We start from the raw sequence: 119,433 nt of genomic DNA, 5'->3' as shown, positions 1-119,433 counted from the left end.
ATGCAACGTGGAAAAAAAGGCGAGCGGTCATAATTATTGATCAGCCGATTCGATTTCATTTTGTGAGAAAACTCATAACTCGGCAGCACAACGTGGTAAACATCGATTATTTCACGACGCAGAGCCTTCTTTTTTTTTTTCTTGCACTCTTTCGGCATCTCAAAATGACCATATGTAATGAGAGTAATGTGCTTTATATGCTGGAGAGTGCTATCAGAGAGCCGACGGAGAGAAAAGACGGAGAAAACAAAAAAGACAATTTTCTACCGGCGGTGCTTTCTCTTCTCTCGCGACGCTATTCATTCTAGAACAAGGACTTTGAGAGGAAGCAGAAAAAAAACAAACATAAATTGGCAAATCAGTGCGCTGAAGGTCGCAGGGAGTGACACGAGACGAAGGAACATAAAACACAAGACAACAAAAACCCCCCAAAACAAAAAGCAAATTGTCAAGTAGCACGGCGGATTTATGAAAAGGATTGTTTTGAAAGCAAACGGCCTGATAAAGACTCGGCCCCGGAGTGGCAGTTTGCAGTTTGCAGCGTAATGTGGAGTCATAATGTTACCGCTCGACTCTGCATCGGCCATCAAATGCAACGCGGTGTGTGTGCGCGTGTGCATGCGTATGTATGCCTTTTATGTCAGCGGCATCGGTGGACAGAAAATTGCCTCCGGCGAGGCGCCGAACCGATCCCCGTGTAACGCTGCATCTTTCAGGTGGTGCAGTTTCTCTCCGACAACTTGAATGAAATGCAACCCCTCACCATCTCCAGTCTGAGACATTCAATTTCCAGCTGCTTCTCGGGGGCAGAATTCTGCAGCGGAGGATCAATGCAAAATGACTGGAAAATTGCTAATGTTATTTACATCAAAGTGAGACTGGAGGAGCCCAATTATGCCGGTGATTCAAGGCAATATTCCTAAGTGAGTTGTCCCCTGGGTAATAACACTATCACATTTTTGATATTATTAATATTCTACCCGGCATTGTTTTGAATTTCGGCGACACAGAAACTCAGATAACCTGACTGCAGGTACTTGGTATGCGGTAGACGCTATAGTTAATATACTGTTGTTTAGAATGAACCGACCCGAAAGTTGTGATTGTGAAATCCTAAAAGAAGTATTTCAGCCGTTAAGTCCAGAAGCACAGAAACGTGGCAATTAGGGTTCTGTTGTGGGTAAGAAAAACAGATCTAAGGGTGTGACATGGAATACGATCCCCCCCGACGCTGCTGTGCATCTCGCAGCGGCGGCTCGCTCGTCTGTTTCATGTTTCAATTTGCAGTTGGAGTTGTCTCAAGGAAAAGGGCTGCGAGATGATCTGTTACTGGGGAGGAATCAGACTTTCTCTGCGAGAGACGCTGCGGACGAGGTGTCGAGACGGATGGAGCGGCGTTGTGCCGGTGAAAGCGGGAGCACATTCATCCACATAAGAACAACAACAACAACAACACCCAACAACATGTGTGACAAATGGCAGCAGAGGAGCATGGAGAGGCGAGAACAAAGCCGCGGTGAATGGCCGAAACAGATAGGCCGTCGTCGCTCGGCAGCGGCTGGTGTTTCATGGCCACTTTGTTTGCCTTCTGCACTATCAGGCGTGCATGCATAAGTGAGGCGGCGCGGGGGCCAATCTCAAATGAAGTTCATTTCAATCAAGGCTTTTTAAATCAGGCGAGCTGATGGAGAGAGGACGGCTTTTCAAAAGAGGCCACGGAGCAGCGCCCCATCTCCCCGACCAACACGGGTATTTATTTAGCTGTGACGCCGTATGAGAGTGAATTATGGCTGCAGCGCCGCTGAAGGTGAACCGCCGTAACCTGCCGAGCGACTCTCGCTGACCCCGGGAAGCAGCAGCTCGTCGGAACACGTTGGAGCCTCCAGAGATCCGGATGTTGAAGGAAAAACAAGGATTGATGACGCCTCTAAGAAGGCTTGGTGTTATATAAGTACACTGGAGAAGAAAATGTAGTTAAAAGCTGAATTTGGGGAGAAAACGACTGAAAACAACAAAATGCTGACACCACCACCGCAACGATCAACTCTCTTTGTTCAGGAACTAACACATTGCCGCTTTAGCACATGTCGAATTATCTCTTCTTCCAAGTTCTTCCACAAATGAACATTCAGTCATAGTCTCACTCGTATGCTGATGGAACGTCGGGTGAAGTTTCGTAGTCCACAAAACATTTCTGGAGCTTCACAGCAAAACAGACGGGCGAGACAGACGGAGTACGTGCTAACGCGTTTAGCTTTAAGCAGCTACGGTGAATTTACGTCTTCTCAAATCAATTTCTTGTCACTTCTGGAGACTTACGCTGGATGAGGTGCATGCAGTAATTTTACTCGACACTTGTCCGTTTCTTTCTGTTGTTCAGGAGACTTCTCCCGACTTTCCATCGGTATGGTAGTGATGAAGATCATGACTTTTGGTTGAATTTATCCTGTTAATTATTGTTGGTTCCGTGGAGAAATAGGTTAGCTCTGACAAGTTCTAAAACGTTTGGAATAAGTAGGATTTTAGCTGGTTTTCAGATCCGGCCATGAGCTCAGACTTGATATACAGCACAGTGAGTGGAATACACTCAAAAGTAGCCAAGAATCTAATTCTATAATCTTTCTTTTTTAGCACAATCTCTGAACAAACATCTTAAATAAGAGCAGCAACTGGTGCCGAGGAGAACTTGACCCCTCGAAAAAGAAACCAGAGATCGATTAACAAGACAGCGCTCGTCACATTTACTTGATCTAGTCGGAGGATCTTCTGTGCAAGCGCGAGATAATCCACTAGATTTTGACTCTGAGTATAAAATTATTACACTTTAGCTGTGCGGTGTGCAGCTCATGTGAAGCTGTCGAGAGAAACGCGTTAAACGAGTCGACTACCCGATGAGAGGGCGGCTGTGTGAAACCCTCGTCCAAGGCTGCTGAAGCTTTTCAATGGAAACGGAAGAATTCGCTTTGAAAACAATTACTCAGCCTTGCTCGGAAGTTCATCACTGTCACTAAAAGTCACGCGAAAGTATAAGCATTTAGTCACCAAGGACTCCCGTGGTACCTTTAGAAAAATGGCTTAATTTGATATGATTTCTCTGCTTTCAACGCCCTCAGATGTCATTTAGTTTACTTATCGCGGATGAAGTGCTTTGATTAAACACATCAGAACACGTTCCCACTGGAAACCACGTCGACTAACGGAGCAGTTGTGATGTAAGTGAGAGCAAATGAGTGTGTGTTTTATTGCGCTTTATCGCACCGTTTTTTTTTTTCTATTCTCGGTAGCTGAATGTATAAACGTCAGCTGCACAATGCCTTATTGTTTGACACCAGCCTGTGGTGCCCCTCCAGCGTGGCTCGTAGCACCAGGCAGCCTCTGTTTCCTCTGCCGCAGAACAGTTATAGAGACGGAGACGGAGCACCTGCCCTCGCGCCTCAGCCCTCTTCTGTTCCCAGCAGCTTGCTAATGTCAACCTGCCTGATACGCGCAGCGGGGTGGGGGGCTCCAAGACAGCAGCAATTTTCCCCCGCATGCGAATGAGACTGGAGAGCAATCTGCTGGCCTAAGAGCCTCATAATCAGCACATCATTATCAGGAGGGGGGCTGGTGCTCTGGGGGTGAGGAGGGGGAGAGAGGAAATAAAGGGAGGGAGCAATGGATGACACCAAATGAGACAACGGAGCACACGGAGGGGGGGAAAGGGGAAGTTGGTTATTTGCGGCGTAAAGGACGGGGGAACAGATTCACTGTGGGTCTGCACATAAAGGGACCGAGGTGAGGCGGCGTCCCTCGGGCACGAAGTAGCACCTCTGTTTACACGCTGGGAAAGCGGCGGCAGGCTTAAGAAGCTCACGGCTGCTCGGATGCTTCCTGTTCGTCGGTATTACGGCCACCCCTCGACAACTCACACAGTCTAATGGCGCACGCTGGCATACGCTTTTTTTTTTCTTTGTAAGGTGACAGCTCTTTGAAGCTTACCTCGCCCCGTGTGCATTTTCCCAGCGAGTTCAAAAGGAGCGAGGACAACAAAGCTCGATATCGCAGCCCTCCGCTGTGTTTCCAGGAGTGCCCACCGTCTTTTTGTGCAAACTTGCCTTTTTTTTATCCCTTCATCTCGTGATATGAAGGAAGGTGAATATTCGTAGACCGTAACGACCTAACGCCCCAGTTGATCTCAGTCCAATGTTGTCAATCAGGCTAAATTGTCCAGGTGGAAGCTGTTTCACACAGAGGCAGCGAGAATGTAAGATTCTTTAAGTAGAAAACATCCAACAGAACTGAAATAATCGACAGAACGTGAAGCAGTTTTGACATTACGATGCAGATATCGTCTGATATTAGCATGCTAACCAGCTAGCGCCCTGTCCAAACCACTAGTTGCACAGCTACCTGAGCTACCTGGCTATCAATCAGCAGAAGTTAGCAGTTACCCCAGTGACATGCTGACCTCATCTATTTTCAGAATGATTTTTTAGAACTGCACAGATTGCACCTTTAAATGGGCCTTATGACGTTTTGGAGAAGAAACCCAGAATATTTTATATTTAAAATATTCATGAGGTAAATTATTATGTGTTTGTTGTTCTCAGGTGAAAATAAGATCCCCAGAAGCTTGAAGCTAGAAAGGTGGCGGGGTCCGCCACATGTAAACAAAGTAAAACTGCGTTGTTCTTTAAGATCAGCTTGTTTATTTGGTTTATTCTCAAGAGAGTTTATCTTTATTTCATCCAATTAAGATCTTTCTCTTCTGGTTAAAATGCCCCCCCCCCCCCCAAAAAAAAACTACATACTGCTCCTTTAAAATGCAGAGCAACATTTAATACTCAGTCTGTGACCCAGTTAACGCCTCATCCTGCCAGCAAGACGTCCAAAAACAGCTCTTTTGGAGACATTTGCTTGTCATCAGGTGGCTTTGAAGCAAAGCTTCTTGGTTTTTAATGTGACACTGATCAATCAAATCTTTCCAAAAAAAAGGGGGGGGGGGGGGGGGGGGGGGGGTGTTTAGTACCACTTCCGGCCGCGTGGTGGCAGTAGCGTACAGAGCACTCGGTCCTTGGCTGGTGCCTGGCTCGGGGTTGTGCGCACAGCTCCAGCCCGTGTGATGGTCAGCTCATGGAGAAAAGAAAGAGAAAGAGGGAAAACTGTGAATGTGACGCGTGGTGAGACGTCTGCAGCCCAGCGGAGGAGGATTAGACACACTGAAGTCCTCCTGACCTGTGAGGAGGAGGAGCAGGCTCAACACCTGGGAGCTGGAGGTGCGCGCGGGCGATGAGACGGGTCTGCTTGAAAGTGCCTTGCTCAAGGGCAGTTTGAATGTGAAGGCATTTAGAGAAGTGTTGGATCGTCTCCTCGAGAACTTGTCAGACTCATCCTCCTCCCCTTTTTTTCCCTTATTTTTTTTTTTTTTTAGTATTTCCTCTCCGTCACGCGCTCAGAGGTTATGAGGAGATGATGTCAATATTCCGTCTCGCGCACTTGACAGCCGAGCAAATTCAATTGGACTGACTCCGCCTCGCTCGCGCGGGACTTGTCCACGGGCTCACACTACCGCGTGCCTGTCTGCATGCCCGGTGCTCTCTGACGGAGCCGAGCTCTCTCCACGATCCCCCCCCACCCCAACCCAACCCCCCTTACCACCACCACCACCTCCACCTCCAGTCACTCACCCTCATCACCAGTGAGGAGCAGTCTGACGCACAGGAGCAGCAGGAGCAGCAGCAGCAGCACGCCAGGACTCTTCCCGGGGAGTGTGGAGAGTGTCCACCGAGCAACATGTTCCCAGCGCGGAGACGCGGGAGGCGCACCGGGGGCTCGACGGTACCGCCGCGGACCGTGGTTACAGCCGGACGGACCGGACAGGTCGGACAGGTGTGGGTCTCCTGTTGGATTCTGCTGTCGGCGACTTGTATCCTCAGCGCTCGGGCTCAAGGTAAGATGCGCAACTCAGAGAATGATTTTTTTTTTTTTTCCCTCCTCTGCTTCTGTTGGGAGCGCACGAGAAAAGAAGTCCCTGACTGAGAACAAGAACTGTTTCCGAGAAGGACAAATGCTCCTGTAGTGAAACTTGGAGCGGTTATGGCACAAAGCCCGACACTAAGACCGAGATTGAATCTGTGTGTGTGTGTGTGTCACCTCCAACACATTCTCTCTCCACACACAGAATTCCGTGAAAAAAGCTGGACACTCATGTATGGTGACAAATGTTGGCCGGTTTTGAATGAGCCTGTGTGATTTGCTGTTTTATTGATCATAACGTTTTTACACAAAGGGCTCAGGGTTAATAATTATTTTTTTAAGGGTCTCCACGAGCTGTAAAAACGTCCCTGCTCTCCAGTGAGAAGTGGTAAAAAGACGAGTGGCCCTGGCTGAAAAAACCCTCAGAATAAATTGATTCCCTGCTTGTAGATTGAGCCAGCCCTCCTGCCTATAGGCCACCTTAATAGCCTGGCAGACCTTGTCATTAACTTGTGTGAATGTGACTGCGGGACAATGAGGCAGAGCCATTATTCGAAGGGCTGCATTACATTTCTCCTAATGTCCACTTTTGCTCTGTTGCTCACAGGCTGTGTGAAAGTAATCAGCGCGCCACAGAGTGAATTAATCACAACATGTATGTGCCGCTGACATCCGGCACAGTCAGAGACACGCAGAGATGTCATCCATGCTAATCATACGGAATGGGTAGGACACGTCACGCGTCATGTCTCAGCGGACGGCGACCCGCTGACCACGAGGAGGTAATGAGATATACAGTAAGATGGTAGAAGAAGACACAAAGCCGGCGAGAGCAGGCCCTCCCTGCCTCCAGATTCCATAATTGGAAAAACTGCCAGTTGTCACAGAACTGAAGGTAAGTAGATAAAGGACAAAGTATGTGGTGTGGGCTCGCTGGGCTGTGAATTTCCCGATGCGTACCCGCCGTAAACGACGCCTAACCCTGTGTTTCGGCAATCCGACCACAGGGTCAGTGTTTTCATTACCGAGGCGAAGAAAAGAAAGACGCACGCTTGACGTACAAATCCTTGAGGCATTTACTTCAAAAGGTCCCCAAGGAGAAAATGAAAGTGGCGTATTGGAGGTTGATCCATATGTGAAGTGGCTTCTCTGCACTCTCCATCTTCTAATCACAATGCTCAGCGCTCCAAAGTGCTAAAAGCAGCATAATCCCTTTGCTTGTTTGTCTTTGAACAGGTCGCCTTGCTCTAAAGTGCTCCCAACCTTATCTGAAAAGAGTCTCAGGCGTGTCTTATTATGCAGGGCACAGTTCCTCGAGCTGTTATTACCGTGCTTTTTTTTCTCGAGCTAACATGCCTGGAGTCTGTGAGGATCTGTTGAGCGCTTCAAGGCTACTTCACAGGGCTTTACCTTTCTTCCCCAAACAGACCTCTTTCTCATCCTCGCAGTTGGTATTCAGGCCCCTTGAATGTTCCCCGGCTGCGCATTAGCATTGGTGAGAGATTCACTCCTCTGTCTGCCTGTTCTTTCAATTGAGAAGGACCTCCTCTATGGCACACAATCGCTGCTTTAGGTCCTTTAGTGAAGACGCAGTAGCGGTCTTTGCGGGGGTCCTCTCGCGGACCAGAGAGGGCTTGTTCTTCTGAAGTAGGAAGCAGATCTCTTCCTCATGGGGCATCTGTGTTTGCAAATGACTGGCACTGCAGCTGTGCCTGTGCATAAAGTAAGAGGTGATGCAGTCGCTCCCAGAGAGCCGAGGACCTCTGAGGATGTCATAAATTAGGCGACGTGGAGGCGCAGGTAGGGCAGGAGGCCCCCGTGGAACAGGAGGTGGCATGTACTTGTTTTTCAGCAGGTTCCTACTGAGGCTCCTGCTGCGTTTAGTGCTGCTGGCTGCTCAGGCGCACAAGAGGATACCTGATAGAGTCCACGGGGGAATGTCTCCGCTGCCACGGGCTGCTCTCAGCAGGCCTTTTTAAGATGCATTTAGACCCCCTCATCGAAATACCAAGTAAATAGATGTGAGGTTTTGTGTTTCTGCTCCCCTCAGTGCTCTGTGTGTCTCCTCAAGGACTCTGATTCTGAAAGCTACCCGTGTGAGTGTGTATCTATGAGTGTGTGTGTGTGTGCTGGTGCTTACTGTATGCTCCTGTCTATTGAGCCTTAATCTAGATAGCAGCATTGACATCCTGCCAAGCGGCAGCTGCTATAATTTTCTGGACGTACGTTATTATGCAGCTTGACAGCTGTCAGCCATTTCCAAATCTTTAAATCTTATGATAATCCACCATGCTTACAAAAAAAAAAACCATTTGTTTAAAACACTCCGAATCCTCGTGTGATTAAAACTCTCTGCTCTAATGCGGGCACCGGATCATAATTCATCTACATCCGCGACACGCTAACGCTTACGCGCACGCATGCAAACACATCCACAGGATGATAGAAAAATCAATGTGTACAAGATTACACAACTCCATCAAGAGAAATATAATACAGCTTTAATAGAATCAAAGGCATCTCCTAGTTCCAACGAAGAGTGATGACGAACCCGACTGTATGCGCCCACACGTACAACACTCTATCACAAATAATAGGAGGCTTAATCTCTTTTCTATGTAGCTCCACAAAAGTAGACCCACATACTCACACTGGTGCTGTTTGGCCTCAGGCGTCTGATTTTAGACATGATCTTAAATCCTGAGCCCTTTAATGACGAAATCATTGCATTTCTTCACAAACTTAAAGCTCTCTGATCACGTCTCGAGTCCCATATGTGGCACAGTGACGTGGGAACACTGTAACTCCTCAGCTTCCATACCATAATTACACACACTGTATATTTATGACATAATGTATCCCCCCCATTCGGTGAAATGTAGTTAATTAAACATGTTTCCTGCTCCAGAGAGCTAACAGATGTCTACGGAAATTTGGACTATATGCTTGTTTTCTTCACAACGTGGCTCGCGCCCAGAACGACCAGCTAGTGGCTTGCACAGCCTCAGGTGAAACGCGGTGGCAGCCTGACTTCCAAATCAGACTACTTGTGAGTCTTCAGTGCCTGCTGCCTCCCATGTCTGGCTGCTTGGCTGCTTTTTACTCCGGCTGCCAAATGCTGTCTACACATGTTTATTCATGTTGCCACAGGATGCTTTATTCACCAAGATGGAACATATCACAGCAGAATTGGGGGGGGGAAAAAGAAGAGGCCTGTGTTCACTGGCAGCAGCATTACAAATAAATGAACGAAAAAAAGCCTGATAGGTATTCCAAAAAAATTTAATTGTAATGTTTCAGAAACGGCAGAAAATACAAGAGCGTCAAACCTGTTTAAGGGTGACAAATGATTTTGATCCACGTTATTGTTGAGGAACAATAGGGGCGGCTGCACCGTCAAAGCTTTGAGCTTCGGGAGGCCTTTAATTGGCTCAGTCGAGCAGCAAAACTGTGTTTATAGTTCATAATGGAAATGTAATCAAATTAACTTGTACCGCAGGGTTTTGGCATTCACCCCTTGCCCAGTAATTGCCATTTGCCCAAAGGGCTATGGTAATGGCTATTTGCATGGGGCAAAGAGTCCTATCTCCCACCATGTGTCTGTCATGCTGCCATATTAAGGAAACTGGCGGAGATTATTACTTACTATGCGGGAGTTTAGCTTGGCTGCTCTAGTCTTAAGTACTTTTTGCCATGTTGTGGGTTGGTGTTTAACATTTTAACAGCTAAAGAAGGCACACAACAACCCAAACCTCGATCTTTTTAATGATAACCTGGGGAATACGTGGTATGACGCACCAGCTGGGGCGAGGCAAAAGCTTCCCCCTGCAAAATCTTGTTAGGTGGGTGATTTTGTGCTGCTACACAGACACTGGGTGAAACATAGAGTTTGGGTTTTTTCGGTGTTTTATAGCAACATGAGTCAGACAATACTGGATTATTGGGGGGTGACGGTGATGCTAAGTGGTAGAAAAACACAGATCAGCAACAGCATTTAAAGGACTAACAGGTCTAAGGAAACCTTGTGTCCTTGAGATGCGCCACCAAACCAACAACATTGCAGACCAAGTACAGTCCTTCAAGGCAATTGCGTTCCCCAAGCAAGACCGTGTGCTCTGCTCCACTGCAAGAGCTGCTCAGGAAGAGCTTGAGGAAGGTGACAAAGACCTCAAGCTGTCGACCCGGCATTCCAGGTTTCCAGAACCCAAACTGATTGAGCATCCTTGGGACGTGCCAAAACAAGACCCAACTCGGAGGCTCCATCTCACAACCATCAGGACTCAGAGGATGGGTCGCATACGCCCTGGTGCCTCAACCAGTAAGAGTCCGATGGGACCCCAAAGGATCGGGCTCTTTCTGGTCCGATAGATGCTCGATCAGATCTGGATCTTGCGACTTTGGAGGCCTCTCTATGACAAAATCCTTTCGCCATTTCATTTTCAACGATCCCCTCAGATGTTGTTATCAAACACGCCTGACTAAGATATTTATGTAATGACTTTACAGTTTAAAATGACATCAGTGCGCTGAAACAACTTCCCTGAGAATTTAGTAATCATAACTTACCCCAAGCATCTTTTTCGGCATTGTTTCTGTTGAAATTCATTTTTCGTTTTGGCACATATATCGTTGGTACCAATATCTCTGTGAAAGGCAAGTCCATCTTTCGAGGCCAATGTAATCACGTAGCTGGGAGTAGTTTTGTTGTTTCATGTCTCCATGTGTACTGATGGGACGGAGGGGAGAAGCGCTGTGGGGGAAAACAGATGAATTCTCCACACATTAATTCTCCCGGCTAAAAGTCTAATCAATCTGACACAAGACCAGGAGGCAGCCTCATCTACTATCAAGAACAAAAAAGAGATGTCTCGGAACGGGCCTGGAGCTGGGACAGAAACTGAAAGAGGGATTGACCTTGGCTATGGAGTGGGATTTGAAGTGGCTCTATTCGTTTAATTTGTCTAGTATCATTTTGACAAAGGAGCAAGGATGTTGTGCACGCTGCTTCATCAAAGCGTTTATTCTAAGAAGCGATTTGAAAAGCATTCAAAATGGTGTCATTACTTTCATCCAGGGAAAAAGAAGGATTGTACTGAGGCGGTATTCTTGGACCATACATCTGTCTTCAAGCCCCCGAGCTGTTCCATGTAAACATTTAAACAACACAAAGCAAGTCAAGGAAAACTGTGGTGAGAAACAATGCTTTTTTACAGCATAATGTGCACACTGAATCTCTGCTCTCATTCAGCTTGCCCCTCCTGGGGACTGGTGAGTGTATTCTTGTGTTGTGAATAAAATGGCAAAAGAGGCAAAGAAATAGAGAATCGGAGGAGACGCGGTGGGGGTTGGTGGGGGGTGGTGGGAGGTGGTGGGCTCATGTTTTTCCTCCCTCTCCTAGTAAAAACAACTGGTTGTACCAATCCATTTTTCTTTGTACATTCGCACGAACGAATTCACATTCTGCTTCCATTCGTCGACCGGGCCAATCACAACACTTGGTTATGTTGCTCTACCGCCAGCAGCAAGGTTCCCCGCAGGAAGTGATGATGGTGATAGACACGCCAATATTGCTGCTTCGCTCAATACGGAAACATGGAAGAGGAAATTTAAGAGAGTCGGATGAACAGCAAGCCTCCCCAAACCGGGGGAAGATAGGAACAAATATCCAGTCTGCTTGTTTGAATATCAAAAGCTGCTTCCTCTAGCTGGTGATCTTTAGCTGTTTGATGAGAGCTTTATTTGCACAAGCGCTGTATTAAGAGGTAGGGTCATGGGTCCGCCGGCCGGGTGACTGGTGAAACTATTTCGATCCATGGCATACTTTCTGTCCACGGGCAGGGTCTCGTCTGGATAGAAGGAGCCTCCATGCTCTCCATCTGCAGGGCTGAGTTTGCTGCTCTGCTCAGGCTGTGCTTGGCAGCTCGCCTGCCAGTCTCACTAGGGGGCCTGGCGAAATGCCTCAAGCTGCATCTCAATGCCTTGTGCTCAGTATTGATTAGGACCAGAGCTGACTCTCACTCCCCATTGTCCCGTTTTTTTTGGGCCACATGGGATTCTATATCATGTTTTGGTATCACTTTGGTTTCCCAGCACCTGCCTTCCTCCTCCTCCTCCCCGAGATGGAGCTCAACACGAGGCCCTCCCCACTCCTGTCACATTCTGACAGTGCTCCACCTCCACTGCAAACAAATGGCTCACAACAGAGATACCAAGGGATGTCAGCGTGGATGTTAAAGCGTGGAGCGTGCACAGACATCGACCGAGATAAATCTAAAGAAATTCTTACCAGCAGTCTCATGCAGTAGCGCTTTTGTGTTCGCTGATAAGGAATGCCTGGTACACATGGAAGACTGGAGCCAGTTGTCAACGTAGCCTGGCAGCACTTTAATGTACACACATCTTTGATCACTGTCCTTGCCTCTAACATCAGGAGAGTGTCAGTTAAGAAGAGTGGCGATGATGGGAGCTGACAGCAGCACTGTGGGCTTCTGCTCTACGGCTCATGACACATCTGGATCCCCGTTCCGTGGCCCCTCAGCAGAAGCCGCGAAAGCGCTTCAGGTGCGAGACTGAAAGCATATGGCGGGATTCAACCTCGAGTGAAAGCGCAGACAAAGGCTGCGTCCAACACTGATGGCTTTTGTCTCCTACGGCAGATTGCATGTAGGGAGATGTTTGCAGACCTTAAAAAACAAACTGTTTTCTTTATCCGTCACAGTTTCAAACCATTATTTAAGCCTCAGAATGGCTGATGTTTCCCTCATTAGCAATGATGTTGAGACACAAAAAAATATGCAGAGTTGAAACGTTTCAAAAGAACAACGCTCATGAAAAGTGAAAACGATTGTACACTGACGTGACGCGTTATTAGGGTTGTTTTGCGAGTTATACCGTAGCAGAAATACCTCTAACACAGCCGGAGATGCTTGATCAGGTGTCAGTGATTAAGTCTTTGTGCCCATCTGATACCTGGGAATTAATTAGCCCAGGAACAGGACCCCGCTGCTTCTCGGCAGTTCAGCCTCACAGATTTTCTGCTGCAAAAGTAGCTCGTATCATTAAACGGTAAGCAACTCATATACAAGCTCAAACACATGTCGGAAAACTTACATTTGTCCTTTGTGTATTTGTTGGGTGACGGGGGAAATATGCCTGGTTGAGATTGCCAAAATAATCAACTGTAAACTTGGAATAGAGCACTTTTTTTTGCTTTAACTTCAACTCTAGCTTTCAGCTTATAGACTGGTTCCCTATAAGTCTTGCTTTTACTGTGCTATTTAGTGAAAGGGCCGCGTTGATGGAGGCGGTAAAGAAGTGACGAGGGAAAACAAGAGTGAGTGGACGAGCTTTCACTCAATGGACAGCGCTCCGGTGTTGATATGTGTTTCCCCCGATCACCGGAACATGAGACGGTTCAAATCCAGCGTTCTTTCTACTAAATCAGCCTTCTTTTTTTATACGACCAGGTGTTTCCTTCAGCCTTTTCATAGCTTTCTGGGTCAAAGTGGGATTCTTACAGTTCTCTTTTGCTTTGGACTGGATCCAATGTTGTAGCTGCGTTTCTTTCCTTTGAGGCAGCGGCAGCAACAGTATCACCACAGGGAAACGCCAGGGGTGAGGAAAAGTTGAAAAGTTGTCTCTCTCTTGCTGAAAAGTACAGTAGTTTCACCAGCGAAGGAAAAAAGAAAAGCACACTTCTAGTATATAACTCAATATCTTGAGAACCACCGTGAGTGGCGACACATTTGACCATAGTTCTCCCCACCGAGAATGTCCATTGTCATTATGGCGATAATGTAATGGAGCATTACATTTTCATTTATATGCTAAGGGAAGAATGGATTGGTAACATTTAAAGTACTTAATGGAAACATGCACAATGAACAAAAGCTCCAGAAAATATAGGGGTGATCCGAGGGCTTGGCTGCTTCAGTGATAAGTGTACAGTACAGCGCGGCGGCTCCCACTGAAATCAGCAATTTGAGAAACTTTTTTTTTTCTCCCGTTCTCTCTGCTTCCACATGCCTACAGGATTAATAGGCGCAGTGCAATGGAGCCAGTGTTTAACAATGAGGCATGAATCTGCCAATACGCAAATCGAGTCCGTCATGTGTTTCTGCCTGGAATGATTTAGTATGAGTTTGGGAGAGAGCCCCTCGGAGGTTAAGCGGGGAAGTGTGTGAGGCCAATGCACACGGCAACCGATACTGACAAGGACAAAAGAGATCCTGTGCACATACAGATGCCTATTTATTTTAATTTCAAAGGCAGCTTGGAAGAGGAATCTAATAAGAGTGCCTTTTATTGCTCTAATGCGTGTTAGCAGATGCACAAACATGCACAGCGGCAAAAAAGGCGTGCGTGTACGCTAATACGCGAACACAGTGTCCTCCTCCAACGCTTGCATCTGCACACACGCGCGCAGATTGTTTCATTATGGGTAAATGGAGCTTTCTCAAAAGACCAGGCCAGTGTTTGAGCGCTGTTTTTTTTTTCCGGCACAACTAATGAAAGTGGGGCACAGCCATGGCGTCCCGTGTGAATAGACAAAATCAGAATCAGCTTTTTTTTTTTTTTCGCTGTGAAGCGTCATGCTCCGATGGTCCTCTGTGCACAAATACTTTCCAATTTAACCTGTCTCCGTGCCACGGCGCCGTCACTGCCAAGTGCGGCGAGGTGACGGAGATAGGGGGGGAAACAGAAAGAGAAATGAATATTGCTGTGGACATCGAGAGGAGGGAATGGTTGTGGGGTAAGGGGGGGGGGGGGGGGTATTGATGGAGGAAATAAAGGAGAGCGCTGCATCAGTGGGGTAGAGATTGCTGTGGTGTACAGTAGCACAAATCCTAAATTCTGTGCAGATCCGACGGTAGCTAGGAAACAGCTGACAGTAAAATGGGGGGATCAAAGGGATTAGTGTGCCCAGTTTGAGCCCAAACAGTAACCCTTCCACTTCTCCCACTGCCAGCCTTTTTATACATTCACCCCGTATTCCCGCGGCGTGCTCGGCCTGTTAGACACAACCCATCTCTGGTTATCCTCCCCCGAGTCTAATTGTTTAATTTGGAATCACCCTTTTTTTTTTTTTTAGACCCTCGCAGACAGGCAGTGTGTGGAAAAAAGGTCACCGTTTTCCATTTTAGAATAGAAGTAGGCTGCGTGTGGAAAGGCACCCCGGCTCTGTCACGCACACACAAACACACGCGTGCAGGCTACACAACAATACGGATGCCCACACAGAAGTGATCCAGACAAAACAAAGACATTGCATCTGAGGGAAGAGGATGCACATGTCAAATGCAATCAGCGCTGCCTTTTGTGATCTGAGTGAGATTTCCTGTCACTGGGGCTCCAGACGCAGCCTGTTTAATTCTGCAGGGGACTGTCATGTCTCAGAAGCCTCCGCGACTGTCTCCTCTTGTCTCGGAGCCGGAGAGACATACCTCAACAAACGCGCCCCAGCATCCCCTGTTGGGGCCGTTGGTACTGTGCGGCTGCAGGACGCCCTCTGACGGTGTCGGCCCCCCGTGTCCACTCCGGACTTGCAGCCGACATGTGAACACACTCAAGGCTGACACAAAGCTTTACCCAAGAGAGTCGAGCCAAATCGGATCTACATCACATGTGACGTACATATGATGGCTCAAAACTGATTTGTGATGCCTGACTTAAGCCGGAGCATTACGTCCGCCGTTGTTCCCCCTCTGTGAGCAGGTTCTACACGTGGACGCACCGTGTCCGCCTGCAGCCGCTCCGACTTGTGTCGCTGCTGCAGAGGCTTCAGGCGAAAAAATGTCTCTTTCACCGTCCTCAAAGCTTTTTCTCAAATTGCTGGTCAAGCTGTTTTAATTTGCAAGCAGGGGGCCTTCAAAGAGCGCCTTCCTTGTTCAGTGCGAGCGAATATTTGAGCACATATCTTATTGTAGGGAATGCTGGACATGTTCGTCGCCCGTGGGGACAGAAGAAATGGGGAGTCAGTGGGATTATATCAGTTTAATGAAGTTGCTCAGGCCAATGTTTAATTTCATGAAATTCAATTAAAAAGCTTTATTTCCATTCCACAGTAATCACTCAAGGGGTCGCCGTCATTAGATTATACAGAAGGAATTGTGAGAAGGAATGACCAATCCAAAAAACGTGTTCTTTGAGCGCGTGTCACGCTCATCTGCTGGTGTCTTTCAAATGAATTCACAGTGAATATTGTGACTATGAAAAGAGAAAAGCTTCAGGAGGGGTGCAGAACTCAGTGCTGGTTATGGTACCAACAGAACTGCAGAGTACTGAGTCATTATGGTACTTCGAGTAACAAAGGGAGAAACCTCACCAGGGCAATACATCCAGCTAGGGCTGGGTATTGAACCGAAATCAACCAATCGAGTGTTGAGAAATGTTCATGTCATTCGATACAAAATTATAATACGTATGTTGTTCCTCTTATCAGCGTCAGTGAGCCAATGAGCACGCAGCATGCTTGTTGTGCCGAGATCTAACAGTGTCGGTGATTGGCTAGGTCATATCCACAGACCACGTTTATGCGTAAAGCCATCTTTTGTTAAAACGGACAGAACGAAATTGGGATAGAGAAGGTTTTCTTTAACAATACTCAGCCCTATATCTCACCTGAGGAAACACCTGTTAAAAATTAAAACACTGTATGTGTAAAAGCCGAAGCGTGTAGCGCGTTTAGCCTGAAAGCTAGACGTTAGCACGCCTGCAGTCCAGCGCTGCACTCATCCGTGGAGAGCTGAACACTCCAACGAAGCATCAACATCTTCAACAACATCTTTATGCAATTGATTTGTTCTTTTTGGCAATACCTGGGTTTTTTTCCACTGTCTCGGTTGACGTTCTCTCGGCATCTTTAGCCAAAACTCAGACACTGGCTGCGTCCCAAATTCCTCACCATCATGCACTTTAGCACTCTAAAACAGCCTGTACGAAAGAAACCTCAGTATGAAATTAAGAGTAAACAAATTGCATATATTCAGAAATATTACATCACTCGAGCACTGTGCCGATGTGTCTTCTTCTTTGGATCAGGCAGACGGCGTCTCTCTAGTACACTCGCTACTCTCCTTCCGACAGTTATTTATAATTTCTCAATAGTTCAATACTGTGCTGAGTCAGTCGTGAATCAATAGTGTGCTGAAAGTGACGTTCATTCAGTTTAGTCCAGGTACCCGCGTTGAGTAAAGAGCACAGAGTAAAAGAAGCAGCTTCTCCAGCTGCTGCCAGGTCTTTGAACAGCCTCCCCCTTTGAAGCACTGCTGGTCATATTTGGAGACGTATTTCTCACTGAACTGAAAGGACATTTTTTGTTATTATAGGGAAACCAAGTAAAAGTACTGCAGGGTACCGATTGTTGGACCCTCGTCGTAGGTAGGTAAAGGAACAGAGTGGGGAACGGAGAGGACGGTGCTTTGTACGGTGTGCAAAAATAGGTATACGTGCGTCCCTGGACAATGGATGCAATCACTGTAGCAGAGTCATTATCTCCCTCTGTGGGCCTGCACTCGATGCTCTGATTTTATTGTTGAAGCTTTTATTGCTATATATGTTAAAGTGGACTGTGCACTTTTCGTGCCCTCTCTGCATTAGTGAGAAACGGCAAAGAAGAGACAAGGAGACAAGGTAAACGACGGAGAGAACAGCCCTTTTACGAACACCGTCTGCAGAGCTGACATATGCAAACTCAAAGGGTGGTGGTGTTTAAAAGCTTTAATCACACCACTGCTCAGAGCCCAATGTGGCGTTGCACTCTGCATCATTGAAAGCTTGTTTTATTAATGTTGTCCAGAGTGAAGTACGGTGGGGTAGTTGTGTTAGGGGAGGAGGAGGGGGGGGGATGCATTGTGCTCTTGATTTAAAGTGGGGTGGAGCAGAAACAATGGCCATGAAAAAAACATGGCAAGAAGCGGCCCACTTCCATTACTCTGGAAGGCACGGTGCCCAAAATGGTGCATGAGGAAGTGGATAGAAACATTCGTAATGATTCTATGGAAACTATATTTTTATGTGTCAACATCGGGGCTCAGCAGACGAGTGGGTTTTTTCTCCCAGATATCCGTCGTGGACAAAGACTTGACTCTCGTGCGAGAATCAGTTCATCATGCGCTTTATGTGACACATACGAGCCAATCAAGGCAGAGCGTGCCGTCTTTGAGCGAGTGGGTGAAGTTAAATCTCGTGTGAGTCTGACGGCTAATTGCTCTCATTAGCAGCCGACGTTCACACCAGTTATTCTGCACAATTAACCGGCTGCCACCAAGATGTTATGAGGCGGAATATTGCGGTGGGTCAAAGGAAAAAAAAAAAGAAAAAAGGTTGTAATTAATTCTCACTTAAATTAATGATTTCATATTTCAAAGGCTGGTACAATGGCATTTTTGCCGAGTTCCCCCCAGGGGGAAACCGCTGATGAGTGTTTTTGTGTGGCGCCGTGCTGAAATGAGGAAGTGCGCGCAGTTGATGGAAATCAGGAGCCATTGTTGTTTGACAGTAGGCACCTTTGCAGTGATTGCCTGTGTTATTAATTTGTGAGATGAGAGGAGGCAGGCTCCTCCAGCCTCTGATGGTTACGCGCGGCATTAAAGAACTGCTGCTATGAATGACACTCGGGGCTAATGAATATGAATACATTTATAAAAATAGGCACGGGCTCCCCTCTCAGTGCAGATTGGGAGTGACAGTCACATTGGCTGGGCATGGTTGATGAGAGAGGGAGCCGCTGCCCCTGGAGATGGAGGATGTTTCAGGGATCAGACAAACAACCGACACACACACACACTCGTACACACATATAATCGCAAGAGCACCAGCATCATGACATTCAATAAGGCTCCATTTAAAGAGTGACAATCTTGTCATCTCATGATACTATTTACTCACTGGACAGAAACAGTCTGATGTATCAAAGCATGTGTCTACCTCCCTGAGATAATAATTATCCCAGTATCCATCATGGCTAATTGCTCCATTCGTGCATGATGTCACGGCAAATAGATCATCCATATTGCGTTTTGAAATATCGAGCAGGTGGGTGGCTCGAAAGAATATTTCTCCTACTTTTGAAAATCCACAGGTGTCCCATTGTTAGCTGGTGATTTATGCCGCGCAAACAACACATTTACATCGCCCGTCAACCAATTTATAGACTTTTTCCTGGAAACAAAGTGCAGCAATTTATTGTCATTAACGCACAATTCATTACTTTCACTCTGGAGATATGTCAATTTATCTCTTTGTGGCTGTCGTTCGCCGTTTAAACACATTCATTACCGTACATGGTCGTTAACAATGGAACAAGGTTAGCTCAGAGGCGTTTGTTCACAGTGTACCCGACGGGTTTTTAGCTCTGCACTTCGCTTCTCACGCTGCTGTGAAACCGCGAGCAGAAACATGCAAACGTCTTCACCAGAAGAGAAAGTACAGCGAGTAATCTATTACATGTTCAGTCCATCTCACATCAGAAGCCCTGACCTTAAAAAAAAAACAAACCAGCACAGTGATCTCAACCCGCAGCCGTCGGAGAAATGTAGCATCGCTGAGTGCGTTCGGTGGTTAACACAGATGAGAGATATTGCAAACAAGAATATGCAAATGTGTTCATCTGCTTCCCTCGGTAGGCGACAATTTTAATTGATTAATTGAAGATGTTTATTTGATTGGTTGCGGCTTAATAATCCAAGATCTTATTCGTCAAGCTGTGCAGTTTAGGTGCGACAGCGTGACTATTTCTCTCTCCTCCCTCCCCCCCAAAAAAAGTTAAAACCCTTCATTTTTTTTTTTTTTTTTTTTTTGCGAGTTCGAGGCACCAGCAGCGCCCGATCCTCTCAAAGATTTCTGAAGGACTTTGATTGAGATAAGTGGGATGCTCATTGGCTCTGACAGACGTAACCTTGGTGAGCGTTCTTTGGCAGCCCACTTGAGGAGCACGGCAGACTGTGAGCGCCGGACATCGGGCTTGACTGACACTGCGGTTCTAACCTTGAGCCAGGTTCCCGTAGAGCGGCGGCTCGGCGTTTAAGGCCCAGAGAAAACTCATTGAGCGTCTGACTTAACTGGGTTAGACTGCACCCATGGATGCAAGCCATCAAACTGAACTAATTAACAGCTGAAACAACCTTGAAAGCTGCAGACAATGTGTTAGCAGCATTTGTGCCCCTCCACCACCACCAGCACTCTCATTCCCACACCATTTTGTAGTGTCTCTGCGCTGCACTATGCTACTCATTCCATTTGTTTTGCACTTGAACAACAGTTACTTTATAATCTTTTTTTCCCCAAGTACCTTCCCATCAAACCGTTCTGTTGAAAATTGGAGTGGCATAAAAGACACATAAAAGCACTACATGTAGCCCCTGAATAAACATGTTGGTTTGCGGGGCTGGAGACAGACGGAGAGGGGAGGGAGGGGCGATTGCAGCAGCGAGCGCCGCGGAAAAACGCTCATCGCTGACAAGTATGCTCTTAAAAAAAAAAGGAAAAAAAAAAGCGCTGCTTAATGGGGATGACTCATTTATTTACTTGTTATTCGTATGTTGGCATGTCTGCGTTCATGCTGTTAACCCAGAAAGTGGATGTCTTTACTTTCAACTCGCTCGCACGAATCAAAAAACAGCAAAAAAAAAAAAAAAAAAGGATTTACTCAAAAGAGAGAGACTCATCAGATTCTGTCAGATTTGAACTCTCATACCAGTGAGCCCCGGGGATCCTGTTTGATTTCCTCCTGATTCAGCAAGGCTGCCATTTTCTTCAGAGGGTAGCTTGGCGTGAGCTGCCGCTGGGGGTCAGGGGCCAATTCAACGTTATTGAATAATAAATAAATAGGAATGTGTTCCGGCTCTAGTTGATCCCTGTTGTTTCTTCTCCTCTCACTTTCCCCGGGCAGGCGCACGGCAGCTGGGGCCTTGTATCCGCTGTAATGGCCTGTATATATGCAGGGTTTCATATTTCAATCACCGCCACGGCAGCAGAAATTGGCGGTTTTAAGATGAAGTTGAAATTGGAAAGTGGCTATCGTGTCTGCATGAGGAAACACATTTGAATCCCGGTGGAGAAGGTGCTCGGTGGCGGCGGCGGCAGCTGCATCCGGAGCGCGGACTGACAAGTCCTCAGGAGTGGAGTTAAAGTTGGAGCCACAAGTGGCCCCGCCGCCTCTCGCGCCTTAGCCAAATGATTTTCCAGCGGAGGTCGCATCAGGGACATCAGATTTGAGGAAGTATTTCATAATAGCCTCATAATCAATGATTCATCGCTGGAAATATTAATGAGCCATAAATGATGTATTGGACTCTGATGAGGTAGATCTACAATCACATCGTTAAATGTCACGGGGCTGTTCATTCATGGTAATAAGGTATTTGTAATAATTAATGTTTCCTGATATTTGGCTATAAAGTCTGCAGTGGAAATGATACGGCGGCGGCGTGCATTCATTCGCCCCTCTTCTCTGTTCCGGCGCTGTGAGGCCGCTGAAAATGAGTTTAAGCATTTCACCTTTCATTTCTTGCTGTCACTTACTTCTGTTACTCGCCGAGTCTCTTCTCTCTGCTACATTAACTGAATATTCATTATGTGGCTAATAGTGGTGCCTTTGAAGAGGAATGATCATATTTAATTTTCTCGCCTGAGAAGGAACAAGTCGGGGAGGAGAGGAGAGGAGGTGTGGGGGGGAGATAAAGGGGGAGGGAGGGAGAATTAGATGGAGTGATGACTGGAGCGATACAGGGGCATGGAGTTTATGGACTGGCAGGGCCTGGCGGTGGAGAAGGGGGGGGGGGTTCAGTCTCCATATGATTATATCTCCATGATAGTATTGATTGACCTGCACCTGGGCCTCCACCTCTCAGAGCCAGCTGTATGAAGGTGCATTGTTCTCTCCCCTCCTGCATGCAGAGGAGACTCTCCCTCCTCCCCTCCTCCTTCACTCTTGGCACGAAGGGATCAGATTATGAGAGAAAAAAAACACTCAACCAGTGGCCACGGTGGTATTTCTCCGCTCCAGCAGCTGCAGTCCCTGGCTGCGTTTATCGCTTTATCGATTACCATCACAAGGCAGTAATTTGCCAGGACTTGCAGGGACATGATTAAAGATCCGCAAGCCATGCATGGTGGCTGGAGTTGGTGCCAGGTTGTCATGTTGATGAACACGCACTGACACTTACATGCTAGATGTGTTCGGCGGAGGAGGGGGCCGCATTCCTGTCATAGACATCAATGGCCTTAAATCTCCCGAGCTAACCTTTTAATGCTCTCAGATCCTTATGGCTGGCTGGATAATTGATTGTGTTTGGTCTAATGGGATTAAGAGGCAGTAGTGGCCCCGGGCCGGACACTGTGGCGAGGGAGGGGGGGGGGCGGGCTGATGGCAGCGGCAGCCGTAGTGGATTGGAAGATGGAGGGGCAGATATAAGAGAACATGAATGACTGGAGTGTGGATTGAATCGAGGCGGAGGTGTGCGAGTGAGACAGAAAGAGAGAGAGGGAGAGAAAGAGTGACAGAGGCAGAGAAAAAGCAGAGAAAGAGTGAGAGCGGGGAGGAGAAAAACCGGGTGGATAGATAGCTGCAGGTCTGCTTCTCAGTCCATCCCTAATTAGCTGTATGAGAAAACCAGGGAGCTGATGGTATCCCCAAGTGAAAAGCTTGTTAGCGTAAGAGATGCTATCTGCCGGCTATTGGTTTTGGTTGTGTTTTGCTCGCTGGGTGAGTCACCGGGTCTGCGGTGTGCAGCGAGATGAAAGCGGCGGGAAAATGAGAGCCAAGGTGGCGTTACCCATCCCCCATCCACCATCCACCCCCCCCACCCCACCTGCCTCTTATCACCGGGGATAAAGCCTGTCCCATCCTAACTTATCAACAAGCGCGGCGCTTTAGCTTTATCCCTTACACCAGAGCTTGTTTGAATGTGTCAGTCTGCTAGCCCCCCTTTCTTCTCTGAATTATTTTTAACTTCCCTTCCACACTTGGGACGAGATAAAAGCACAAGTTTGTGTGGGAGAGTAGTGAGGGGATGAGGCTGCGGTTCGTGCATTTTTTCCCTGCTGGAGTTTCCACCGGCTGCTTGTCGCCCTGTATATCGCAGCCGTGCGCCTGGAATCCCTCGTCACCGAATGCGGCACATGGCTCCATCATGGGCACAGAGCTGCCATCGTCAGTGCCAGTTTTTATTTTGTTATTATGCCTACCCGCCTCGACACACTGAACCCCTCCCTCTCCATCTATAGTGTACAGTGCAGAGCCTCGTCGTATAAGGGTTAACAGGCTCTATCATTGCTGGATTGCTGGCTCTATTCATAAGTCCAGCCGGACAGATCATGCCACAGATCCAGGTTTTGTCTCCAGTGAATAGAGAGGCTGCGGCGGCGGCGGCACCGGCCCTTTATGCTGGGCCACGTTTTTCACTTGGGCTCAGAATATGCCAGGTCAGGATAACTGTTGCCATTTTGGTGGGCGGCGGAGGGCATTTTGCCAGCTTCCTGTGGTGGGAGTAGTGAAGCTCGAATGTGTTAGTGTGCATATGTGTGTCTTTGTGTGTGTGGCGGCGTCGCGTGTTGGTGAATGAGAGACAAACAGAGCAGAGAGAGAGGGGGAAAGGTTGGTGGTAAATCCCATGTGTATCAGGACCGTGCAACACGAGCAGAACCTCGTATTCCCATAATGATCATTTGATATCCGGATAACAGCACGTCATGATATACTGCCGCACATCTTCTTTAAATTCAATGCTTTTATGAGTTTGAATAAAAGGACCACATGGAGAGGTCTCTTTCTTATTACATTTTGAATTATGAAGACTGTGCTGCAGCGATTGAAGCCGCCCAGAACATCACTGGTACCAATCAACAGGGAATCAATGATATCAGGTAAAAGTCAACAGCCTGCTCACCCTGCTGACGTCTGGCAACAGATACAGAAGTATCCGCTGACTCCGGAGCTAGTTTTTTGATTCAATATTTAATCACCCATTTTTATAAGTTGCTCAAAGGGACAGCATCTAACATTCTGCTGGGCGACCCTGGATGTATAATGAAACTTAAATTGATCTCGAATCTTGAATATTCCTCTTCAAATGAAACATGAATGTGGAAAATCTTCAAAAAGGTTGATGGAAAAACCCTTTTCAAGTACAGTCAGAAATATAATAAGCAGAACTGTTTGAGTGGTAGTGGAAAAACCAAAATAAAGACAGGCTTAACGTAAGTGTTTGGTATTTGTCCCTCCTTTGGTCTCGGCAGAAAGCCAGTGACCACTGTTCGAGACTTAGTTTCGAGATTTATAAGCGCGAAGCCAGTTTTTTTTAGGAGAAGTCTGTTACTGTGTTACCAGCTGGACCCAAACACAAGACGAGCAAATGCAGGCAGGTGTAAACAAAACAAGAGAGCTGATCCAATAAATCGAAAAAACGCCAAAATACGAAAGTCCAAGCAACAAAAAAAGGCAGGCAATGGTGAGATCAAGGAAGAAAACAAAGGAGAAATACAAAAACAGAAATGATGTACCAACAATGGCAGTAATCCAAAAACGCAGGGATGGAGAACATGAGGAGCACAGAGGGACGCTGGGAACAAAACAGACCGAGAGAGAGAAAGAAAGATGGACTTCAACATACGAGGGAGGGAAGAATAATAAGAGGAAGACAATGACAGGAAACAACTAAACCAATAACTCAAATCAAGACAACGCCAGGACAATTTCAAACCAAGTTTTCAGGTATTTTCTGCCATTGACATTGATCTTTTCTTAACCTTTACTGGGTAGTTTTGAAGCCTAAACATAACCAGGGAATAAGAAAAGTAAATTTGACATCCATGTTCTTTAGAAACATACACTGCCGACATTACTCTGGCGGCTGGGTTAAACGGTGTGCTTCTCCTTTTAGTAAATCAGCTCGTTCTGAGTCACGTTCGGTCCTCTCCGTGTTTGTTTGTGTCGCCTTCATGCACATTTCCCCCCTGAATCCCTTCAGACGAACGCAAAGGACAAAAGAAACTGTGTTTTTTTATGATGCCGACAGCGTACATATAAAGCACTGTCGCTATCAAATCAAATTTAAACGCAAAAACAATAAAGCAAAGGATGATTTGTGACACCACACGCAAAGAAACGACGTGTCATCATTCGCGTCTCGCGGCCCTGATGCGTTCGGCGAGGCCTCGCGTGTCTGCGTCTGCTCAGCCGGGGAGTAAAAGGCGACTGCGGCACACGACAAATCACCCGGTGTGTTTGCAAGTTAGAGAAAATGTGTCACTCTGACCTGGCTGTCTGCCTATTCTTGTCGAGGAGACGACAGGTGAGAGGTTGCCATGGTTACCCCGAGTAAAGGGGTAGGGTTGGTGGTGAGTGTGTTTTTTCTTTCTTTCTTTCTTTCTTTTTTTGTGTTTGTGTGTACGGTGGCCTCGCAGTTTTTCGCAGTGGGAACTTTGCCGTTCACGCCTCACGTGTTCTGGTTTTGTTTAGGTGACGGGTTATATCGTGGCGCCATATGGGTGCAGCAGGTGTTGCTAGTAGCTGAGTGCCAGTCTGCGCACATAGTTGGTGTTAGAAAGAGCTATCAGTCAGCCCCTTTCTCGCTCCGTCGAGACTTCCCAGAGAGCTGTGTTGTCCCTACAAGGGCCAGATGCTGCCTCGGTTTGCTCTGCTGCCCTCTTTCCTCTCTTCCCTCGTTCCCAGGCCCACATCAAACACGCGCAGCCCATTTCCCCCCACAGCTCTAAATCTCTTTAATTCCATCATCTGTTGCCCATTGAGGGCAGCAATTTAGTCTTAACGCAGCATTTTAGTGTGCCATTAAAAAATTCTGGTGAGGTTGGTGGCCGGGCCCTGTAGCAGAGAGGTGGCCGGTCTTCAATCTGCGTCGCAGTGTGGAACCTCTGCACGGCTTCTCTCCCGGGACGCATCCACCATTAAGATAGTGTTTGAACAGCCTGGCCTGGACACATAGGAAACACATTACATGTCCCCTACATGCCAACTCAGCCACTCCATCATGATGACCGTCTCCCGACATCATTCATATATTGTGGGCCTCACAATGGCGTCGCGAGCGGCTGCCAGGGAGCTTATTTTAGTTGAGTTTCTTCCTCTGCAGTTAACCATGTAGAAGTTAGTCACTGTTCTGTCTGGCAGCCATTAGAGCTCTGACCTTAACCAACATCTGGAGAGGAAGGTTGTAAGTGCCGCCGCCGCCGCCGCCGCCGCCGCTGCTGCTGCTTGGGAGTTTATAGACACTAGTTTTTATGTAATTTCCAGCAATTTCACCATTACTTTTACAATGATTGGAAACTGGCTGTGCTCAGTTAATGACTTCCCTATCTCCCAGATGGAGTGCAACACCCACACTCCAAAACAATGACGGAACAATGACTTGCAAAATAATTCCGTCTCGCAGAATTACATATACCAGTGTGAATTGTTTACATCATTACAGCAGCAGCACTCCAGACCGACCTCAAGATCCTCCGGTTTAATAAGCAGGCGGTGCTGCCCGGCGCGGAGTCAGGGGTCTCCTGAGGTTGGGTTTCTCCGGTTCACTCCTACTAATGGGGGGGTTGGCTGAACCCCCGTCGGCCTCCTGCCACTCTGACCGGCTACTCTCCTCCTCTGAGGTGAGAGAGAGGCTGTGTCCTTATCAGACCCGACATTGACATTGAGAACGATTGGCCTGTCTTAATCAGTCGAGTGGCTCGCGGCAGCTCGGAGTCCAGTCCCTATGCTTGGTGCGGACCTGACCCACTGCCCCGCAGTCCATCGCTGCCCCTCAGGAAGATGTTTTCAGTTATTTCTCACCAAACTACAAGAAATACCCAAACAGACAAATATATTAAAGCAGGAGATGTTTCTGTTGAATAGGGATTGGAAATGAGAACTGCAACAGCTGCGAATGGGACTGAAACTAACAATCGTTTTCACTCTCAATAATTTGCACATTATTTTTCACAATTAGTCGATTCATTGTCGGGTCTAAAAAGTGATGCTCTTCACAGAACCCAAAGTGACATCTTCAAAATTGCTTTCTTTTTGTTCAACCAACAATCCAAAAAACCCCTCAAGGACTCTTCATTTGCTGTCATGACATGAAGAAGAAAAGCAGCAAAATCCTCACATTTAAGAGGCTGGAAACAACAAATGTTTGCAACACTTTTGCTCGATAAAATGACTGACACAATGAATCGATCATCAAAATATTTGGCAACTAATTGTCTTCAAGTTGGCGACTTGATCAATCGAGAGCCGGTTCCAAAGTTTCCAGTCTGCTGGAATCGCATCAAGCCTCTGAGCTTATCAATTCCTGGGATCAATGACGGCGTGTCTTCTGATGGTTGAGCGTTGCCAAACAGTGATGTCAGTCTGTTGTGTCTACGCTGCTGGAAACTTGCAACAAGGAAGAAACAAAGAAGGAAAATGCTGAAGCCTTTCTCTGAGCAACATGGGTTTAAATTCCCGGCGGTGCTACTGTATATTGGACATTTGCACATTTGAGGGCCGAGCATCAGGTCCGTGACTGGTAAATATCATGTTGTAATAACAACAGTGCCTCTTTTTCTTTGAATGAAAACAGATGCTTTTCCAAATATTCCCTCACTTCATCCATTTTAGATGATGACAGACAAGATGCTGCCGCTGCCAGCCTGACTAACATCGATCAGGAATCAATAGGGGAAACAATAAAGAGTCGGAACCAGTGAGGGCCGCGCTCTGAACATCTCATCAGTTCCCATCCCGTCTCGTAGGGATGAAAGAATATTTTAGTCCTCTGAGAATAAAATCCAAAAAACTCCTTTATTTGCTGATGTCACTTCAACCACCCTGCTGCCCTCCGGACATCTGAACAGCTGTCGTCTAATCAGAACCTGCACAATCTTCTCAGTTGGGTCACGATGACCAACTGAGAGATCAGTGTCAAGTGTCCCCGTGAGGAGCAGCACAACCCGAGCACACTCGGTGAATGAGTCACGGCAGCGAGGCCTGCACCATCATTAAATATAAAAAGAATCATTGTTTTATCTGCAGCTCCGTGTGATTCATCCCCTCTCGGTCTGCATGTGTGTGTTTAAGCTGCTGTTTGTTTCCTCACGCTGCATCAACCGGCACACATGCAGAAAATGTGTTAAATCACACAGCGTCCCCCCCCCTCACCAGCACCACAAAGAAGATGTGTATTGTTGAGTAAAGAGCGGACCTCCATTCATCTGTTTGATAAGATTATTATCAGTAAATATTTCCCGTCTACCTGTTTACTCTGGTATGTCATTGGCAGCGGCTCGTTCCCATCTGGGAGTGTTTTTCAGCCGGTATCTCGCAGACAAAGATAAACACTGGTGTTGTTTGCTGGTGAGCCGATGTCAACACCAGTGATGTCACGGATACCCGTTGTAACAAACAAATACCAGCGAAACAATGATGTGGGATTAGCTGCCCCGCCGATCAGGGACAGCCCAAGGGTAGCGGTGTGATGCGGGCCTGCAAAGCGCTTTTTTTTTGCTTTCGCACATCTCGCTGACAGCTGTCTGTCCACATGTCAGCCGGAGCAACAAGCCTAATCCGAGGCAACGTATACAGCGGCGGTGACAGTAAGGAAAGCAACAACACGAGCCCCCCCCCTCCTCCCCTCCTTCCTCCCATCTCGCCGTGGAAATGCTAGGTGCTGGATTATTCGTGGTGTGGCAGATCATCCGCAGGCCTCTCACCCACCCTGCGAGCCTCAGAGGTGGATTAGAGACCTGGTAATCTGAGTGTGTGTGGTGACACATGTCAACCAAGGGATGTCTAGAGAGAGGAGTCGAGGCGAATTAGAAATGGCGGGGTAATCCAGGCTATAGAGCTCCGGAGCCTTTACACATATGTGCGTTTAAGTGTGTGTCGGCACATATTGCACACACACACACACACACACACACACACACAGGCGTTCCTTCACGCGGGCCCGTGGGCTTCCTTGACATTACCTCCCCTACGTTACCTCCTCAGCAACAAGCCCGGCCCGGGATTCCTGTCACTTCGTTCCACGGGCAAGACTCACATTTTCATTACAGTGGAGCCGGTGGCGGCGCACAACCTTTTCTCTCCTCTCTTCCTCTCCTCGTCTCCTCGTCATCACCGTGTCAATCATCACAATGCTGTCACTCTGGATCTGTCTCCGAAATAAGCCGTCTCCGAGCTAAGATCCAGACGCACTTGAGAGACGGAGGCAGACTACTCACCCAGACGCATCTCTCTTGAAGTTGTACCCGTATTTCACTTCCCTTTTCTGCCTCTTGACACTTCCCTTAAGTTTTTATTTTTTTTTTTCCCCTTCTTCTTCTTCTTTTCCCAGATTTTTTTTTCCCCTTCCTTACTGATCTAATTTGCAATATTTCCACATATTAGATGAAGCCTGTACATGCGGAACAGAGTACACATGGCCAGGGAATTGAGAAGTGCAAATAATTCCCTCATGTGGAAAGGCTGCAATTAACTGGGGATGTCAGCCTTTGTAAAATATAATTGAGTTCAGGACGAAATGAACGTCTCTAATCCGGCCGACAGAGCACTGTCAATCAGCGTTCCTCGCATCCCCAAAACCAACTGTCATGCTTGTTTATGTCTGTCTCTCCACTGAGTTTTTGGACACTAATGCTCTGGCAGCTGCCTCTCTTTAATGCGTGGGTGACTGGGTGACTTTGTGCGTGCCCGGTGGGAGTGGAAAGCCGCACTGTAGGGAAAGAGTGGACATCTGCTTTTTTTTTTCTCTCTCTCTGTGGCCGCGCCGGAGTTAGATTGTGAGCTGAGGCGCGGCGTCAAACACCTGCGCGACTGAGGAAACATTTTCACGTTTACCGAGGATAAATCTCCTCTTGTGACGCGCCGGAGGATCCCGACAGGTGGACGCCGGCCATTAGCGCGGCGTGGCCTCGCCTCAATTCTCAGGGTCGCGTAACAGTCAGCTGTCTCTTTAGGCAATCTTCCTCTCCGGTAGTTACTGTATGTGAATTACCTTTCCCATCAATTGCCGCGCCCTGTGAGGCATCTTCGAGACGTCCTCGTGGAAATGTCAAGCGTTCGCGGGGCTCAAATATTGCCTGTCATCACGGAGAAAGACAAGTGATGACCTTAAAGTGGCTGGATAAATGAGTCCACTTAGCGAACAATCGCTTTTCTCGCCCCTCTTTAACTCCTTTCCACCTGTCTCTCCGTCTGAGGCTCTGATCTGTGGCCTCCTTCTAATCAACCCTCTTACCGGGAGGCAAAGGGTTGGGAACACATCAGATACCTCGATGTCTCTCAAAACAGGCCTCTGTCACACGCTCCAGTTTTTGTGTGTCTAATGATTGCCTTTCGAGGGCCCCCTCAGTGATCCCCCAAGACTCCCTACAGGCTCCCAACGCAAAATGGATTAATTACAGGGCGCCTGACAAATGGCTGCCCGCAGTTGCGTCGGCTTTGTGAACTCTCACGACTAATCAGCTGAAGACAGAGCCTGGTCACTCAGCACGACCTCATCACCAGCCTGACACTGTAGCTGTGGCTGAAGGGCCTCTAGTCAGAGATTAATTGCGTTGAACTCTCCGCGCTGTTCGCCGCTAACTGATGCTGTCATCTCAGGCCCGTCAACAGAAGCAGCGCCTCTTCACCCCGGACACCTGTGGACCCGATGTGATTGAGAAATAAAACCCCCTCTGGCCGGCGTCCAACACTTTATCTCTAAGAGTTTTGATCTCGTAGTGAAATAGATTGAGGATTGATTGTCTGCGCCGCGTTTCGGTTCACCGTGAACTTGAACTGTTTTCTTTTCTGATTCCTGAGCGGTTTGTTTTTTTTTGCTTTTCTTCTCCGAGCGATCGAGATGAAATATAACCAGCTGCTGTTCTTATTGTAGCCCCAAATTCATCATATGCTCCCGTGTACGATAGATGGCGAAACGTGTGTTATTACAAACAAGTGATGTGCAAATATCCAACATGATTTCACTCAAATCCTTAATAACCCGAATTCTTTGTGCTCGCTCCTGAGAGCGCCTCTCAGTCTGTAACCTGCTTTCTCAGCTGCTTACCTGCCATATGTCGGTTTTGAAACTAGTTTCTTATCCAACGCAGCTTCAGAATTAGATACTCAGGTCGGATTATTCATTTAATATATTCTGTCTGCTTTTTTTTGAAATACAGAGAAGTGCCTGCAGCATTGTTTATGCATTTGAATAACCCCCGAAAATCAGAGAATACAGCAGGAATACAGAGCAATGCCCCCGTGTACCTCCGCGAACACCTTTGTGTTGTGTGTACGAGGGAAGAGGAAGTGGATGAGAGCGGGTTGCTGGGGTTTTTGGGCATGCGTGATCCTCTTGACTAGGATCCAGATCCACAGGCGGCGAGCCCTGAGCCCTCAGTCAGCACATCACATAAAAGCACCAGGCTTTGCAGGATTGCAAACCGAGAGGTTTTTTTTTTTTTTTTTTCCCCCTCATTTGTTTTCCTTCCTCTCGGTGAGGACAGGTTTTCCACTCTTGTGAGGAGTACACAAAAGAGTCTACCATTATCACAGCCGTGATCGACCATTACGGTTTCTCTCCCATCAGAGCGCTCGTTAACCGCAGGACAAAAAGCCTCCCAAAACAGCCAGCGTGTCCTGGTGCAAACAACGGGGCGGCTCGCCGTGCCAGCTTATACCAACAGCTTGTAAATTGAATCCTGTGGCATACAGTCAAGTTTACAGTGTTCAGTGCAGCTTTGCCACTATCAAGCAGCCAGCAGAGCCCCCAAACTGACCCTGAGGCTCAACAACACCTGGCTCTTCCCTTGTTAATCATGGGCAAGAGGCCAGTCTAAACAAAAGTGTCTGTGTAGCGATCACATGAACCGTGCTTATTCATCACAGGGTTTTTACACTTCAAAAATGCCGAGCTCCTGCTTCATCTCTACAGGTTTATAGATTATCTGAGCTGTGCTGCAATGCACCGTTTTTCAGGGTTAGCCTAATTCACTGTGCATCCCACCGTGTCTGCATCCATTTGCAGGTTTTTGTTCCCTTTGTCAAAGTGTATTATTGACGCTAACAGGCTTAGATGCCGTACATGATGAGAACTGTCAGCATCTGGATAAAAATAAAAGCCAGTTGAAGATGGAGTTTTGTGTTTGACTGTGTGTGTGTGTGAGAGAGAGTGTTTGGGGACAGGCTGTTACCTGTGTGCATGCAACTTTACCTACGCTTCGGATGGCTCGTTCTGGAGGCGAACTCGCGACAAATATCCAGTCGCATCAGAGAAATTATGTGCGACAGCAATCACTTTACATTCCCCGGAAAGTGAGCAGATGGAGCGTGCTGTACAGTGAAATAAGCACAATGAACGCAGCAGTGGTAGAAATCGAGGCAGCGCCGGGCGGGGAGGGGCGGGAAACAAATGGTGAAAACAACATTTGGCAGGGCTTTGTTCAGTGATGCCCGCTGATGGACTTAAGGTGGAGATTAATCCGCTGATCGAAGTAACATTTTCCCTTAACACCGTGTCATCCGGTTATTTCAAACACATCTTTCCATCCCTCAATCTGCCCTCTACTCTTCAGATGTCTTCAGCTTTAAATGTGGTCAAATGGGATTATGAGAGACTGGACCGCATATGGGCTGCGCCGGTCTCCATCCCTATTGGGGGATGTAATCCAGCCCCCCACTCCCTTCTGCCCTGCCTCATTATCAGATGGCCGACATGTGTAGCAGGATTCTGCCACATACCAGCGCGACCAGTGCCGTCGCTCACAGAAAACTGAGCACTACTTTAACTTGTTTTTCAGTTAACTGCCCCTTTTTCCTCCTTTGTCTCCCCCAAATTGTGCCTGACCGGGATGTTTGATATTCTATATTTGGTGGATTTGGGGGGACAGAATGGACTTGCAAGGAGATTAGAGTGAGGGAAGTAGAACAACAACAATGTACGGATTACAGGCAGGATTTGTGTGAGGAACACATGATATCCTCTCTCATCCCTTTATCAGATTGGCCGTGATGGAGAGGCAGTAGTGGCCGGGCCCGGAGAGGAGTAGGTTTGGATTCATTAGGAGGGAGCCAGATCAGGACAGAGAGCGATGATAGAGGCTCATAATTCAATAGAAAATCATCTCGCAGTCAGACGGTGACGCGACCGGCTTACAAAGTCCGTCTGAACAAAGAGTGTTCGAATCAGAGTCTCCCTAAAAACAAGAGGGGTAAATTTACCAGTCGGATTGGATAATTGCAGCAATTTGTGATTCAACTTGACTTCTATAATTAAGTCACTTTATTGTACTTTAGAACAAGTGCAGCGATGATGACGATGACAACGTTCCTTAACCGAGAGAACACAGCGGACTAAAAATATACTCTAAAGAAAGACAGGCTTCAGAGACTTTCCTCCCCAGAATAACAACAGCATCAGTCACTTCAGCAAATGCTATATCCAACATAACAAATATTAATGAGTCTGTCATTAGCAGTGGAGGAAGTTAGGTGACTAAAGAGACACAGCAGCTGTATAGGGAGGAGATCAGGATGGATGAACGTGTGGGAGACAGTTGTTTGTGTCCTGTTTCTTAGTCACAGTCAACTATGACGACAGTCGTTCCCCAACCCTACCCAAGTACTTATTACTGTAACCATGATGGTCTGCTAACCTTGATGAAGTCATCTTAAGCCAAACCTAAATGTTTTTCCAACCTTGATTATCTGCTAATCTGAACCCGAGCCGCCATCTTCCAACCTCGGCTTTGTGCTTAGATATTACCAAACCTGAGCCACAGCTGTGTCAGGAGAGAAAACAGATCTGTTTTTCCAACAACAGCAGCAAAAAACAGTGGATCATCAGCACATCAAACATCGGTGGATGAGATCGATTTTGATAGAGCTATATTAATTCTACACAGAATAAAAATGTGGTTGTAATTAAGTGAAAACCAGTGAAGAGTCATTTTTTTGAACTTGAAAAGATTCTTTGTTCATCTGAAAAACATATCAAATAATGATCCTTGGGGTTTCTTTGATGTTCAGTACAAATTTCAAACCTGATCCGATTAACTCTTAAGCAATTGTTGAGGCTGAGAATACAAATAATCACAAAAATGTTCTAATTTAGCTCTGAGGGACAAACTTAAGGAAAAGTCTTCTTGCTTTGTGCAGCTTTTGGATTTTACAAGGTCGCATGAAGGTTCCCGAACCATTTCAACTGAAACCTAAATGTTTTTCTAACCTTTATCTTTCCCAAAAAATCTAACCTCACATTAGAGCAAAATGACGAAACAGACTGTCAACTGATAAAGTGGATCTATTTTTCCGACTGATGTCTTGCTATCTTTTTTTTTCAGCACAATATTTTCAATGTTACTTTCAATTATTAACCAAAAACTTCCCTTTTTCAAATACAGTCTTAATTCCACAGAATCAAAATATGGTTGCAAGACAGGGCAAACCAGTGAAGATTATTTTCTGAACTTGAAAGATACTTGGTTCAAGCTGAAAAAATATATCAGATAATAATCCTTGGGATTTCTTTGATGTTCAGTGCAAATTTCAACCCACTGTGGTAAAATATGAGCAATTGTTGAGGCTGAGAATACAAATACAAAGATTTACAAAAAATGCTGACATTTTGGAGGCCAGTGATATAAGTTTTTACAGAACTTTTTCTTTCGGAAAATCCATGAGATGAACAGGGAAAAGTTTAGCATTCTGGTTGAATTGGCATTGAATGTTGCAGTTATTACAATGTGGAGACATCCCAGCTGCCCCTCCTCCACCCACTCTTTATTGATCATCACCAGCATTCAGTTTCAAAAAACTCCTTGAAACTCCCTCAGACAAATTTCAAAAGCTTTCATTCACTAAGGTATGCTAGTTTTTTTCAAAGCAACCCAGGTTGATCCTCAATATAATAATTCAGACCCAGAATGGCTCTCTTAGCTGGTAAGACACGCAAGTCCATTACTGCAAGGTCCTTCTCTGAGAAACTCCTTTCAAAAACTTCTCACCACGTTATGCTCTGTAAGCAGTGGAAGAGCTTTCAAGCTGTAGGTTTCTTTATGTTGCAGCTTTGCATTTGTTTAGGTCATGCTCTGATTAGGTTCAGACACAAAGCCCAAACATCATGGTTTGGCTTATACCAAATACCTTTTTTTGGTTTGCTGCAAACACAGCTAGATGTGGCCCGACTTCCCTTGAATAATATGGTTTCGGTTGCTACAAACATGGCTGGAAATATTCCAAAGTCTCCATCAAAACACCCAGTTTTGTCACCGCAAACACAGCCAGGGATGGCCCGACTACCCCTGTAAATATCTGGATTCGATCGCCACAAACACGGATGGAAAAGTCCCGAGGTGTACCTTCAATACGCCTGGTTCTGTCACCAAAAACACAGCTACAGATGGCCCGACCTGACCTTGAAAAATATGGTTTCGGTTGCTACAAACATGGCTGGAAATATTCCAAAGTCTCCATCAAAACACCCAGTTTTGTCACCGCAAACACAGCCAGGGATGGCCCGACTACCCCTGTAAATATCTGGATTCGATCGCCACAAACACGGATGGAAAAGTCCCGAGGTGTACCTTCAATACGCCTGGTTCTGTCGCCGAAAACACAGCTACAGATGGCCCGACCTGACCTTGAAAAATATCTGGTTTTGGTTGCTGCAAACAGACCTGGAAATATCCAGCGGTCTCCCTCAACACACCTGCTTCTGTCCTCACCACAAGGCCGAAAATGTCCCCACACCTTCAGAATATCCAGCGGTGTCATGCTTGCAAATGCAGCAACACAGACTCAAACTGCCTCATCACCCGCCCTGTTAACAATTCGCAGTCACTGACTTTCGAAATCACTCGACTGACCTCAGTTGAGCAATAAAAGTCTAAGCTGTCACATTCAGTATGAAACCAACCGAAATAAGCACTTCACATAAGGTTAATATCTCACCAGCCTATTATTTATGAGTGAGTTATCAGATGATTGTTTCAGTTGCTTTCATTGTATTTTAATACACTTTTAATGAGGAAGTAACTAACTGAATCACAGCTGAGCTGACAGCGCCGCACTCATTTTCCTCGTAAGTGGAGCTTCACCGCTAAAAGCTCCTGATTCAGTCAGTGTCGTCGTGAAGGGCAGACAAAGACTATTTTATTCCGAGTTGGAGGATGTGTTGCATATTTCTCATTACCGTCGATTCTATCTTCCAGGCACACACTGGTTTCATTCCAGTCTTTGTCAACATTGGTTTACTTATTGAGGCGCCGTATTGAAAATGTCCTCTATTGAAAAATAATTCGTAATTGAAAAAGCATTCAGAAAAAAAACCCTAAAAATTCATGTCTTCAAGGTTTGTGAGTAGGATGCTCGCTGGAAACAATTTAAGAAACGGCGGCATTGTGGAGCCCCCCGTTTACCAGCGGTTAACAAACTTAAACGGCACGAAAACAACCAATGTGATTCTTTCAAGAGAACACAAGAGGGGGATTTTTTTCCTGCACGGAAGTCGGACAACCTGTTAATGGGAGGCTCATGCGGTGAGGGAATTATAATTTAACCTATACAGACAGAAAATCTATTCTTTTCCTCCCGTGAAGCTGCGCAAGAACACAGAGCAATCAACAATATGCCCTTTACCTATAGTTATCTGCACTGACCGAAGGGGGAAATGAATAAACGGCTCTCTGCCGTTTTTATGGAGAACGCATCTCTGACAGCATCAGACAGAACAGCCTGGGTCCATCACTAGTCAAGCTGAAACACCTTCTCTCAGCGCTGTCCTCCCACATCTTTCTCTCCACTCCCTCCACTTGTCTCCTCTAAATAGCCACAGCACAGCTTTGCTATGCATGCAATCACTGGAAAAGACAAAAAAACGCCGCTATAAGGTTGACTTTCCGCAGTGTGGTTCCATCACAATGCCAGACGGAGGGAGACGGGGGGAACTGATGGACAAATGAAAGCGCGGAGAAATGAAACGCCGGGAGAAAGAGAGGCGCTATAAGGAAGGCAAAGAGCCGCAGGAATAATAGAGTGAGAGGAATGGGGAAGGAAACGGATCGAACAAGAGGATGCCATGACAATTATAGGCAACAGAGCCCCCAAAGTCAAAGTGGAACCCTATTTCTGGGAGCTGTCTATTCATCCGAATGTGAGACAGTAAATACCTTGTTTCTATCTTCCCCAGACGTCATTGTGACCACCGGTGGCACAATGGAAACCCTGATGAGGAGCACATGCAATTGCTCTCTCTTAATAAAATCTCACAGTTCCCATTACACCCCGGCACAATGGGCCTCTCGCCTGGCCGCTGATTGAGTTCCCACTCTCCGGGAGCTGTAATAGCAGCCAAGCCACTCCCCCTCACCACCCTCACCCACTTTACCCCGCTTCCCCTCCTCCGCCTTCGCCAGCCCTCATCCAGACTCCCTCCTGGGCTTGATCAAGGGAAGAGGTTTTTATCACAAGTGAGAACTTTTTCACTCCCCTACTTCACGACTCTCTCTCGCTTTATCTCCTTCCACCTCTTGCCACATTTCCTCCCACACGGAGCACAAAACAGTTAGAGGCACCTGGCTTCTTCGGCCATTCGATCTGATCGATAAGTGGATATTTTAGTAGTGTTCTCCCATCTCATTGATGGCGAGGCACCACCTTTATCAGGATGGCCTCAGCAGCCGTGGAGGCAGAGTCTGTCAGGGAGCAGTGCTGATTATGAGGGATTTTGAGGGAGGTTTGCTGAAAGAGTCACGAGGTGGGTTGGATTCCTTTGCCGGGGAAAAGGGCGAGATTGTTCTCAGAAGTGGGTTAGGTTGTGGGAAAGAGGATTTACTTGGTGTAATTGCTCTTTCTTCTCGAGCAGGACTTTGGCCTTAAGCATACACACACCTTGAGCGAGAATTCCCCCCAAAGCAGAAACACAACTAACAAAATGTAACAGAGAAAGTCGAAAAAGTATTTGTTCTGTGGTTGCATTTTAATACCCGGCAGTTGAATGGCAGCTGGGTTCACGACTACAAATATTCAAACTGTTGTAGCTCTTCGAGGCAGTTTAATGCCAATAGCCTTGAAGGGGAATTCGATTTTTCTTAAAACCTGAGCCCTGCATTTACATATTTTGAGAAGCAAATGATTCACACTTTCTGAAAGTTTTGGGTTGGGTCCAGTAGGTTGCCTCAGCCGGTAGCTGCGACACAGCTGCAACGGCTGCAACGTAATCCTTCAGGGATAACGACCGCCAAAGTTATGTCCAGTAAATGTGCTTGTTTATGTGTCTCACGGGCTGAGCTTCTTATTTTAAGTGTCTGAAAAAGTTACAGAAACAAGTCGTAGACGTAGAGCCAGACCTTTTTGTTTAACAAAAAGATCCTTTTTGATATCAGAAAAAGAAAAGTCTCGCTCGAGGAGAGACAAGAGTCAGAGTTGGAGAGAGGAGGTTGGTGTTTGCCAAGAACAAATGCCAGGAAGAATTTATTACCAAAGTAATGGCTGAATAGCTGGTTTTGACCATCTAGATGGGGCACCGACTAACCTTCGCAAGATTGTAGAGTGAGACTTAAACAAAAGGTCTGTCTCGATAGTCAGACTGGGCGATGGTTCAATGTTGTATCACTAAGACTTTATTTTGGCATAAGTGTTGTCTTTCCCTTTTCTTAGAGGCTGTATTACAGTAAAATGATGTGATTTTCTGAACTTATCCGACAAAGCAACATTACTGATGATTATTGATCACGAATCTCATTGTGTATAAAAGATGCAACTTGTACGAATTTCCAATTGGAGAAAAGTTTACAAATTTGCTAAAAATAACAGCAGATTGAACCGAATTAGCGTCAAATTATACGTTTTGAAGTTATGGTATCTGTAATGTGTGGTTGCTAACCAGCTAGCAGTTCAAGCACCAATGGACTGCTACCTGCACAGCTAACTGAGCTAATGGCTACAGTTAGCAGCAGTTAGCGGTTACTCTAGTGGCATGTTTCATCAAAAATGTTGTGATGTGAGTCTGTGTTGCTGATTTTCAGACACTTTGAAGGAGATTTCCAAATATAAAGATTCATATATGTTATCACAATGCAACCTAAAAACGTCATGTTTTTCAGTTGCTATTCTTCTTCTTTGGGTTTGCTGCACTTTTTAAAATTGTCCCGGTGGTGCATCTCAGACGTAAGTTGTTGGCGAAATGTCACACCAAAAAAAAAAAAGAAAGAAACTCTGTGTACAAAGTCCATCGTACTTTCAGTCCAACAGAGGAATTCAGTCCGTGGCCCGTCTGACCTTTTTTTAGGTGTGGTTGCGGTGTTGAAATGCAGCAGAGGTTGGAGCGGTCGTGTGGTTCCTGCAAATTAAAGGATGAACCTGAAACTCGGATTTGATTTATTTAATCCCACTGACTCACACCCACTTTGAGGGCCTTTGCAACACAGCCCACATCCACTTTGTAGTGGGTCAAAGAGCTAATTTTCTTTCCCTTGTTGACTCGTAATGATATAATCAAAACATTGTATGAGCATGTGTACGGAAAAAATAATGCGCGCACACACACACACACACACACACACATTGTAGCCCTGTTTCATGAATAAACACAGTAAACAGACACACACACATACACCACACAGAGCTCCTCACAGGTGGTAACCCATTAGAGACCTTTTGATTAGCTGTTTTCAAGATGTGAGGCAGGTAAACCGAGGCACTCCCTGCTGTTGTGTGATGCTAGTAAAGGTCAGCAGCTGGTGGCTTCGCTCATGTCTGCACCGCATTTACTCCCTGAACTCTGGCACCCCGGGAGGGAGAGGGGGGAAAACAAAATAGCTTGTATTCACGAGGTGGCTTCATGTATGCTCCAGAGACGGCGTTCAGAATTGTAAGCGGGCGCCTTAAAAAGAAATCACAAATAGGATGTGGTCTTCTTTTTTGTGCTTTACACCACTTTTTTAGATAAGAGTATGGCTTCCAGATGTCACTTCTCTGTCCGGCAGAGACGCCTTCGGATTTCTAAACTTGGCAGAGTGTGTGGAAGCGACACGGAGAGATGGAGGAGAGTCGAGATGCTCATTCTGGCTCTGTCCAGTCTACTGTTTAACTTGAGTGAAGCTGCTTCATGTAGGTCACAACTCTCGACGAAGGCTTCCTCTCACTGTGATACTCCCCGGGCCTGGCATCAGCTGCTTATGTCATATTAATTTCATATGGACTGGTAGATGGGCAGCCTTTGATGTACTTTATATTGATTTTTTGTGTGTCACTTATATTTAATCCGGTTGACTGACTTGTCTGTGTGTGAGGGGACTGATACCATGAAGATAAGGGTGTCAGATCAGTCGGGTGCCATGCTTTATTTCCCCCTCGACAAATCCGACGAAGTTTTCCGCATCTCATCGCCGCACCGCGGTGACAGCCCGACAGGAGGGGTCCGGCCCGACACACTGCAACGATAGACAGCTCACGCTGACAATAACGCCACCGTTGCTCATGCTGACAAGAGCCCATCCTTTCTCATTTCATTGAGAAGAGATGCAGAGAGAAAAGAGAGAGAGAGAGAAAGATGGAGGGAGGAAGAGCAGAGAGGTGGGAAAAAAAAAAAGAGGGAGGCTGACTGGCATCCAGTCAAGGAAAAAAGACCGGTTTTTGAGCTCCAGACAGTCTGCCACCGCGATGGTAATCCTTCAGTAACACCCCTCTTCTGCTGTGTAGGTAGACTGTCACACTGATAAACACACCCACACACACACACACACACACACACACACACACACACAGATTATATAAAGCAGGCCTGTACATACGTAGGCAACCTGCATGGTAACACACTGCTCAGTCATATTTGGCAAAGAAGTCGCTGTCTCACCTCAGCAACAAAAATACAGTTACCAAATTATCACTGCACTTGTTAATGTGTGTCTAAAAACTCCATTAAAGTTCCCATGAAGTTTTTTTTTAATCACACACATTTTGCTCTGTATCTCACCAGTGCTTTGTTTAATTTCCTGGAACTTCACTATGACTCATCCTACACTAATTTTCACATCCAATGATCTCTCTCTCTTAATTTTTTATCACTTACATAGTTGTATAAAAGGAACGACCACACCAGAGTGTTTTTTCAGGGGCTGGGCCTCATGAGTTACTGTACAAAAACACAACTTTACGGCCAGATGTAGCTTCCTTTGGGGAGTTAGAAGTCGTGTTTCGCTGACTCAGTCCAACGGTGGCAGGAGCCAAACCAGTAGGAAACCACCCCAGTACTGTATTCACTGTCATCATACTGGCCGATTTGGCTGATCCCAAACATTCCTGTATTTATATCTAGACTCAGTAATTTTGGGTATGTTGGGTACGTTTTAATCCACATGGACAACCGTAGAAAGTAACTTCACTATCACTAGGCTCAAGTCGAAGTAATACCCGGCTGATGGGAACAGCTTCTCCTGCTGCCTGTCAGAGTCGAGTCATGTGCACACTATGCTTCTATAAACGCACAACTGACAGGAAATAGATATTCACCGCGGCTCGTGCGCGTGGAGCTTTTTCAGCTCTCGGAAAACAGCATTGACTCTTTATGCGACGTGTCAAGGAGAACTGCGAGGTGCTGACAAAACACCACATACCTTATTAAGCGTTTGAGATTTAATCACGGTACGGACGATGATGAGGTAAGCAGCGAAGGACTGAGGAAGGAAATAAAGTCCTCTGGTACTGGCAGGCATCAGCCAGGTACTGAAAGAGAGAGACTGTTACTACTGGCAACGTTTGTCAGTGTCGCTGACCGCTGGAAAAGTGATTCACATCCGTCTGGGCCTCCGTTTGAGACTGCCTCGCATTTTTTTCTGCGCAAATGATCAGTATGATACCGGCGTTAGTACTGGATGGGAAAGGAAGTCAGACACAACGCAGATCACTAACCCTAGCTCCGTGGCGTGCTACTGACTACCGTAAACACCCGTCAGTATCTGCAACAAGTCCTTTTTTTAGCTGTTAGCAGTAACACGTGCTGTGCGTAAACAATAAGCACCATCAAATTCCAAATCTATTTATTTTTCACCTCACGGGAGAACAAGACAAAAAATAGAAGTGGAGGTGTTAAATGCGATCAATTGAGGTGCTAAAAGATAAAACTTGACTGTATTTGCTGTAAAACTTTAGTATTCACACTTAATATATTCAAACCCCCCTCTGCAGCTGTTTTCTCACCAGTCACAGTGAAATGACATCGGCAGACACTGAATAACCGACTCCTTTGTTATATTTAAACGCCGTGCGCAGTGACGCTGGGACAGTCAGCAGCACAACCCTTTCGATGTCTTCAAGCGTCTCAGCGTTGGCCAGCATAGAGCATTTCCGCAAACGGGGTTTGTTTTCGCCCATGTTGTAAAATCACAAGACGTATGCCTCCTGTGTGCAGGAAATATGTCCCTCCGGTGAAAACCTGCCACAGTCATGACGGATTTCACACAACACTGAAAAGCAATCAGCCATTTGTTGTGTAGAAATGTGGGTGTGTGGCTCTTTGAGGCTGATGTGATTAAGTGCTGCACAAATAAGTTCGACTTGACTTTCCTTGTTGGGGGTCGGACCTGTTAATCCAATTTTAGATGTGAGCTTACATCTCTGATTACTTCTCGTCTGACAGCGAGTCTGTTTTTGCAGATCAAAATGCCAAAGTTTCTCTGAGATCAGGTTTTTAAAAAACGCTCGATTCAGTCATCAGAATCAGCTGAAAATATAAAGCACATATTCAACAACGAGTCCAGCCTGCGTTACACAGCCGGGGTGTAATTGTACATCCATTAAGGGAAAAAGCATAACTGCTGGAGGTAATTTCGTGGCTGTACAGATGAACCGAAGAGAAAGCAGGGAAAGGATTCATCGCAATAAAATGCAAAATATATAAGCGAAGCAATTAATGAGTGTTATTTTTTGTGTAAAACACACGTAGGACATCACAGCACAGCTGAACCCGGAGTACTCAATATATATTAACGTGACATCCTCTGGCTGATATGCGCTGGATTAGATCAGAGTGGATTAGAGGAATGTGGAGGCAGGTTGGTGAGAACAGATCACCTAGATTGAAGAAGGATTTCTAACACTTCTAAATGAGATATGGGCACGCATTCAGAGATAAGAAGCTGCATATGAAAATGGGTCAATTGTTCTGCAGGTTTAGCTTGTGATTAAGAAGATTACGTTCCACCAGTGAACAACAATGGCAAAGTCAGACGGCAGCCCAGTTGTACTTAGCCACTCCGTCAGCCTGGCTGATCCCTATTCTGTCCTTTCACCAGCATCCAGACTTTCATGTTTTGAGCGATGGGACTTAAGTACTGAGGCAGTGCTTGTCAGGCAGAAGATTTTCTGCTGGAACAGAACATAACAAAGCACAGTATAATTTGACTCATTCCCAGACCAAGGACTGTTTTGATGAAAGTTTGTGCGGGTATGTTTCTCTTCTGTCGACCCTCCATTTTTCAGAGGAGAGTGATTAGAGCAGGGGCACTTAGGCCAGAGCTAGCGGACTGCTATTGATTGATCAAACCTGGTCGTTCAGTCCTGGAGAAGAGGGAGGGTGCTTCTATTCCTCCCTAATGAAAGGGAGGCAAAGCTTGCTGCCTCCTTTGATCCAGAGGGGATTAAAATAGTGTTGCTTATGGAAGTAGAAAGATCAGGGCTCAATGTTTCTCTGTCTGTCTGATGTACTGCTGGGAAGGATATCCAGCGCCGTTCTGAGGAGTCTGAGGCCGGGTTGGTTCATGGTACAGGAGGTCCGATTCACCATGTGCTCAATTAATAAGAACACCTGCCTCCACGAAGCTTTGATCAGCGGCATCATCGTCTTTATGTACTTTCAACCTCCTTTCCTCTGCGAGTTTTGTCAGATAGGTGCTGTGCCTCCATCTCCCATTTCTGTTTGTTTCTAATTTCCTTCCCGAATCATATCTGTGTTTTGCTGCCGTTACATGTTTCCCGTGTGTGTGTGTGTGTGTGTGTGTGTGTGTGTGTGTCTACAAACAGTTGTCTTTGTGATGCACCGCGAGCATCTCCGCTGAAGGCAGCAGATCTGAGGTTTTTGACAGTCTGTCTGTTTGCAGCAGCGAAAGCAGGTTAGAATCAATAAGATCGTTTTGATATGCACAACGGCGCCTTGGACAGCCATTTGAAGGAAGTCCCGAAAAACACTAATAAACTTGAAGCCGCGCTCTCAATAATTAAAGCTGATTTTCTCTGAGAGAAAATATTTTCGAGGGAGCTGGCGAGGTGGAAGGCTTTGATACAGCCTAGAAGCCTTCATAAAAGTTTTAGATGTAGGGAGAGTAATTGACATTTTTCGCAAGTTGGCAGTCAGAACCACACATACTTTGCCAAGTGGGCCCTCAAATTTGTGCGGTCAGTCTCTCTCTTCTTTTCTCTCTCTCTCTCTCTCTCTTTTGTGTCCACACGCACAAACACACACTTTGTGTCCAGTGCGTTTTCAGTTTGATCTGTTTTATGGATTTCTCCCACAGCTCAGTTGAAAAAAAAAAATTTCAATTAATTGAGCCGTGCTGTGAAATATCGTTCAGATCGGGATACAGTCGTTTTTCAGAGTGTGGACCATGCAGTATTCATATCTGCATGATGCATACGGCCCAAAAAACATAAACCATCGTGGATCGGCTGATTTATGCACATATCTGCCTGATTGATCTCTGCTGTACACACACACACACACACACACACACACGGGCGCAAGTTGAGCCAGGCACTTTAGGTGATGAAGCGCTCGACCAGGTACTTAAGTTTTCAAGCCCTGGGGCAGTGGAATGCACTGTGATATGTACAGTGACATGTGGCTCTGCTATTAACCGAACACTTGTTGTGTTCGTGCCCTTTTGAAGCCACGGTTGGTAAAGCCTCCAAGCTGTTCAGAATGGTCTGTTTATGCTAAGGCCGGCCACCGGGGGGTGGGTTTGTGTGGCTATTTAACACACACACACACTCACACACACACACAGATTCTCCCTGCATGTATGTTCCCACAAAGGGAAGGTGGAGTTGTTAAAGAGACACTGATAGCCGCTGGCAGAAACTGTAGCTCCGTCTGATTGTTCTCTCTAGGAGCGTTGTGCATGAGAGAGCGAAAACACAGCAAGTGGCATGATAGAGAGAGAGAGAGAGGGTAGGGAGCCTCTTTCTTCTCCGTTCAGCCTCTTCCTCCAACTACCTGCTCATTAGGCTGGAGACCGGGGAGCTGCATGAGGCCTGGTTACTTGCGTGCCTACCGGAGAAAAGCCTGACATTATCGCCGATTTATCAGAAGTCGCTGAACTCGTCAATGCGCTAGCAGGCGTCAATGCATCAATAAATCAGCGATCACTCTGGGCGGTCTTGACTTCTACGGCTTCCTGCCGCCCTGACACACTTTTATATACTCTGTTTTATTCACTTTTTATGTGCCGGGTTGATGTATTTTATCGAGCTAGTTACTACAGAACATAAACTAGGGATTACAACCTTGTGCATAAAAAAAATCTGCCCCCAGAGAGAAATGGGAGCAATCTGTTTTTAATATACCCTACTTCTCATTCTCTGCACCGCTTCCGCGCTTCACATTTCCGTCACTCAGCCTGCCTGCCTTGTTGCCTGCGAATGTATGCAGAAAACGGAGCAACATTGTTTTTATATCCTATTATCCAGAGGATTTGCCAGGCCCTCTCACCCCTCCAATTCCCCCACCTACTTTACCTTTCTACCTGTTAAGACTTCCACTAGCAGATGCTGTTATCTCCGAGGCTTTCAACAGCCTGTCACATCCACTAGCTTCTCGCTTCTTCAAAAGCTGTCTCCCGCTTCCCTTCTGGATGTACTCCCCCTGCGGTTGCCGGTACCTGCTGGGAGGTGCAGCCGGCGATGTCAAACTTTGTGTGGGGGGGAAGAAGAAAAAAAAAAGGAGGAGCCAACGCAAGGGTCAGAGTGATGGGAGGAGGGAGGGAGGGAGCGTTTGAGTGAAAGACTGAGGGGTCCCACTGCAATAAGGTTGTTATTTATTTTTTTCCTTCTGTTTCCAAAGCTGACTTTATTGATTTTTCTAACCTGAAACACAGCCACAGTAGAACCTTCCATCGTCCTATAGATTGGAATTGATTGCCTTGAGGCTCTCTTGTCCTGTAAATATTTGCAAGGCTTTATTGATTCCATTAGTGGCTGGCTGCTATTTGTGACAATGGTATGGATGGTTGCTGTTCGTAAGACTAAACTAATGCTGGGAGGCCAGCGCTCTTTTTCATGGCACATTAAGGTCTTGTTCCACACGTGTACTGTTGTATACGACCTGTTCTTGCAGCCATTATGTGGCAAATGGTCGCCTACTAGATTTGTGTGCTGCTTTTCAAAGCGGTTATTCAAGTGGATGATATACAAGCCCAAAGCTCTTCTCATTAGTTCGTTTATTCATCTTCAAAGAAGCCGTCGATACTCTATGTACTGCCACATGTGTCTGCATACAAAGCCCTGCACGGATGTCAGAGGACCCGACCTTGGCTGCGACCCTCAGGAGCCCAACTTGATATGGAAAGAAACAGAAGAGAGTAGCGCTTTTAAAAGAGCCATAGTTCCGCACTCATAAAGCTCAGACACAATGTTCATATAGGGGCCAGTGATGTATAGACTGTGGGTGTTTCATCTAATCTGAGGAAGCGAGGGGCCAGGAGAGTGCTGCTGCTTAAGAGCACAGGGGAGAGCGGGGTGGCCCACGCACTGCTGCGCTGTTAACCCGCATCTCCTCAACCTCCCCCCCGCCTCCTGCATATTCTACTGTTGTCTCAGGAACACAAAGACTATTTTCAGGCAGCCAATCCACTGAAGAGTGGGAAACTGCAGCCCTGCATGCCCCTAAAAGCCTTCATGACTTTTTAATCGGTGGCTCAGGGCTCTGCGTCCAGCGGTTAGAGAGTGGACCCCACTGCCAGAGCTCCACTCCGTGGAGGGATCAAATCCCCCCCGCTTGAAACTCAGGCCTGTCAAAGCAGTCAGGCATGGAGGCAGTGGATGGGTGGCATCTGAAGGTGAGAGAGGGAGGGAGCGAGACGGAGTTGGCAGAGGAAAAGAGCAGTTTGCGGTTGAGGAGGGTTGGTAGAAGAGAGCCAGGAGGGAATGTTTGTAAAGGGTGGGAAGAATTTATGTGAAAGTGCTGAGAGGAGGAATAGCCCCGCACCAAAATAGCAATTTCTGAGGTGAGAAAGAGTTTGTTCAGTCGAGTTGTAAGAGAAAAGTGATGTGTGTGTGTGTGTGTGTGTGTGTGTGTATGTTTGTATGTGCGCGCATGGTGCGTTTGGTAGCACAGCGTTTGGAAGTGATGGATTGTTACAGCATACCAAACAGAGTGGGAAAGGTGGGTGGTGGATTTTATTGGAGAGCTGGAAAGGTTTTGTGATGAATAATAGTCATGAGTGAATTGGTCATTGTCAGAACCCTCCAGAGCCTATTGAATCAGCAAGGCTAGGGTTTTACAATGAGCTTCAGCCATGAAGATCAGCCTGTTGGGTCGTAATAGATGGAAAGTGAGTTGATGGAGGCAGGAGGTACGATAGATGAGGCTAGCTCTCACCGCTGGAGCGGCATTTGTCTGTGGGGAAATGGGCCACAGGAGAGACCCGTGTTCCTCCCACACACTGTGCAGAGATCAGAGAGCAATATGGATGCATTTTGATGATCACGGTACATGCACGTGCACACACACACACACACACAATGAGGCGCAGAGCAGAGTAAACATGCTGCGAGACTAGCACGCTGGCTAATGATGCCCTGTTGACCCATCGCTAATGATCCCCCTCAACTCAGCCAGGAACATGATGGGCTTTGATCTGTCTGTCATTAAGGGACTGTGGAGTACATGCACGTCTCTTTAATCTGATGAGGAATTCAGATATACATCAACCCGCTGGAGACACACTAACACGCGGAGACACACACAGACACACACACTTACAAGCATGTATTTACATATGAATAACTATACGTGTGCATTCACTGTGAAGATTCTTCTACTGTACGTTCGCAAACATCCGCATTTATTGTATGTGAAGGTCGAGATGTTTGCAGCCTCCTGCGGTGATAAACTCTCACCAACACAGTTTTGATTTTCATCTTTGTATTTCTTTGCTTTCATTGATTTCCTCGAGCCTTACCCTAACCGTAACTACTACCTGCCTAGCCGGAACTTTAACTTAAACCTACCCTTACCTAGGCAGGTCAATTTATACGATATATATCGTTATCATGATTTGAGACTATATACAATCTGTGAAAGTGAAACTGTTCTACTTGGTCTAATACTTGCCTTTACCCACTTGATTAAAAATCTCATTGTGCTACTGTTTTTAAATACTAATATTGTCACTACAGAGATATTGCGTCAAGAATATCCTGATTTGAGGCTTAATCCGAGCATTTATAAAGTGCTTTTGAGGACATTTTAAATTATCAAGATATACAGTACACCCTTAAAATACCCTGATTCAGAAATTTAATTATGCAATCTGCTGTTTTGTGATCACAAGTAAATACATCTTGAATTTGAAACTTAAATCTAACCCTAAAGCAACTTAATGTAGCTTCATGCAGAAAGATGCAACTGTTGAGTCTCAAGAATCAAGTTTTCAATCTATTTAATGTTTTACGTAATGGGATTTGCATATTGTCCCGATTAGTAAAGGTGAGTCCCCACAATGTTGTAAAAAGATCAATGTCCCCATAATGTTAGTAACACACATATGAAAATACACACTTAAGTGTTGATTCATGTCACTTCTAGGGACTTTAATATAGAATTATATTCATTTGGTGGTGACTTGTCCTAGCCACAAGCACTCCAACCAATCCCCACTAAACTGGTCTTTAGTCTAAAATGTATCGCTAGTAATCTGTCAGAAAACACACACACACACACACTTTAAAAGCACAAAAAGGCCGTGAATCCATGACAGAGATTACGCATGTTATTTACTCGCTCTGGTAAAAGAGCAGTAATAAATAAAACAGATGATTTATTAATATCCAGAGTTGTAATCCACTGCATTATATGTGTATTAAAGCACATTACTTACCATGGCATGGTGAGCGTTAAAGTGCTTCTAATAAAATTCTTAAGTGCCTACAGGCATTTCAAAGCAGCAGCAGATCTCTGAGCGCTATCTCCTCAGTGTCTCACTAATGGGACTGATGTAAATATGTTCATTTGTGAATCTTCCCTCCAATTTAGCGCTGCTCATATTGTAGATGAAGATTATCCAGGGATTATGAGGCTGGGAAAAAAAATGCTATTTGATGTGTATTTATGCACGGCTTATAGATGTAGTAATATGGAATTAGGTCCCATCATGGGTGGAAAATACCAACGTGAAAAAGTGTCACTCCCCCCATCTGGCTCCCTGTCAGATTGTCATTTAGCGATATTCATTTCGAAAAGTGGAATTTTAACAGACGTTTATGATGCAAATCACAGGCTATAACTCCGTGTGGTGTGGAGGGCCGCATTAAGCCTTCAAATCACTCATGCCGTTGCTTTGGCGCTGGTTACATTATGCCATATCCGCTTGATCGCTTGCACATATTTCATTGTGTAAATGCAGCTAGCAACTGTCGGTGTCTCCGCTTTGTAGGTCCTCAGAGGCGGAGAAAGTTCAGAGAATTACCAACATGTTTTCTTTTTTTTTTTTTTTGTTCTTTCGCTGGTGTGTTAAGAGCAGCGGTGGGAACATTTCAATAACACGGTTTGGGGAAAAAAAATGCTGTGAATACATTAACTTGATGGAAGATGGTGCTCGTATTTAAATTTATATAATTTCTAACGATAACCTCCAGGATATACGTGACATTGTGTGAAGACTGAAAATTGCTGTGGTTGTAATTCCTTTTTTTATGAGGGGCTTTTGCATATGTATAAGACTGTGTCAAAAAATAGAGCTAACCTTGGTTTTTACTTTCACAGATTTTAAAACTTCTATGCAGCTTCCCATACTTCATTCCCTGTGTGAAATGGACACGATGGGGTGCAGAGAGTTGAAGGTTTTAAACACCGGATCTTCTTTTAGCACGTTTCTTAATCTTTGCCCTTGACCCAGAATGGAAAAAAAAACAACAACTCAGGCGTGCCAACATCACTGAAGCAACACCCGCTCTAGTGGAAGCTTACGAATATAATTAGTAAAACATCATCAACCTCATGTATAAGATAGGATTGTTGGCAAAGAGCTCCAAGCAGCATTTTGTGCCAGTGTTTAGTATCAAGGGGTATGTTTCTGTTTACTCGCTTGAAATCTTCAGTAAAAGACACGATCTTCACAATTTTTAAATGTGGGAACAGAAGACAGGCGTTTTAGACGGAGACGGGTGGTTAATTAGAGCGGAAAAGGATTAATCGACTAGTTGCTCAAAAAGAAAAAGAGTCGACAAACATTTCGACAATCAATTTAATCCTTTAAGTTGTTTTTAATTTCCTATTTCCAGCTTCCTAAATGTAAGAATTGTGCTGCTGTTCTTTGTAATTTTTTGATAATAATTGTGAAGTCTTTCAGTTTTTAGAAGAAGCAATTTTGGAGATGTCACTTTGGGCTCTTTGAAATTAGAAAAAAGAATGAAAATAAATGTGCAGATTAATCACTAATGAATGAGTCGCAGCTCTATTGTTTGTATATAACAAATATATAATATGATTATAGAGCTACTCCGTTGATTTAACACATCAGAGGCAGTGAACTGCTGTTAAGATGACACAGAGATGGCATCTATTCACTCCAGTTAGAATTCATCATCTGGCTCATCTGTTGTGTACGGCAGCAGCTTTTAAACTCCCTTTGGCTTGAATAAAGTTTTACAGATACAAAGCCTCCATAAATCAATAATAGATAATAGAAAGGGGTGTCCTGCCAACAGTTTTACAGTCATCCTTTTATCTTGGGGCTAAATCGAGGAAAAAGCTGTTCTGGGCCATAAGGGAATTTTTCGTTGCAGTATCGCGAGTGGCCACTGGGAAAAACTGGAACGTCGGCCTGAGAGGTGCCACTATCCAGGTCTATAATATATTCATGTTTACTACCTGTGATCACAGCTGCATAAAGTCCGCTCTGGTTCAGATGGAAACCCTCCAAAGTCTTAAAAATCAATCCTGATGATGTTATAAGGATGTCATCAGGGTTGTCTTGGCTTGGAGTGTGGCGTCTGAAAGATAAGAACATTTACCAGGCATGGGTGACCTTGAGGAAATTCAGGATCCAGTGTTTTTGGAACTGACTAAATGGACTCTACTGCTGCTGTGAAATTGGTGGAGTATCCCTTTAAGAGGACAGATCCTCTGCTTTGTTATCCTAAGTTGAGTACTCAGATAATAGAGAGAAATACACGTCTTTAATTTTCTGGTGTGGTCTGTCAGAGCCTGATCGTTAGTCATTCTTTTTATTCTCAAGCATGCATAATTTCATAGTATTCACATAGGATGCTATTATGCACCCCCGATTTTTAACAGCTCGTGTTCCTCGCGCTAAATCATCCTAAAGGATCATGTGGAGAGAGCACAACAATTAGCAACTCCGACTGAGAATTTTCTACGCTTTGTTCGAGTTGCATGCTTCTCACTCACCACCCGTTACTGTATCTGATAATTGAGATGAGCAATGTGGTGTGAAGTCATGTAAGAACCAGCCAAACGCTTCCATTAGCATAATGTCAGGGCGTTCAGATCTTTGTCTGCCTGCTGGCACAGTGCTGGCTGCCTGTCTTCACACAATGCAACCGAGCTGTGTTTCTTCCTCTGTCTTTTTTTTTCTCTCTTGCTTTGGGGGGCATGTGCACTTCACAGACAGGGATGGGCGAAAAGTACTTTCCTGTGTGTGTGTGTGTGTGTGTGTGTGTGTGTGTGTGTGTGTCTATGCCTCAGAGGTCAGAGATGAAGTCTGGTAGGAAGTAGAAGGCTGGCGGCTTTGAGGTTCCATCTGAAGGAAGTGAGTTGGGGGTGATGGAGGACCTGCGACTTGGTGCTCCGGCACGGATGATGGGAGAAAATAGTGGTCAGAGGGCCTCCCTGTAATGTGCTGGAGAGAGGCAGCGATGTGACAAGCTCCATTCTGTCAGCTCTCACACTCCAGAGGTCTCAATTAGGAACAGGGACTCTGTGTTCCCGCAGGCTGCCCTGCTCACAAAGGTGAGGATCCTGCTACACATCTCAACCAGACCTCCACCAAAATTAGAAATAACATCCATCCGTGTACCCTTCAACTGTACTCATCTGTCATCTCTAGCTCCTTCCCGCCAAAGATCTGTTGTTGCTCACGTGTAATCGAATTTTCTGTGACGTATCGTCAATGTGAGAAACTCCCGAGATCCCATTCCCTGAGCGGATGATGCATCGACACCGAAGAAGGTGTTTGTCTTCTGCAAAACAGGTAAATAAAGCATTGGCAGCACTGATCTCAAGGAAGGGAGTGAGACAGACAGGCAGGCAGGCAGGCAGGCAGGCAGGCAGGCCGTGTAAATGTAATGAAGGGAGATAATAATTCTTTTCTCTGTCAGCTGCTCTCTGCCATTAGCATTTACTGCCAGCCCCTGCCACTCACTGCTTGGAGCCCGTGCACTCTGCCACACTGATAAGAATCACAATCACCAGTCTTTCCACACGCATATATTACAATGGCAGGCGCTCCTGATACCTCGCACCTAGCAAAACACTATTAGCATGCCGGCGGTATCTCTCCAATTCAGGAGATTCAAAGGGATCGGCTGGGGAGGGGTGCACGGATTGGACATGGCAGTTTGAATCCATGCATCATGTCTGATAGTATTCTGGATCTTAAAGACACGCCAACACTTCGAGGACGAGCGCACGTCACTCACGCACAGGCACACACACACCTGCACGAACAGCGCCAGGGATAAAGGAGAAGGTTTTTTTTATAATGTCAAGAGCAAAAGATGACTCTCTCTCTCTCCCCCCCTCCAAAAAAAAAAAGAAAGTACAAGTCTATCTATATGTTAATGGTGGGTGGGAAAAAAGAGGACCGGAGTCTTGTCTGGTGCATCAAGCAATTAAATCAAGACCTGTCTGATAGCTGCTCGGAGCTCCCCGCGGATGTCCCGCGATGGACAGGCAGCTCAGCCGTGCAGGTGCATGTGATCGTCTCCATCTTGGTGCGTGTGAAATAATGTTTCCCCCACCATACCATCCACTAATTAGGATCTAATTATCCAGGCTAGTGTAAACAATCGCAGCAGATGGCATAGCGCGCAGTATTAACTCTAATGACCCGGGGCCCTGTGGAATTCACATTTCAGCGCGTTTGTTTATTTTCCTCCATTAGTCTTTGCCCTACTTTCTAAATTCACTTAGGCCTATTTCCAACCTTCGCATGCCTTGAGAAAAGCTGCCCGCCTCCTATCCCCGACGCTGCTCTGCTCGTTTTTTTGTTTTTTTTATTTGCTATTTCTTCCACTTACTGTCGTTTATCTGTTTTGCGATGCCTTTTCTTTGCTGGGCTTCCTTTCTTTTCTTTTTTTTCACCCTTTTTCATAACAATGTCAATTAGCTCTCGCGAAGATCAAGTGAGAATTTGTACCTGTTTCTCTCCCCCACCCTCCCACCACTGCCTCCTTTCTCCCCAGTGGAAAGGGAAGAAAGGGGAAGTCGACGTGCGTGCGATCTGGCACACGCAAAAAAAAAACAACTTACTTCTTCTTCCGTATCGTAGAAGGCTTGTCTGTCACACCTGGGAAATAACGCTGTGATGTCAGTCGCACACGCGCTACGACGAGCGGGGAGTCTGGATCGTTTCCCGTTGTGTTCCGCTCAAACCGCACTCTCCGTAAGAAAAAACAAATTCATATATCTCCTTCCTTAGAAAGTGAAAAATTGCCATACTGTCTGGCTTACATTTCAAAGTTGATACACTGATCTGTTGGTGCCAAGAATATCCCCGCAGCTCTCCGCTGCAAGACATAAATCTTACGCCACAAAGTCCGACGAGAATCCTTTTCTTTATCTTCTACAAAGCTGTGACTATCCCTTGTTGATTAAAGACATAACTTTCTTACACCGAGCTACAGTTGTTCAGCTGCGGATTCCCCACCGTTCATCGGACAAGGCTGAGCAGACGAGAGACTCGATGCTGCAGAGGGCGTGTAATGGCGGCTGTGGGTGTGTGAGGTCTCATTAATTGACGCCGGGCCTTGTGCCTGTGCTCCTCTGCGTGCCGTGTTCTGTGCCAGGAGCTGGACTTGCTAATTAGGCTCCTGGATATCACAGACACGTCCCACGGTGCGCCATACAATATACTGCTAGTGACTCAGTGCCGAAGAGAAAAAGAGGGAGAGGACGGAGGAAGATGGAGAGTAAGGAGCGATGCTGAGAGACGGGGGTAAAAAAAAAATAAAGATGCAGAGACATCTGGACTGAGAGCTGGAAGGAAGGGACGGCGAGAGAGAGAGAAAAGTGTGAGATGGAGAAAGAGATGACAACTGATGAGAGGGCAGGGAGAGGGAGAGAGCATGAAAACTACTGTTTCGGGAGAGATCAAGGCCGCCGAGAAAGAAGAGACTGCCACGGCGAACGGAGAGGAAACTGTTATTGTGGCGGCTAAAAGAGAAGAGAGAGGAGAAAAGCCAAGATGGGTAGAGAGAGGAGGAAAAAAAAAAAGGAAAAAAGAAGAGGGAATCAAAAAGAAAAAGATAGTTCGAGAGAAGCAGAGCATAGCAGAGAGGCAGAGAAAGGCACTCAGAGGAGCAGCGAGGCAAACAGGGAAGAATTCCAAACAGAAAAGGGTGTGTGTGTGTGTGTGTGTGTGTGTGCATATGAGTGTTTGTGCGCGCGCCTGTGAATTTGTCTGCGCTGCCCGCTGGAGTGTGTGTCCAGATAATTCAATCTGCTGCCCATTGACTGGCCTCCCGCTCCGTCTTCACTCCTAATTAAATCTCCATTTGTTGGCTGGATGCTACTGCTTCTAATTGTGTTTCCGTAGCACCGGCTAGAAACACACACACACACACACACACACACACAGGTACACCCAAACACACACACACACGTATAGGGCCCACAGCGCGTCGGATCCCACACACGTCACCGCGCTACATTACACCTCAATTAATCACATCAATTACACATCAATTAACCCGTGGCGATCGGCTCAACACAGCTGCACGCAGGCAGGTTTCTCATCTGGCGGGCGACCCGGGGGACGTTTTTCCCCGCGACATCAAAGCATCATCAAACAGAGAAACGTTTCAGACGGCTTAACGTGAAAATCCATACTCCTAATTCAGCTCTCGGTGCGAGCAGAGAGGCATGACTGTATGAGCTTTTAAAAGCACGCCACCTCGGCCGTGACGTCTGTGTTGCCACAGCGTAGATACCAGATGAACAGGAACTGGTCGTGCTGAATGCTGCACAAAGATGTACAAGAGGTTATAAATACGGCGAGCGGGGGGGGTGAGGGGACATCGAGCTGTGATGGACCGGCACTCACTCCCAGATGCAGATCCTGATCCATGGGCCATTTCTCTAAATGAATGTGGGCCTAGATGGAGGCTCTCCATCTCTCCTCGCTGTCTCTCAGGCCGGGACTGCTTGTTTGGCTTGGGCTGTAATGGGTCGCTTCACCTTGCCGCCTGGTGCTGGAGGACACCCCCGTCTTCTCTCTTCTCACTTCTCTGTCTTCCCCCACCACCACCCCACCACCCGCCTCCTCCACCCATCACCTCGTCCTGCCTCCACATCACTTCTCCATCTCTCTCTGTTTTTTATCATTTCTCTCGCCATCTGTTTCACTCCCTCGTCCTCCTCTCCTGTCTTTTCCCCTCGTACGCTCTCTTTTTCGAAATCCCTCCCCCCGCGTCCGCCCGCTCTCTGACTCACCTAAGTGATGGAGTGTAAATCGGTGGGGTGCCTGTTGTCACGGTGACAGCAGCTTGTGACAGAGTGACAGAACGGGTTGACCTTCAGGACGGGCCGTGTATTCGCGGGCGGGGAGGCGGAGGTTAGGTGTGTATATTTGTCGTGTTGGTGTGTGTTTTCGTCGGGGGGCTTCAAGTCCTGATCCTAGCATACACATGTGTGTGTGTTTTATCTCTTGTATCTATAAGGGAAGCGTTTCATCAGCCCTCAAGATGCTTTTAACTCTCCTCCACCAGCCCTGCAATCAGCACCCTTTCACCAGCCCATTACCAGGGCAAGGTCACTCCCATGACTGTTGCATAACCCCCATCAGAGGAGCTAACCATGACCCGGCCTGCACGTTAAAGTCCCATCGGAGAAGCTAAATGAGAGCTCTAAATTTTCATGGCTGACATGATGCACCGCGACTAGAGGTGGTCGATGGAGGCGGGAAGTTATGTGCATACCGAATGTATTGCGTGCGTCAGTTCTAGGAAAGGAAGAAGAGGAGTGGAGTGAGTGGAGAAATGATGAAAGAGCGAGTGGATAACATCAGAGCGGACCTCCGAATGTTTTCGACAAGCAGAGGCTCCACTTTATCGCCGCATCTCTCAGCGATATGGTCGCGCCAAGTGCCAGCGAGGACGCGGTTACATCGGCTCAAACACAGGTGCCTGAGGATTAAACAGAGGGCAGGAAGAGCTCCCCGCTGCTGGAGTGGAGCGGGGGTAAAGAGGTGAGGCATAAAAATAAGCACGGGAGGGAAAAAAAAAAAAAAAAGCAACAGAAGACAAAAGTCAATGTGAACAGTGTGTGATTGTGTGCCAGCGTGGCGCAACGGGGAACACAATGGGCCTGGGTTTATAAAGCTGCACCGTGCCTGTGGTCTTTGTCTCACAGCCATTAAAATTCTGTGTTTGCAGCAGGGGACCCGGCTGGAGCCATGCCACCATTCAACCTCAGCTGTCAGGTTAGAATAAGGTGTTTTTTATATCTGGTGAATAGGCGCTGGAGGTGAGGCTCCTCCACGCAGCGGCCACATTAAAGCCCCCCCTGCTCCCGCGGTGCCAGTTTTGGGTCTTCCCTCGATCTGCCGACCCATTTCCATTTGCTTTTGTCTCTGCTCACAGTGCTGCAGGAATTCCTGGTCCAGAAGCGCTGCCCCTCAAGCTTTCCATCTGGACGTGAAGCCTGCAGCAGGCGCCGGCCGAGCACCTGCCAAACCCCGCCACTGTCCCTTTGTTCAGTCGCTGGGATGCAGGAAGCGACAGTTCTTCTCCGCCAGAGCTCTTCTGTTTGTCTTCCTGTCCGCCCCGTCTCTCCCCTCAGAAAGCATGTCCGCTCTACCTTGACACAGTGCAGCCAGTCAGAAGGACACATGTCCTCCGGTCCATTCACTTGCTGTGTGTCTGTGAACATGTCATATTTATCAACTGGCACTACAGTCTCTGCCTCCAACTCAAAGCTCCAGTCGATAAGATAGTTGATTTTTGAGTCTCATTCCCACAGAGTCAGTATTACTATCATACTCACAGGAGATTTAATTATATTGTGCATTTGTCTGAAGTCCCGATCAGACAGCTTATGGTTTTTTTTTTGCGGCGAGAGCCGTCGTTCCCAATTGTTTTCTATAGTCAGCAAGCGTTAAATGTGCTGCCATCCACCCTGGGCACCTCGTGTTTTTATGGCTCATATTTTTGCAGGAGCTCTCTGGATGCCTGGAGCCCAGACGCCATAGTCAGACTGTCCCTGACTCATCCAAAAATAAAAACTAACGATGGGCCTTGAAGTGACCATCATTCAGGTGAAGCTCCTGGACCAGCTGGTTGCACAGAACTCTGTGCACAGGGAACGACTTCTCACCCTCGGTCAGGGCCAGAGCTCCTTTAAGATGCAGCTAATTATCTATCTGGGAAGTTAACTTCTTCAACCCAGCCAAATTAAAAAGTTACAGACTGCGAGTTTACTTCACAGCAGAATCACAGTGATCTCTGAAGACAGGTGACGCGCTGGTTGCCAAGCAATAATTAGAAAAAACGCACCACACTCGCCTTTTTTTTTTTATTTTGCAATCCTTGAGATTCACCGCTTACAAAACGCGCCCTTGTCGGTCACAGACTCAACATACACTGCAGGAGAAGGAAGGCGACAGTACAAGAAAATCAACACTGAGTTGGAGGAGAAAATGATTCGGCTCTTATGAAATTATCCGTCCGCACAGCTCGATAGTTTTTACTTGACGAGAAGATCTTGAAAATGCGTCTATTCAGTCTGAAGACGAGGAGGATCTGATAACGCTGTGTTATTTTTTTAATCAAATAGCTCGCAAAAGAGCAGCAACAAGTGAGCTGAATTCAAGCATATATTCTTAATTATTTTCCCCCGTTCATATTTTGAGCGCAGCGGCAAAAAGAACAAGAGAGAGAAAAAAAACAAAAAACGTTTTATTCAAGTGGAAACCGATTTTTTTACGAGTGGAGTGCGATTGTGCCGTCTCTCCACAAGTTGAAAAAGCGAAAGTAAAATACTCGATTAAGATTTCCTGACTAATTGAGGCGCAAAGGACGAGTTTGTGATCGACGTAAGAACATACAAACAAGATCATTAATCACGTGTTTCCACGTGTAGATATTAAATCTCGGCATGCAAACAAATGGTGGCAGTGTGTGTGAACAGCACACCTCTGTTCCTTGAAGCAGCTCTAAATGAGGTGACACCCGAGAGGCTTTACGGGTCGGATCAGAACCGGCAAACACATGTGTGACAGCAGCACAGTGAGACACACCTGCCGTACGTGTTGCATATGTTAACAGACTTTAATGTCATGTGTTGTTCAGATCTGCGGGAGCAAAAAATAGACAACATCCCCCACTTCGATTTACAGTCAGACACGTTTGATGCCTCACAGAATTCCTCTGCAGTGGGAGGCTCGCACACAGAGAAGAAAAGACGCCGCACTTAAAACACGCCCACTGTCCACCGCAGACACAAACACGCATCGGTGTCGTTTGACCTCAGCGGTTCGCTGTGAAGATCAAAAGCACAGTGATGAGGAGGAAGGGGAGAACGAGGGTCAGACAAGAGGTTCTCTGTTGGAAACTCATTAGATCCCAGAGCCCGGTGTGCAGACGAAATGCTCCCATCCTCCTGCAGCAGTCAGAACTGTCAGCGGTCAGCGGCCACTTTAGTTTCTCACCGAGCGTCGGAGAGACGATCACTTCAGTCGTGTTTCACGGGGAGCGATCCATGTAACAATCTCCGATTCAGCAACATTGGAACGGGACTGTCGATTCTGTTCTTTATGTGATGTCAAACAATGGCTTTTTCTTCGGCCCCCTCGCTGGCTTTGTTCCCGAAAAATATACACTTTGCTTTAACTGTAAAATTGGTCACAGGAGCCGCGGCGCTCTGGGATCCATAATCAGACTTCAGACGAATGGTTCGGTCGAGGCGGGAATGAATGTGAGCGCATGAATAGAAGTGAAACAGGTAAAACCGCGGCGGTGATTACCATGCACTCAATTCCCCGGTCCACAATTCCACACGGGTAACTACTTGGCATTATGCATATCCCTTCCCTCAGACGATCGATGCGTGCGGCTGGGTTCGGCGTGTGCAGGTCTCTAATGGCGGCTTGTTGATGGAGCCGCATTGCTAAGTGCACGTTGCCACCGAGCGCCCGGACCGGCTGGAAGTGGTCTGGTGTTGCCTTTGTCGGCTTTTTTTTTTTTTTTTTTTCAGGCGCAAGAGAATGTTTTGTGTGTCTGGAGCGCGCGTGTGTGTGTGTCTGTGTGTGTCAAGTACAAATACATTTATGAGTGGATGGAATTACACTAAAGCCGCCTCTCCTGCGGCTACCGCTGGAGGGAAAAGAGGAGGATGGCTCCTCCATTTGGGCTCAGACGGGGATCAGTTTTCGAGGGCCTGTCGGGTTTGACAGTGTTTGTTTTGGAGATGTCCAGGCGAGGGTGGTAGGAAGTGCAGATTTAGCCAGGAAGTGGAGTGTTGCTGTCACCAGACGAGGGGACACTGTAAGGACCGGTTGTTGCAAATGGGAAGCAATGAGATGGCTGTTGTTTGTTTGCCTCTTTTTTCTTTACGAGCGGTGTGTTTCGCTGGGATGCAGATACGAGAGCGAGCCGCAGCTTTTTTTTCCGGAGGGTATTACCGGCGCCGGTGTGTCCTGCTGTCTTGTGTTTGTGTGAAACACAGAGGTGCACAGTCATTCTTTTATTTACAGTTTCAATCAGGTTCAATTTTCTGTATCCCCGGCGAGGCTGCCCTCACATTCGCCCAGTTCCACCACACCATCCTCTGCGTTTACCGCCATAAATCTCAGGCGTTAACTTGGATGTGGATGGAGAGAGAGAGAGCGAGAGAGAGCGAGGAGCTCCAGTAATCAGCCATGAGAGTGAGTCAGCCAGTGTGGTAGACCCAGAACCAGGCGTGCTCCGGGCCTTGGCGGCTTACTGCAACTATTAATACAGACTTTAATTAGCCCGCCACAAACACTGGCACAATCGGCTCAGTGTCGCCCGTGGCTGGCGAGGCAGACAGATCAATAGGTCTGATCATGCCTTTTTCATCAGCTCAAATGAAAGCACTTTGTCTCCGAGCTCAGCCCTGGACCTCGCGTCGCACCTTAAAGGCTTTCTGTGGCTGCGCAGGCCGTGTGCAGTGTTGCGGATGGGGCCTGTATAATCTGGCTGCATTAGGGAACTATAAAGATAAATGAAGGGAGGCACAGAGCATAACTCATCCTGTCAGAGAAGAGGGTTTAAGGCTGGGAAACTTTGTGTTTTCTAAAGCAGCCCCTTCCATCCCCCCCACCACCTCCACCCCCCATGGCTTCTTAGTTTCACACTCTCTTCCTCCTTCGCGTGCTTGTGTTCTTTTTTTTTTTTTCCCGTTCGCAATCTCTGCCGTATTTTTCTCCATCTGCTTTCTGTCTGTTCCCCCTTCCTCCTCCTCCTCCTCCTCCCCCCCGACTGTCTCTCTCTTCCCTCCTCTTTTTCACTGATCTAGAGGTATGGAAGTGTTCATTTACACTTCCCTCTGCTGCACAAATTGCTCCTCTACCTCTTTGCCAGCGCATTTCAAATGAAATAAAAGAGTAAGCCGCTTTTGGCGGTAACAACTTATTCCATGTGCTTTTTGGCAGGCTTCTCTGTTGACCTTCAAGTTCCCAATCAGCGCCGAAGAAAAATGGAAATGGCTCGTTCGGAGTCCTCATTTCTTGTGAATTGCCGGGATTGTGTTGTGCGTGCTCACAGGGGTTACTGAATCACCGCCTGGTTTTTTTTTTTGTTTTTTTTTACCCCTCTCACCACTTTGTTTTCTTCCCCTTTGTTCTACCTTTCTTTCCAGTAGATGATGTCCCGCCGTACTTCAAGATGGAGCCTCCTCAGACGCAGGTGCACCTGGAGGGGAACCGCCTGGTCCTCACCTGCATGGCCGAGGGCAGCTGGCCCCTGGAGTTCAAATGGATCTACAACGGGACCGAGCTCACCAGTTTCTCCTTGGAGTACAGGTGAGCGATTCAACCTTGTCTGACGGGATTCTATCTTTTTTATTATTATTATTATTATTATTATTATTATTATTATTCATCAGCTGTAATTAGCTTACTACACGAGGACATTTTAGTGCCGTTTAATTGTAACTAATAGCTCAATTGCTCGTTTTTTATTCACATTCCAGTCTCATTTTCATGGATTTATTCAGGACTGATTTGGCTGCACGTCTCCCGCGAGACATAACATCCTGCGTTCAGGGGATTGTCTGATTTATTCCGATTTGTATCTCACGCTGCTCCGACACCCAGAGATGGTGTAAGCAGATAACTCTTCTCTTTCGCCGACTCGTTCTCCTTCGCTGTTGGTTGGAACTGCAACAAAACGAAAAGAAAGAAGAAGAAAAAAAAAAAAAAAAATCACACAATGCATATTTTTTTCTTCGGGTCATCCGGTGCGTGTGGCTCTTTGCTACGTCAGCAGCAAGATGCTGTTTCACTGACTGCAGAGTTCCTACCAGGAACTTTTTTTTTTGACTATACGCTCTTCAGCCACTAACCACGAAGCTGAACAGCTCGACTAACAGCCCAGAGTGTGTCGAGAGAAAGCTCCAGCTTGTCCTAACAAGGCCACTGTGTGTGTGTGTGTGTGTGTGTGTGTGTGTGTGTGTGTGTTCATGTACTGTATGCTGTCGCTGTGTGTGTCCCAGGTCTCGGTTGCAGCACAGTAAAAGTCGGCCTCCATCTCATTCTAACCCTGTTTTCTGAACTCTCCACTCACAGTCTGACTCGTCTCCTGGACGTGGACAGACACTCCCAGGTGGCGTTGTCTGATTGCTATCACTGTCGTCTCCCCCTCCTCCTCCTCCCCCTCCTCCTCCCTCCTCCTTGCACACCTTCCCCTTCCTGTCTCCCTCTAACACCCTCCCTTCCTCCTCCTCCTCCTCCTCCTCCTCCTCCTCCTCGTCGCCGTCTTCTTCTTCTTTCCCTGTCTTTCCTCAGCGTTTGGCTGTGCTCTCACGTGGCTTAGTCTCTGGGTCTGCTTTTTGCAGCCCTCTGCTTGTTATTCTTCACCAGCCCTGATCAAAGAGGAGAACTGGAATCCATTTAATCAGACCCCCCCTCCCCTCTCCCCTCTCCCCTCTCCCCACCACCCTCCTCCTAACCTCCTCCACCCGAATTGCAGCGCAGTGGGAGCATGGCAGGGGCGGACTCACACTCCTAAGTGGCTGTAGCAAACCAATTAAAAGGGGACTCGGCTGCGGGGTTATCCAGCCCGCATTTCACACACAACATTTAACATGAATGCACATCAGGGGGAAGAAGCGCAGCAACGGTGACGCGGGACGGGACGGCGTGTGACGGAGGCTGCTACGCTTTGATTCAACTGAGTAAAGACACAAAACAACAACAGGGGGATTGTGTGGTCTTAAAGAAACAGTTCGACCGATAAAAAAGAAAGGAAATCAGTCATTATCTGCTCACGGTCGTGCAGATGGAGAACCAGGTGAAGTTTCTCACTCCGCAAAACATTTCTGGAGCTTCACAGCAAAAGAAGTTTGATTTAAAAAGTCAAGGAGCTGAAAAAAAAAACACAAACTGGCTCCAAACAAGTCGTCCAGGTGTTTTATAAAAAGTCTCCGGAAGCTCCAAGAACCTGCATTGATACAGAAGATGTTTTAAATCTTTATTACAGCTGCTAAGATAAAAGCGTTGGCACGCACCACATCTGAAGTGGGTGCATGAGCTTGATCTCACATTTGGAGAATCAATTTAGGATCTTTCAGACTCTTGGATTAAACCAGAACAGCTGTGTGGACGCTGCAGCTCTGCTTTCCTGTGAAGCTCCAGAAATGTTTTGTGGACGACGAAACTTCACCCAACTTTCCGAAAGTAGCGACTGCTTTTTTCATTTTTGGGTGAACTTTTCCTTTAAAACAACACCACGTTCTGTATCTGCTGTCCTGCACCACGGCGTCACACTTCAGAGCCGCCCTGTTGGCTAAGTGGATTTGAGCTGGTGCCCATTGAAACATCTCCATTAATTTGGCATCTCGAGTGTGGGGGGGGAGCAACAAAAGCGTCAAGATGACAAATGCGGCTGTCCGTCACGCTGATGATGACTAATGGCGCTTTGTGGTTTTTGCGTGTGCCCATTAGGTACCTGATCCCCTCGCTGGACAGAGCGCACGCCGGCCACTACCGCTGCATCGTGAGGAACCGAGTGGGAGCTATAATGCAGTGCAGCACTGAAGTGCAGGTCGCCTGTAAGTGTGGGCTTGTGTTCCTTATATCCTCCAGTTCTGACGGAGGAAGGGGAGGACAATGTTTTTGTTAAAGGCTTGTCATGCACAGTATGTGGATGAGTCACTCCGAGTAAAGGAGCTTAGGTTTTGAAAAGGTGGTAATAATGACAATTCCTCCTTTTCATCTGCTTTGTTGCTGGCGCGCTTCTCCACCGTGTTGGCAACATTTTCCTCTCCTGGTGTTAATATTTAATTTTCTTTGTCTCCCCTCCTCACGTTGCTCTTCTCTTTTATTCCTGCCAGACATGGGCGGCTTTGTGGAGGCCGAGAGGTCCCAAACTGTATCTCAGGGCGAGGGCGCTCTCATCCACGCGCCGCGGATCCACAGCTTCCCCCGGCCGCAGATCACCTGGTTCAGAGACGGGCGGAAGATTCCCTCCAGCAGCCGCATGTGAGTCCACTTTTCACCTCGGCTTCACCAGGACTGGTGTGTTTTTTACTGCCGTGTGTTTGAGCGCGTGCGCTCACCTTCGAGCTGTTTTGAGAACAACGAGCTCCCGAAGCAGAATATCGCATTCACTTCGCAAAACTCCAAGAAGTTCAATACCGCTCGCAGATTTTCTCCAATCCCTCCCCACACACACACACCGCCACGCCGAAGTTGAGCGGGAGTAGTTGATGAACGAATCTTTGGCGCGGGGCTCTGTGTTGATCATTGAATCACTTCTCAGTGATAAAGCGGGTTATTATATCGCCCCTATTGACTTTGCAGGCGGAATGATTGAAGGGTGGAGATAGAGCAGGCAGCAGGGGAACCAATTAGACAAAATTGGACAAAAGGCCTCAATTGATGATGTGTTTGACTGACAGCACTCACCCCTGGGTGGATTTGTGTGTGGGAGGATGTGTGTGTGCACATGTGCATGCAGTAAGAATCTATATAAGGCCATATGTGCACAGTGGGAGTTCTTGGTGGGACTGTATGTGCTGCGATGTGTGAGCACCAGCACGGCAGCTGGTTCGGATCCGAACAGACACTGTGAAGGTAATCACCTGAGATTAATTCTGCCGTCCCGGACAAATAGAAGAAGGCAGCCCACTACTCCTCAGAAACCACCTCCTCATCTATTATTCAGCAGCGACTGTTGGCATGTCGTGGCTGACATGAGGACTTCTACCCGGCTCTCCATCTTCTGTCTGCGAGGCTCCAAAAAGCGGGGAGAGAAATTGCGAGAGAGGAAAAAAAAAACGTCTCACCCTCCTTCCATGAATGTTTCGACCAATTCTGGGAGCTGGTTTCTACGGCGCTGACTCTTATCAGAAGTGAAGCGGTGAAGCTTTGCTCCGTGACAATGAGAGGCACTGACAGGACACTCTGCATTTACCGCTTGTTTGCTCACTTTGTGTCAGGCCACATTGATATTCACAGGCGCGTGTGTACGTCGGTGTTTGTGTGTTTTGCGCCGGTGTCTGTTGACTCGGTAAAAAAAAGCCTCGGCTCCTAATTGTCCAGGAGTGTGTCTGTTTATCCCTCGCCGATCAGGAAGATGCTGGCAGACACGGAGAGTCTAATCTGGCCTCGCGCTTAGCGTCAGTTCTCATTTAATGGCCGCTTCTCAAACGTCCGCCGTCCGCCGGTTTCTCCAGGCTGCTGCGACGCAACGGCCGCACACTAAAAAATGCATTTTAAAGGAATAGCTCGGTGTTTTGTGGGGGGTTTTTTTTAGCGTGTTGTTTCTGCGCCTGACCATCATTTTCAGATTCGGTTAATTTGGGAGGAATCAGAAATGTGTTTCACGCCCCAAAGCAAAGCAAAAGCTCACAGTTCGCACTAAATTAGGGATTCGCCCTTTTCAGATCTGTCCGTCACAGTTATTCATGTCTTTATAATGAGGCAGGTTGCACACAGATGGAGTTTGACTGTGGCTCACATCATACAAATACACTTCAAATATGTAGACATCTAAGTTTAGCTAGTTGCACAAAGCTGTTTCGGGACCAATTAATTTGTCCCGATATATTAAGACTGACTGAGCCTCTGTGAACCGAACTCACACTGGCCTGCAGCGTCTCACAAGACCGGCAGCGCTCCTCCAAACTTCTGCTGGAATTACAGTAAACTTTGTCCTGCAGGATTAGTGAATAGAAAATGAGAGGGAAACTGTTTCTGAACCGGTACCTTGAAGACCGTATTGTTTGTGCGCGCTTTTCTTTCGGAGACATAATTTATGTGAGCGCGCGTGTGTTTGTTTGTGTTTTGCAGTTTTGCACCCTCAGGATTTTAACCGACTGTGAGAAACAACTGCTCGCCGGTTTTTTTTTTTAATGATAGCAATGTGTCCGCGCGCTCGTTAATGTGTGTGTTTGGTTAGAGAGACGCATGCAGACCAGCTGACCTGGAACGTCTTTGATTAATTGGGAGCCAAAACGGTGACAAACTGCATTCAACGCGACCCCGGAGCTGTTTTAATTAAGTGGTTGTGTCGCTGTGTGTCGTGGGAATGAATGTAAACCAACGCGGTGTCCTCAAGGAGGAACCCAGCAGGTGAATTCATCAAGACGACTTTGTTTTTGTGTTGCCAGTTTTCGTTTAAATGTGCCAATGAGGCAATATGTCGTTAGGAATGTGCTAATCTGCAGACGCTGGATAACACCAGGTTCAAAACAAACCAGAGTCAGAAGATTTATGTATTTCTTTATCAGTCAATAAATCAGAAAACAAGACCAACCGCCATAAAAAAATCAATTTCCGCCATGCGCGTCTCGCCGCTCTGGCGATGGCTGTGATCGGAGGCAACGTGGTCCCCAAGTTGAAAATGAGGTAATTTGCCTGAATGTCCAACGCAGATATCAGAAATGGCTCCAACACCTGAATGTGTGTTCTGGATGTTTGATTTCCCTCTCGACCTGTTATGGTTAAAAAAAAAAAAAAAAAAAAATAGAGCAGAGCATTTGAAAACAGCGTGTGTCAGCTCGACTGATGTCTCCTACCTGTGGTTCTGGTAATTCTTCCCTTTAGTGCCATCACCCTGGAGAACACGCTGGTCATCCTCTCCACCGTGGCGCCGGACGCGGGGCGGTACTACGCCCAGGCGGTCAACGACAAGAACGGCGAGAACAAAACCAGCCAGCCCATCACGCTCACCGTGGAGAGTAAGTACGCCCCAGACGGAGACGAGCAGATTGTTTTAACAGGTTGCCGCAGATGAAAATGTTCGGCGGGCGCTTCATCTACACGACAGGTGGCTCGGTCGAGAGAGTAGAAACGCGTGGCGCCATCTACCGGCGTCCACCCCTCTCATCAGATCACTCCCTCCTCCTTCTCCAGTGTGTCCTGCTGTAATCACACCCATTACCTTCGCCACAGTCCTCCTCCAACCTCCAGCGGTGAATCACACTCGTAAGGTGTGTTTAGCACCTCTCCCTCTCTCTCGTTCTCTCTCCACCCTGTAAAGTGGACCTTCACTTTAATCACTCCTCACAAAAAACAAGCAGATTTATGAAAATGACATCAAGCGAGCGAGCGGGGGAGTGATTAACATGCAACGCGCAGACACACATCAGACTAGAAGGTCGGCCTCGCTTACAAACCGAGCGTGTACACAACTTCAAATAACGTTCGGGCGTTTCTTGTGCGAGCGCGGCTCCGTGTCAAATCATTAGTGTTTAACCGAACCTGTCGCTTTCCTTGTCGCCCCACCTACCATTGCTTACTTTGATCCAAACAACAAAAAAAAAACAACCCAGAAACAGTTTTTTTCCTCTGCTTACTTTGAGCAGCCAATTAAAGGAGTCAACACATGTATTCTCCGACCGGCTGTGAATGTAATATTTATGATGATACAACACAAACTTTGATAGAAGATGAAACGGCTGCGATGTATAGCAGATGTCAAAAACCGGAGGTTACGACTACCTGATTGGTGTTTTTTCGAATGCCAGCAAAATCCTCTTTTTCGCTGCCGTGCGAGGAGGTTTTTCATCCACATGTGGAGCGGCAGCATTTTCAGTATCAGCTTCCCGCCGGCTCCAGCATCTGCTCGTCATATCATTAATAAAGTGTTTGTAATTCAGCACGCATGACGCGGCAATCTGCGGGGACCAGATATCGCCGAGTATCACTGAATCTGGCCTCATGGATCACACAGCCGCACTTTGCATCTGAAAGTCAATAAGGTTTCTTTTTTTTTTTTTTTTTTTTTACGGCTGCATTTGTTCATTTTAGTCTGTGGAGAGAAAAGAGAGAAAAATATGCAGGAGGGGGGAGCGGCGTTCCGAAGGGAGCATACAAATGAGATGGAGCTGAGTTTAATAGTAAAAAAAAAAAAAAAGAAAAAGAAAGAAAGGAAACTGACGCCAGCTAATGCTCCGACCGGGCAGACATGTTGCTTTTTTTATGTTCCGTTCTTCCGAGTATGAGGTTCCACAGTCGTCTTTGGACAGATGTAGAACAATCTGGTGACATTAGCAGCTAGAAACTTGCTATGCAGGTCACCACGTTGTTTACTTCCCCATTTAATTAGAAGATTACACACTCGAGGTATTCTCACCACTGAGAGTTTATGAACTGCAATACATTAATTAGCGTCTGCCGGAGAACCAATCATGTCTTCCAAGAAACTAAAAAATGAGTTATTGGACGAGAGCGACGGAGTCCTGATCTTTTTTTCCCCCCCCCCCCGCTGGCGAACGTGGACGGAAGTCTCGGGGAAATATTACGGAATTTAACGCTGCTTATTAAACTAATTTATCGGTCTGTTTAACACTTATTTACACAAATCTGTAAACAATTTTGTTAACCTTAAACACCGCGTTGTAGTCGACTGTCAGCGCTCTGCTGAAAAAAACATACAGCAACTATTTTATTCATCTCATTAATAAATCATCCACAGACGATTATGTACCATGTGCTGTTTATACTCATTAGTGACCTCAGTGACTTTGCTTATTCTTCATCTCGTCCTCTTTTTGAAAGAGAATGAATATGTATATATTAGGGTAGCCATGGCAACTAACAAATACGTGTCATCATCGATTTCTGCTGCTGATGATTTCATCATTTGTTCCCTAAAATGTGGAAAAATTGGCAATAATCCTCGTTATGGTTCAAAGTGACGTCCTCAAAACGTTTCTCTCGTCCAACCGACAGTCCAGAATCAAAAAGGCTCCACATTTACCGTCATAAACTAGTCAGTAGAGAGTATACCTCCGCCCAACAGTGCCCTTTTGTACTTCTCAATCAAGATTCATGCCCTCGTTCTCAGAAAGTCTGACAAGAAAATCACACAATGTTCCTCCACCAAAGTTTCAAATCCTTCCATTTAAAGCAGCTGGAACCAGCAAATGTTTGACATTATTGCTTAAAGAGTTACTGAAACAATGAACCGATGATCAAAATACTCGACTAATCACTTAATCAACTAATCACGGCAGCTGTGTTGCTGATAGAGATCTCCCTCCGCCCTTCTCTTCCCTCTCCATCCATCCACTTCTTCTTCTCCCCTGAATGCATCAGGAGCTCAGACGTCATCAGACCCAGCACCCGGCAAACTTTCTACATAATCTCCTCCGATAATTAGGCGAGAAAAACTGCACAAATTACACACATTTTAGCCGATAAGTTCTGATCCGAGTGATTTAGATTTTTCCTCATAAATCCCTGCGAATCATTGCAGCCTGTTTAAGTTCATCTTTCTCCGTTTTTTTTTTTTAAACTCCCCTGCTGACTTGACAGCGGGATGCTCTGCGTGGATTGATCGGTCTGCGCGATGCTAATTAATAATAATGTCAATAATGCCCCCAAGATGATGCCTCACCACCACCACCACCGCGATGGAATGGATTCATCTGGATGTGTCGTAGAATTTTAAAAACCTTGCAGTCAGCTGCAGTAACACAGAGCTGTGTCTGTTTATTTATTTATAGAGAGAGAAAACACTGATGTAATGGAAATATGTTGTCTTTATATGAAGATCTAATTTATTATTAAATATTTGCATCAAATGACTGAATATATCAAGGATATTTTTCCTACATATTGACAAATATATCTGATTTTTGCTTATTTTCATTGTATTTATTGTTAAAATCATACCATATATTATATAATACAAATATATAATCTAGTAATATATGTAAAATACATTTGAGGTATTCATTTTTATAAAACACACACGAGTAAATGGGATTTTTCCAATTGGATTTTGGCAGAAAATGAAAGGCGAGTTTATGATGCTTACAACGCAGAAGCTAAAGTTAGTAAAGTAGCTACAAGTGGTAAAGTTAGAGTGGTTTTAAACTGAATCCCATCCCGTTTCCTGTCGTCTCTCAAGCTGTTCTTTCATAAAACAATACTGAAATTACATTTTTAAAAATCCCAAAGCCTGGGTTGATCACAGACAGTATTTTAGGCGTCTAACCAAAAAAAAACACGTTCAGAAAACACTTTGACTTCGAGACGAGGGAACCAGAAGTGCAAAAATGCCGCCCAGCACATCGGGAGCAGTTTCGTGTTCAGTATCTCGCCCAACGACACTCCGACATGCAGGCCAGGGGAATCAAACCAGCGACCTTCCAGTAACAAGACGCTGGCTCTACCTCCTGAGCCACAGCCACCCCTGGTGCCCTTCTTATATTTTTCGACCCTCAAACATCCTGAGTGCGCCCCTGGTGGACAAACATCATGACACCGAGTTTTAAGATCAGAGTTCACCACTAACCTGTTTTATTCACTCTGTGGTGCCTCGAGGGATCATCGTCTCGGTCGGCGTGTAGGTTTTTGCTCTGGGGTTTAATTCAAATGCTGTAATTTTTGAAATGTTAAATGTCAGCAGCAGCTAAATGTGACTCCAAGCAGTCGTAGTCGGTGTCTGTACCAGCTGAAATCACCGCTTTCAAGTCCAGTTTCTTTACCGCGAACGACTGAACTCTCTGACGCTTTACATTGACTTCAAAACTTACGGAGCCGATCACATGAAAGAGAATTTATATGCGAGCCTTGCAGAAAAAAATCTAATTCCACGAGGCAAATTGTTTAAAAGTGTTTTCCAACTTTTCTCAACAAGTCTGTATTAAACCGAAATTGCGAGAATCATTTTTAAACTCTGCAGCCGAGGAGCCGGAGACGCGAACGAGGCAATCAAAGTGGGAGCAGAAACCAAACAGCGGCGGCCCATCAGCAGGCCTGCGCCCACATTCAGACAGTGTTTGCAGAGGAAGCGTTGTCATTACACCGCTGAGCTCCCACAAAAACGGGCCTTGAAAGGCTGTGATTTACAATGAGGTGGCGCAAAATAACAATAATGATAATGAAAACTTGATTAGGCGCGCTATTAACCCGGGATAGCGTCGGGGAAAAAGAAAGCCTTCGCTGGGAAACCCACATGCGGCGCGAAAACACGCAATCACTCAAACACATACGAGCGCACAGGCCCGTAGTCGTACTCCGGGGAGGTGGGGGGGGAAATGAGATCAGATTCAGAGAGAGATCACTGATTGAGGGCAGTGAATCGATGGTTGGCTGGAGGCTCCGTGAAACCCGTGAGTGATGGTGCTGCATTTAATCGCCTTTTGTGTTTGTCTCAATTATGCTACATAATGGCTTCTAACACCTGGGCTAACACCGTGCTCTGGAAGCGGCGTGCGCGCTGGAGAAAAGGATCTAAAGTAAAGACAGGGGTGTTAATGGTTGGGTGATAGCACGCCGGCTACCTGCCGCCGCTAGTGACAGATTGTCAGTCTCTGTGTAAGGATGGAGTCGTGCTCGATTGGCTGCGCCAGACAGGTGCAGGGGATTAATCTGAGCTCTGCATATAGCTTATAGATTTTCTCACGTTTTTTCTATCTGCCTTCTGTGTGTGTGATAGATGTGGGAGGACCGGCGGACCCCATCGCCCCGTCTATCATCGTCCCCCCGAAGAACACCAGCGTAACCATGGGGAGAAACGAGGCCGTCATCGAGTGTGTCGCCAACGCGAGGTACGCTTTTTCTTTCTTTTCCCGCGCAGGCAGACACGCATGGCGGGCTTTATGCAAACACCCTCGCTCACCTCCACATCCGATACTTTATGACTCGAATTAATCTTGAGATCTTTTGTTTGAACATGATGGAAAAGTATTTTGTTCGCCTCTCATTTTTTGCACCGCTCCCCTCCCATTCTTCCCCCTTTGATTCAAGGCCCCTCTCTCGCTCTGTTCGCGCCGTCTTGCGCAACTCCAGTCCTGAATCCTGACTATTATCTCCAATTCAAAGACTTAATCAAAATGACAGATGTATCCCGTTGCTCTCTCAACGCTCCGTAACCTTGAAACAGAATACGAATCTGTATTAAAAACCCACACTCCAGCTCGCTCTTTTTTCTTCCTTTTCATCTTTTTTTTTTCCTCCGGCAGACCCCTCGTCAAAATGAGTATCACTTGGAGGAAAGACGGCGTGGTGGTAAACACCGGCATCCGGGACTTTGGCCGCCGATTGGTCATCAGCCTGCCCGCGGTCAGCGACAGCGGCTTCTACGAGTGCGAGGCGTCGCTCCGCAGCAGCAGCGTCCCCTCGGTGACCGCCGGGGCCTTCCTGCACGTTCTCGGTAACTAACCCAGCAGCTCGTGTGTTTTAACAGCTTGGCTTGAATTATCCAAACATTGCATCAGCGTGCTAACCCCCCCCTGATGTTGAGAGAACATTTCTGTTGCCATTTTATACTCCGGTAATGGAGCTGATGTTCTTATCTCAAGAAAGAGATTAAAAAAAAAAAAAGACGATTTGCGAGTTGTTTTTAAGGCTTTAATAGAGCGATTTTTCATGCTTTTTCTTCTCTCTCTCTCTCTCTCCTTTGAAACAGAGTACCCTCTGTTTGTCAAAGAGCCGCCGAGCCACATCAGCGCAGAGATGGAGAAGGTGGTGGATATCCCCTGTCAGGCTCGAGGTTAGCGCTGTTTGGTTTTTGTGTGTGCTGAGCGAAAGAGCAAAAAAGAAGGAATAAAAAGGGTCACGGTGACACGGGGGGGGGAAAAAAAAACAAACTAATCCTCTCCTTCCTCCGCAGGCACGCCGCAGCCCGACATAGTGTGGTATAAGGACGCGGTGCCCATCAGCCCGGTGAAGATGCCCAGGTACAGGGTGCTGGTGGGAGGCAGCCTGCAGATCAACGGCCTCCTGCCGGATGATACGGGGATGTTTCAGTGCTTCGCCCGCAATCTCGCAGGAGAGATCCAGACAAACACCTACCTAGCTGTTACGAGTACGTCCCCTTGAAGACATTTCAAAGCTATCTGCACGTCTGCTGCTTAATTCCGCTCATCTTCCCGTCTCTGTTCCCTCCCTTTTCTTATTCCTTAAATCCGCTCCACTGTTCGCGTTCTCTAATCCTCTTTTCTCCCTCTCTCCGTCTTGCCTCCTACACCCCCGTCTATCTATATATCTCCTCGCATTGACAGATTTGTCACCTTGGATGCTCGGGCAATTATTGGCTATTTTTGAATGTGCAGCAGAAAGCAGAGAGAGAGAGAGAGAGAGTGAGAGAGAAGGGGAGATGGAGACTTGCCTTGTCACATTCTCCAAGCTGTCCCTGAAAATGAGACCTGACAGCCGCCCCTTTTGTCAAGTCTATTAAGCTCTCAGCTGCCGTCTGCTTTATTAGAACCAAAACTGTTTATATGTCTCATTATCACCTTTGTCTCACTTGATCTTGTTGTGCATGTGTGTGTGTTTCTTTGTGTGTGTGTGTGTGTGTGTGTGGCGGACTCCTCCCCCCTCGCAGGTATCGCTCCCAACATCACGGCCGGCCCCGCTGACAGCGCCGTGATTGACGGCATGTCAGTCATCCTGCATTGCGAGACCTCGGGAGCCCCGCGGCCCGCCATCACCTGGCAGAAAGGTGCGTGGGTTAACAGCGTGAGGTTGCGAAGCGGCCGGTTCATTATGTTGGACTCGTCAGACTTGGAGAAAAGCGCTTGAGAATATGCATTTTCTCCAAACGAGATTCCGCACCTCGCTGCGCTGCTTCCCCGTTTTCTGTTTGTTTCCCCTGACATGTTTCCAATACCCTAATCTCTCTTTCTCCTTGTTCCCCCCTTTTCTTCATCCCAAACCATCCATCACTTCCGTCCCTTTTCCCCGCAGGTGAACGTGTCTTGGCCAGTGGCTCGGTCCAGCTGCCCAGGTTCACCCTGCTGGAGTCGGGCAGCTTGCTAATCAGTCCCTCCCACCTGTCCGACGCTGGTACCTACACCTGCATGGCCAGCAACTCCAGGGGCATCGATGAAGCTTCGGCCGATCTAGTTGTCTGGGGTAAGAATAACAGAAACTGGAGACCCTCGACACATCACTCATGCTGCTTGGATTATCTGCCTGTGCTTTCATTTTCCCCTCTTGACCAGCATGAAGTACTGCAAAGTATGAGCTAAACCCTTGGAAAAAAAGATGAAGGGAAAAATCTGAATATCTTTAATCCGCGACTTGTTTACTTGAAGATGCACTAAGTACCTGGCTCCTGGAGGTCATTGTCAAGATTCTCTGACTATTAATCTAATGACTCATGCGCGCGCTCATTTCTCAGCGCATGCATTCACAGTAGCAGTCCTCGCAAATACTCCGCGCAGCAGAAATAGCATATGATTCACGCTGTTCCGGAGAGACATTGACTGAAAGATGAGACCGAGTCCAGTAAGCTCTCTCCAAATCCGCTGTTCAAACACAGCCTCTGTGTAACAACCGCTCCTGTGTGTGTTTGCAGCACGTACCCGCATCACGAAACCGCCGCAGGACCAGAGTGTCATCAAGGGGACCAAGGCCGTGATGACCTGCGGGGTGACCCATGACCCCAGCGTCACCATCAGGTAATGACGACTTCCAGCTGCAGCGTGTGGTGGAATTCTGTGGAAATGCTCACATGATGTTGTTAGTTTGTGCACTGATCCAGGGTCAGCTGTGTGATCGGCAGCCAGTCAAGCAAACATGGGAACCTTTCAGAGATATCTTAAGGTTTTCCACAGGGTTCTATTTTAAACCCAATTATGTTTACAGTTTATATTAATAGTATTCACAGATTTTTATCCGTCAAGCACATTCGTTACGCTGATGACACCGTCTTGTATTGCAGTATTCCCCAAATTGCACTTAATGATCTTAAACTAGTTAAAGTTGCAAAACATATTAACTTTTGTTGATTTAAAAAAAAAAGAAATAACAGTCTTGACGTTATTGTGTATTGCTGCAAAGATATTTACAGAAGTTAGCATGCTAACCAGCTAGCGCCCGGCCCGTCACAGGCCAAACTTCCTGAATCGATGCTCCGAGCTCCAAGATTGGCCCGTTACCTTCACAGCTAACTGAACTAACGAGCTAATTGCCGCTACAGTTAGCAGCGGTTAGCTCTTATTCTGGTGAAATGTTGCCCCCTGTTGGTTCGGAGTATGAACTCGACAGGTGGCCAATTCTGGCTCGAGGCGATGATGGCGAAAACTTTCTTATTTTTCCGCAGCACAAGGATCCGACCTTAAGTCGCAGAATATACACGCCTCGGTATCACATGGACAATTTTGTCAATTATGACAAAAAAGAACCAGAGCTAATTTCGCCGTGCTTTGTAGGAAATGGTTTGTCAAAGCCGTCTGTCTTTTTTTCTGTAATGGATTATGGTAATGTGATTTATAGGCATGTGTCTGCCTCAGCCCTTAAGCCCTCGATGCTATTTATCATTCTGCTCTTAGGTTTATTACTGGTGATGCTAATAGCACTCATCATTGTACCTTGTACAAAAAGCTGGGTGGTCCTCTCTCTTCACAGAGACACGATAGGTGGTTTTAATGATATGATTTGTTTATCTCTAATAAGATCCTTAATGGGAAGTTGGCGATCTGTATATCTGCTATGCTAGACGGGTCGTCTGGAGCTTATTACACTCGAGTCTAATGACTGACTTTCAAATGCGTGTCTCTGCAGTTTGTTCTGGCCTTGGAGGACCTTTTTGTTTCTATGTGCTGCACCATACAAATAACATAAATTATGGTGAACTTTGATTTATTCAGCTGCTTTTGTTTGTCCCTGTTTTGGTCGACACGAGCAGGCGGGAGGTTCACAAAAGGTACCTAGAAATGTGAAGTGTTATTCTGGTGATGGTGCCCTCATGCCACCATATTTATATATTTCTTTAAATGCATAGTTTTATTGTGGCACAGTGGAGGACTCAGGATGTTTAAATCAGGGGCAGAAAAGTTAAAAAGGGCACTAGCTGTAGGCGGTCGGAGTCACCCAGAGGACACTTTTTCATGTTTTATGCACCAAACAGGCTTTTTTGCTGCATTTTTATCTTTTAATCTTCTGTATCTTTATTGTCGTTTTAAATTGTGACCCAACACCGCTGTTAATTAGGATCTGCCCTCAGTTATCTTTGAGTTAAAATCAAGGTTAGGTAGAATGCACTGTTGCAAAAACTACACAAAAGATGAATAGAAGTTGAAGTATGAAAACTGTTTCAAAATCGTCTCTCAGCATCTTCTGATTATCGAGATCAGAAGGCGAGAAAATACTTTTAAATATCCGCCCGGTCGACTGCGGCTTGTGATGCCGCGTGCAATCTGGAAAAGTAACTCGAGAGCACAGATGTAATGGAATATAAAGTACAGTACAAAGTAACAGAAAGTAAGTGGAAACAATCAAGTCAATTAAAAATGAACTTAATGACTTTCCATCAGCGAATCACTGTCAGACATCACAACTGTTCCTTGACGCAGCCTCAGCCGAGCGAACAAGTGGGTGTTTAAATGTCGTGCTTAATTAGTTTATGAAATCTCCGAGAGATCTCGCAGTGTTTATCCACCCTTAGACGACCTCCTATGGGAAGATTTTGAAACTCGTACAAACTGATTGAGGAATTAGTCCGGCGCTTTGCCTCCCCTCCTCAGACGGTCTTGAGCATGATGGAGTGTGTGTACATGCGTCTGTCTCGGAGGGAGTGAAATGATGTCTGCGGAGCCCAGTGATTAGAGTGCCTGTCACCTGTGGGCCCGCGGCATTGATCAGATCGCGGGGTAAACAGATGAATATGTAAACAGAGTAATAACTTCAGACAGCGCCTTTAATTAAACGCAACACAGAGGAGATTAGCTGCAAAGCCCGAACAGTCGCAATTAATCACAGGGAGCTCCTAGTGTGTGCACGCCTATGTGGAAGAGGGGAGGAGGAGGGAGGGAGGAGGGTGGAGGAGGAGGAGAAGGGAGGACGTCCATATGTGCGTTTGGGTCTGTGACAGCGAGGGATGCATGGAGGAGAGGTTCAGCACTGTATGCGAGACAGAGAGAGATGGTTTTCGGATTCAAATCGCTTTGCCATCAGCCTCACAAGGCTTTTCATCGGTGTCAGCGCCTTCTGTGTTTTTGCTGTTTCGAAACTGGTGCAAAGCAAACAGATTTACTGTCACAACACGGCCACGAGTGTTACAGAGTGTGTGTGTGTGTCTCTCACACGCGCGTGTGCATGCAACCTGCAGGTATGTGTGGGAGAAGAGCGGCTCGGTGATTGACGTGAGCGCGTCGCCCCGCCTGCGGCAGGATCCCGACGGGACCCTGCACATCTCCCAGACGTGGTCGGGCGACATCGGAACATACACCTGCAGGGTGACCTCAGTCGGAGGCAATGACTCCCGCAGCGCCCACCTCAGAGTCAGGTATGCATATTTGTCTCTCCCGTCTTATCTGGCTGCAGTTTTTTTCCTTCGTATTTACGTCACGCCGGGCCGTGATGGATGGATGTTTTCTCCACTGTTTGTGGTTTATCACCACTCTCCTCTCTAATCCATCAAACGCTCTAATATTTACAATGCAAGCCTCCCACTTTGGCTGTTTAATTCTTTTTATTTGCTGCCTCTCTTGTCTGATTCTGTTTCACACACACACACACACAAATACAGGCAGCTGCCCCACGCTCCAGAAAACCCAATAGCGGTCCTGAGCGCCTCGGAGAAGAGGGCCATCAACCTGACCTGGGCTCAGGCCTTCGACGGCAACAGCCCCCTGATCCGCTACATCCTGGAGGTGTCAGAGAACAGTAAGGCACCGGTGTCACCGTCAGCGCCGCGTGTTGCTCAGATGCATTTGTTGTGCCTTGTTAGTCATTTTAAAAGCAATATTGTTACCTCGTACTCCCTGGAAGAACTCATTTGCTGCCCCTCTTATTACATTACATTTCCATGGTGTCCCCAAAATTGGCAGTTGCGTCCCCTCTTACCTTCCGCAATCAGTCTAACTCGATTGCCTCACCTGTGCGCTTCCTCTGCGAGTGATCCGAGGGAGCCAAATTGCGTTGATGCCGGCGAGCTTATTTCCCACTTTTTTTTTTTTTTTTTTTTTGCCGCTTGATAAAATCAAAGAAGTGGGAACGCTTTTCACCCACAGAGAGTAAATCGCTCAGCCATTGCTCATCGGAGCTCAGGCTAACTGAGAAGATGACAACTCATTAAGAGGAAAATGAATCCGGGGATGCAGATGGGATCTGGGCTTTTTTTTTTTTTTTGGATAATTGAATTTCAATCTGATATTTAGCCGGAGTGTGTACAAAATAAATGACTTGTTTTTTATCAGCTGCGATAATATTGCTGAAAATGAAACAATGGCGTGCAATAACAGTCAGGCATGACACTGAATATGAGTTTGCAAAAGGAGCTGATGAGATTTTTTTTGTCTCGAGAACGCAAATGCTGTCACAAGGTCATCTGCGGCTCGCTGGCTGCTGCTCACAGCTGTGTCTTCTCCGTCTCAGACGCCCCGTGGACGGTGCTGCTGGCCAACATCGAACCGGAGTTCACGGGGGTCACCGTCGGCGGCCTCATCCCGGCGCGCTCCTACCAGTTCCGCCTGTGTGCCGTCAACGACGTGGGAAGAGGCCAGTTCAGCAAAGAGACCGACAGGTTAGTGCTCCTCTGCATCTGCTGAATGTGAGCGACGCTGCTGCTGCTGGTTTGTGTGCTAGCCACAGGAACGGTGTTGCATTAGTGTGCTTTCACAGCTCTGGTACAGCTCGTACTTTCCCCCTCGTCTTCAGCGGTTCAATAGAAAATCCGCTGATTATTTCCTGTAAGTCCTCTTCTTTTTTTTTTTGGCTTCGCTCTTGTGGGAGGGAGTGAGAGATGAGGAAGCTTCGGGACGGGCCTTTTTCAAGATAAAACCGTGAATGAGCTGAAATTGCGCTTTGTGAAGACTTGATGGGTGCGCTGACCCAGCTTCATCTCTCCCCCTCCTATTAACTGTCTTCATGGGTGAAATACAGAGAGGCCCGGCCGAGGCGAGAGCTTCGCGCGGACTCGGCTCTCACGTAAATTCTCTTGACTAGCAAGACGAAGCGGTCGTAATTACACACGCACACACACTCTCCGCTCACCACCATTCACCTGTGCACACGACTGTCTGACCTTGTCTGCATCAACACAATCCCGTTACACCCGCAGCGAGGAAATCTCTCGAAAACCGGAGAGCCATCGCGCCCCTCCACGCATCTTCTCGAACATGAATCCAGCTCTCCGAGTGTGCCCGGACAAGAGCTCGCGGCAGGAGGGCGAGCGAGCGGCGGCGGGAGTGCAGGGCTTCTCTGAGGCGTCTCTCAGGCACACCTCTTTGATCCTAAACACTCTGCTTCATCTCCTCCAGAGCGGTGCTCCGGTGCACTGGGAAGAAATCAAGATGTCATCTTAAATTGACTTGAGGGAAAAAAAAAGTCTGCCCGGATCGCTCTTTCTTGTTCTTTTATATCTTTTTATTTATTTTTTTCTCGACTGTCTCTCCATTGTGCCTCTCCGTTCTCACCACGGCCTCTTTGATCCTTGTCGTGCCGCTTCATGATGTCCCTCTGCGGACGGTATTATGGAGAATATGTTTCGGACAAAGAAGCGGGCGCGCTTATCTCGACTTGCCTTTATGGTGTTTCTAAAAGAAACACACACACAAAAAAAAAGCGAGCTTTATTATGATTTGATGTCTATGATGAAACGGGATGGAAATATGCAGAAACTCACATAATTAATGCATGGGGGGTTTCACTCGGCGTCTCCTCGTTCACCTCTTCCCTCCGCAGACTCACGCTCCCCGAGGAGCCGCCCAGCGCCCCCCCGCAGACGGTCATCGCAAGCGGCCGCACCAATCAGTCCATCATGATCCAGTGGCAGCCGCCCCCGGAGAGCCACCAGAACGGGCCACTGCAGGGCTACATCATCAGGTAAGAAGACCGTGACAAGCTGCCTAATTTCTTCCCAGAGATAGGTGCCTGTCTGGGCCGATGCCATTCAGAAGTGATAATAACTGTTATGTCAGCTCCTTTTCTTCCTCTCCATTTCGCTTCGTTCCCGCTCACCGCTGCAATAGAATAATTGGTGCCAATTAAATACCTTCCTCTCCATTCATCTGTTGTCACCACTCTTCCTGTAACCATTTTATTACTGTTCTGCGTGACTTCTCCTCCGTGACGACCCCCCCCCCTCCCTCTCCCTCTTTTTCCTGGAATCTCTCCTCTAATATATTTATATTTATGTCACCTGTCTGTCTCTCTGCCTATCGATTACTCCCTCTGCTGCCAGGTACTGTCTGTCAGGGCTCCCGGTTGATTGTCAGATGAAAAACATCACCAGCCCCGATCAGGGCAGTCTGCTCCTGGAGGACCTCATCATCTGGACCAACTATGAGATCGAGGTGGCGGCCTATAACGGAGCGGGCAGGGGCACCTACAGCCACAAAGTCACAGAATGGACTCTGCAAGGAGGTGAGGGGCAGCACACAGGGATTTATATCGCATACTGTTTACTCCCACGACAGCAAGCCGAGCAGCCGGGCTCGATTAAAGGCTTTTCTGCCAGCATCACATCGTGCTTTTCAGAGTTAATGTGTCAGCATCTGTCCTGAGTGATCCTAACACAAGGGACAACTCTTAAGTCTGTGAGTTTGTGTATAAGACGTGAAATTTAGTTCCGATTTAATTCATTATTTGTTGTAGATAGCATTTAATGGACACTTTTCACAAAGAAAGAAACAGCTGAATGTATTGAATTTCATGCCGAATTTAAGAGGCAGACAAAATAATTAAGAATTTGTTGTGGACAGCATTTAAGAACGTTCATTATGTTTCTCCTGACTCAACAACTCATAAAATCATGCATTTTTTAAAGGGAGTCTGGGGATTTTCTCCACAGAAGACACAGAAGTAGCCCTTTATTGGTTACTGTTTACTGTTTTTGTGCGATTTGACATGTTTACTGTCTAATTGGATGTACTGTAATGTAATTCTGAATGTTGGCATGTCAGGCACACACTTCAGAAAGAGAAACTGGCACAATAAAGCCACGACAAAACTGACACTTTTTACAAAGAAACAAACAGCTGAATGTATTGAATTTAGTGCCGAATCTAAGAGGCAGACAAAATAATTAAGAATTTGTTGTAAACAGCATTTTACAACGTTTATTATGTGTCTCCTGACTCAACAACTCATCAAATCATGCATTTTTTAAAGGGAGTCTGGGGATTTTCTCCACAGAAGACAAAGAAGTAGCCTAGATTAATAACTGTGTACTGTTTTTGTAAAGTTTTACATGTTTACTGTCTCATGGGATGTACTGTAATGTAATACTGAATGTTGGCATGTCAGGCACACATAAAGAAACAGCTGAATGTATTGAATTTAATGCAGAATCGAAGCGTTGTAGACAGCGCATAGTTTAGTATATTTCTTGTAACTCAACAACTCATAAAATCATGCGATTTTTAAAGGGAGTCTGGGGATTTTCTCCACAAAAGACAAAGACATAGCCTATACTAGTTACTGTTCACTGTATTTTTTATGTCTGACATAACATGTTTACTGTCTAATAAATGTACAGTAATGTAATACTGAATGCACACACTTAAGAAAGAGATACTGGTACAATAAAGCCACGACAAACTGACACTTTTTATAAACAAAGACACAGCTGAATGTATTGAATTTAATGCCGAATGCAAAAGGTGGCCCAAATAATTAAGAATTTGTTGTAGACAGCACTAAACAATGTTTGTTATGTTTCTTCTAACTCAACAACTCATAAAATCGTGCATTTTTTAAAGGGAGTCTGGGGATTTTCTCCAAGGAAGACAAAGAAGTAGCCTATACCGGTTACTGTTTACTGTTTTTGTCAAATTTGACATGTTTACTGTCTAATGGGATGTACTGTAATGTAATTCTCAATTTTGGCATCTCAGGCACACAATTCAGACTCAGAAGCTGGTACAATAAATCCGCGACAAAAAGACATTTTTTACAAAGACAGAAACAGCTGCATGTATTGAATTTCATGCCGAATTTAAGAGGCAGCCAAAATAATTAAGAATTTGTTGTAGACAGCATTTTACAACGTTTATTAGGTTTCTCCTAACTCAACAACTCCTGAAATTGTGCGATTTTTAAAGGGAGTCTGGGAATTTTCTCCACCGAAGACAAAGACATAGCCTATACCGGTTACTGTTTTTCTGCTTTTGTAAAATTTGACACGTTTACTGTCAATAATCAGTGAAATCAGTTGAAACAGCTGCTAAATGTTGACACTTAAGAGGCAACTTACTGTATTGCATTTACAAGAAGGCACAAACATGTCCAGGAAACCAAATGTCTGCCTGTTGTTGCTGTGGCCTCTTCCTCTTGTCTCACAGAAGGACGGTCGGTTAGCGTCCCGTCGCCATGACAACCGCAATGTCCTTGTTGTGGTCAAACGCGTCCCAGACCACCTTGGTGGACATTTACACTTGTATTTGATGCATGTTAACGTTGGGTGTAAACAACCTCGTTCACTGCAGGTTCTCACTCTTCACCTGCGGCCTCATCGTGTTGGACGACGCTCAGCTTTAATCTAATGATCTGCTTTTAAAGATCCAACTAAGAACCCGTACAGCCTTTTTAAAAAAAATAAAAAATAAAAAATCCGCCGCCAACCTTGAAAAGGTGATTTGCACATGTGGTTGAGAAAACTACTCGCTCTTGTCTCGATGAGACGGCAGCGTTCAGACTGCAGCAGCAGGGCTTTTAAAAGGAATTTAAGACGGCCATGTAAGTGCTGTTTGCCTCTCGGAGCTGCTTATTTGTTTTTGTCAGGTTTATTGTCGGTAATTTCTCAATAAGTGCTGCGGCACTGTAGAACAACTCGTGTGCAGAAATGAGAAAATTCTTCAGCTTAATATTGACATTTCTTCTTGCGGATTTTTTAGCCTCAGCACCTGTTTTTTTTGTATGATGCCGTGTTCTGTTTTCTTGTCTCTGCTTTTGGAATTTAAACTCTCCAGGAGCAAACTCCGATTCGCATTAGGTGTTTTCTCTCCAACTGCAGCACCTCACGGGGGAAAAAAAGAGAAATCTGTTGACATTGACCACCTGGAGATGTCGGGGCGTTCTCAAATTTAATTGATTCCCGCACATAAATTACCAGGTGAGACGTACCTTTTTCGATGTTTCCAAAGGAATCTGCCTCGGTTGACTTCTTTTTCTCATCCTACATGCTGAGTAATATAATTAGAACACACATTGTGAACTTTCCCCGGTGTCAAACAGCTACATATTTCTGTCACGGCCAGGCGATTCCGACGCCTTATGTTCCTCGTCTCCCCCGTCTATTCAAAACCTTCGGAGGATGAAAGTCACATTTGTTACTGTGAAATTATATCGAGTCACATCTGAGATTATTTTTGGCAGCGAACCCAAAGAGAATGAAACGCCACGAGATAGTGAATCTGAGCGGATGAAGCTGAGGTGTGATTTCACAACGTGACCTTCAACCTCACATTTACATGCCGACTTTTTTTATTTTTTTCGTTCAGAAACATTGTAAGTTGGTAAAGCTGCAGCCGATGCATTTGCATGTGGAAAGGTTAATCTATGTTTTTATTAAAAAATATTGAATCAACGCTTCTCTCTCTCTCGCTCTCTCTTTCTCTCTCCTTGCTTTTCCCTCGAAAAAAAGTCGATTCATAGAATACAGTGCCAGACAAAAAAACACAAGTAAGAGGATCTCTCCTCTGGTTCAGATCCGCCGCGCCGGCCTCCAGTTCGATTTTTAAATTCCTTTAAGTTGTATATAAAGCTTCGGAGAGGCTTAACACGCTCACACATCTGCGAATCCCTGGCATGTTAAATCCACTCCACGAACAGAGATCCTCGACACCAGGCTCACTAAATATTCTCAAGAGCACTCGCAAGAAAATTGGGAGTGCTTCCATTTCCTATTCTGTTCCACTCCCTGCTCCGATACAGTCATTAGAGAGGGTGAATCAGCAGATATTTTGATTTCATTAGATTGTATGGGGTTGTACAGCAGACTGTTACACTAGTTTCGAGTTTGAGCTAATTTATTCATATCGGGGGTTTTTTTTCGTAATGAGAAAGTCTGAGATGCTTTTTGCAGAAAGAGAGAGAGAGAGAGAAAAAGTGGAGTGAAGAATAGACAGAAGAATAAAGACGACTGAGATAATCTATTTAGTAGCAGAGGCAAAATACTTCTTCTTCTTCTTCTTCTTCCCCGAGAGCTGCAGAGATTAATCAAGTAATCGATTAGCTGTCGGCCACAGAAAGCGTTTTTGATAATCGTTTAGTCGGTTTGAGGAACATTTTAAGCAAAAATAGGCAAAATGATCTGATTTCAGCTCCTTACATGTGAATATTTTAGACTTTTGAGGGCGTCATCCTGGTCTGGATCAATGTTTTTCACCATTTTCTGACTTTTTATTGACCGAACAACAAATGTTTAATCGAGGAAATTATCTAAATTCACTATTTGTTACTTATTCGAACCTGAACCGGGCTCTCCATCTGTGGGTCTGTACGTTTCTACGGATTCCTCTCTATAAATGTATTCATTATTTTCTCTTGCTGATTTATGTGACGAGCACTGAGCAGGTGTGCGTGTCTGGATGATTACCAAAAAAACACTTCAAACTGCCCTCAGAGATGACTCAGTCTACCTGGCACACGATTATCGCTAAACCTTGGAAAACTTCGCCGTACGTCCGTGCGTGTGATGCCTGATCAATCAGTCAATTAATGAGAGTCTGCAAATGATAAACAAATGTCTCAGAGACGCTGCGATCGTCGTGTTTAATTAGCAAAAAAAAAACTTTGAAACCTGGAAGGTAGGGTGAACATCGCCACTTTATTTCCATGTCACTTCCCCTGCGGAAAAAAAAAAATAGTAATTTCATCATCCAAGTCTCGCTGTCAGCGGGTAACGACAGCGAACGAGGCGTTCATGTTGTTTAGCTCAGCTCCCATTAATTGGATGTTTCCGTCACTCACTCCATTAAAGGCACAAGAGCAGATCATGACGAGCATTTAAATGCGTCCAAAGACAATCCGAGGATGGAATATTGATGAGGGGGCCGTCGCCGGCCACTGGGCTTCATTAACGCTCGCCCTCCTTGGCTGTGGTTTTTTTTTTCCGGTGTTACATCAGAGTCGCTTGCTCACATCAAACAAACTGCTGCAGGGTTCACCTGGAAGCCGCCTGAGGCGAACGCTCTCACACCCGGTTTGATTGGCATGTTCTTACCTCCCCAAATGAGCCCCCCAAAAAAAAGAGGAAGCTCCATCCTGATTCTCACACTGTAAATCAGGCTGGGCTGAAAGTGCCTGTTGTACATTTTCAAGTTCTTTTCCGCCTCCTATCTCATCTCGCTCTCTCTGTTTTTTTTTTCTCCCACCCTCTCTGTCTCTTTTTTCTCTCTCCCTCCTCTGGATCAGTGCCCACTGTGCCACCAGGAAATGTACAAGCCGAGCCTGTCAACTCCACCACGGTGCGTTTCACCTGGAGCGCCCCGAGCCCTCAGTTTATCAATGGAATCAACCAGGGATATAAGGTGAGCCCGGCGCCGTTCTGTCAGCTGGTGCACTCTAGTGGTCGGAGGCAGACGAGCACGCAGTCGGTACAGATCTCATTCCGACTTCAGCAGTGATGGGATGTGTTTCTCAGTGGTGTTTAAACATGTGAGCAGCTTTTTGTGTCACTTCTGACTTAGAGGAAGAAGTTAAGTTGTTAAAAATCAGTCACACCTGCTCACACGCTGATGGAAAGTCAGGTGAAGTAGTTTCGTAGTCCAGAATAAATTTGCAGCGTTCTCATAGACGGCTGTTGTAAATGGGGACTTGTTTTTAAAACATACAACGTCGTTCAGATTAATCCAAGTCTCCAGAAGCACCAAGATCCCAAATTGATCTCCAAAGACGTTGTTTTAATCCTTCTGTGTGATCAAAATCTGCACTGTAACCGCCAAAATAAAAGCATGAACCAACCGAAACGCTTGTTGAGTGTGTAAATAATGTGATTTTATATGAATGTTGGATCCCGAGGCTTCCGGGGACGCCTGACGAACTGTATGAAACCATTGTATGGGTATTTTTCGATTGTTTTCTTATGTTTTAAAACAAGTCCCCATCTACTTTAGTTGTTCAGGGTGAATTCTGTAACGTTTTGTTTAATTGTGAAACTCCAGAAATGTTTTGTCGGACTATGAACTTCATTTGACTTTTTATCGACGTGGAGGTGGGTGGATAATGAGTGAGTTTTCATTTTTGGGTGAACTCTTCCTTTAACCTTTAACATTTTTTTGTCATACATGAGACTTTGGGCTATTTTGCCTCCACAACTTGACTACATTTACGCACATATTTAATGAGATAATACTTCCAATATGTGTTTAAAATGTGCACAATCATCATTTCCAGCTGTTGGCGTGGGAACCAGGTCGTTCGAACGAAGTCACCGGCGTCACGGTGCGTCCCAACTTCCAGGACAGCGTTCACGTCGGCTACATTTCCGGCCTGAAGAAATTCACAGAGTACTACACGTCGGTGTTGTGCTTCACCACCCCGGGGGACGGCCCACGCAGCCCGCCTCAGCGGCTTCGCACCCACGAGGACAGTGAGTCCTCCCTGTTCGGGATATTATATACTTTATAGTACAGGCAGATAATTACGTGTCAGGCTGCTGTTCTGCTCGTTTACTACCTGTTTTTTATGATTTTGTTTACAGCCCCCGGTGCCGTGGGACACCTCAGCTTCACCGACATCCTGGACACCTCGCTGAAAGTCAGCTGGAAGGAGCCGCAGGAGAAAAACGGCGTTCTCACAGGTAAGCAAGCGACATTAACACGTCTCCTCTGTGAGTCACCGCCGTGTGTTTTTCTCTGCCTCACACTTTGGAATCCGCCACTTCCTCCAGGCTATCGTATCTCCTGGGAGGAGTTCAACAGGACCAATACTCGGGTGACCCATTACCTGCCCAACTTAACTCAGGAGTACAAAGTGACGGGCCTCACCGCGCTCACCACTTACACCATCCAGGTGGCAGCCATGACCGCCAAGGGCCAGGGACAGCTCTCCGCCTCCACCATCTCCTCCGGTGTGCCGCCAGGTCAGATGAGATATTTCACTTTAAGTTGACTTAAATGAGAGTGTTTCCACGCACGAGTCCTGCTGAAATGAACCAAACTCAGTCCTCTTTCTGGTCCACTTCAGCTCTGATGGGGCTCAGTCTTCTCTCTGTTCTGACCTTTTCTGCTTTGGATTATCTGTCGTTTCACAAGATTGCTGAAGATCCTCTGCTTTTTCTCATTTTAGTGCGCGCTGTAAAGTACTGAGCAGTACGTTTTTACCTTGACACAGCGCTGCAGCGAGGTTCTGTTGAAGCCCTCTACTCTCGTATAAACAGAACATTTAAATCTTAGCCTTGTAAAACAGTTTAATGTGTTCTTTGCTGCATATCTGGGGAAGTGCAGTAATTTCTTGCTCAAAACTACTCTGTCGTCTCCCGTGTTTGTTTTTGTGAGCGTCTCAGTTTTGTCTACGGCAAGCCTAGAGGGCTAGGAATGCAATCGCAAAGGGGCGATGCTGACTAATCACTTTATGTTTCGCTTAGAGCGTCTGGAAGGCACCAAATGAGAAAAACACCCCTTTAAGTGCCTTTAAATATCCACTGAAATGACTTCAAAATGACTCATTCCACTCACTGTGACTCAACAGATTTTCCCCTCAGCAGCGATCATTCAAAAGTTTATTTTAATCCGTCTCTCCTCCATCCTCTTTCCGCAGAGTTGCCCGGTCCTCCGACTAATTTAGCCATCTCCAACATCGGCCCCCGCTCCGTCACTCTGCAGTTCAAACCTGGCTACGACGGCAAGACCTCCATTTCCCGTTGGCTGGTCGAAGCCCAAGTAAGACACTTCACATCTGTTTCAACATAATGAGAACAGTCTGTGTTTGTGTGTGTGTGTGTGTGTGGGTGCACATTTTTCTGTGATACCAGTTAATTAGTTTAATTTGCTGAGCGGCTGATATCTCCTCGTTCTCTCCGCGTGTTTCAGGTTGGTATAATAGGAGAGAATGAAGAGTGGCTGACGGTACATCAGCTGTCTAATGAGCCTGATGCCAGATCGCTGGAGGTCCTGGACCTGAACCCCTATACGTTCTACAGGTACGCACACACACAGACACATTAAAACAGGTGTGACATGAAGACACAATATTGTACACCTGCGTACTTTTACAATCCTGAGATCAGATTCACATGGGCGCCCGTTTTCCTGTGTTGTACCACTCAGATTGGGCACGTTGTGTTCAGGGTTGCAAGTCGTGTAAACGAAGGGAATCAGACAAATTAGTTACTTCACTGCTTTCTGAATGATTAGCAATTAAAAAGACAACAATAGTGAAAATTTGGAGAGACGTCAGGCCACGACTGGAGGTGAAACGACATATTTGATAACCAGTTAGCTAATGTAGGACAACAGCTAAAGTAAGACAACAGCTAATGTTAGACAACGGCTATCATCAGACAACAGCTAATATTAGACAACAGCTAATGATAGACAATGGCTAACATCAGACAACAGCTGACGTAGGACAACAGCTAACATCAGACAACAGCTAACGTCAGACAACAGGTAACGTAGAACAGCAGCTAACGTCAGACAACAGCTAACATAGGAGAACAGCTAACGTCAGACAACAGCTAACGTAGGAGAACAGCTAACGTCAGACAACAGCTAACATAGGACAACAGCTAATGTTAGACAAAAGCTAATGTAGGACAACAGCTAGAGTAAGACAACAGCTAATGTTAGACAACGGCTAACATCAGACAACAGCAAAAGTAAGACAACAGCTAATGTTAGACAAAAGCTAACGAAAGACAACAGCTAACGCAGGACAACAGCTGATGTTAGACAAAAGCTAACGTAGGACAACAGCTAACGTAGGACAACAGCTTACGTCAGACAACAGCTAATGTTAGTCAACAGCTAACATTAGACAACAGCTAACGTAGGACAACAGCTAACGTAGGACAACAGCTAACGTAGGACAACAGCCAATGTCGGACAACAGCCAATGTCGGACAACAGCTAACGTCAGACAAAAGCTAACGTAGGACAACAGCTAATGTTAGTAAACAGCTAACGTTAGACAACAGCTAATGTTAGACAGAAGCTAACATAGGACAACTGCTAACGTAGGACAACAGTTCACGTTAGGCAACCGCACATTAGCATTCGATCACTTCCAAGCTAACCTACAAAAGGGGAAAATTAATCTGAATCATCAACACCAGTCTTGGACACATTTATTTAATACTGAAGGTAAAACACACTGGATGTAATCAGACACTATTGTTAGCTAGGAAATGGCTGAATGCTAACATTAGCTAACAGGTTATAACATCATTGTCTTTACACCAGCTAATCAATCAGGATGTGGTATATTGATAATGACACTCAGATTCCCTACATTGTACAAATTCTAACCTGGAACGCAGCAACAGGACATTCGAAATATCAACTTGACTGTGACGTCAGAGGAAAATGGCCGCCGTCTGAGTACGGTCCTTCAAAAAAGTACCTGGCAACAGCATTTTTATGTCAAACCCTTTAAACTGAACTTTTGATTCTTGGGAAAGAATGCAGAATATTTCCCCCCTCTGGTGTGAACTTGTATGACTATCTGGCATCAACTAGTTTCATCAGTGTCCTTCATTCACTCATGTTTTGCTTCTGACCCTTAGAGACTCTCTGCATGGTGAATAACATTTGACGCAGAGGATTTTACAAAATGCATTAACACTGTCCCTACGAAACAGGAATTTGAGGCACGACGATAACCAGAAACAAGTCGTGATACCTAAAAGAGGAAAAATGTGTGAAATTTTGTCACAAATCGGGAACAACACAGAAGAGTTTTGACTCCGGGGGGAAACTGAGAGAGGGGAAATAAAAAGCGAGAGTGAAACAAAAGTGAAAAATCAGATACAGTGATTATCTTTTATCCTGATAAATTCTTTCAATTTACTGTTAGCCAGATTTTCTCTGCCACCACGATGACCCAGTTTCCTTTCGGGCATCATTAAAGTTTCATCTAATCTAATCTAAACTAATCTAATCTTATCCTTCCCCCGTATCATCGCGATTAAACGCCCACCTCCCGTTGATTTTACTCCACCGTCAGCTCGTTTTCCTTTTTTTTTTTGTTTCTTTAATTTCCTCCAGGTTCCGGATGTGTCAGGTAAACATCGTGGGCACCAGTCCTCCCAGTCAGCCCTCCAGGAAGATCGAGACCCTGCAGGCCCCTCCGGACATCTCCCCCGCCAACGTCACCCTGCGCACAGCCAGCGAGACCAGCCTGTGGCTCCGCTGGGTGGTGAGTAGTCACGGCTCATTGCACGCATGAAGTTAGCGGAGTTCACATGATTACGATCAGATTCAGATAGGCACGTCTGAGTCGTTCCTTTTCAGACTTGAGATTATTGAAATCTCGGCGCTGTAGACGAAGGTACGCCTCCGCATGCTTATAAGCCATTTGAAAATTGCTTGTCTGTTTTCTTTTCCGTCCTTGTCATCGGTGAGACGGAAAATCATGTTGGTGCTGAATTGGTAAAATGCCCTTGGGATATTAATTGGATCCAACATTTTAAAGATAAGCTTTGTCAAATCAGATTTAGGCAATTTCATTTCGCCTTCGGAATTATTTTTTGATTTTTTTCCCCTGTTTTAGAAAAGTTTGACATTAACTGGTGTCTCCCTCCTTCAATGGGAGTTGCTTTTTTTTATTATTATTATCTCGGCCGACTCTAAAGTGTCGCTCTTGTCACAAAACCTCATTCCGCTTCTTTACGTCTTCATTGTGTACCAGAGCGAGTCACGTCAGTCAGGTCACAGAAACACGACAATTTAAATTCCCAAAGTCTACTCAGCCTCGGTGGAAAGTACGTTGAAGTTTCTTAGTTCACATAAATTCTAGATTTGTTTTCTGAAATAAAAAACACATACGCATCGTGCAGCATAAACCAAAGTCTCTGGGAGCCCTGAGACTCCAGTTTGATTCGAAGAGAAGTTATTTAAAGCCGAAATCTTCACTGTAGCTGAGCTGCTGAGCTAAAAGCATCATCGCACACAAGGCAGGTACGCAAGCTCGTCTGCATGTCGAGGTTGTAAAAATTGTGTTTTCAAATCAGTTTGGGATCTCCGGGCTTCCCTAGACTCGGATCACACCAGATGTATGGAGCCATTTTTTCTTTTTTGTTCCTTTAAATCCAGATACTGCAGTCTAACGTGCAGTGTTAGTGCACGTCTGCGGTCTCATAATGATGTTATTGGCTGATTTATCTAACCTGCTCAGTTTGTGTAATAGTGAATAGAATTTATACTAAAATTATTAATGTTCAGTGAAATAAATGTCATCAAACAAAAACCAAATAACTAGAAACTAGAAATCTGAACTGAGAACATGAACACAGTGTTCGAGTCGTCGCGTCTCAATTCAAAGTCGAGTCTGGAGCCATTTATTAAAAGCTGGACGTCATGAGAACACAGAGTCCACGTCTCTGTTCATTTGTCCATGAATAGTTGCCGTTTCCTCCTCCTCTGTATCTGTTCTTTGTGTTTTTGGAGCCGTTAAACGCTGAATACATGTGAAAACACTGATTATGTTTTGGACAGCCGGCCGCGCTCCGTCCTTGATTATTGCTCCCCGCGTCTGCGTTCGCTCCAATATATTCTTTGCTGCATCTGTCGGTTATCATCGCCGTGCCAGTGGCTGAGCAAGTGCCAGGCTGCCGGCGGACTCGTCTCGGCTCCTGCAGGATTATAACGAGCGCATGTTACCTGGATTTAACGGCGGAGGAGTGTCGGCCGTGTGATGTGGCTCTACAAGTTAATGACATAGCTCAATGATTGCGGGGCGATTTGAAAAGCCGGTATTATGCTGCAGTAAAATTTAGTGGTCGGCTTCACGGCCGTGACACGGGAGTCTCGGCTTGAATCAGACTCGCTCTTTAGAAATCAGTACGCTCAATTATGTGCGTGATGTACTGCGGAGGACAAACTGGCTCAATGACTTTTACAGTGATTGCAGAACGCCTTCAGAAACACACTTTAGCACGTTCAGCATTAATGTACTCAAAATCACTCAAACCTGTGCTCGTGCTATGTTTTTTGATTGCCGTGAAGAACTATACTAATAAAGATATTAACGTCCCCTTCTTTCTTTATCATTATTGATTGAGCAGATTTAGCGGCGCTGCTGTTATTGTAAGACAACGGCGTATTAGCACATTTTATTAAACCCACTCAGCGCGGTGCTTAGCGCTAAGAGGGTTTAGCTTCTCTTCCCATATTGCCTCTCATCGCTCCCGACAACACCTCTCAGCTGCTGTAAAATCACCGTTAAGTACGACCTCTCATGGCTTACTGCTTCACTATACGCTCAGTTATGATGTCATTTATATTGATTTTCCTTGAACTGGGGGAATAAAAACAACAACAACAACCAAAAAAATCCTCTCAGCCTCTTCCAGAGTGGGAGTACAACGGGAATCCAGATCTCGTCGGCTACCGGGTGCAGTACTCCAAAGCCGGGTCCAAAGGGGGGGTCCTGTCTCACGTCATCGTGGACCGGCTGGAGAGGGAGTTCACCATCGAGGACCTGGAGGAGTGGACCGAGTACGAGGTCAGAGTTCAGGCCATCAACGGCATCGGCTCCGGGCCCTGGAGCCAGCCGGTCCACGGCAGGACCAGAGAGTCCGGTGAGGGCACAAACGCGCTTCATTAACAAACCAAACACGTTCTCGCTCAGACACATGCTTGAGGTTGGAGTGTGCTGAGCCTCCCCTCTATCCTCTCGCTGTAGTGCCCTCCAGCGGTCCCACCAACGTGTCAGCTTTCGCTACAACCTCCAGCAGCATCCTGGTGCGGTGGGGGGAGGTCCCAGAGGCGGATCGCAATGGACTCATCCTGGGATACAAGGTCAGGGGTCAACAGTCAATCCACAGTCTATAGCATCCCTCTGAGGGTGAGCTCAGAATAACAACAAGGTGTGCGTTTCAGGTCGTGTATAAGGAGAAGGACTCGGACACAGCGCCGGACTTCTGGCCGGTGGAGGGCAACACCAGCCACAGCGTCCAGCTGAGCGGTCTGGGCAAGTACGTCCTGTACGAGATCCAGGTCCTGGCCTTCACGCGGATCGGAGACGGGAGGAGCAGCTCGCCCTCCATTTTGGAGAGGACCCTGGATGATGGTAAACACTGACATGTTGGCAGCCTATCTACCGCCTGCTACAGTCAGTGGCTCAGATGCATTGTGGGTTGTCCAGCAGTGTTATAGAAGGAGTGCACAGCTAGAGGCAAGACTCGTTCCAAATTACCCACAATGCATCTGAGCCACAAAAGGCTGTACACTACTTTTTTTCACGTATGCTCACTTTAATGTGCAAAAATTGCGGGAATCACCCTTTAAGCACACTTTCTTGGGTAAATGTGATTAGTTACATTCTCTGACTGCAGCTGATTCAATCGTCTCCTCTGAAATGCTTTTCTCACCACGCTGAGATCATTTCGCTCGTCGCGGATCAATTTGTATCAAGAATTTTCGGGCTTGAAGTGTTTTTCCAGCCGCCGATTGAAACGTTCTGCCGTGTAACTCCTTGTTTGAAGACGTAGCATATGTGAGAGAGTCTTTTTGAAATCCCTGCATGTACATGTATGGCACATGTAATACTTGCACCCTGATTGGTTGATTTTATGTGTTTCATGTAGTACCAGGCCCTCCGGTCGGCATCCTCTTCCCAGAAGTCAGAACCACATCAGTCAGGCTCATCTGGCAGCCTCCTGCACAGCCCAACGGCATCATCCTGGGTCAGTTAAATACCATCATGAGACCAAATGTGTTGCTTTTGTCCTTCAGATGTCTCCACAGGCGGCTGTTTGATTCTTGTAGCGCGGCCGTGTCGCTCTCTCTGTTCTCGCTCTCCCACTGACCTGAGTTTGCCTCCTCAGCCTATCAGATCACATACAGAAGAAACTCTTCAAACAGCAACGCCGCCACCGTCGACGTGCTGAGCCCCAGCGCGCGGCAGTACACGGCCACCGGACTCAAACCAGAACTGGTGTATGTGTTTCGCCTCACCGCTCAAACACGAAAGGGTTGGGGGGAGGCTGCCGAGGCTCTGGTTGTCACGACAGAGAAGAGAGGTACAAAAACACTGCGGCCGAAATGTTTTATTCAAATGAGTCCCCTCTAAATATTAACTGTTGAGAGTGAACCGTGTGTGTGTGTGTGTGTGTGTGTGTGGCCTTCAGCCCGACCCCAGCCCACGAGCCGTCCTGTAGTGCCTCAAGATGAAGTCCAGGCTCGCAGAGTGCTGTTGTCATGGGAACCGGGCAGCGACGGCCTGTCCCCGGTTCGTTATTACACAGTCCAGTTCAGAGAGCTGCCCGACAGCAACTGGACGGTCCACTCTGCGTCAGTCAGCCATGAGACACACTCCTACATCGTGGACAGGTAACTGTCACGCTCCGCTTATTCTGCCACCACTTATTTATTAGATTTTATCATATATTTACTGTTTATTTCATACAATATCTTATAAAATTGTTTTTTTTTATCTCAAACATAAATAATAACTGAATGTATACGTTTAATGTAGTGCAGTTAAAAGTTCATTATTTCCCTCGAAATGTGAAGTAGAAGTATCACTCGGTGGCTGAGTTGCATTCTGGGTAATGTAGTTTCAGGTGTTTCATCACATTCGTCCAGACTGTGACCAAAAATCAATGCCGCCATTTTTAATCCCTTCTTTCCTTTCCTTGTGCCTACATTACCCAGAATGCAACGTAATCACTCAGAATCAGAATCAGTGTTCCTTTATTTGTCCCACAAACAGGGAAATGTGTTTGCCACAGCAGCCAGTAGTATTTTAAACAACAATAACAATAGTAAAAAAATTGGTAAATAATATAATTAAAAGGTCAGAAATAGAATAGAATAAACTCCTATATACACATATACATATGAACAGAATATTGTACAAAAATTAACATGTAATTATTAACAGCATGGCAGTGAATTTACAAATAATAACAAATATGGGTATTTATAAGTGACATCACTGGAGGCAATTCATGAGATTACGTGCAGCTTCCTCTGGAGCCACAAGAAGCTTTTTTCTTTTCTCTCACACATTTTCTCCCTGTAGCGCTGTAAACACAGTTTAATGTATAAAATTTGAATATAATAAAATACAAGACTAGCACAATACACCAGAACATGCTGTACATAACATACGCGTCGCTCTTTTCTCCCCTTCAAGGTTGAAGCCGTTCACCTCCTACCAGTTTCGTGTGAAAACCACCAATGACATCGGGGACAGTGAATACAGCCAGGAGAGCGAGGCCATCACAACGCTGCAGGACGGTGAGAACCTGTGACAAACACAGTCAGCGTGCGGCGCCGACTCACAATCTGTTGACGTCCCCGTTCTTTTCCCTGCACAGGAACACTCGTCGTGTGACGCGCTAATTGTTGTGCGAGCGCGCCTCCGCGTCAGCGTTTTAGCTTCGGATTCCTCAACAGTGAATACTTCACGTCAACACCGCGCGTGTTTGCTCTCAAGCTGTTTCCGCACCAGACTGTTTGAATTATATATCGCTCTCGACAGCTGTGTTGGTTTGTGTTAGTCATTTTATAGTCTTTGTTTCTTATCCTCTCCAGCTCCAGACAAAGCCCCGACGATCCTGTCCGTTACACCTCACACCACCACCTCGGTGCTGGTCCGCTGGCAGGTACGCTGGGACTCACGTGTTGTTGTGAATGTGAGGATGAACGATGAAGGTGGCAGTTTTTGCTCAGAGGTAGTTTTGTGTTGCACGTTGAGGTGCGACTCTGCAGGTGAAGCGATTATATTCTCATGCACTGGTCAAATTTAGAGATTTTTGGGCTGTTTTGCTTCTGTCCAAAAAACATACGTAGGTGTTTATTTTTGTACAAATTAGTGCATTTTTACATTATAAATATTGTCTTAGTGTGAGGGAAGGTTTCGTGGCGACATCCTTCAGTTTGAAATGTTTTTCTTTCTTAAACATTTCTCTCTCTGATTCTCCGAGTCTGCACTTCAGCTGCACTCCCACTCAGCAAAAACATATCCGAAAAGGCGTCAATTGACCAATCTCTGTCGACGCTGAAAAGACTTCCACTGAAGAGCCGGTGTGAAGGTTTTCACAACGCCTTTTTCAGATGTCTTGAATGAAACGTCCACTTTCACTGTGGATCCTCACAGGGTTGAAAACGAACGTTTTTAAGATACCTTTTCAACTTCGATTACAGACGCCGGCAGATCAACGTCTTGTTCAGAAATATAGTTTTTTATGTCGCAAAAGCTTACGGGGCGGGTTAGCAGGGACTCACTTCTGCAACTGTGATAATTTAATCCAAAAAAAACGATTACCTGCGTCCCGTCCTGTCATGATTCACCATCCGCTTCATTGATTACCATGTTTTTGTTCATCCGGCCTTGGAGCAGTCGCCCACCTTGAAGACCAAAACATGTTATCCAATAAAGCTGAGAGTAAATGAAGATGTCTTTTGGATATGTTTTGCTCAGCGGGTACACAAACCTTTCCATCTTCTGAAGGTTTTCACAGAGAGGTTTGTTCATGTATCATTTATAGCCTGATTTATACAGGAGATATCCAAAATTCCCTCTGTAAAGAAAACCTTTGACTGCAGCATGTCAACAAAATGAAACAAGAATTGTAAACACAGCTGTATCAAATCTTCACTTTTCTGGTTGTTTTTTAAAGGGGCACTGTGTCGTTTTAGAGAAATGCATGTAAACAAAGAGAGTTTGTTCATTTAATTTGTTTAGGTATAGAAAATGAAATTAAAATGAATCTCCTCGGATATAAACTTCAAGTTATGGTGAAAATATTTGATAAAGTTTTCATATTGCACCATCAGGCTTTAAGCGGACCTCTTCTCTTCACAGCCTCCATCTGAGGATCACATAAATGGGGTCCTGTTGGGGTTCAGGGTCCGGTACCGGGAGCTACACTACGACCGAATACGCAGCTTCACGGTCCGCACCGTCAACAGTCCTTCTGCCAACTGGGCTGATCTGACTGGTGAGTTTACTTCTGGTTTTATGCAGAAATAGCTGCTTTTTTTTACATCCAAGTATTGCTCTGATGTCTGATAATATATTGCTTCACCTCCTTTTTTTTTCCCCTAACCCCACCCGCCCGTCCCCTCTCTCCAAACTCCAGCTCCGTACAGCGTCAGGAACTTAAGTGAATCCTCGCTCACCCAATACGAACTGGATAGTAAGTCTTCTCTCGCTGTCGTGCATCCCTTTCCCATCGCTCTCCATCTGCTTGAATGCCATCTGTCGTATTGTACTTCCACACATTACACCATTTGTATGATAATTTAGTGCGAGCGCGCGCCGCACCATCCTCCCACTCAGCCGCTTCCGCTGAGAGGCCGCCGATGAGTTTTTATGATGTGTGGACGACTTTAATCTCTCCAAGCTGCCCCGTCGTTTTTTTTTTTTTTTTTGGGTTTTCAGTGTTTTTTTGTTTCATTTTAATCACCGACAAATCTTCCCCGTGTCCCCACAACAACCCCGTCTTTTCATCAGTTCGCCTCATAATTCCAGCCCTTCGTCTTTTTTTTTTTGGTGTTCAAATCTGTGATGTTGTCTTGCCACGGGCGCCGCTGTGACTGTGTGGTCTCTCCGGAGTCACTTCTTTTTCTTTCCTTTTTTTTTTTTCCCCCTCCTCTTTTTTATCTCAACTGTTCTGTTACATCGCTGCCGTCTCTCCTCGCAGATTTGAGCAAACACAAACGCTACGAGATCCGTCTGAGTGTGTACAACGCTGTGGGGGAGGGTCCCAGCAGCGCGCCACAGGAAGTGTTTGTCGGAGAGGCGGGTATGTGTGTTTGTCTGCTTACCTTTTTATCTCGCTGTGGAACAAATGGAGCGTATTTATAAAAACTGATTTACACTCTGCTCCCTTCCAGTCCCGACATCCCCTCCTCAAAATGTGGTGGTCCAGTCCTCAACGGCCACGCAGCTGGACGTCACATGGGACCCTCCACCTCTGGATGCTCAGAATGGGGACATCCAGGGTTACAAGGTATAAATAATGTGCCTTTTTTTTTCCTTTCCTTTGTGTTGCTGCATATCTGCCAACATTACATCATCTTATTTTAACATTTTCATTGAGAAACGCATGAATCCTGCACCCTAAACTCTTTTATTCTCTTTATAGATCTACTTCTGGGAGTTTCAGCTGCAGAACGAGACGGAGCGCCTGCGCACTCTGTTCCTGCCGGAGCTCGGGGTGAAGCTGAAGAACCTGACGGGCTACACCACCTACATGATCAGCGTGGCAGCCTTCAATGCTGCAGGGGACGGGCCCCGCTCCCTGCCCACTAGAGGGCGCACTCAGCAAGCAGGTGAGCTGCAGTGAATCCAGATGTGGCTGAGGGGAGATTGCAGTGATGTTCAGATTAAAGACCTGCTACCAGCGCCGGTAGAGCATTTGACAGTATGAGCTTTCTCCATTTTGTCCCCCCCCCCCTCCCTGTCTTATACTCATTATTAAACCACAATGTTGATGGTTCTCAAGTGATTCTGTAGAGCGGCATCTCAAGGTTAGTCGGCTCCTCTGCGACAAAAGGTGCCCGCGAAAGAATAGACGCTGAGTGCTTTCAGCTCGAGTCACGAAAAAACTTCACACTGGAGCCGGAGTGCTGCCGCTTTAAGACAAATAATGCAAGACCCACTTCTCCTATTCACCGAGAAATAGAGCAGTTTCGCCCAAAGAGTTTAGTTTCGTCCTGTGGGATACAGCATAAGAGATCAGAGCCTTCTTTGGCACCTCCTCCAGGACAAGTCACGGGGGTGGAAGCCTAATGACAGCGGCAGAGCAGTGAATACAGAGTGCGGGGGACACATGTAGATTAGTTTTTTTTTGGCCGCGGCTGCACAAAGACGTCTGTGTTTACAAGCGAGCGAGAGTCCCTCCTCTGCGGTTTCAGCACAAAAATGGTTTACAGTATAAATTTCTCTTGTCTTTTCCACCCCCTTGAAGGCTGTGACATTGGCGAGGGGTACAAAGTGCTGAGAACTTAAAAAACACAGGCAGGAATTTTGGCTCTCTCCGCACCGCAGGGTACTGGGGAGTGAGCCAACACAAGCTTTTGTGAATTTTATGCAGAATTGTAGCAGAAATCCTGACACTTGGCTGGGATCTGGGTTGGGTCAGTGGGCAGAATTCTCACAGCTCGTTTTCAAGGTCACAGACTGATACTTAACACTCTCATGTCGACTTTGAGTTGGCTTTTTTTTTCAGCGTTTCATTTGCGTAAACAGTGTGTACACCACCGGGGTGCATGCTTTGACATGCACCAAACATTTTCTCGCTCATGCTTTGATAAAGAACAATGAACAATGAAACTGCTTTCATTTTATAATCTCCTAATATTTCAGTTTCATGCCGTCTTGTATAACACAATTTTTTTTTTTTTTTTGTCTTTTGAGACTTTGAGTTGTTCCTTTGGATTTCTCTCTGTCGCACTGGTCCAGTAGTGTTTTTGTTGCCAGTTTACCCAAATGTCTTGAGTGTTTGGAGCAAATGGGGAAAAGCTGCACCAGAGGTAATTTAAGTAGGTGAAAAATTACTTTTGTGACTTATGAAAACTCGCCGGATGAAGCCTGCTGGTATAAGCCTGCTTTTGGACGACTATTTCAGTCAGGAGTCTCCTCCATTTTTGTTATGTTTGTACTACTGTCATCAAAATCACACTCACTGTGGTATTCAGTGCGTTATCACGGATGCCACTGCTTTTTGCAACCCTTCTCTGCCTCTGATTGGCTGCCTCCGTTGGTTGTATCTATGTGTTTTTTCTGATGCAGCAGATTTTGAGCTGTAGTTGTCCTGGTAAACACACCAACCTCTTCGGCCTCCGTTAGGGTTTACTGGTGTTCTTCTTGATGTCATTCATCCTTTGGAGCCGCCCTTTGCTGCCGGAGTGTCTTTGGGTCAGGCACAGTGGACAGGCTGGGTGTCAGTTGCCTAGAGACTCTGCAGTTGCAAAAGCTGAAGAGGTTGGTGTGTTTACCGGGGAAACAACAACTCATAATCTGCTGTTTTCGCTTCACAGCTGGTCGTTTTGGTTTCCAAATCAGCCAGAAGAATACAGACATGAATCATTAACTCCAGTGGACATGCAGTTAGGAAATAGCATGCTAACTGGCTAATTGTTGTCTCATTTGTGGTGTTTTTAATAGTAAACTTATTTGTTTTGTGGACTTTCAGGGGGCCACAAAAACTCTTTGTCCGATTTTTTGTTTCTTTGAGGAAGAAGGTGTCTATTGCTTTGAACTTCCCTGCAGAACAACTTCCAAACTTGTCACCATTTTGCGGAGGTGCTATTGTTGCATCCTCCAGAGAAGATTGTTAGTTGGTTGTTAATTGGTGCAGCCAGACCTTTTCTACAGCGGTGTCACAGCACTGTGGAGATCTGGTCATGTGAGGCTAACTGGCGAGGAAAGTTAAGAATGAATTAAATCAATATTTCCAAAAACTTCAAATTGCTCGCTGGATGCGTATGATAAATAAATAATGAGTTCATTTATTTATTTTTCATATGCATGCGGGTCTCAGTTCGTGCCTTAATTACAGAATTTCACTGAGAATTTACAAACGTCTTCATGAATATGTAGACGTGTGCGCTGCAGTTGCAGAGTGTTGTCTCTCATCACCTCTTTCCTCCCTTCTCTTCACCAAAAAAAAAAGCGCCCAGTGCTCCGAGCTTCATCCACTTCAGCGAGTTGACCACCACCTCTGTCAACGTGTCCTGGGGAGAGCCCAAACAGGCCAACGGCATCATCGAGGGGTACCGCCTGGTTTACGAGCCCTGCACTCCAGTAGATGGTGAGAAACTTTGCCTGGAGCCTAACAAACCCTGCCATGTCTTGACATTCCACAGCTGGCTTTCGCAGACAGTGATTTACAACCTCTCGCCTGGTTACCGTTTTTTTTTTTTAACTCATGCTGCTTAAGCTCGTGCTCTAATCCGTTGCAGATGAGCATATGCCTTGCACTAATATATGTGGCGTGGCTGATAAAAAGAAATATGTAGGAATGCTCAGGTGAGACCTTGAAGCTTTTGTCTCTCGCTGAAAAAAACATGGCTAATAGGTGGCTAAGTGTGGGTGCCTGGACCAGATTGTCAAGTAATTGGGAGCAGAGGTGAAACGCAGAGCTGAGGCTGTTGTGGTCCCTCGGCTATTCACTAATGGACCCAGAGCAAGGCGAACAGAGTAGTAGAGACACAGAATATCAGTCGGTCTATTACAAAAAGGTCCCAGTGTCTCCTCCTATCTGGATATCTAAAAGCCTGCCGGACTAACTTTTTATGTGATCCATGCAAAGATGTCTGTGATGGTCTGAGTCTGTGTTCTAACTCATAAATAAGTCTGTGTGACTGTATCTATGTGTCTGTTCAAATGCAAAAAGCTTGGCTATGTGTCGCTTGTAGAAAGCAGTGTCTAGAGTCTTAGTGTTTTCTGCACAGACTCCTCTCCTCGCACTCCAGGTGTCAGTAAGATAGTGACAGTGGATGTGAAGGGCAGCGCTCCCCTGTGGATGAAAATCAAGGATCTGGCCGACGGCGTCACCTACAACTTCCGCATCCGGGCCAGAACGCTCACTTACGGGCCCGAGGTGGAGGCCAACATCACCACTGGGCCTGGAGAAGGTGGGAGTCTGAATATTCTGACGTTCGTGGAGGTCGTATTCTACATAGGAGGCCACTTTTTCTCACGATCCGCCTATTTTGTCTTCTCAAGGAGCCCCGGGCCCTCCTGGAGAGCCCTTTATTTCTCGCTACGGCGCTGCCCTCACGCTGCATTGGACCAGCGGCGATCAAGGCCGTGCACCAATCACACGATACGTCATCGAGGCCCGACCCTCCGGTGAGCCATTTTACCACACATTTTTGGTTGTTTGCGCGATGACTACAGCTTTCTTCGTCCGTGTATTCACATATATTCCTCGTCCTGCCTTTCAGATGAAGGACTGTGGGATATTCTGATCAAAGACATCCCGAAAGAAGTGACGTCCTACACACTCAACCTGGAAATGCTACGTGAAGGGGTCACATACGACTTCCGAGTGATCGCAGTCAACGACTATGGCTACGGGTCACCCAGCGCCCCCTCGCCCTCCATATCAGGTACTTTAAATGTGAAGAAACAACAGTGTTACCGCCTGGTTAACTCGTCGTAAAGCACCCGATATTCAAACATAAACGAAACAATACTCACCAAAACAGTTAGCTAATCGGGCCACTAGCTCCACGTACAACTGAGCCAAATAGCTCCTGGCAGGTAGCTACAGCCGGTAGCGGTGATGCTGCCCTCTATAGTTTTGGAGCTACCTTTGAATGAATTCTGGCCATATCTCACAAATGACACAAATTCATGCCTGTTTTCTTTGTTCATGTCTGTTTTTATGTTGTGTTTTCAGCCCAGAAAGTGTCTCCGTTCTACGAGGAGTGGTGGTTCCTGGTCGTGATCGCTCTGGTGGGCCTCATCTTCATCCTCCTCCTCGTTTTCATCCTCATCATCCGAGGCCAGAGCAAGAAATACACCAAAAAAGCAGATTCAGGTAAAAAAATAAAAAAAAACGCCGCTGCTCACCTCCTAGTTTCCCCATTTGTTTCTGCAAACCTCAGCCATCGACTGGACTTTGTCTTCCTCGTGGACAGCTCTGCTGAGAATTGCACTCTAGCGATTGTACATTTTAAGTCTTGTGAAAGCTTCCACAATTAGACAAATTGCCCAGATTTCCCCCAACATTGTTCGGCTGACAGGGGAAAGATGAGAGTAAAGGTTAGCGCGGTGAAACAGGCAGGTGAATAAACATTATTGTTCATGTTTAACTGCAGCGAGGATCGATACGAGGATAAATGGCTCGGCAGTGGTTTAATGCTCAGGTCATTAGTCAGACTGAGAGTAATTATATAACTACAGCGCTGCAGCCGGGAGCCGATTTTACTGATTGTGAATTATCTCAGGTGACACTGCTGCTCCCGGGAACTCTTTATCAGAGCTTCTATCTTCAAACCTTAAAACATGAGGTAGAGGAAGTTAATCAATGATAGTGGGCTTACTGTTAATACCTCACATTATGGTTGGCGAGTAATCACAGCGAGGGCATCTGAGGCCGATCTTTTTAGACTTGTTCCAGTCACACTGCAGCGAGGAGGCAGCGTGGAGAGGTGGGAGATTCTGAGGGGAGAGTAAAGGCTGAGGTCAAGCCCTCCTAAAGCTGCGTACCAGTGGCTTTTTTAGCTGGGTCAGCAGTTAGCATGGTGCCAGGGTTACCAGGGTCAATAAACAGGGCTCAGCGAGACCCAGTCCAGACAAGGACTGTGTTTGTGTGTGGACACAAAGAGGGCTTCTTAGCCCGTCTGAACCCCTCCCCAGTTTTCTCAGCCATGAAGCTGATCCGTCCCACTTGCTGCTGTTTGTTTTACCAGAGGCCAGAACTGGACAGTGGGCCGGACCAGACAGACTGATGATGTTCTTTAACGCAGTCAAAAAGCAGAATCGTACACGTAAGGTGACGATTGTAGTTTTGTGGTGTTACAGGTGAAAACTGGATGAGATTTTGGGCGATGTCTCCTTTCACAAAACATTTCTGAAGCTTCACAGCAAATCAAAGCGTTCTTCTAAACAACTGAAGTAAAAATAACAACTTAAAGTCATAGACTGCTCCGTACAGCTCGTCCAGCGCAATCACAGTCTTTGGAAGCCTCGAGATTCCAAATGGATTCAAAGAGACGTTATTTACTGTGATTATTGAGCCAAAATCTTCACTGTAGCTTCACTTACAAGCTCAAATCGATGCGCTCTCGAGATGTTTTCTTTTTCTTACTTCATATTTCTCTTCTGGACATTTATGCAGATTAACACACATTTAGTTACTTTGCATCATGTCCGTATTTAAACAGACAACTTGTCATACAAAACATAATAGTCTTAATGTAAGTGTACGTTGCATTGTGGGTAATGTAGGCACCAGGTTTTGAAAAGGAAGAACATGTGAAGTGAAAATGTAACATCTCTCTTAAGTTGTGATCATTTGTTCTCAAACCAGTGGATTGTTTTTAAAAACCTGGTTACCCACGATGCATTTCAGCCACTGAGTGACATCACCGGGGGCAGTTTATCAGATCGTGCAGCTTCTTCTGGAGCCGCAAAACACTTTTCACTTCCTGCCTTTTCATATATGCAGGAGCGTTCTCCCTGATGCAGAACATTTGTGCAGCTGCTCTTTAATATTTTCACTTTATTCACATTTCTCTGGCTGAAAATCAAAAGTACCTTACAGAGTTCTCTCCACTTCGCTTACAAACACCAGACTTTGCAGTTTTATTCACATCTATATTCTGAAGATTTTTTACAGCGGGGACTGTTCATATATCATTTATAGCCAGATTTATAGAACATCTTATTCCACAGAACACGGTGAGAATTGATTTTTTTTTTTTGTGTTGTTGTTGTTGTTGAAAGTATTTTCTTATTTCTGGAGTGATGAGAAGAGACGTCGGAAAATCTTCAAATAACCGAAACGAGAAATGTTTGTGGGCTTTATTCAATTTTCAGATCATTCTAATTAAACTGAAACAACTGTCTTCGTGTACGTTGTTAACTGGGGAAGTTTCGTGGCGATAACCTGCAGTGAGACTGAACTTGATTGGAGGTTTGGTTGATTCACAGATCACTTGTTTCACTCCACAACCCTCACAGTGTCGTCTACATATCACTGTCCAGGCAACCACTCCAACTGCACGGCGCTGCCTCTGACCCACGGGGAGATGGTGCGCCTGGACGAGGGACGCTTCCCGGCGCTGGAGCTCAACAACAGACGCCTCTCCGTGAAAAACTCCTTCTGCCGCAAGAACGGCATCTACACACGGTCAGTCCCCCCGCCGCATTCATTTCCTGCGCGCTCCACCTCTCAGACATATTGTTAGCCGGGCCCCGCTTGAGTTTCCTCCTCTTGCTATTCAGCGTGTTGCTTGCGATACTGACAGGAATTAATAATGTAGTGTTGTGCGTTCCCCGATCGCCTCACAATAGTCTGTCAGTCTTGAGAGAACAAACCAAGCCTCGAGGAGCCCGGCTGCTGATTGGAGCCGTCTTCCGCTGCCCTCGTTGATATTCAGCGTTTGTGCGGAGCAACAATTTATAGAAAGGGACGGCACAATACCGGCTAATTAGCATTCATGAGCTCCTGCGTGTGCTCTTTGTCCGTCCGTCACTGCTTTAGACAAAGAGTGCTTATGGGTCAGAGACGGCCATTTTTCCCCTCCTGGCCTCCAGCCCGGAGTTTCTCTGGAGTGCTCTGCTGTGAGAGCTATCTTGACACAAAGTACAACGCCGTCAGTATGCGGACATGTCCTTCTACCCGTCAGGAGGACTTTGGCAGGCGGCCGACTCTTTGGGAATGCTTAGACAAACATTAGATAAGAGTGACTTCACAAACTCTGGACGCAGAAGGAGACACGGGTCATTTGCACGTTTGGTGACTGGACGGGCGGATGTTCACGTGGTTTTGTTGGGCGACGGGGGACGGGGGGGGGTCGGGTTCAGAGTCCCGAAAAGGAAGATGTTGGTTTTTGCACATTATGCTGGAATGTGCTAGAAGCGGTGCATTAAGGGCAGCCGAGCCTGCGCTGATTTTCTCCTTGACCAAGGAGGCCAAAGACGGGGATCAAAGGGCCGCGAGCTGCTCCCTCTCTTTGAAGAGCTCCAGTCTGCTAACGTGCTCCGTGCTAATGATCTGTGGACTGAGGAGGAAGAGTGGAAGAGGGGCTCCCTGTGGGATGTTTGAAAGAGGGATGAATTAGACAGATAAGGCGCGGAGGAAAATACAGTGCTCCTAAATAATTCAGAGCCCACTGGCAGCGCGATCGGTGGCGGGATCCGGCCGGCCCCTCCTCTCTGCACGCTCACGTGGCCGCATCCCTTTTTTTTTTTTTAACGTCTGACTCAACGTCGTCTGAATTCTGAGCAGAGGTTTTATTCCTTCGCACTCCGCCCCCTCACATCACCCCCTTTAACCTCGAGGAGAAGTCCCTTTGTTGTATCAGCCCTTTTACGGCCGTCGTCGCGTTGTGTCTTCTAAGCTCCTCCCCCCACACCCTCGTTCTTGGCGTTCCCGGTGATTTAGCTGCCGCGTACGTCTCAGCAACTACTCATTTTCATTGGAGAGCTCGTCAAGGTTGTCTGCTTTGTGCCTTAATATTGCACTTGACATCACAGCGTTTTTATGCTCATCTGTTTCTTCCCCCACATGCAGATCAGTTAAACATTTACTTCCATGCCATCTCTAGCTTACGTAATGACTTCTGAAACCGACTGTGCAAAACTCTCCTCCCGTGTTAGACGCCGAGCCCGCTGATGTAGCTCCGTGATGCGAGGCGGGGAGGAGGGGGGGGTGTAGCGGTCCACTCTCGGCCCCTCCAACCATCCCGTTCAGTCTCGGCAGACCTTGAGCGCAGCAGCAGTCATTACGGCAGGAGGAGAAAAATAATTGTCTGCGCAGATGTTTTTCTCTGCCTCACTTTATGGACTTAATGACTGGAGCCAGAAGACAGGCGAGGGGGTCTTTTTACTTGACCTGCGCTCATAAAAGAACTTTTAAAATACGCTGCCGAGCTCAGGGCCGCGCTTAGTTACGCAGCTTTTCTGCAGGAGGTCTAAATCTCTCGACTGACTCCAAGCACACAGTCATTCACCTCTAATCAGCACAAAGAATCCTTTCACGGAGCGCATCCTGCTCGCGCGTCCCGTGGCGGCGGAGGTGAGATGAACTCTCGCGGAAGTTGACTGACGCTTAGCAAAGATCAGAAGGAAACAGCCTAAAGATTCACGCCAATTATAATCTCCTCCCTGCTTTGTGTGTTAGTGGCTCCCAGGAACGCATGAACAACCCGTCCTGTGCCCGTCTGAGCTCGGCTTTCATTTTCATTTTCATAACCTGATGAGCGTTGCGCGTCCTGACCCCCCGCTGGGACGTTAAAGCTTCTTCATTTTCCAGAAGTGCTTTGCATCCTTCCATTAGTCATCTGAGCGCCGTCAGTCACACCAACGATCAGACGTTTCACTCAAAGGGAGAGGGAGCTCTTGAAAATCTGTTTTGAGTTTCCCAGAGTAAAATATGATGATGCTGATGATCAAATGAAACATTTGCGTCTTATATAACCGTTTGCTCTCTCGTCTTCTGCTCTGACACTCTTTCTCTGCCTCCTGTTTTTTTTTTTCCTCAGGTCTCCACCGAGGCCCAGTCCTGGAAGCCTGCACTACTCAGATGAGGATGTCAGCACTAAGTACAACGACCTGATCCCAGCGGAGAGCAGCAGTCTGACCGAGAAACCCTCTGAGATATCCGACTCGCAGGTAAGCGCTGACCCTGACTCCCTGGCTCAGCGTCCGCTCCGACTCCGGCATCGACAATGAACTTACATTTAAAAGTAAAATTCGACTGTTTGAATTCCTCAAAGGGAGAAAGTCCTCCCGGGCAAAGTCATAACCTTTCCAAACTCAATTATACTTCTTTTATTCCACTTTTCTTTCACTCCTGGCACATTTACTTCTTGATAACCTCCATTCTTTTATGTCGAGATCACTGCGTTTCCACGTGTAGGAAACTGGAAAGCCGTCTCATTATGATGCATCAGCTTTCTGAGGACAAATTAATGGCAGTGAGCCTCGAGGTGCGTCGCTCCGACACTAAATATCTTCTGTTAGCCGAGGCCAGTCACGGCTGACGACTCCGGATCCGGGTTTTTATTACTGATGGCTCCCATGGGACGGCAGCGCGGGGCTGATTCTCATGTCTCGTGTGTTTTCAGATGTCTAATTAATTCTCCTCAAACAGGAAATGTCGCGTTAATCTGTGCCGCGGCTCGTCATGTGATTCTCAGTGTGCGTGTGTGTGTGTTTGTAGAATAGGGGAGGTCCAGTGGAAAAGACAGGGAGGTTAGAAGTGACGAGGGATGATGAACACAAAAGAGGCGGAGAAGCTGATGGCAGCAGATCGGGAACATCTGTCTTCCCACACTCTCGCCGGCCAATTTATGCGCTACCTGCACAGTCAAAACATTGTTCGGCCCGGTTTGAACAAACACGGCCCTCGTGGGAGACACAAACTGCTGTTTTTCTTTTTCCTCTGCATTGCCTCCCACTGTTTACCTGCCACTTGTGCAAATAAATGGTGCTGCAACATCTGTTAAGCTGGAGTGTCTCGGTGGAGCCGGCGGATGGGCAGGCACTTGTCGGGCACACGGATGTGCCAAGTGTGTTTTCTGTGAGAGTAATTTGCTCACTTGTTGTTTTGTTGTTTTTTTTTTGTTTGTGTGTCCTCCAGCTCAGTCAGCTGGAGGAGAGACAGGACTCACCCACACACACACACACACACACAGACACACAACTTAGAAAGACGGATGGCTTCATGATACAACAAAGGCAAATTTAATCCTGTAAACACTGTTTCTGCCCAATTCCAGGACACACTGGTGTACACTTATCACATCTGTGCTCCGCGGAGTCACGGGTGAGCTCCTACATGTGACAGATGAGCAGCAGTAATAGATCCCGGTCGTCTCTCTGTAGAAGCGTCCTGCTGTGTCGCGGCTCAGATCTGTGCTGTTTGACTGGAAGGATTAGAGTCAGCTGTCGTTTCTCTCTCTGTAGTGAACACCCTGTCTGTTTAGCGAGCTCACTCCTCTAACAAGTAACTGTTTGATCCCGTCTGAATGTCATCGCTGCTAACCTCCGTCTCCTCCTCCTTCCCGATTGGCCTCGCAGGGCAGCGACAGCGAGTACGAGATGGATCAGAGCCGGCAGAAGACCCACTCCTTCGTCAACCACTACATCAGCGACCCCACCTACTACAACTCCTGGCGGCGGCAGCAGAAGGGCGTCTCTCGTCCGCCGGCGTACGGCTACTCGCAGCCCGAGCCCCTGGTGGAGCAGGAGGCGCGGCAGCACCCGCCGCCCGTGCCGCCGCTGCCGCCTCTCCTCCCGCAGAGCGCCCCGTCCCCGCAGCCGCAGTGCCAGGGCCAGGGCACCCTGTTCAGGTCGAAGGGAAGCCGGACTCCCACCCCCTCCCTGCTGTCCTCGGAGCCCCCCAGCCAGCACAGCACCCTGTACCGACCCCCCAGCAGCCTGGGCTGTGCTGCGCAGCCCCCCACCGCTGGCTTCTCCTCTTTTGTTTGACACACAGCTCCTCTTCCAATAACAACAGGACCCTGAGGACGAGTCTTTGATTTTGTTGTTGTTGGTTTATTTGTATTTTGCTCTTTTTCTTTTCTTTTCTTTTTTTTTTTTGATCTCCATTCTTTCTGTCTCACTCGACAGAGTTGTTGCTCTATATTAAGCATTGCAGGCATCTTGAATAGCGTTTTCTCCTCTGTGAAGAGTGTGTGTGTGTGTGTGTGTGTGTGTGTGTGTGTGTGTGTATGACTGTGTGTAGAGCGTACGGCTGGTTAATCCTATGTGATATGTATTTTATGAAAAAGACAATCATTTGAAAGTTTTTATGCGTTGCTTAAGTAAAAAAAAAAAAAAAAAATGATTTGAAGGTACAACCACGTGAACAAGGGAGAACAGAACAGAACCTGAAAGGCTCTGAAAAAAAGAAAACCTTGTTTTAAAAACACTGTATTATTGTTTATATGAGAGCTTTATGGATAAAAACAACCGCCGTAGAACCATGTAGAGTATGGACCACTTGGCTTGCTGAGACTGTACAATGGAACATCCCAACTCTGATGGACTCACGTGACGTTTTGGACTAAAGGACAACACTGATAGTGAGGAATGGACTCTGACTCGGAGCGGCGGCACCACGCGGGTCACCGTGGCCCCTCGGCTGCCTTTGAGTTTCTCACTCTGCCTAATCATTGTTGGAAACTGCATTATGTGTTTACTATATGTACTCGTCTCATATTGTTTACCAGATATTTATATCAATCAGCTTCAAGCTAAAAAAAAAACATTTTCCGAAAAAAAAAAAAAAACATCGCTAGTGACAATGTTATGAATCACATTAAAGCATTGTGGCACCTTTATAGTAGTCTGGGGAATGTGTTGATCGTGCGCTGGTGCTCATGTCAGTAGATATACAAGCTAAAACCACCTTCTTAATGTGCATCCATTTATGTTTCTCACAGAATAAGACTGAGGACCAACAGCACAAAATCTTCTTGGTTCTGATAATATTATCCCATCACGACCACTTCACCACAAGATGCTACGAGTAGCTGTCAGAATAAATCGTCTCCGAGACGTGAATCTGTAAAAGGCGCGATGAGTTAGCGAAAGCAGGTCTGCTTACAAATGTAAGAGATCTAAACTGTTGTGTTATTATTCAGAACAATGATAAAACTGGAGGCTGTGACTTTACAAAATGCACCGTGTTTTCTTGACAACACTGGAAAAGAAAATGGCACGAAATTGCCCAATTTCAGACGGTTAAAGTCCCCCCCAAAAAAGAAAAAGCAGATATTTTACCTTCTGTTTGTGTTAAAGAGGCTTTGGGAAAGTTCAGCTTGATTGTATCATCTGTGTCGATTGGAGAAGCTTTACGTAACGATGCACAGCGACAGGACAGAGGTATTGTACATGAGATTATTGTGTTGAACATGCTACAGTGTAACATGGCGATTATACGATGACTGGAAATGTGTTTTATGCTCACAGTACGTACATGATGATGTTACGACGAGATGTTTTCTACAAGACTTTTTTGAACATGCTGGATCTTTACTTTAAAAGTTGAGCGGGATCATTTGCTGTGCTGGAGGTGGACCCATAGTGTATAAACTTTAGACGGTCGGTCCAAAACATTCTGTCAAAATTTGCAATGTGAACATCACTGTATACATCATGAAGGACACATTATGGACCTATTCATGGTAGCTCTCTAAAATAAATTATTCTATTTTGTAGTGGCTTTTTTTTCTTCATGCCTCGTCTGAATGTTTCAGAATGTAGTTTAAAAATATTGGGTCGACAAGTCGCGGACCACAAGTCGAAATGACAATACTATTATTATTTTTTTCATAACAAATGATAAAATAAATTAAAATTCAACTGATAAATTGGATTATTGTCAAATCATGCTGGGATGACACGAGCAGGTTGGGCACAAACTTGTGGAGTCCATGCCAGCTCAAGTATATGTTCATAAAGCAAAAGGGGGACAAACCACAACAACAAAAACTCTTTGGGTTAATGTCAAATCATCCTGAGATGATGAGTCAGCAGGTTTTCGCACAAACTTGTAGAGTCCATGCCAGTTTGGGTATAGTCATTAAAGCAAAAGGGGGAGGAGCCATCACCAAAAAAACACGTCATGCTGGGATTACATGAGTCAGCAGGTTTTGCACAAACTTGTGGAGTCCATGCCTGGTCAAGTGCATTCTATCAATAAAGCGCAAAGGGGGACAGACCATTACAAAAAAAACCTTTGGACATTGTCAAATTATGGTGTGATAACATGAGTCAGCAGGTTTTTGCACAAACTTGTGGAGTCCATGCCAGCTGGAGTGCATGTTCATAAAGCAAAAGGGGGACAAACCACAACAAAAACAACTCTGGGTTATTGTTGAATCATCCTGGGATAATGAGTCAGCAGGTTTGGCTTTAGCACAAACTTGTGGAGTCCATGCCAATTTGAGTACAGTCATTAAGCAAACGGGGGACATACCATCACAAAAAACAAAGAAAAAAACATTGAATTATTATCAAATCATGCTGAGATAACAAAAGTCATCAAGTTTGGCACAAACTAGTGGAGTCCATGCAAGTTCAAGAGCATGCAGCCATTAGAGCAAAAGGATGCATTTCAAAATACTACGATACTCTGAAATGTTGCATGGATTTCAGAGTATCTTAGTATTTGATGTGCCCCCCCCTTTTGCTCTAATGGCAGCATGCATTAGACCTGACATGGACTCCACAAGTTTGTGCAAAACCTGATGACTCATGTTATCCCAGCATGATTTGACAGTGGCTTTCCATGCCTTTATGTCAGAATTATTAGAAAAATGTTTGGCTTGACCGACAAAAATCACACGAAGGCTTTGTGTAGTTGGAATAAGAACTCAGAGTTGACGTCATATGATGCTGAAACATGGTGGACAAAAGTAAAAATGGGGTTGATGATAAGAAACTTTAACTTTAAGTCATGTATTTTATAGTAATTGTATTGTTTCCATTGCACTTCTTTGTCCCTCAACTACTGGAAACAGCTGTCAACATTATTTTTGGCGTCCATGTTGCTCGCTCACACCAAAGTGAGTGTAACAACTTCCCTACTAGAGAAATTGGACCATACAAGGAGCACATAAATGCAGAAAGTGCTCCGTAAGTGTAAGGATCAGTTGACTGTGGAGTCGTGACAGTCAGGACTCCTTCTTCAACTTGTTCCTGCAAAGCTTCGAGGGATGTTTGGGCTCATTATCCTGCTCCAGGTCTGTTACAGTCCCACTCTGTTTTATTTTGGCTGAATTTTTAAAACCCCTCTGGATTTGTTGCAGTGGATTCAGATCACCTGTGCGCTGGGTGTGGAGACCGGCTCCCAATTAATGAGTGAGAGCAGCTCGGGGCATTCCCCCCACGGCCAGTCAGGATGTGACGAAGCGCTTTTGTGAAGGCTTAAGAGAGGTGGCACTAAAGGGCAGCCTGATCCTCATTCTGATTCTGTCCTTGACTCACTGCAGACCTCAGAAACTCTGCTCTGTTTAGTCCCTGTTGAGATTTCTTTGTCGTCCTTGTTCTTTCTAGTCGAGGGAATTTGTGAGTATTATGTAATCTAGTTGAGGGTCCGTCAACAATCACCATTCATCTCTGTGAGCTGCATCAGGGCCGTGCTTATTTGTGCATAAGTGTTTCATAGTTGCCTAAGAAAAACAGAATTGACTAAATAAACAACACAAGACTCCAATCTACAAGCGTTCTGTCAAGAGAAGGCCGTCTGCCGGCGTCTCAGCAGAAGAGCAGCAGTTTCTAAACCACTTCTCAGGAGGGGAAACAAGGTCAAACGCTGGAGGTGGGCTTATAAATACCAGCATTTCACAGAGAACACCTGGAAAAATCATTCCTGGAAAAAAAACTCCTGTTTACTGATAAAACCCGGTTAGAGATTTATGTCAGTAACAGAAGGGAGTGTGAGAATGAAACCACAGTGTTTCAACCCCACAGTGAATCATTGTTGTGGGAACATTCAAGTCTGTGGCTGTTTTGTCTCCTCTGGAATTGGACACCTGCTCCAGTTCAACACCGCCCTTACCAAGGAAAAGCACAACCCCATTCCTCAGAGACATGCTCCACCCTCTGGGTTTGATATTTGTGGAGACGGATTCACACTGCAGCAGGATTATGAGCCAAAACACACCTGAAAGCTTTAAAATCCAAGGACTCCTGAACTCCGCCTCACTGGACATGTATTGGAGCACTTGAAGACTGAGAAAGCCAAACATTTTGTGACATTACACAAAGCTTTGTGGAACACGTACAACTGATGCTGGAATATTTTGAGTGATCAGGTTTTGGACAAATTTGTGGAGTCCGTGCCAGCTCAAGTGCATGCAGTTGTTAAAGCAAAAAGGGGGGCATGTCATCACAAAAAAACATGTTGGGCACGTTGAGTCCATGCCAGGTCAAGCACATACTGTCATTAAAGCAAAAAAGAGACAAATCATTACAAAAAAAAATAAACTTCGGACTATTGTCAAATTATGGTGTGATGACATGAGTAATCAGGTTTTTACACAAACTTGTGGAGTCCATGCCAGGTGGAGTGCATACTGTCATTAATGCAAGAGGGGGACAAACCATTACAAAAATAAACCTTTGGTCTATTTTCAGATTATGGTGTGATAACATGAATCATCAGGTTTTTACAAAAACTTGTGGAGTTCATGCCAGCTGGATGCATTTTCATAAAGCAAAAGGGAGATACACCATCACAAAAAAAAACATGTTGTATTATTGCGGAATCATGCTCAGATGATATAAGTTATCATGTTTTACACACATTTTTGGAGTCCATGCCAGGTCAAGTGCATACTGTCATTAAAGCTAAAGGGGAACATATCATTAGAAAAGAAACATGTTAACTATTTTTAAATAATGCTGGGATAATACAAGTCAGTGGGTTTGACACAAACGTGTGGAGTCCATGCCAGCTGGAGTGCATCTTCACAAAGCAAAAGGGAAACAAACCATCAGAAAAACCCTCTGGATTAATGTTAAATCATGCTGGAATGACATGAGTCAGCAGGTTTGGCACAAACTTGTGGACTCCATGCCATCTCAAGTACAGACATTCAAGCAAAAGGGGAATAAAACATCACAAAAAATCCTTTTTGATTTTCGCCAAATCATGCCAGGAAAACAAAAGTCATCAAGTTTGGCACAAACTTGTGGAGTTAATGCCAGGTTGAATGCATACTGTCATTAAAGGGGGACATACCAATACAAAAAAACCATTTGGTCTATTGTCAAATGATGGTGTGATAACATGAGTAATCAGGTTTTTGCACAAACTTGTGGAGTCCATGCCAGCTGGAGTACATGCTCATAAAGCAAAAGGGGGACAACCGATCACAAAAACCCTTTGGATTAATGTCAAATCATCCTGGGATAATGAGTCAGCAGGTTTGGCACAAACTTGTGGAGTCCATGCCACCCTGACTGTCATTAAACCAGAAGGTGACATTTCAAACACGAAGATATTCTGAAAGTCGTACATTTTTCAAAGGTTGAACTTTTCACTTATATTGTAAAGCCGAGATCATTTTCACCGAGAGAAATCATCTGACAGTCAGAACAGAATCATTCTGTCTGGTCTCAGACTCTTTGACCCCGTTTTACATTCTAAAAAAGGACGAGTAGGTAAATCTGTGAATTAGCGTCGGCTTTTTAAAGTAAATGTAAACCGTATCAGAGCCTGCAGGCGACTCCTCCACACAGACAGTCAGACCTATTTGCATGGTCTGGAAGACAAAGTGATTCTAGGTGACACTTGATCCCACAGCGCAGAAACCGGCCCGACTCTCTCAGCCACAACAGAGACATAATTGGGATGCGTACGAGCGTGAGTTACAGGGCAGAATTTGAAGAAGAACCTGATCCGGTGCAAGCATGCTGAAAAGCTGGGGGAGGGAGGGAGAGTGCGTCTGGGTAATCTCCTTATTTCAGGCCGGAAAACATTGATCTTAAGGAAGGCAGAGGGAGGGGGGAGAACAGAGGGATCAGCCCGGTTTTAAGGAAAAAGAGAAAGTCATGTCAAGGGTACTGATAGTGGCTGCGGGAACATCTGTATTTGCCCTCATTAGGAGCTCTAACAGACCATAATGTCAGTATAAATCACGCTGGCAGATGCATAAGTGGATGGATCATCACATATGGATAATTGATCATTATGCAAATCATTACATTTCTTAATATTCCCCCAGAATACAATCCCTCAGCTGCAAAAAAAGGGGGGAAATCAGTCACATCACATCTCATGTATATTTTATAGCCACAAAACTAAAGCTCAGTTTTTTTTAAAAAGCCCCTAAACATAACATACTGCTTGAATAATTCTAGTTTGTAAATCCAAATTATGGTAATTCTTCAACGCTAACGCGACGATCGTTCACCTTCTGCCGATCCACGGCAGAGCACAGCGATCTTCTGTCAGACGCAGCTTCACATCAACAAATCTCTTACATTCCCTTTTTTTTTTTTATGCATTTCCAGTTGAGTTCAGCGTCTCCTCGTGGGACCGACTTATACAGAATGCGTCCTAATTCTGACTGCGTTCGCCGGAGTGCATCAGAGCGAGGTTAGCGAGCACAGCTAACTCATCCTGACTGGTGGAGTCGGAAATTAGGACAGAAAAACAAGGGCTGGACGACACGGAGGGAAATTGGACGTTTCCGCGTTTTCAAAAAAAATATCGATGAACAAAGGATTTTGGTTCTTCTGCTGGTTTAAATTCGCTCCGTCAGTTCAGTCGATGGAATGAAGGTTGTGCGTCATCATGCTTTGTGATCATGGTCCAAAGCCTTGGGATGGTTGTAAAATAGTTTTTTTTCTCTCCACTGTCCTCTGCAAAGGGGAACAAGCTGAAATGTGAATGTACTCACTGAGACTAATCAGGGCTCTGATATTTGTCCTTAAATGGCCACCAGCCACCCAAATGTTCACCCATGAAGCGACAGACAACGTGATTAAAAGCCACGGTCTTCCCTCTCTTATGTGCTTTATAGGCTTAGCTGTGAAGTCTGACCTTATTGTGCACCCTCAGCTGTGAAATATAATAAAGCGTAAGATTTATAATGTGACTCCGATTCATTTCAGGGCGCCTCAGCTCATCATCTGATCTGGTCCGGCTGAAGAGATGACACAGCAGCTCTGGAGGGGTTAAAGGGCTACCCTGTAAAAAAAAATTAAAAAAAAAAAATGTAGAAGCCTCAAGATCTGATCCATCGGAGCGTCACTGTACATGACGATGATGGAAAAAACACAAGCCAGGCAGCCGGAGATGTTTGTGAATGCTCGACATGCAGCTGAGAAGTAATTTTCTTTTTTGAAGATTGAAAAAACATGAAATGTGTAAGTTAGCCGGAGGATGGAGGAGGCTGCACAAAGTGGACGGATGTTTTACTGAGTGGAGCTGTCAGAGCTGTCGGTGGAGAATACAGAGCTGCAACACACAGAGCTGCAACACACAGAGCTGCAACACACAACGGTGCAAAGACAGGCGTGTGTTGTCGCCATATGTTGGACTTAAACTGCCAAAATAAACAATGAGTAAAGAAAATAAATGCATTAATTAATTTATAAAATGTGACATAAAGTGATGTTTCTGTTTTACCTTGTTTATTTGGCCATCCATTTCATTTTAAATGCGATTTCTATTAGTATTTCTTATTTATTCACGTGTTATTTTCCCCGTATATCACCACAAACGTATTTATTTCCATGTTTTACGCATTTCTGCTTCATTCAGCAAAACGTACGCATGTTTTCTTTTTACTGAGAGTCGTCAGCAGTCCAACAGGACCTGGAAGACGCGCTCACTTTTAATATTCATAGCTGTAACGCAGATCATCCTGACTTTACTAAACAAAGTTGTGTGTTTTTGCTCCTCTACATCCTGCAGACTTGACATTAATCCTCCTGACAGGTCACTGAGAAGTTCACCTTATCGTGCATTTCCAACTTTCCCGCCTCCGAGAACAACATGAGCGCCGAATGCATAAAACTGTCTGTGCTCGCTCGGCTCGCAGGGCCGGGAGAGAAAACTGATTACTGACTGTAAATGCAGGTTGCCCTCCACGATTTCCTGTCTTAACCAGATTCCAGTAACCAGGTTTGGAGAGTCAAACATCCGGTAGACACACACTTAATGTTCCCCTCAACAGTCGGAAGCGAGCGTTGAAATTGATAGTTTTGGGGCATGAGTATGTCAAAGAAGCAACTTATAAAATGTGAGCACAGCTTGCTGCTGAACAAAAGGCCACTGCAGTCACATTCTCATCATAAAGAGCCCTGTTCTCCCATCAGCTGCAGGGACAGACCGTACTGGGAACGTAGCCAAAGGCAGGAAATAACTTTCGAATGTGTGCGAGGGACATTTTCAGCGCAGCTCATTACATTAAGGCAAGAGCAGAGATTTTTAAAGTATAGCACGGATGGATGGGCGGCGAAACAGCTGTGACAGGCAGAAGTGAAGAGTCATTCTGCGCAGGTATCGGAGGAAAAGTGACTTCTGCCCTTTGGTAATTATCCACCGTTCACACATTCCTCTTCTCCGGAGCTCAGGGCGAGCGTGCACAGCCTTGAGGTGTAGCGCGTCTGCTTCCCCCTCTCATTTCCATTGCAAAGTGGACTAATGAGCAGCCGCTGACAGAGGGCAGCTGATCAGTCTGGAATACACAAGATCAAAACAAAAAGGGTTCAGCCATTAAAGAGTCGCTGGTGACGGCAACATGTGAAAAGAGTCAATGAAGGCTTTTGAGCTTTGCTCCTCCAAAGAGCTTCTTAGCAGTAAATATTTCAGGCTAAAAATTTTTACACGTTTATCTGCAGGACACAAGACGTCTCCTACTTCAGCTGTAAAGTCGTCTCTCACTGAACTGGTCTGTTGGCTAAAGTCTGACTCTGGGGACGGGAGAGGAGAGGAGAGGAGAGGAGCAGGAGGGCAGTACGATGGAAGGAGAGCTTTATCAGCTTAAAGCCGCCGTCATCATCACCCACGTCCAGAGGCTCAAGCTACACTGTCGCCTCTTTAGGTACAAAGTGGATGACTTGAGACTTGGAGCAAATCACTTCTGGTATTACAAGAGAGGACAGGACAGGGCTAGCAGGTTAGCACGCTAACTTTACTAGATATCTCTGCAGCAGAGTACATAAAGATCTTTCTTCATATTCTGTTAAAGGTGCATTGTATAAGAATTCTCTTTGAAAATGTATCTGAAATAAAATGATAAACAGAGTCTGAGGGAATAAAAGTTTTAGCATGCTAACCAACTAGCTCTGGTACAAATCTCCTGTGCGAGCAGCGTGAAACACCGACACTTGTAGTTCAGTCCGCTAGGGCTAGCTGCACGGCTAACTGAGCTAACGGCAGCTACAGTTAGCAGCAGATGGAAGTTACTTTTTTTTTATGTATGAATTCAACCGCTGGCTAATTTTTACATATTATAATGTAATGTTTTTTTAAAGCAACGTTATGTAGCAGACAAACACACCGTTCACCCTGTTTCTGTTACAAGACCGTGTAAAATCAACTTGATTTACAAGCTGTTACTTCAAAGGTAAAAATAGTTGTATAATGTTGCTTTAAGTAAGAGTAAGGACTCGGACGGAAAGACTCGAGTCCCCATGTTTGGTAATATGTCAACACTGATGTTGTTTATGACACAAAAAAACAAAAAACCTTTATTTCACCTGTAAAGTTGTAACAAATTATGTTTTTGCCCATAAAAACATATTGTCACTGGGTCCTGTTAGCCCCGCTAGCTTGACTAAGTGTCTCAGAATAACAGGGATGAAATGTAACTAAGTACATTTACTCGAGTACTGTATTTTCACATCTTTTTGAGGTATTTGTACTTTACTTTCTCATGTTCTGCTCTAGATTTCTACTCCACTACATTCTTTTGAAGGCAAATCATTACTCATAACATTTATTTGATAACTTTAGTTACCAGTTACTTTCAGTGCAAAAGTAGTTTAATAATACTTTGATTTATGAACAATGGGTTAAAGCCCAGGTGATAAAATGAGGATGATGTTTATTCTCCAGTTCTTCTCTCATGCCTACATTGTATTCAAATATCATGTTCTCTTTTACTCTATAATGACTTGTAGGTACTTTTTACACCTCTGCTCACTGATACAGTTAATGCATCTCATTTCTAGGAAGGATGACATCATCCCCTTCACTTCCTCCGATGT

At 46.1% G+C, this 119,433-nt stretch overlaps 1 protein-coding gene across 7 annotated transcripts; it reads left to right on the top strand.

The window, feature by feature from the left end:
- Nucleotides 1-5,061: 5,061 nt before the first annotated feature.
- On the top strand, nt 5,062-110,921 carry sdk2a (sidekick cell adhesion molecule 2a). Of its 7 annotated transcripts, none has more exons than XM_030408512.1 (45): nt 5,062-5,929; nt 61,191-61,350; nt 63,493-63,599; nt 63,882-64,029; nt 66,598-66,731; nt 71,444-71,555; nt 71,970-72,160; nt 72,416-72,499; nt 72,620-72,814; nt 73,334-73,450; nt 73,696-73,863; nt 74,309-74,411; nt 77,063-77,239; nt 77,483-77,619; nt 78,331-78,478; nt 79,639-79,779; nt 80,138-80,319; nt 85,312-85,427; nt 86,293-86,488; nt 86,600-86,698; nt 86,789-86,980; nt 87,658-87,779; nt 87,930-88,039; nt 90,105-90,255; nt 92,401-92,638; nt 92,743-92,858; nt 92,940-93,129; nt 93,647-93,745; nt 93,887-94,081; nt 94,190-94,391; nt 95,200-95,303; nt 95,601-95,671; nt 96,874-97,009; nt 97,151-97,207; nt 97,715-97,816; nt 97,908-98,023; nt 98,159-98,345; nt 100,691-100,828; nt 101,472-101,654; nt 101,746-101,871; nt 101,967-102,131; nt 102,425-102,565; nt 104,713-104,881; nt 107,238-107,367; nt 108,778-110,921. In XM_030408512.1, exons 1-45 carry the CDS (start codon nt 5,773-5,775, stop codon nt 109,186-109,188), a joined length of 6,723 nt encoding a protein of 2,240 aa, XP_030264372.1. In that variant the 5' UTR covers nt 5,062-5,772; the 3' UTR covers nt 109,189-110,921. The 7 variants fall into 7 exon arrangements, with proteins under 7 accessions (XP_030264372.1, XP_030264369.1, XP_030264374.1 ...); XM_030408509.1 differs by having other exon boundaries at nt 104,683-104,881; XM_030408514.1 differs by having other exon boundaries at nt 61,188-61,350; nt 101,493-101,654; nt 104,737-104,881.
- Nucleotides 110,922-119,433: the final 8,512 nt, after the last annotated feature.

The sequence above is a fragment of the Sparus aurata genome, chromosome 23 (assembly GCF_900880675.1).
Source record: "Sparus aurata chromosome 23, fSpaAur1.1, whole genome shotgun sequence".
In the NCBI taxonomy this organism is placed as follows: domain Eukaryota; kingdom Metazoa; phylum Chordata; class Actinopteri; order Spariformes; family Sparidae; genus Sparus; species Sparus aurata.
This window is presented reverse-complemented; position numbering and strand designations above follow the sequence as displayed.

Excerpts from the sequence above, each read along its gene's own strand:
- sdk2a (XM_030408508.1), top strand. The coding sequence starts at position 5,773 with ATGTTCCCAGCGCGGAGACGCGGGAGGCGCACCGGGGGCTCGACGGTA. Across the intron at positions 93,130-93,646 it reads GGAGAGGACCCTGGATGATG|TACCAGGCCCTCCGGTCGGC; the intron begins GTAAACACTGAC and ends TGTTTCATGTAG. Across the intron at positions 97,817-97,907 it reads AGTGTTTGTCGGAGAGGCGG|TCCCGACATCCCCTCCTCAA; the intron begins GTATGTGTGTTT and ends GCTCCCTTCCAG.